This window comes from Lutra lutra, chromosome 2 (assembly GCF_902655055.1).
Source record: "Lutra lutra chromosome 2, mLutLut1.2, whole genome shotgun sequence".
Classification (NCBI taxonomy): domain Eukaryota; kingdom Metazoa; phylum Chordata; class Mammalia; order Carnivora; family Mustelidae; genus Lutra; species Lutra lutra.
Window position 1 is genome coordinate 39500317 of NC_062279.1, and position 142228 is coordinate 39642544.

Sequence of the window (142228 nt, forward strand, 5' to 3'; positions counted from 1 at the left end):
TTCACAATGGGTTACTATTTAGTTTTTACTAGAGACTAAGTTTTCTGAAAACACAAAATTCTGCTAAGTGTAGTCAAGACTGACGGAAATAGGGGAACCAACTCTGAAAGAAAAAAGTTGTAGAAGTTTATATACACAAATCTTTAGAAAGGAAATTTTTTTTTTTTTTTTTAGATTTTATTTCTTTATTTGACCAAGAGAGGTCAGGCAGAGAGAGAGGAGAAGGCAGTCTCCCTGCTGAGCAGAGAGCCCGATGCAGGGCTCTATCCCAGGACCCTGGGATCATGACCTGAGCCGAAGGCAGAGGCCTTAACCCACTGAGCCATCCAGGCGCCCCAGAAAGGAATTTTTTATAAAAGATTTTTATTTATTTCAGAGAGGGAGGAAAAGAACAAGCATGAGTGGGGGGAGGAGGAGAGGGAGAAGCAGACTCCCTGCTGAACAGAGAGCCCAATGTGGGGTTGGATCCCAGGACCCTGGGATCACGACCTGAGCCAAAGGCAGATGCTTAATTGATGGAACCACCCAGGTGCCCCTGGAAAGGAATTTTATATGTGGTCAGGGTTAAAGTTAAAATGAAAGGATTTTAAAGGTACACTGGTAGAAGATTGAGATTCTGCTTTTCTCTGTTCAAAAAAGTTTTCTTGGATGTTGGTTTGCACTTGATAAGAAAATATAAACAAAGGGTTTTTTGTTTTTTTGTGATTTGTTTTTTGTTTGCCCAGAAAAACGAAACTTATGTTTTCTCTTTAGAAGTTCTTTTTTTTTTTTTTTAAAGATTTTATTTATTTATTTGACAGAGAGAGATCAAGCAGGCAGAGAGGCAGGCAGAGAGAAGCGGGGAAACAGGCTCCCTGCCAAGCAGAGAGCCCGATGTGGAGCTCGATCCCAGGACCCTGAGATCATGACCCGAGGTGAAAGCAGAGGCTTAAACCACTGAGCCACCCAGGTGCCCCAAGAAGTTCTTTTTTTTTTTTTAAGATTTTATTTTTTATTTGAGAGAAAGAGTGAGCACAAGCAGGGGAAAGGCAGAGAGGGAGAGGGAGAAGGAGACTCCCTGATGAGCAGACAGCCCGATGCAGGACTCGATCCCCCAGGACTGTGGGATCATGCCCCAAGCGGAAGGCAGAGGCTTAATCGACTGAGCCACCCAGGCGCCAGTTAGCAGGTCTTTGATTACAGAAATCTCAGTGTTAAAGGAGGTAAGTTTTGTTAACACGTATATAACACTACATATCTGCGTTTTGACTCTCTTATTGTCCCTTGGTTAAAGGTTAAATAAATAAATAAGTTATAAGCTTTGTAATGATCTGTAATCCACTATTCAATCATGCACTTTATAACTTTCTGAGTTTTGTTTGTTTTTTTTACATACTTCCTAAGGCTTAAATGATAAATGAAGTCTTATTTTTACCAATTAGGCTTGCTTATTTGGTATGTTAATTTTCTCTGGAAGCAGTGTTAGACAAATAAAAAGACTTAGGTTGTATTGCTTGGGTAAATGCTATATATTCTAGATATATATATAGAATATATAGAATATATATATATATATATATATATATATAGAATATATATAGAATATATAATGCTATATATTCTAGAGATTATATGCAATTCCCAAATTAATACGTTCTGGTATAAGGCCATCACTTTATATTCTGATTATTGATGTGCTATGTGTCCCAGAAATGACCAGATTTCCTTGTCAGCTCTTTTGTAACCTCTCGTCAGATAGTTAGTCAAGTCCATTTTTCAGTTTTTTATCACTGATAGTTATTGTTCTTATTCTCTTGTGAAATGTGTTTCATCTTCAAGGAGATTCATAAAAAAGACTTCTGACAAATACAAGTTTTTGATCTTTAAAATCCTAAAACTAAAATTGGCAAAAATGTCCAGAACTAGCTAAAAGCTGCATTCACATGGAACCAAGAATTAGTAACATGAGACTAAATGAACTGAAGAAGATGATTATGGTTTTTGTGACTCTTGTTTGAAACATTCCTGGTTCTGTACTTTTTGTTCTTCCAGATTAAGGAAACTTTCTCTTAAGATATCCATGACGTACAGAAATAGGATAAAATTTGTTCACAGAGGAACAAATTGAAGCATTTAACTTTTCTCTCTAGTGGAACCCTCTAAAATTCAAAAGGTCTCAGTAAGTGTTCTTTCTTCCATGGCAATCCTAGTCATTTGCATGGGTTCAATAAAAATCTGTTCTCCCATGGGGCACCTGGGTGGCTCAGTGGGTTAAAGCCTCTGCCTTTGGCTCAGGTCATGATCTCAGGGTCCTGGAATAGAGCCCCGTATGTGGCTCCCTGCTCAGAGGGGAGCCTGCTTCCTCCCTCTCTCTCTGCCTACTTGTGATCTCTGTCTGTCAAGTAAATAAATAAAATCTAAAAAAAAAAAAAAAAAAGAATCTGTTCTCCTTGTTGTAGGACTTCATTAGAAACATTAGTTATTTGACCAGGGCTTTGACTGGAAGGTCACATTTGAGAGACCTGCATAGACTCAGATGTGACCCGACAGCTTTAAGGAACTAAGGCTGACTTTATGAAGCATGAAGCCAGTAGGGCTCCATGGAAATGTTGGCCCGATACCTTGCTTGCAGAATTTCCAGCAGCCTTACCAGGTGAGTAAAAAATGTCACTTCCTGGCAGGTGCAGGAACTACAGGATACCTTGGGGACTTCAGCAAGAGGAATTTGCCCACATCTACAGGTACTGCATCTCTGATGGCAAGCATTTGGCTTGGTTTCTGGCCTAGAGACACTACTAAAATTCAACCTGGAGATTCCTTACAAAAAGTTCCAGCAAAGCAGATTCTAAGAGATCTATATCGCCAACCACTATTCTTTCTGAGCGTATGTAAATAATAAGGCCAAGTTTGTTACAACTGGACTTGTTTTTCAAAGGAATTAGTCTTGATTTGGCTATCTCTGATTTTAAAAAGGAGGGTGATTATAGACTACAGAGAAAATGTTTCAATAACACATCTTTGTAGATATCTGATTTTAAGCATTGTGATTTAAGAAAACTGGATTAATCTTTTTGGTTAGGGCTTCTCTGAGTGAGGATAGCCCCAAAACAACCAATAGGGTTAAGTTCCTTTGAGTTACTATATGAAAAAACTTTTCTCACTGAACGCCTATCAATAGATGGAAACTATGATGCTCTGTTAAGTTATTCACTTGAGGCCAGGTTAATTCGTAATCTCTAAATGAATACACAAACTATATCCTCCCTAAACCTGACCTGATCGTCACTAGGAACCAACTCCATATAAACCCCAGAGAGATGGTTTATTTAAAGGATTGGAAGTCCAATACAGCAGGAAATTTAACTCCAAAATGGAAGGGCCCCTATCGGGTCATATTATGTACTCCCACTTCAATACAATTAGAGGGGCACTCTTCATGGGCTCCTAGATTTAGAATAAAACCTGTAGCTCCTTCACTGGAAACCAATGAGCAAACTAACGTGCCTTCTTATTCCTGTGAACCTGTGGAAGATCTCAAATTTCTCTTTAAAAGACAATAAAGTACTGGAGTAAAATTTTAGTTAACTATCAATATCATTTTTAAAAAAAATTGTATTTATTTATTTGACAGAGAGACAGTGAGAGAGGGAACACAAATAGGGAGAGTGGGAGAGGGAGAAGCAAGCTTCCCATTGAGCAGGGAACCTGATGCAGGGTTCAATCCCAGGACCCAGGGATCACCACCCGAACCCAAGGCAGATGCCTAACAACTGAGCGGCCCAGGCACCCCATCAATGTCATTCTTATTGGGCTCCTCTTTCTCATTATAATATTAACCTTATTTTGTTGTCTTTTCTGGTGTCTCCCTGCTTGGTGCCAAAACTTCTTCACTGCGGTAACTTCCAACTGACAAATAATCCTTTCTACTTAAGGAGGTTCGTGTATGTTGTCTACCTTGGATTGGTTGCCTCTGACTTTGGTAACTCCTATACATATAAATTCCTCATCTGACTAATGTTGACCCACAGGTAGGGATATCTCTATGACCCTATTTAGCTGGAAGAAGTTACAGAAGATAAGCCCTTCCACCCTCAACAACCTTAAAGATTTAAGGGTCAGAACTGTTCAGGGGGTATGATGAGGAGAACAAAGGCAGAAGGAAATGTAGATAAAATTAAAGTTCCTTATAACCTACAGCCTATTGACAAACACTTGAAACAGGCAGAGAATAACATTCCTCCAGGAAATTCCCAGGTGTCTTAATGTTAATGTTTTGCTAGAGGGAAAAACAACCTTGGCTTGACAATATGCAAGGCTTCCAGGATTCTGTAAGTCCTCTTTAGAATCTGAAAGTCCTTTTGAAAACTTCCCTTGATCTTTACCTCCCCCAGCTCCCAAGTATATAACTGGCTGTCCCTCACAATCCCAGGGAAGCAGCTCTTTCTGCCCATGGGTCCTGTCCCCATGCTTCAATAAAACCACATTTTGCATCGAAGATGTCTCAAGAATCTTTCTTGCTGTGTGCTCCGGGCCCCACCATTTCAAGTAACATCAATATGTTCCTAAAAATTAACTTCGGCCACAGGTTCTGTGCAGGTGGGAGTGTCCTCAGTGTCAGGCATGGCTATTACCATTCACTCCTCTGCTTCAACAACCCTGTTGGTTCCTTTCTCTGACTTGTGCCCTCCTGTCTTCCCTGCTGCTCTTAGGCTGAACCTGATGAAACCACTGATGTTTGTTGCTGGTGTTTCAACCGTTTGTTTTATTTAAAAAAAAGGCAATTTCATGTGATTCAACCTAATGTTGCCCACATTTTAAAGAAAAGAAATGGATGTTTGGAGTGGTTAAGTAATTGGCCCTAAAATCTCAGAGTAGTCAATAGCAGTATTAGGATTAAAAATCCAGTTTGCCTCCTTCTGAAATTAGTATACTTTTAACCAGATATTAAGAGCTTGGACCTAAGAACATGCCACTTGGTTTGGAATATCAGTTCATCTACTTACTAGCCCATGCCTTTGACATATTTTCCTCTCTGCACATCCGTCTTCCCATCTGCAAAATGGGGATAACAATAATGCAGGGGCGCCTGGGTGGCTCAGTCCTTAAGCATCTGCCTTTGGCTCAGGTCATGAGCCCAGGGTCCTGGAATGGAGCCCAGAGACATTGGGCTCCCCACTCAGCAGGAAGCCTGCTTTTCCCTCTCCCTCTGTCCCTGCTTGTGTTCCCTCTCTTGCTGCTCTCTCTCTTTCTGTGTCAAATAAATAAATAAATAAAATGTTTTTTTAAAAATGCAATTATTATCCCATGTGTAGGGGTTGCCCTGAGTATTTGAATGAGGAATTCTAAGTACAGAGAACATTTTATAAATGTAGGGTATTATCTTCAGGTTTCCTTTAATTTTTTTTTTCCTGGTTGAGTAAATCTACCAACACACACCACCTTTGTGTGATAGCATAATGCCACGGAACTGAGAAATTCCGAAGCAAAAGACCTTATTATAATGTCAAGTAGGTAGGAGTTGAACGGTGACCCCCAGGGCTGTGAGCTTCTCTCACAATTTCCCTACATCACCGCGGCTGAAACTGCAGTTTCGCGTTAGCACTACGAGATTCCCCCCGCTCCCTGCCCGCTTGTCTTCATTTTTTTAAGGGGGTGGTGGGGGCTGACACTTCCAGGGAGTGAGGCTGTGATTTATTCTTCTTGACACCGGGCCCCAAATCCTCCAGATAAAGGGGACGCAGCCCGAGGAAAGGAGGCGCGGCAATTCTTGTAAACAGTCCCTAAATAAATCCTGGCGGGGGCACGGGAAATTCCACCCCGTTAGAAGTCTAGGAAGCGGTGTGGAGTTCACCCCGGGAGGGCTCTGGTGAGGAAATCCCCATCTCCCCCGTCCCAGAAGCCGCAGCAGGTTCAAGTCCTGCGTAAAGCGAGGTGGGCGCGCTCCGGGTCATTTCAGAGGCACTCTCTTATCTCAGGGAGCGCCGCGTGTCCCAGGTGACGGGGGCCGTCTAGAAGTCGCACGCATTCCTCCCAGGGTCACCTGGGCGAGGATGAGGAGCTGCCCCGGGGCCGCCCCCACAGCGGCGGGTGCGGGGCGTGGTCTGGGCGGGCGCCCCCCGCGGCTCCTTTAAGGGCGGGCCCGGCCCACGTGCTCCGTGACGTCAGAGCAGGAAGTGTTTGAGGAAGTCGCGCTGGGCCGGCAGGTTTAAGATTCCCGCATTTTAATGTCTGCGGGGAGGTGCCAGAGCCCCCGGTTTCGCCGCCCCAGCCCCCGCCTCCCCCTCCCGGGGGAGCGGCTCCCCTGCCCCGCACTCCTGCCAACAGGTGAGTCCCCCGGGCGGCCGCGGTGTGGGGGGGGGGGCGGTGACACCTGCAGACCCCCGTCTGCTCTGCACCGGCGAGCTCGCGCCTCCCTCCTCCCTTGTGGCTCCCGAAGAAACTTCTGTGGAGTTTAAAAGTCGGGGTTTCCGGACGCACAAGCCTTTCTCTCGCGCGGGTTAGAGTGGGGAGGCCCAGGACAGCCCCTGCCCGGGTGGTTCCAGGTGGCCTCTTGGAGGTGGTGGCTTTGGGAGAGAGTCACGATGCGTTTGGACTGTGTGAAGACACACGTGACCGTAGGGAAACCCAGTGTTAGCCTCTGTCCCTGCCGCCTTGAGCGGAATGGGCGCGGGGCAGGGCGCCCCTTGCTGGAGTCCAGGCTGGGTCCCCCTCCGAGTTCGGGGGGTGTGGAGAAAGATCTTCTTCGAGTGACTTTCTTCCCCGTCTCCTTCCACCACAGCTGAGGTGGGGGTGCGGGAAGGTGAGAAAAACAAAAGTTCGCTGCCAAAACCCGCACGCCAGACACCCTCGTTTATTTACAAAAAGAAAACGGTCTCTCGCATGTTCTCTCTTACCTTCTCCATCTCCTTGAGTTTCACTTTTTTCTTAATGTTAATTAATCTTTGTCCCCCACACCAAATTGCTTACAGAGTTAGCACGGCATCAGTATGAGCTGGGCACCTTCTCTGCCAACCCAGACGTGTGGGGCCTGGGAGATGAAAGAACGACTCGGGACAGGGGGATTTGGAAACGTCATCCGGTGGCACAATCAGGTAGGGCCTCCGTGGGGCTGGGAAGGGCAAAGGCGAGTAGGGGTGGTAGGCGAGGCGGAGAAGACAGGTTTCCCTCCAATCGCCTCTGCCCCACGCTGCTGGGTGGGGGGGATGGGCCTCACCTTTGGCCTTGGGCTTGTTGGGAGAGCGTGAGAACTGGGAACTGGAAAGGGGCCTTCGAGCTTCTGAGCTGACTCTTTAAGTTACTGATCTCCAAACTTTACTGACTATGCTCCCCAAGTAAATAGTAAAAATAGTTTAATTTTTCAGACTCAGTTTTATGTATCTTAAATTATATCTGTGCTACCATCATGCTATCGTGTACTAATACATTGTATGTTACAAAACATACAAAAATAGAACAGTTTAAAGGATGGTCGTAGAAAAATATATTTAAGTGTTTAAAAAATCGGTTTAAAAATATTTCAAATATGTACTCATTATGATGCCTTCCTGGTATTGTTTGCAGTACTGCACAGCACAGAATATACAGATCTATATGAAAGTGAGAATTGGGCGCCTGGGTGGCTCAGTGGGTTAAGCCTCTGCCTTCCACTGGGGTCATGATCTCAGGGTCCTGGGATTGAGCCCCAAATCTGGCTCTCTGCTCAGCGGGGAGCCTGCTTCCCCGCCTCTCTCTGCCTGCCTCTCTGCCTACTTGTGATCTCTCTCTCTGTCAAATAAATAAAACCTTAAAAAAAAAAAAGAGAGAAAGTGAGAATTTTATCGTTAAGAATAGTGGATGAAAACCCATGTTTCAAAGAATTTTTATAATTTGGAGTTATTTGGGCTGATTTCTTTTTAGATCTGATTAGATCCTCATTGTTTTACTCCTGTGTCTGAAATGAGTTGCGTACAATATAGAAGTGTTAGTTCTTGCATATTCCTGTTTGCTTGCGCCAAAGTTCTCTGCAGGAATTTCTTTAGGTACTTGTCCATTTTATGAGAGTCATTTTATTGAAACTGGATAATACAGTCCATGATCTACCTAAGCCGGAGCCCCCGTCTACCAGTGCCTATGGAATGCTCATTTTCCTCTGTCTACCTCGAGGCCACAAGCGATGTGTTATCTTCTGAGAAATAAACTCAGGAGGCTGTCCTAAAGCTAATATCAGAAAAGCGTAATTTCTTTTTAATTTGTTTGGATTCCAGTCTTGGGTCACGGTGGTGCACATACACCCAATTTGGAGACCACTGCTCTAGGGAACCATCAGTCACCAAATAACTAAAGTTAGCTTCCTGACTCCAAAATAAGACCTGTGAAGTCCTTGATGGAAGGTACCTGCTTTTTTGATCAGGGGCTGGTGAGCCCCTTGTTGGACTGAAGGGATGGCAAATTGTGCACCGCTTCTCAGGAGCCAGCTGCAACAGCCCACAGGAGAGTCATCAAGGCTGCTGGCCAGCCACAGGAGAACGTCGTTCCAGATAGCAATCTTCATCAGTTAGTTGGAAGACATTCTAGGCCCTGCCCTGAGTCTTGTCAGCTTCAAGCAGATGGAATGACCCCTCGAGGAATGTGGGAGCCAGAGCTGGAGGGCAGAGTACAGTTCTGGAGGTGGTCATTCCCACATTCAACTGGGAAACCAGAATTCCAGCAAACCCTATGGCAGAGCGGGCCACAGAAACAACTGGCTCAAATGTGTTCTGGTCTGAGTATAACCATGGCCCTAGCATTACAACATAAGAGTCAGATCATTCTATGGCCATACATACATACCTGGGCTGGGCTGCTTCTAGAGAGGCCACAGCTTTTAGATTCTTGACCACAGCAACTGTCTTGCAGCAGCTGAACTAGATGTTTGGTTTCCCTCAAAAGGAATTCTGTCCAGCTGTGCCATGTGTCTGTCATCTCCAACTAAAATGGCCTCTGTCTGCTCTGTGAGTTTGGAGAGCTATTGTCAGATGGAATTTGTTCCTGACTTTATAGATACAGGCCTCAAAAAATGTGTGTGTGTGTGTATGTAGATTGGTCTTCTAAAATTACTACTTTCAAGTTCCTTGCCTTGTTCAAAAACCTTGTTTTTAATTTTTATTTTATTTTTTAATTGAAGTATAGTTGGCATTCACTTTTTTCCCTCTTTTTCTTTTTAATAATTTTTAAATTTTTTTATAAACATATAATGTATTATTAGCCCCAGGGGTACAAGTCTGTGAATCACCAGGTTTATACACTTCACAGCACTCACCATAGCACATACCCTCCCCGATGTCCATAACCCCACTACTCTCTCCCTACACCCCTCCCGCCGGCAACCCTCAGTTTGTTTTGTGAGATTAAGAGTCTCTTATGGTTTGTCTCCCTCCCGGTCCCATCTTGTTTCATTTATTCTTTTCATACCCCCCAAACCTCCCACGTTGCATCTCCACTTCCTCATATCAGGGAAATCATATGATAGTTGTCTTTCTCCAATTGACTTATTTCATTCAGCATACCCTTAGTTCCATCCACATCGTCGCAAATGGCAAGATTTCATTTCTTTTGATGGCTGCATAGTATTCCATTGTATATATAGACCACATCTTCTTTATCCATTCATCTGTTGATGGACATCTAGGTTCTTTCCATAGTTTGGCTATTGTGAACATTGCTGCTATAAACATTCGGGTGCATGTGCCTCTTCGGATCACTATGTTTTTATCTTTAGGGTAAATACCCAGTAGTGGCATTCACTTTTATATTAGTTTTAGGTGTACAGTTTGGTGATTTGGTGATTCTGTACATTATACAGTGCTCACTGTGATATTGTCACTATCTGTCCCCATACCCATACATGATATCAACACCATCTGTCCGCAAGTGTTGTTACAGTATTAGTGACTATATTTCTAATGCTGTACTTTTCATCCCCCCATGACTTACTTATGGTACCAAAAGTTTGTATCTCTTAATTTCATCACCTGTTTCACCTATCCCCCAACTCTTTCCCTTCTGGAAACCACCAGTTCTCTGTATTTATGAGTCTGTTTCTACTTTTTTTTGTTTGTTCCTTCATTTGTTTTGTTTAGACTCCCCATGAAGTGAAATCATGTGACATTTTTTCCTCTAACTTATTTCACTTAGCATAATACTCTTTATGTCCATCCATGTTGTCTCAAATTGCAAGACTTCATTCTTTTTTATGGCTGAGTAATATTCCATTGTGTATGTGTGTATCTATATATCTATCTATCTATATATCCCTTTACATATATGCCACATCTTCTTTATCTTCTTTATCTATTCATCTGTTGATGGACCCTTGGGTTGCTTCCCTGTCTTGGTTGTTATAAATAGTGCTGCAGTAAACATAGGGGTGCATGTATTAGTGTTTTCAAATTGGTGGTTTTGTTTTCTGTGATTGAATACACAGCAGTGGAATTATTGGATCATGTGATAGTTCTGTTTTTAAGTTTTTGAGGAACCTCCACTCTGTTTTCCACAGTGGCTGCATCAGTTTACATTCCTACTAACAGTGTATGAGGTTTCCCCTTTCTTCACATCCTCGCCAACACCTTTTATTTCTTCTCTTTTTCATTCTAGCCATTCTGACAGGTGTGAGGTGATATCTCATTGTGGTTTTGATTTGCATTTCCCTGATGATGAGTGATGTTGAGTATCTTTTCATGTGTCCGTTTTCCATTTGTATGTCTTTGGAGAAATGTCTATTTAGGTCTTCTGCCTTTTTTTTTTTTTTTTAAGATTTTATTTATTTTTTTGACAGAGAGAGAGAGGTCACAAGTAGGTGGAGAGAGATGGGGAAGCAGGCTCCCTACTGAGCAGAGAGCCCAATGCAAGGCTGGATCCCAGGACCCTGAGACCATGACCTGAGTAGAAGGCAGAGGCCCAACCCACTGAGCCACCCAGGCGCCCCACTTCTGCCCATTTTTTAACTGGATTATTACTTTTTGTGTGAGTTGAGTTGTGTAAGTTCTTTTTATATTTTGCATACTAATCCCTTATTGGATGTATCATTTGCGAATATCTTCTCCCTAGTTTGCCTTTTCATTTTGTTGATAATTTTTCTTTCTTTTTTCTTTTCTTTAATCTGTATTTTTTAAAAGCCAAACTCACATCATTCTGCTGTTTGAGGCCTCTTCACAGTCTGGCCTCACCCCGTCTTTCTAGCATTACCTCCTCTTGTTGACTCCCAACAAGTTGGTTGGCTGAGCCTTCTCTGGGACAAGCCTCTGCTTCCTGGACAGCTTTATGTGCTTCTGCCCATTCCTCCAGGATCAGCTTCAGACCACCTCCTCAATAAACCTCCCATGGACTCCTTCATTCTATAAAAATTAGTTCTTCCGTTGAATTCCCCAGCTCCAATCATTTGGCATGCTTCATATCCTGCCCTTTTGTCTGTGTATAGGAATGTATCTTGTCACAGCTCTAAGTTCCTGGTCAGCCAGGGCCCTGTCTGGCTTTGGCTTTCTTTCAGTTCCCCCATAGCAATTTTCTTTATGTTATACATGTGTTAGGTGCATTAAGTCATTCACTTTCCTTAAAGAACTTTTTGGAAAAGGGAAAGAGCTATTAATCAGTCATTACAGATATAAGCTCCTAACTATCATAAGTCTGACACAGGAGAGGGGCTCACGGCAGTGATACCTTATACCAGAAGGTGTGATCAGTCTGGAGGTCGGGGCGGGGGCAGGGGGAGGCTTCTTCAAGGAAGTGGCACTTAAGTGCAGATCTGAGTTATTGGTAGAAGGTAGCCAGGCTTTGCCGGTCTAAGAACGTGGGAGGAGAGTTCCAGGAAGAGGGAGCAGCCTATTCAAAACCCCTGTGCTGGGGCAGGTCTTGGCAAGCAGGTGGAATAGAAAGGTCAGCAGGACCAGAAGGGAGGACAAAGGGAGCTAGGTGCAGAGGAGGCTGCTACGTAGAAAGTGACAGTGGGACCCTGCTAAGAGCTTTTGGTTTTTATCTGAAGAGCAACAGGAAGCTGTTGGAAGGGGGTCTACTCTGACTGTGGGAAGAGTTTGGAAGGGGCCCAGGCAGTGATGTGCTGGGAAGTCGGCTCTCCAAAATATCATCCAGAGTGGTAGGGTTTACCTGTTTCCACGGAGTAACTACTCCCACCATGGCTTGTTTCAAGCCACTGACAGTTTAATGAGCACGTCTCACCAAATTCCCGAGTATTTAACAATCCGCTCGCAGAAGAGCTGGTACCAGGACACCACTGGCACCCCCTATCACGTGGGTTTTGGAGATTGGACAAGTGAGGGATTGGATGGGGCTGATGGTGGTTGGCGATGGAGAGAAGTGGGCAGATCTAAGAGCTATTTTAGGACTTAGTGGGGGAGTGGAAGGTGAGGGCTGAGGGAGCAGGAGGAGTCAAGTTTCACAAGTACCTAGTGAAACCTTGCTGATGAACCTGGCTCAGTTGGGGAAGCTCTCCATCACCCTTCTGGGTTGTTCCTGGGGTGGTGGGGGGCAAATTCTTAGGTCTCCTGTGGGTTCAGTTCTTTAGCTGATGTCCAAGATCAGAACAGGAGTAGTGTCTTCTTTGGTGGATGTTCCAGTGTTCAGAGTCTCGAAGAAAGCTAATGGGATAAGTGGTTTTGACAACTCCAGTCAGTATATAATAATTATACTTCTTAACAGTGTACATTTCCTAATAGTCCATATACTTTATCTTGTCTACAAGAGAGACTTTTTAGTTTATCACAAGAACAATTGCATAAAAGAGTCTAGGCATTGGTATCCTCAGTCACATAAATGATGCCTAGTAATCAGACCTATCATTTATCGAGAACCTACCATGTGCCATCAATGGGCTAGGTATTTTACATGTTTTATCTTCAGTCTGCATAACCCTAAAAGAAAGAACTGTTACCTTTTATGGTTTTTAAGTTTATTTATTTAAGTAATCTCTACACTCAAAGCGGGGCTGGAACTCATGATCCAAGATCAAGAGTCCCACACTCCTCCAACTGAGCCTGCCTGTTGTCTTTATTTCTGTTTACCCCTGAGGAAATTGAAGCACAGAGAGGTTAGGTCATTTACCTGAAGAGGCTAAGCTAGGAAGTGAAGAGCTGGAATCTGAAAATCCCAACTTCCTGCTTTCCCCACCGTGGCTTGTGGCTTTTCCATGGCGGGCGATCGAAGCTTATGGACACCCCTAGAACATTTTCAGTTCTCTTCAATCAGTCTAAAACATTTTGAAGGGGCACCTGGGTGGCTCAGTGGGTTAAAGCCTCTGCCTTCGGCTCAGGTCATGATCTCAGGGTCCTGGGATGGAGCCCCGCATTGAGCTCTCTGCTCAGTGGGGAGTCTGCTTCCCCTCTCTCTCTGCCTGCCTCTCTGCCTACTTGTGATCTCTCTCTCTGTCAGATAAAGAAAAAAAAAGTTGCTTTTAAACCATTTTGAAGCACTAAGGGAAAAACTCTCATTTGGAAGACAAGATGCATAAATCTTTCTAAAACAAATATTTCTTAGTGAGGAAGGGCAGTGTACCAAATGCCCTTATCCCTGTTTCCCTGAGTTTTTGGAATCTGTTACTAAGCATGGGCCTTGGCAGTCCTTGCCGCGTCTGAACTGCCTTAAATCCTCAGCGGGGGGGTCAGCACAAACCATTTATCAGTATGGTCTAGATAGGCTGATGTTTTCAACAAGACCTTTGTTAAATACAGAAGAAGAAGAAAAAGATGACCCGGGTGACCTCAGCCTGCAGCCCCTTTTGGGAATAAGGGGGAAAACCACATGACTCCCAGTCACCCATACCTGGGTTCCATTCCTGGCTCTGTTTCTTACCAGCTTCATGACTTTGAGCCCAACTCCCCCCTTGGATTTTTGAGGATGCTAAGATAATTGATCTCCTTGGCTCTCAGCATGTCTAAGCATGAAATAGGGCCGCTGCTTTCTGAAAGGATCTGGACATGTCCCAGGATGCCTTGCACTATTCTCTGTGCACTTTGCTATGAAAGAGGCTGGCAATTGCTGCCTGGTTTCCCAAAGGACGCCCGTGAGGATGACATGCGGTAATGTACGGAGTGGCTCATGTAAAGCTCTAAGAGGCACGGTGTCATTAATGATCTCTTCTATGAAGTGGTACCGACTTTGACTTGTTTCCTCACTGGACAAGATTAAGCTCACTTCAGCTTATGTGTGTGTTTTGGAAGTGGTAAAGACCTCAGTCAGTTCACTAAGAATTTATTGTACACAGACCCAGGGTCCACTGGGGGAAAAAAGAAACGACTTTGTCTTCAGTGTGCTTATGCTCTGAGGAGGTAAAATGAATGCTCCGCCGTCTATGAAATAGGTCTATATGGGCACCAAATTGTGCAGAGATATGAATGTCTGCTGTTTATTGAGAGTGTCCTGTGCCAGCTGTGCTCGCTGCTTTATCCATATTCTCTCTTGAGTGTTCAGGGGAGAGGGAAGGCTTCTTGAGGAAATGGAACTTGAGCAGAATCTTGGAAGGAGAGGGACTGTAGAGAGTCTGAAGAGAAGACAAATCAAATGGGTAGAGTAACATCAACACAAGGCCAGAGAAGGGAAATGCTGCTGCTGTAATTTGCTCAAGGCTCACGCTGTATCACGTTTTGACGGAGGGGTAGCGTCCCCTCTCCCTCTTCTGGATAAAGGCCCAGAAGCTAAACTAGCAGGCTCAGTGTCCCACATACAGCAGGTGAAGGATGAAGGAGTTACACCCTGATCTCACCCCACAAGCCTCTGTCGGTGAGTTTGGAGGCCACTGTGCGTGTTGGCTGTTTACACCAAAGGGAGTGGGTTGAACTCCGAGATTTCTCGGCATAGACTGGTCAGTGTGGTTGAGTCAGGGGTGAAGCTATAGTTAGAGACCCTGTACCTTTTGACTCTCAGGCCTGATTTCTGTCCCGAGGATCTCTCTAGGCCTAGCTCTGTACCTCCTCTCTGAAGTTCATCTTGGAGGGCAGGGCCTGAGAAGGAACGAGCTGGTTATTACTAATTAGCCCCTTTTACCACAGTGGCCTGTTGGATGGTTGCCATGGTAACAGGAGACAGGTTTCCCAGCCAAGAGTTTGAATGGACCTCTTGGCTTCCAGCCTGTTTCCCCTCCTCGTGTGAAGAAGGCTAACTTTGGGAAGCTGGGCCAGCTCCTGAGTGGACTGGCCTCCAGCTCACTTGTACTGTCATGCTTTCTGGTAGCTCTCAGCCATCTGAGGAGGTACCCCCCCACACACACATTTTATACACAAGTTTTATGTTTTCATGTACAAAAGAATCACAGACTTGAGGGACCTTCATGATAAATTGTATTCACTGTGGCTAACACCGTTGCCCCCTGTCTTCATTTTCTCAAAATACAAACCGATTTTAAATTTTCTCCCACACCAGGAGTCCACTTACCAGAAGTTGGAGGCTGATACAGTTTGGGCCAAGTCTAGGTCTCCACAGAACTGAGCTAAGACTCAAGGATGTTCCAACCCAAATAAAGAAAGTCATCCGCTGCTATTGGTGTTTCATTGCTAGTGAAGATCAAACTCCCCAGTCTTTCAAAACCAGTATTTTTAGTCTGTTTTTGAACTGTTTAATTGAATTTTGCTTTCTAGAGCCGGTATGTTTTTAGCAACAGAAAGTCATTGTGTTTGGGTTTCTGTTTCAAATGAAATATTACTCATGGAAAACTGGAATGTTTTAGAATACTGCCTCAAGGCCTGCTGTATAAGAAAAGTTTAAGTGTGTTTATATCTGTGTGAGACATTCCCAAGCCCCGGAAATTGTTAGGATTTCCCCTGCAACGGTAGGACTAAGCTGAGCTGTCCACAAATAGAAAGTGACTTTTGGTGTCTGTGCACATTTAGTCCACAATGTGTTTCGTATTCATATTGGGAAGTTCACTTCTTAGTTTGCATCAGGATACTGAGGCTGATATCAAATCTTCAATCTTTAATATCAGTCTTCTATATCAACATCTATTCCTGGACTCTGGGTTAGACCGGGTAACAGCTATGTGTTAGATCCAATGTTTGTGTTGAACAGATCACAGTTGTCTACAATTATCCAATGTGTAGATAGATTACCTAAAATATGTTCTAAATCACTTAATAAATCTACGTCTTGGGGTCTTTTTGTCATTTTTTATGAAGGAAGCATACTGTCTGTGGTAGGCAGAATAATGGCCCCTCCCAAAGATGGTTTCGTCCTAACCCCTGAACCTGTCAGTATGTTAGGGCACCATGGCAAAGGGGAATGAAGGTTGCTCATTGGCTGACATTAGGTGGGAAGATTATCCCATATTGTCTGGTCAGCCCAGTGTGGTCATGAGGGGCTTAAAAGTGGAAGAGGGAAGGGCGCCTGGGTGGCTCACTGGGTTGGGTGTCTGCCTTTGGCTCAGGATGTGATTCCAAGGTCCTAGCCTTGCACTGGGCTCCCTGCTCAGCAGTGACCCCCCTCCCCCTCCTCCCCGCTATCCTTTTGCTATCTCTGTCCCTATCTCTGTCTCTCTTAAATAAAGTCTTTATTTTTTTTTTAAGATTTTATTTATTTATTTGAGAGAGAGAGACAGTGAGAGAGAGCATGAGATGTGAGAAGGTTAGAGGGAGAAGCAGACTCCTTGTGGAGATGGGAGCCCCATGCGGGACTCAATCATGGGACTCCAGGATCATAACCTGAGCCGAGGGCAATTGCTTAACCAACCAACCCAGGTGCCCCTTAAATAAAGTTTTTAAAATAAAGTGGAAGGGGTGTCTGGGTGGCTCAGTCGTTAAGTGTCTGCCTTTGGCTCAGATCATGAACCCAAGGTCCTAGGATGGAGCCCTACATCGGGCTCCTTACTCAGCAGGGAGCCTGCTTCTCCCTCTCCCACTCCCCCTACTTGTGTTCCCTCTCTCACTGTCTCTATCAAATAAATAAAATAAGATAAAATAAAGTAAAATGAAATGTATCTTTAAAAAATAGTGGAAGAGGGAGGCAGGAGAGTCAGTGTAAAGTAATGCAACGTGACAGGAGTTAGCTGGTTGTTGCTGACTTTGGGCATGGAGGGAGGGACCCTGAGCCAAAGAATGCAGGCAGCTTCTAGAAGCTGGAAAGGTCAAGGAAATTTATTCTTCCCTAAGGTTTCCAGAAAAGACCACGGCCCTGCTGACGTCTTGATTTTAGCCCAGTGAGATCTGTACCAGACTTCTGACCTCCAGAACTGTAAGGACATAAATTTGGGTCTTAAGCCACTAAGTTTGTGGCAATTTGTTAATAGCAGGAGTAAAACAAAGCAAAAAACTAACACACTGTTCTGTATACTGAAGTTAAAATAGGTGCAGATCTTTAAATATCTTGATTTAAGCTCTGAGTCATTCTGAGATAACAGACCAAGAGTTGCATTATCTTGTTCTAAACTGTTACTTATCAGACTGTCCATCAAAACATTACCTGCCGAAGGGACTCCCTCGGCCCTGTGACCTTGTGTGACACTTGGCCCTTCAGTTTAGAACTGTGCAGTCGAGTCTCAGTTTCCATGTGATCCCACCTGACCGAAGACCAGCACGTCCAGTGGCATGTCAGTGCCGCTACTGATGAAGTTACCCTAGAAGTGGGTGAAAACGTTTGAGTCCGAACACTCAGGGGAAGTGAAACTTGAAAGCAAATTTAAATCTGTTTGAGAACCTACAGGAATTGGGAAGTTCATATATAGGGGGTGTAACATTTTGTGAGATTGAACACCAGTCTGTACATCGATGAAGAAACAGAATTTTCACATGTTCCCTAATTTGTGAAAAGTACTAGATGGATTTCTACCGAGTTCACTTGTTACAACTATACTGGTTGGTTCACTAGCAACAGGATTTATGAGTTTTGAAGAGGTCAGCTCTTCAGAGAGTGCCTCGGATCTGGGCCAAATATCGGGGTTCTGATAGCAGTGTGTGAACCGTCTGTCAGGACCCGGTTACCAAAGCGCGCTGCCACGGGCTGCACCAAGGAGTGTGTCGTTACAAAAGCAGGCATGTGGCTGCCGCGCGGGTGGGCCTTAAAAGAAGCCATCCCCAAAGTCCCCATATCGTGGGATTCCATCTGTGAGACGTTCAGAACAGGCAAATCCATAAAGGTAGGGGGTTGCCTTTGCTCAAGGGGCTGGGGGAAGAGTGACTGCTCGCGAATATGGGGTTTCCTGAGGGGGGGCGGTTGATGAACATGTTCTAAAATTGATGTGTGGCTTTGGTCGCGCTACGCTGACCATACCCCCATACCCGTGTGCTGCACACCGTAAATGGATCAGTGGTGCGGTGCGTGAATTATATTTCAGTAGCGCTGTTAAAAAAAGGAAAAAGTAGGCGCCCGAGGTAACTGCGTGACATGCGGCAGCAGTGTCGGGCTTCGGTAGAAGCTCCTTCTGCGAGCATGTGGAGGTGTTGCATCTGCTCTCTGGCATCCGAGCTGGGAGAGGCAGAAGATGGTTCCACCTTGTTTCTGAAGCTTCTCTTTCGAGCATGTCGGATTTAGGGATTGGTCTATCAAGCAGTGACTTGGTGGTTTTATTTGACAACTTTTGCTCATGGTTGGAGACTTTGTTTTCCTTTTTCTTACTGGGTAGGTGTGTGTTCCTGCAGGGATCACGGCCAGTCTGGTAAATGCGTGCCCGCGTTGCAGTTCTGCTGCTGCGAGACCGCCGTGTGCACGCGGGAGGGCTGCCACAGTTCTCTCTGTGTCTTTTCTAAGATTGTATTTATTCATTAGAGAGAGGGCGAGAGGGAGGGAGAGAGAGATGCAAGCAGGGGGAGTGGCGGAGAGGATGAGGGAGGAAAAGAATCTTGAGCAGACTACCCACTGAGCCCAGAGCCCTGGGATCATAACCTGAGAGGCAACCCTGAGTCTGACCCTCAACCAGCTGAGCCACCTGGGTGGCCCTTGGCGTGTCTCGTTCAAGTCCCATTCAGCACTGTATGAATTGCTCCAATTAGAAGAATGAGGATTCTTTTTGGGATGCATTTTCCTAAAATGATAAAACTAAGAAAATGGTCTGTCACGGCCTCTAGGATATCCGTCTTCAGTTGGGCAAGTAGTAGAATTCTGGTACTGTTCTGCTGTCTTTTCTAGTGAAAAGATCCTGCAGGCGTGGCTCTCCCCTAGTCATAGGGCTGTTAGCGAGGTCATTCGCCGCTGTTTGGACACTGAATATACAGGATGCTGGTAAAGTCTGCTTGCTCACTGACGGCGGGCCCGGCTTCCAGGCCCCTGCCACCAGAGGCATGGCTAGGGCCACCCAGTATGCCTCAGCCATCCTGGAGGCCCCTGGGGGCCTGAGGAGGTAGCAGCAGTGCATGGTTGCCCCCTGTGGTGGGCTGAGCACTGGAGGCCAGAGCCACTGTCCCTGCTGCCTCCAGCACTGTAGCTGTAGGGCTCGCCCCTTTCAGTCTGTGTCCTGGGGCTCCTTGGTGCTGCCTAGAGGACCAAGGGAAAGGGATGAGTTATCCTCAGGACCCAGGCAGTCAGTGAATTATTCAGAAATGTTTTACGGATTGCCTTCCCTTCCATTCACAAAATCTCCGCTGAGGGCATCGTGCTAGTTACTGGAGAAGAGCTTAACGTGCATGAAGATAAGCCTGTAATTTAACCAAGAAAAGAGAGAAGATAACCCTGTGACTCTACAGAACATAGGTCTTTGGTAGCTGTGTGTGTGAAGGAGTGGCCTGTTTGGAGAGCAGAGCAACAGCCCCTTGAGGTGGGCCCCGTAGCGCCTGCGCTCCCACACAAGCAAGAGCACAGACCCGAGAAGCAGGGGACTGGATGGGCGGTCTGATTCAGCCGCAGTGTCTGATGGCTGGGGGCCTCTCGGGAGAGTGGCTGGAAAGCCAGGGTGAGCCAAGCTGCAGGGGATCTTAACGCCGGGCTTCTTGCGTGACCTGGGTCTGCTCTGCTCTCCGCAGTGTTACTGAACACCTGCTAAGGGCTGGACACTGCTGGCTTCTGAGCTTCAGGATAGCCCCGAAAGGTGGCTGTAGGCATTCTTATTTTACAGATGAAGAAACTGAGTCCAACCAAATGCTCTGCCCCAGGTCACAGAGCTAGTAAACGCTAAATTGAATCATCCTCCGTGTTCCAACTACTATGCTAGGTTTGCCTTCTCTCTAGAGAGATGAAACTCTTGCATGATCTATGAAGGCAGTGTGGCAGCAACTGTTAGGTTGAATCACAGGCAAGTGCCATTGATGGCAAGTGCCATCGGGTCAGACTGGTCAATACCGGCAGTGTCCTGTGGTTCTGTCTAGCAGCCGGGGCTCAGAGAAGTGAGAGATCTCTTCGACAGGAGTGGTGAGCAGAGGTTTCATGGAGGAGGTGGAAACCAAACAAGGCATTGGTGTAGACTCTGGTTGGCTAGAAGGGGGAAAGTCCGGGAAGAGGTGGGGGTGTGGAGGCGAGCCTCAGAGGCTGGCAAGTGACTTGGGGACATCTATCAGAGGATACATATGTGGGCCTCGGGATCCCGGAGGTCCCACAATCCATGCTTTAGGCCCTAAAGAGACAATTTTGTATTCGACCCCTGGTTTTCTCGGTGGGCTTGGTCGTGAGTTCTGTTCATCCCCTCCCTGTGCGTGCTCTCTCTGCAGGAAACAGGTGAGCAGATTGCTATCAAGCAGTGCCGGCAGGAGCTCAGCCCCCGGAATCGAGAGCGGTGGTGCCTGGAGATCCAGATCATGAGAAGGTGAGGGCCCATCACTGCAGGGGGACGAGGAGACTGTGGGAGCTGAGGGGCCTTGGGACACTGCTGTGAAGTTGGAGGGAAGCCCTCTGAGCTTGAGGATCTGGAGCAACAGCCCCACCTGTTGCATCTGGAAAAGTCATAAATCTTAGTCCTGAGCTCAATCAGGGTTAACAGATGACTTGTAGAGGAATGGCCCTTAGAGTCCAACTCTGGGCTTTCTCGAGGGCTTTTGCTCAGTTTTATTTCTTATATTAAATAATTTAAAATAGCCATCACTGTGACTTTATCTTTGTCATGGCAGAGATGCTCTTTTTCCCTGTATTTCTGGTATCAAGGCGGTGTGTGGCTCTCCACTGCTGTGAACCAATGACAGATATTTACTCCCCCAGTGTGGGGACAGGGGTGGTCTGTCAGGCCCTGGATGGGCGCTGTCCTCCCAGGTAGTGAGGGGTTTAGGTAAGCATTTAGCAACCTAGTTGTTCTAAGGCCTCAAACAGGTGCTCCCTTCGTGAACTTCTTAAAAGGGAGGCATCGCCTTGTTTCCACACGCACGCACATGCACACACACGCACGTGTGTGCACACACACCCCATCCCTGCTTGAATGGCCTGAGGTTGGAAGTCCTTCTACTTTTTGTGCTTTTCAGAGCAGTTTTGAAGTTCAGTGAGGACTTGGTATGGGGCACTCTAAAGAAAATTTAGTTGCACCTCAGGCCCTCAGAGTCCTTGAGCTCATGGTGCTGAAAGTAGAGCTGGGTGAATGCTAACGGACCCAGTGCCGAGGTGACTAGTCGGTGCCTGACCTCCGCTAGGACTGACCTCGGCTAGTCCGGGCCTTTGTTGTAAAGCTTTGCTGAGACACGGACGGAGCAGGGAGCAGGTTTGAGCCAGAGCCTGGGTTTTTCCCTCACTGCTGTCTCCTTCCTAGGCTGAACCACCCCAATGTGGTGGCTGCCCGGGACGTCCCCGAGGGGATGCAGAGCTTGGCTCCCAATGACTTGCCCCTGCTGGCCATGGAGTACTGCCAGGGAGGAGATCTCCGCAAGGTGAGGCTTCTGGGGTGGCTGGACGCAGGGTGGCTGGGTGCAGCCCATCTGGGCAGGGAGCAGCGGGGATGACTTTTGCCCCCTTCCTCGTCAGGAAGCTCAGGCAGCCATGGTGCCTGTGGCGGGCTTGCTTTTCCTCCCCAGATGCCCCTCTTCTGTGCTCAGGGTGGGGCGATGTGCGTGATGTGAATCAAGGGACTGAATCAGAAGCTCTTACGGGAAAGTCAGGGAGGGGCTCTCTGAATGTATGTCCTGCGCGGTGATTCCTGAAATGACAAGAAAAAGTCACCAGGTTTGGAGGATGGGGAAAGACTGGACCAGTTCCAAAACAAACTTTCTTTCCCTGGGCATGTTAGGGCCACTGCCATCCTTCAGCGTACACGTCATCACTGTGCTTATGGGGAGGGGTTCTGTCCCCCAAATGTGGCCCCACTACAGACAGGGTCACGGAGTGGAGCAGGAAGGGAGCCGGCTTAGTAAGCAGGGAACTGGGCTGATGTTCCAGAGCCACCACTGACTCACCATCTGGCCGTTCGTCCCTCTAGCGCGTTTACTTCTCCTTACCAGAGCACGTCCTGCAGGGTGGGTGCCTGCAGCCCTTCCTTGTCTCAGAGACGGTCGTGCCTGGCCCCCTCCCTAGCGTGGCCTCCAATGCGTTTATACAGCCTGCTTTTGTACTTGGCCTTGTTGGATTTTCCACATCCCTGTGATGCTGGTACCACGTGAAGGCTGTAGACCATGGCCCAGGCTGGTGAGGCGAGTTACCAGGCCTGGTGCAGCTGCAGTGTGGAAGAGCTTGGGTCACAGCCCACGGGACGCCGACTGCAGGCCCCCTCTCCACCCAGGACGCTGAAGAATGCCACATAGGAAGAAGCAAAATAAAAGTTGTCTCTGGACAGCGAAGTTGTTTTTGTGTTGAAAAAGAGGTTGCTCTTAGTGCACATCTCCCGAACTCTTCACTCTAGAAGAAGGGTCACGGTATTAAGGGGGGTTCGGGGGGATGGGAAGCAGGATACCCAGGCACTTCTTCTGTCTTGACATGGCAGTTTCTTGGACCTAGCTTCGTGTGCTGTTTCCATTTCTATTCTGGCCCCTTCCGCTTTCTTTTTGTAGAGGAAACTTTCCACAAGGGTTCTTCTTCTGAGTGGCTTTCTCCTGCCACGCAAGCTAGGCAGGTCGCGGGAGTGGCACAGCAGGATGTGAACAGTCATTGGCATGACCGACAAGCTGGGGACTGATAACGGATGAGAAATGGGGAAGTTGATAATGCTTCACTTTTATTCTTTATTTTCCTAACCTTTGACAACCATCCAATTACTGAATGTGGTTCTTTAAAATGGGAGATAGAGTCATGTTGTTGCAGTGGAATGGGTGGTTCTTGGAGGGCAGCATGGGAGTTGGTGGGATGTGACCTGATTACGGAGGGCTCAGAAGCCCGGCAGAGAACTTGAGACTTGATCTTGCAGGCAGCAAAGAGCCAAGTCAGCCAGGGAAGAAGGTGATGCACACTGTAGCATGACTGACCCGCCACGGGGCACAGGATGACCTGTGGGAGGCAGGAAGCCCTTGCACTCTGAGGGGCCTCTGTCCGTGGGGCCGGCCCCCCATGGCAGGGGGTAGGGTGGGTAGCGCAGGGAGGGCACCGCTGCCCACAGTGCCTGGGTCCTCTGTTCTCCAAATGAGGGAGCCTATCTTTCCTCCTCTCAAGAGTTCAAAGCCTCCTCCCCTGGGCACCAAGAGACCAGCTAGGCCAGCGCTTGAGCAAAGGTAGAAGCCAGAACCGATGAAAAGAGTGAAATCTGTATGCCCAGCTCACAAAACAGGCTCTTCAATGTTCTTGAATATAAATGTTCCTTAATGACTATAACCCTCAGCTGGGAAGTTATCTTCTCCATTGTTTTCATTTGAGGCCAGCCGCCAGCCTCGGACTGAGCTGGGGCTGGGAGGGCAGAGAGGGCGAGTATTTGAGCTCAGGCCTCAGCTGCGTATCCCAGGGCCGCGCTAGAGTGGCTGTGTGAGCAGGCCTCACGGAAGCCCTCCGGTCTCGGGCTCCTCACCTGTGAGGTGCAGATGCCGACCTGACCTCCCTTGGTGGCAGTGGGAGCTCAGCCTCTATGTAGGTAGAGCTTCACTGAGCTAAACTGTGCAGAGGTTTGCTGGGTCCCAAGCACGTAGTAAGTGCTCATTAAGTACTCCCCCATCATCATCCCACTGGCCATGCTGGGGAAATGGTCAGAGCATGGCGTTTACTGAGTGCCTTCCACCCCGCCCTCTGTGGGACTCTCAGGAGCAGCAGTCCCCCGGTGGCAGAGCAAGGCCTCTGGCCTGCCTCCCTCAGAACGGCAGCTCAGGTGAGCCTGCAAAGCCCTCCTCTTTGACTCAGACACCTCACCTGTGAGTGCCTGAGCGCTTCTGGGAGTTCTCACTACCGCTTCCTCCTCCTCCGCCTTGGGCCAATTCCTGCCAGTCCTGCTGTTCAGGCCACCTGTTAGCCCAGGTCCCTAGAGCCGGGGCCTGGGGTGAACCCCCAGATGACTTCAGCTGGGAAAACACACTGTGGGCTTGTAGGTGGCCGGGGACTGCTCACTCTGATGTTTCTTTTTACCTTCTTGACAGTACCTGAACCAGTTCGAGAACTGCTGTGGCCTGCGGGAAGGACCCATCCTTACCTTGCTGAGTGACATTGGTAAATCCCAGCCCTGGAGGTCTGGCCGTGCCCTCTGGGGAGAGTGTGTGGTGTGCCTGTGAGTCCTGGTGGAGCACAGAGGGGAGCTATTTTGGTCCTCTGTTCCCTACAGAGGGTGGGGTGGAGGGGGCGCAGACGGAGTGGGGAGGTCAACAGGGGACTAGTCAGGCAGGTGCTGAACTCAAATAGATTTCCCTTCCTTCCGGACTAAGTCATGAAGTGAATTATGGTGTATATAGAATAACAGATTTCCTTCCCATTAAAAAGCTCCACTCCCTATTTTCCTGGAATGGCGAGCAATGGAATAGGTTGTCATCTGAATGAATTCGTCCCTTGGCAACTTATTTTTCCACTTCCACATTGGCAGTTCTTTTTCCAATTATAGGCATAGGAAAAATTGCTCCCGTTTAATCCTTTGGTGCCGTTACTGTCCTCAGACAAGGGTGTCTGCCACTGTCTCTGAGAACATTGGGGAAAAGAGTGACCTCAGGTCACAGAACTCAGATGCAGTCTTCTGGACCTGGTGCCTGCTCTGGGAGGGAGCATGGAGGGCGATCTCCACTGGTCAGCACATGGCCCCAGCTGAGAGACAGATGATCAGACAGAGAGAGGGCCTGACCAAGCCTCCTTTTTTTTTGATCTCCAGGGTTGTTGGTACAAGTTGATAGTTTAAGATTTAAAGTTTAAAGTTATCCAGAGCTTACCACTGAGTGTTTGCCCCTAGACGTGGGAGCTGGTACAGTTTTCATCCCTCTCCACTGCAGTCTCTTTGAAGCTGCATGCTTTTTTTCTTTTTGTTGGCTCAAACTTTTTTTTTTTTTTTTTTTAGGAAAATGTCAAGTGTGCAGAAAAGTTGAAAGAGTAGTACAGTGAAACCCACAACGGGATTCACCAGTCATTACCGTTTTGCCACATTTGTAAACCTGTGTTTTCCAACTCTTGTCCTGGAAGGGTGGGTGGGCCTCCAGTCTCTCAAACACTTTGCCTCGTTAGTGTGGGTCCACCTCTCCCTTACCCTGTGCCGCCTTTCACAGAGGGTGGGCAAGAAGGAAATGAAGGTAGAGAGAGCAATGACATCAATTAGGATCCAAACAATCTGACATAGAAAATTCCATCTCCCTCTGTTTCCCATGTTTTTGTCCTCTGGATGGAGCACACTGTGCGGACAAGTTGACATTGCCCTGGTTCTATCTGACTTGAATGGCGTCCAGCACTAGCCAGGCTGATTCCTGCATGAGTTGGCCTGGGTGGGTTTATGGAAGGGCCCTCTTTGTCTGCCTAGGGGTCTAGTCCATAGGTTAAGAATCCTACCTGTTCTTCTGACGCTTTGCCACATAGCTCGCTGAGCCATTTTGCTTAGACAATACTTGTCTTGTTACCCCAGTGGCCGGATTACTCATTTATTCTCTGTTGAGTTCCATTAAAGGCAGATTAGTAGGTTGGGGAATATTCTTTTGCTCTTCATGGGAAACTTTATTTATTTATTTTTTAAATTTCTCTCTGATTAGAGCTTTGAGTCATTTTTTAGAATGTTCTCCCAGATATTTTTCTTTCACTGATGAGATTATTTTGCATTCAGCAAATAGTTAAGAAAGTCTCAACTTTATTGGCTGGATTACACAGACCTTTCTACTTCCTCTTACAACTTTTACTTCCTCAAGTGATTCTCTAGTGATATTAATGGAGCTTCAACTGGTTGCGTCTTCTTTGGTCTGAGCACATTTTGTATCCAGTTACCATTGGCTGGTGCGCCAGCTTTCATATCACGCACTGAAGTTGTAGGTGTGTGTCTCAGTCGTACATAGGTCAGAATAATGAATGCTGGTAAACTCCCAAGTGCGTATGTAGTTCCGCTTTCCCGTAGGTGAATAAACATTAGAATTCTTGAGGTCATTGAGTCCCTATTTTTCCTCTTTGTGACCCTGAGTTGGACATAATGCAGCCTTGAAGTACAGATACACTAGAATTAAATTCTTGAAGGCAGAGACTCGAGTCCTTACTGGATCTCCATCATCTGCAATAGTGGCATCTTATGTGGCAGCTTCTCTGTAAATATCTGTCAAGTGAATGGTGCAAATCCCAAAGGAAATTAAAGTAAGTAGGGACCTATTTAAAAAAAAAAAAATGGCCACAGTATAATTAACAGTCCCAGGTGAAATACTCACTCCTCCACTTACTGGCATTGTGACTTTAGGCACATTACCTAGTTTTTAAGAACATCTTGGAACATTCTATATTAGCTGTAGAATGAGCTTGGCACTCACCTCATTAGAATTGTTATGAGGATCAAATGAGGTGAGCCCAAAAGTGGCCAGCATGGTGTTTTCTGCTCTGAGCATCATGTGCGGTCAGCAAGTTTGTTCCATTCTCATTTCCTTTCCCCTTGCTATTAATTTGGATTAATAGCATCCCTTTTAAAAAACCTCAGTCACCCTGATTTGGGATCTGGTAAGCCAGGCTACTGGTTGCCTTTTTGAAACTTCCCTTCCTGGAAATGGTTACCCGTCAGACCTGTTCCTGTGTCAGTCACTTTTGGGGGGGCAGTCACATCCCCCGGTATTGTGGTTGTGGTGGAGGTGGTTGATAAGCCTGTATTTTACTTTCATTCCCATTTCTGACTTGTGTACAAGATTTATCAAATTTCTTTGTTTTGCAAGGATCTCACCACTCAGAGTTCAAAAGCTTTTCTTAGAGCTCATCTAACAGAACTCTTTTGTATTTGGAAACATTTCCTGAGCATATTTTGTTCCAATTTGTTCCAAGTGCTGGCCTCACGTTTCCGGTGTTGGAGCTGCCACTGCTGTTCTCTCCTGGGTCCACTTCAGATAAGCGGCGGAGCCGCACCCTTGACCTGGGTCCAGAGTCCATCGCCTTCTCCTCTGCCCTAAACCTGTTTTAACGTAGCCTCTTCTGTGCCACTAACCTTATAGAGATGCCCACTGAGAGCAGCATCAAGATAATGGGCAGAAAAGATTTTTCCAATGAACTTTAATTTGGCTAAGAAGAGACTACAGAGCACACAGGAGAAAACGAGCCATTGCTCGGTGAGCGTGTGCCTGGACAGACCCATTAGACAAATACTTTTTTTTTTTTTTAAGATTTTATTTATTTATTTGAGAGAGCAAGCAAGCACGAGCAGGGCGGGGGGAAGGGCAGAAGGAGAGGGAGAAGCAGACTTCCCACTGAGCAGGGCACCCAGTGCTTAACCAGCTGAATCACCCAGCTGCCCCTAGACAAATTCTCTTAACGCTGTTAAGACATCCGAAGACAGGTCAGAAGCAGCCAGAAATGATCTGGATTTCCACATAACCCTAAAATAGCTCAACAAAGTTACATCTAAGTGGACTCTATTTAAATGGTCTTGCTCATTATCCTTTGGAAAATGTTGGAGTGTGTGTCCTTCTGCTGGCAGAGGCTCAAACTCCTGAGCACTTGAGGTTGAAGGACACAACCAGATGACACAAACACAAACACAAACACAGATGGATACATGCACTGTCTAAGGGGGACCTGCCTGGGCCTTTGGTCACATGGGCGGCCCAGTTGTGTGATCTAATGACCTTACCAGGTCTTAAGTCTGAGTTCATCTTCCTTGATCCTCCAGATGGCCAGTTCACTGTGGGGACTGACCATCTTGTCCTCTGAACCTTCAGGAATCCCGTTCCCCATCTCATCTGTGCTGTATTCTCGGGGTCACCATCCTGGTCCCTATTGGAGCTGCTCCTTGCAGCAGCAGTAAGTACATCAACATTAAAAAGCAGAGAGGGTTTCAAGGAGAATACAGGGCTCTAGAGAAGAGAACTTCACCCTATGAATCAGAGAAGTGACCTATTTCGTATTTCTCTAACTGTGGATTTTATGACACAAGAGGATTACCTGATTTCAGAAATTCCGATCATTAGTATATAAAGTATGTTGGAAAGCATAAATGAACTTTACAACAATAAAAAAGAAGACAACTGGCTTTCGGTCCTGGCTTCTCCATGTTCCCAGATCTGTCACCATGGGCAAGGAACTTTTGCCCCCCCCCCTTTTTTAAAGATTTTATTTATTTATTTGACAGACAGAGATCATAAGTAGGCAGTGAGGCAGGCAGAGAGAGAGGAGGAAGCAGGCTCCCCGCGGAGCAGAGGGCCCGATGTGGGGCTCGATCCCAGGACCTTGGGATGACCTGAGCTAAAGCAGAGGCTTTCACCCACTGAGCCACCCAGGCACCCCACCTTTTGGTCTCTTTATCTCTTTGTTTCTTCTCTATGGAAAACTCTGGTAACTTTCTGGGCCTACATGTCCTCAACTTTAAAATGAATAGTTTGAGCTAGGTGGTCTCTAAGTTCCCTTATAACTAAATATTCCATTTTTATTATTCAGGAGGCTGGTTTTCAGAATGGGCGCCCCAGAATGTCTTTGACGCCCTCTCCACTGTCCCAGCCTGACTGCGTCCCCGATGTCTCTCACCTCTCCCTTAATGCATCATCTTCAGCCAGTTTTGCCCAAATGCTTTCTGATCACTCCTGCTCCATCCCCTTGCCCTTCTGTGCACCTGGACCGGCTGCCCGCTGCTCTCCAGTATTCTTTTGCCAGGTTGTTCTCACGACATCTTTATCAACCGTATTCCCTCCAGAGTCTGTGTATTCAACACTGAGCTCTAGCCTCAACTCCATACCCGTGTCTATATACTTCTCCCAAAGTCATTACCAAATGGAAGTCCTAGACGTCTTTCTTAAGCCGGATCCCTTACCGGCATCCCTTTCTTGTGTCACCAGCCCATCTTGCCTTCCTCAACCCAGACACAAATCTCATCTCTTGTAACCTGCCCTCTTCCTGCTCTGTACCCTCCCGATCAAAGGCTCCAGATCCTTTCAGCCCTCCTTTGTGTCACATATCCCATTTTTCCTCTCTGTTCCCGCTGACTTCAGTGTCAGAGCACATCACTGTCATGACCCCTCACCTGGCCTCCTTAGCCCCTTACTCACCCATCTTTCATGCTTTTGAAGAGGACACTTTTGTTGTCATCCTTCAAGGCCAGACCTCTTACCTCCCCTGTCGCCAATTTAGCATCTGTATGGCTCTCAAAAGCCCCTGATCCTCAGCCATCCTGCTACCCTGCACTCATGGCCGCTCCCTTTAGAATGCTGCTCCTGCACCTCCCCGATGACCCTCAGCCTTCCTGGCTTCCAGGACACAGCTCTAGACCTGCCCTGACCCATCACTCACGGTGCTTCTCCTTCTCATGGCTTGCCTCACCCCTGCTGCCTCCTGCACTGACTTGGTACTTGGTGTCTCTGCTCTTGCCATGGGCTCTCAGCCCATGCTTGACAGTGGAGACTGACTTCTGGTGGGGGAGCTGCTGGCCAGACTCTGCAGTGAGTGAAGAAAATGCTTTGGCTTCCGTGACCCATTTTCCACGATACCTAGGAAGTACAAGGTACCTTCTCAGTACTTGCTGAAAGAACGAGAATGGTTGTGCACTTTTCTCCAGCACTTGGTGTGACTGCCTTGTTACCTTGCTGATTAGTCCTAGGGGCTCTTTTAGCCAAGAAACCCTCAGCTGGATGAAATCTTTCTCCACATGTTCACACTTGGCCTTCTAGTATGTTTTGTTTGGAAAGGCCAGTGACAGCAGAGTGACTGGTACATAGTAGTATTAAATGTAAAAAAACAAAATTCAGCTGAATCGATTTTAAAGATCTTATCGGCTTTATCCAGTGATTCATGAATTGGGCAGCATCTGACCTAGCAAACAGAAAGGAGCTCTGAAGAGCTGTACGAAATGAAGGACTTTGATAGGCAGAAGGGGGCAGGACAGGGAAGTCACTAGCAAAGAATGGATTGTTTCAGGTAAGGTCACCTTTCTTTGGAGGATGGCAGGGGTCCCGTCAGGCAGATTACCCCATTAGTGCTGACCCAGTAATTCCAGACTAAGATTACATTCTTGGGAGAGGCTGAATCTATGGTTAGGTTAGGTATTAAGTCTCAGTTTGGTGATGTGGGCCTAGCACAAGTGACTCCATTTTGGGCCTGTTGTCTCTTTTTTTTTAACAAGTCCTCCCTTTTGGTTAGACTTTCAGCTTAACCTAGAGATGTGATCAAATTCTAAGACATCAGCAAATGGATCCCAGCTATTGCTCTCAAGTTCTTACAGTTTTCTTGCCAAATCTCTGTGGTATTCACAGATCACGACTTCAGGTTCTCATTTTTTCAATCAGTAGCTCTCCTCGTTCCTTTTTTGACATTCCAGTCTTAGGCAGATCTTTGGTGGTTGGTGGCTATGAACATGCGTTTAAAACTTTTTGAGGAAAATCTCACCAGGGAGATTACAATGATTATTATACACAGGGTGATTTCTAATGTCTAGAGTGGACTCAAGCCATGGTCCCCAAGACCCGTACCAAATCAAAATCAGAGACCGTGTTGAGTCCCTTTGTTAAGCCAGGTGGCTTAGTTCAGTGATTTTATGTAGCTGCCCCTGGGTCTGGATGCCATCTGGGTGGTGAGGAGGACCTGGAGTCCTTTCCAAGGAGATTCAAGGGCAGTCTTTGTCTTTTTGATTCCAAATCAGAAGGCTGGAAGAAAAATTAGAAATGTTAGTTTGGAGGGCGCCTGGGTAGCTCAGTGGGTTAAGCCTCTGCCTTCAGCTCAGGTCATGATCTCAGGGTCCTGGGATCAAGGCCCACATTGGGCTTTCCACTTGGTGGGGAGCCTGCTTCTCCCTCTCTCTCTCTCCGCCTACTTGTGATCTCTCTCTGTCAAATAAATAAATAAAATCTTAAAAAAAAAAAAAAAGAGAGAAATGTTAGTTGGGAGAGTCATCGCTAGATACTGGAAGAAATTCAGGATCCAGTTCAGTTTACGGGTATATAACAGAAGCTCAAAGAAAATTAATAGGATTAGAATCTAATATCTACAAAAGGGCAAACCATTTTTCTTTACAGTTACCCCCATTTTAAAATTAAAAATAATTGCAGCAAAACTAATTTGTTTTCATTAAACTTGGCCTGATTACTTAGATAAATGCAACAAGAATAGTGATTGGTCATATAAGCTCCGTTTAAGACTGCTTTGTGGAACTTTTCATAAAGAATCAGATTGAACTCCTAATAGCCTCTGAGGCCAGGAAGCCACTCCAAGGACTTACCATCAGAATTTACCAGCAGTACCAATAATTTCGGTGAATTTCTCTCTTCGTAATGTTCCCCCAAATATCCTGGGCCTGCCAGGAAGTGACCTTTCTTACTCATCTGGTAAGGCTGCTAGGAACCTTTTATAAGCAAGATACCAAGTGATTTTTCCCAGCAGTTCCTTAAACTGTCTGTCATATCTGAGTCTATACATATCGCGCTTAAATGTGACATTTCAGTCAAGTCCTCGGTAATATAGCCCATGTTTTTAATTTTGTTCTGTTACAAGGAGAACAGAGTCTTACTGAACTTACACAAATACCTAACTATTACCATGAAAAGAATGCTTGAGAGCTTCTGGATTCTGGAGGGATCAGGTAGGGAGAAAAGGGAAATGTTTCATTCATACTTTTGTTGCAAAGGTATGCTTGATCAAATTGCCGTAAGTCAGAGGTAGCTAAAAAATTTGGAAAAACAAAACATTGAGGAGCCAGCAGTGTCTCAAACAAAAAGCCGTAATCCTCCTCCAGTCACCCAGTCATTTAATTAACATCTGTTCTGCCTGAATCCGGTTCTTGTGTTAGTTCTGGAAATTCTTACTGAGGACAGTTGTATGATCTTAAAGTAATCAGAAACCTGTACTTGCCAAGGTTCTTTCCAAAGTACAAACCTGTTCTCTTTGAAGATAGAGCACCTGAGCAGAAACTCTTTCTTTTTTCTTTTTTTTTTTTTAAAGATTTTATTTATTTATTTGAGAGAGAAAGAGTGAGAGAGAGAGCATGAGGGGGAGAAGGTCAGAGGGAGAAGTAGACTACCCGCGGAGCTGGGATCCCAGTGTAGGACTCGATTCCGGGACTCCGGGATCATGACCTGACCATAGGCAGGCACTTAACCAGCTGATCCACCCAGGCGCCCGAAACACATCAGAAGAGCATCAGAGTAGAACAGTAACTTTCTGCAAGTGACAAAGACTTAAAAATGTGCATTGCTGAAGATCTGATGAGAGTTCATTTGATAAGGAAGTTTAGTAATTTCTGTGATAAACAACATTTTAGGATAGTAACTGGAATTATTACTGATAATTTTCTAGAACATGTAGATTTCCAGGCATTTCATACAGTTTCTGGAACACTTGTATACCTACACAAGTACAGAATAAAGCAAGCTTAGGATTTTTCCCGTTTGACAATGCTTTCCATGTAATTTAACATAGCAAATAAGCCCAGTTAGTTTTCCAATACCCCTTTGTATGGAGAGAATAAATTTTTTGAGATATTCTAGGAGCCCTCTGCTAAATACCAGGTAGTTCAAGGTCAGAAAGACTTCGTTTAGACCAATAGTCCAAGAAAACTTTGTCCTTTTAACAGAGAGAAAACCAAATTCTAATTTTGTACCAGCTTATTTTTGATCTTAAAACTGCTTTTTTGTTCAAATAAATTCATTTTAATCTTAGCCAACTTGACCACACATAAAATTCCTTCCCCAAGATTTCCTTTTTTACAAACCTTCTACATCTTTTTACATTCAGATTTTGTCCTGTGTTTTTCCTCTTTTCCATTCTGAAATAAGTAACCTTACTTTAGGCGAAAATGTCTTCTCCCTCAATAAAAATGTCTCTCTGTTCCTCATACCTTCTCTTACCAAAAACCATACCCTGCTTTCCTTGCATATAGAGATGTTTCTCTTATTATTTCTAGTAGCTTTGATTACATATTATTTAGAATTTTTAACCCTTAGAACTTTAGTTTCTAGTGAAAACTAACACGTAAGCAGTGGTGATTACGTTGGCAAATCTATGAATCTATTTAATAATTTTTAGAAGCATACACTTTTGTTTCAATGACCCAAGGAAACTTCATGAGACATTAGACAAAGTCAGTCTTCATTCTGTCATTTTTCCTGTTGACGATATAATATAGCTATTATATGTTCGTATCGTATTATCGTGTAGATAATATCAGGTTATTTTAATTGTAAACCTATGTAGACTAAATGTATGTCGGCATTATATTTAATTCTGACAACACTGAAGACATGTCTATTTTAATTGAGTCAACAAACTTAAATTAACTTTAATTCCAAATATTTTCCCAGAACATGTGAACCTGAAAGGCATTTGGGTTAATTTCTATTATATTTCTGAGAATTTTAGGAATACTTCATAAAAATGCCTGTTTGTTTTTAAGCCGATTAAATAGAGCCCTTTTGCACATGAATTTTGGCAATACCATTCAGAGGAAGAATGTACCATATATCTGTGACACACATATGTATAGGCCCCTGTAAACATACAGGCATATGCCAACAGAGCCCTTAGAGCTTTCATTTTAAAATTCTAGCAATAAGATGGGTATGAGAATGTGAAACTCACTAGTTTATAAAAGAGCATTTGGATCCAAATCAGGTCTCTGGAAGATAAAATAAGGTTATCTGCTTAGAGGTCTAAAGCTTTTTCTACCAATATTTGTGGGGAATACACTGAAGATTTATAGTTGTCCTTAAAAGTAAACGTGTGGAAGCCGCCGACCAGATTTGGAACAAGGGGGCCTCTACAGCAATTTGTATTTGTAAATAGCCTCCCCCACTTCTTTCTTCAGTCCCAGGAATCGGGGAAGGTCTAGATGAGCCTTCCTGGAGACAACCAGGTAGAGCACTTCTCTCTCAAAGGCTCAGGGAAAGAATGCAAGTTCCTCTGAGAAGTACTTTTGGGGGTGCCTGGGTGGCTCAGTCAATTAAGTGTCTGCCTTTGGCTTGGGTTGTGATTCTAGGGTCCTGGGATCGAGCCCTGTATCAGGCTCCAGGAAGCCTGCTTCTCCCTCTCCCTCTGCCACTTCCTCTGCTTGTGCTCTCTCGCTCTCTTTATGTCAAATAAATAAAATCTTTAAAAAATTAAAAATTAAAAAATTTTTTTTTAAAAAGAAGTACTTTTGTTCCCTAAAGTCCGAATTTTCCCACTCCTTAAAAAACTTCTGAGAAAACTAGGGGAGGTTTTGGTATTGGTAAAAAGGACAGGTGGGCTTTGAATTGTTTGCAGAGCTGCATCTCTGGTTTTGTAAAGATTTGTAAGGAAAGGACAGTTTCTCTTAATTTCTCAAGGAATTGGGCTGTAACTTAAATGATAGCATAGGCTGATCTCCCCATTTAAACCACGTTATCTCTAATTTGCTTTTTTTTTATATCAAGAAAAAGATTTCTAATCAAAGTCAGAGGATTGCTGTGTTCTGGATTTGGAGCCATTTGTCTTTGGAATGTTTTAGCAAATCCTTCTACAAAGACTTCAGAAATTTTTTACTTTGACTCTGATACATAGTTTTATTTTCATTTAGGGGAGAGGCCTTAAAAATAATTCCTATCAGCCTCTGAGTATCAGCTTCCAATTGGGCCACCTTCTGACTACAGTGAGTTTACAACCTTTGATCTCAGGGTTGTAAGTTCAAGCCCCATGTTGGGTGAGATTACTTTAAAAAAAAAAAAAAGTTCTTCCAAATATCTTGTCAAGTTGGAGCTGGAACAAACAGTAAATATTCCTGGCAGTGTTGAACAATCCTTTGGAATCAAGAGCCCTCCCCAGGGAGGATGCGAAAGATACTTTCTTTTTCTTTCTCTACTGGATGCTAGAGACAGATATCAGGAAGAGCTGACTCTAATAGGAATTCTTAGGAATTCTTCTGCCAGTCTTTGAGGATCCCATCTGTAGACTCTGAGTGGGGTTTAAAGAGGAGAGTGTAGCTCCAGTGTCTACCAGAACTTGGCAAGGATTTTCATTAGTTTTGATTTGAGTTTCCCCTTAGCTGTTTAAGGGAATAACGTAGCACTTTACCAGAAAATCCCACAGAGTCGCGTCACTGGGGGCCTTCCTTCGGAGGCAGAGATGTGAAGGACATGCCCCAAACCTTTGAGAAAACCTCTTTTCCAGTGTCCCAGTTGATTGCCAATAAAGCATTGATTTCCAGGCCAGCTTTTTGATCATTTGCCCCTGGAAGGGTCCAGTGCGGAAGACCTAGGTGTTTTATGTATTTTTTTTTAAAGATTTTATTTATTTATTTGACAGAGATCACAAGTAGGCAGAGAGGCAGGCAGAGAGAGAGGAGGAAGCAGGCTCCCCGCTAAGCAGAGAGCCCGATGCGGGGCTCGATCCCAGGACCCCAGGATCATGACCTGAGCCGAAGGCGGAGGCTTTAACCCACTGAGCCACCCAGGTGCCCCTGTTTTATGTATTTTTTGAATGAGAGAGAGGAGCATGGCAGGGGAGGGACAGAGGCAGAGGGAGAGAGAATCCCAAGTAGGCCCCACATTCAGCATGGAGCTCACTGCAGAGCTCAACCCCACAACCCTGAGATCACAACTCAAACCAAACTCAGGAGTCAGACACTCAACCAGCTGAGCCACCCAGGTGCCCCTAGGTGTTGTTTTAGATACCTTTTGTGTCTGATTTTTCATTAGCCTTTTTTCAGTGAAATTTTCAATGAAGCTATTTTGGAATCTTGAAACCTTTTGGAAGCTTCTGTACATCTGTTAAAATAGGTATCCTGTTCTATTTGTTTGATTTGGGAACCCTTGCTTTTAAGTGTACTTCTTAAATAAAGGATCTTGTTTAATTGGAATGTTTCCCACATTGGCCATTGTAATTCTAGGTTGTTTTTTAATAAGATTTTACTGTTTTTGTAGATATTTATAGCTTCCCAAATCATAGTTCTTAACCATTAAATAAGCAGGTTGCTGGAAGGTAGTGCCCTCAACTCTTCAGAATTTAAGGGTTTTTGTTTATTTGTTTGTTTAAGCTAAGGTTTTGATCCCCTTGGAGCCAACCTAATACCTAAGGGGAATTTGCCGCTGGTTTGGTAGTTATAAGGTGCTGTACGGGATACCTCATCACGTGGACATTTTCTTGAGGTTGCAGGTGCCCTAGTGTCAATGCGCCCCAACCTGTAACCAATTTATTCTTAAGTTAGGTGACTAGCCTAAGACATAGGAGTCTCAGAGTTAGGTAGCATGCATTCTAACAGCTTTCACATGCTTGCTTGTGCTCACTAGTTTCGTGGATTTGGGCCTCTGAGATTAACAGTAGCCTTCATCTGCACAAATCACTTTGGACCCAATCTGAGTAACCACCAGCAATTCCTCACATGGAACTGGGGACCGGGTAAGGACAAAAGGAGCAGACTCCAAAGAATAGGGACAGATGGGGAACTGTGAACTGAACCGCCAGCAGTTCCCATCGTGGAATCTGGGGACTGAGCCAAGGGCTGGGGTTGCCAATCAAATGGGGGATCTGTGGAAAGCCAGTGAGGTGGAGAGCCATCTTACTGCCCATTAGTACAAAGAGTCAAACTCACAACCAAGAGGGACTTACCAATGGCCCTTGGACCGCAAGAAGGAGAACTTGAAGGGTTCGAGGGTATCATGTTTGTGTTTTCTTATGTTCCTGAAGTTATCAGAAGTTTCCTTCAAATCCCACAGTTGTCACCAATTATGTTGAAGAACAGAAGACAGCTGAGTAAATTCTAAAGATCTTGTTGGGTTTGTTCAGCTACTCATGAATTGGGCAGCTTCCCATCTAGCCAACAGAAAGGAGCTCCAAAGAGCTGTACAAAATGAAACACTTATAGACAGAAGGGGGAATGACACAGAAGGCACTCGCAAAGAGCGGATTGTTTCAGGCAAGGTCACTCTCCTTTGGGGGATAGCAGGGGTCTGTCAGGCAGATTACCTCACTAGTGCTGACCAGATAGTTCTAGACTAACTAGTTAAGATTATATTTCTAAGATAGGCTGAAAATGCAGTTAGGTTAGGTCTTTTTTTTTTTTTTTTAATTTAAGATCTTATTTTCTTTTTTTAATTTTAGAGAAAACAGGCAGGGGGAGGGGCAGAAAGAGAAGCAGACTCCCTGCTGAGCCAGGAGCCCTATGCAGGGCTCGATCCGAGGACCCCAGGATCATGACCTGAGCTGAAGGCAGGCGCTTAGTTAACTGAGCCACTCAAGTGCCCAGTTAGGTTAGGCATTAAGTCCCTGTTGGTGATGTGGCCTTAGTACCACGGGCACCATTTTGGACCTCTTTCTTTCTTTCTTATCTTCTTTCTTCTTTTCTTTCTTTCTTTTAATTTCAAAGATTTTATTTATTTATTTGACAGACAGAGATCACAAGTAGGCAGAGAGGCAGGGAGAGAGGGGGAAGCAGGCTCTCTGCTGAGCAGAGAGTCCCATGTGGGGCTCGATCCCAGGACCCCAAGATCATGACCCGAGCCAAAGGCAGAGGATTAACGCACTAAGCCACCCAGGATCCCCCTGTTTCCTTTTTAACACAGTCAATTTTTATTGAGTGAACAAACATCCTGTTGTACTTCTTAGTCATTGGTGACTTAGATCTTTCCTTTTTCCTCTAATCTAATCTCTCTCTCTGTTTTTGGGTCCATTTATCCTTCCATTTCTTTTCTATGGAATGTATCCCAAACAAGAATATTCCTTTTTTTTTTTTTTTTAAGATTTTATTTATTTTGAGAGAGAAAGCACAAGCAGTGGGAGAGGGAGAGGGAGAAGCAGACTCTCCACCAAGCAGGGAGCCTAACATGAGGCTCCATCCAGGACCCTTAGGATTATGACCCAAGCCGAAGGCAGATGCTTAACGGACTGAACCCAGGCACCCCAAACAATTAATGTTCCTAAAGGAGTTAGTAATCCCTTTAAATTTGGGGTGTGGAAAGTAGGGATTCATCAGTACAGTTCTTAAAAAACTGCTTTTCGGCATGGAAATCTAGCTGGTCCTGGCTGGTCCCTGATTTGTGGTTTGTAATCTGAAAAAAAAAAAAAATGTGGGAGCTGTGATTTGAAATTCTGGTTCATCAGTAAGAACTCCAGAGTGTCGCGTTCTTCGGTTAGATATTTGTGTCTTCTTGTGAGCTAAGGGAAAGCTGGGGTAACTACCCAGATGCCATTCCTGACAAGGATAACAAAGAAGGCTTTTGTTCTCCTGTGGCAAATCCTTAACCTGGATCCTCTCTGCAGCCTATCCTAGGAAGTGTCACTGTGTAGCTTAGAAATTCACAGAGTCAGTGCTTCTTATAACTCTTTTCTAGAATTAGAATATGAGAAAGTAACTTTTAGGCTTTATGTTCTATGACGTGGTTTTCAATTTTTATACAGCTGTATTATCACTATCACTAAGGCTTTAGATTTAAAAAAAAAAAAAGAATTTTTTTGTTTATCCAACAGAGAGCGAGAGAGCACAGCAGGGGGAGCAGCACAGGGAGAGGGAGAAGCAGGCTCCCACCTGAGCAGAGAGCCTGACGTGGGACTTGATCCCATGACCTGAGCCGAAGGCAGAAGCCCAACTGACTGAGCCACCCAAGTGCCCCAAGGGTTTGGAGTTTTAACAGATTTTCAGGTGCGAAAGTATTTTTCTTCATCTCAGATTCTCATTTTCCATCCAATTATATTAGGTTCTCCCAATTCAAGACAACTTGGACTCATTTTGTGACCCTGCACCTCAGGTTCTGTTTTGTAAAACGTAACACAGTCAGGCTGTGCCTTTTACAGACGGCTTCAGTAAAGGGAGCTATTCTGGTTGTTGCCAATCGAAATTTCGACTATCTTATTCACTCCAGCAAACTACATGTAATAATACCTGAAGCATTCTCTATTTCCAGACGCAATATCAAGTTGACAAAAGTATTTGAGAACAAATGTCCTGAGACGAGGGTTAAAGTTTGCTGGGCACAGTGGCTTAAACGCAAATCGACAGCTATTAACGTGGCTCACTTAGCAGCTTGCGTCCGTCCTCACTGAGGGTCAGATGACAATTCCCAATCAGGCCTGTGTACCTCCGGAGTGGTACTTGCAGGATGATCTGAATGCTCTCCTTCATCACTGGGGCTCCTTGGGACGTTTGTCCAGCTTGTGGCCTGCGGTATAGACAGTGAGACGTGCACATCTGACTTCAGAGGAGTTTTGTTAGCCAGGGTGTGTGTACTTGCTCAAAACACAGTGAGTCTTAACTTCCGTACATTCTGCTTTGGAGCAGACCAGCCCACACATCTAGAGATCATGCCCTGACACGCTGGTCAGATTCCAAAATGGGCCTGTTGTGAGTCCGTCAGCATGCACACTTGTGGAGTTGCTGCACGCAGGGCTGGCGGCCAGCCACGAGATCTGCTTCGGCTGCCCCATCCCTGCCAGAAAGGTTGTGTTTGCACAGTTATTCTGTTTGCACAGTTATTCAAATGTTTGGCTATCTTTTGTCTTGATCCTGTAATAAGAATTAGGGAAACGCAGGGGCACCTGGGTGGCTCAGTCAGTTAAGCGTCCAACTCTTGATTTGGGCTCACGTCATGATCTTAGGATTGTGAGATCAAGCCCCAAGTCAGGCTCTAGGCTCAGTATAGTCTGCTTAATATTCTGTCTCTCTCTCTTCCTCTGCCCCTTCTCCCCCCAGCCTCCCCCCCACCCCTGCACTCTCTTTTTCTCTAAGGAAAAAAATTAGTAAAACAAATAAAACTGCAGGTCAAACGCATCAGTCTTTTTTTTTTTTTTTTTAAGATTTTATCTATTTGAGAGCGAGAACAAGGGGGGCGAGGGGAGACAGAGGGAGAAGCAGATTCCCCACTGAGCAGGGAGCCTGATGCGGGGCTCAATCCCAGGACCCTGAGATCATGACCTGAGCCGAAGGTGGATACATAACTGACTGAGCCACCCAGGCGCCCCCCAGAAGCATCCGTCTTTAAAAGTTAATACAATTGGGAACAAAATAGAGTGGAATATTGTGCAACGTGTCTTTCACTTCATTCGGACATTCATTGGACCTAAGCTGGTCCTCTGTATTCAGTTATGAAAGAAAAGAAAAATAGGGAACAAGTATGAAATACTGGAACTATGTGGTCAAAGCCTGGGTTAAAAGGGCAGCTGTAATTAGACATTTCATAATTAACTTAATATTTTGCAATGGAACTCCCCTAGTAAGATGGAAGTCACTTGTTTATCTGGGTTGGACTTTGAGATGTGTTTTCAGGAAACCTGCAACATGAGTCTTTATGCAGCGTGTTTGACAATTTGGTTTCTGTGGAAGGTCTTCTCCCGCTCTGCAGAGAAGACAGGAAATGCCCACATCCCTGGTTTGCCTACATTCTGTCTGGTGTGATGAGTAAGAGAGAGAGAGGTGGCGGGGATTGGCAGCACAGGAAGCCTCACTGTTGAACATCTTAGTGTTGTCTTCGCTTATTACCTTTTTTAATTTTATTTTTTTTTTAAGAGAGAAAATGTAAGCAGGGAGGAGCAAGGGGAGGAGGAGAGAGAGAATCCCAAGCAGACTCCAGCCCCAGCATGGAGCCCGACACAGGGCTCAATCTCATGAACCTGAGATCATTACCTGCGCCGAAATCAAGATTTGGATGCATAACTGACTGAGCTATCCAGGCATCCCATTGTTTACTACCTTTTTTAAAACAAACCAAAAACCGCCATCTTTGTCATCCTTCTGACTCGAATTATCTATATCTGAGTTATATTCTCTATAAACTTAAAAGATTTTGAGACCAGTGCATGCTATAATGTGGCTCTGTCATCGTTTGTCCAGCCGTTCCTAATTGATGACTTCCAGTTTATTTCTAAGTATTTTATTCCAAGCTATGCAAGAAGCATCCTTATGTGTATGTTATGGAGCTTTATAAGCTAGATGACTAGACTTTATAATTAGGTTACTAGAGGTAGAAATAATGGGTCAAATAATATGTACATTTTTAAGACTTAATAGATATTACCATATTTCCCAAAAAGGCCAGCAATTTTTCCTCCTTCCAGCTATGTACGAAAATGCCCTTTATTTTTCATCTAAAATTCTTGCTGGCTGAAGAGGTGGAAAAGGGCATTTTATTTTGCTTTATTTTTTAAACATTTTAAAAGATTTTTGAAAAGATTTTATTTATTCATTTGAGACAGAGATACAGAGAGGGAGCGTGTGAGCAGAGGCAGACACAGAGGGAGAAGCAGACTCCCTGCTAAGCTGGGATCCTGACTCTGGGATTGATCCTAGGATCCTGGGATTGTGACCTTAGCCAAAGGCAGACACTTAACTGACCGAGCCACCCAGGCGCCCCTCGTCTATTGAGTTTCTATTCTAAGTACAGAGTCATACCATCTCCAATAATGATAATTTTATCACCTTCACATATTTCCTCATTTTTGTCTTTTGTAGTGCAATGAGCTAGGACTTTGTTGAAGTTATTAAACTTCTTTCATGGGTGCAGATCACATCGGGCTTGGAGCCTGGCTGCAGCAGGAGCCGGTGCTGTGTGCCATGACCTTCCCGTACAACATGCTCACATCTCCACACAGCCAGGGTCGCGCAGGCTCCTTCCTTCCTTCCCAGCTGGATTCTGAGTTCTTGGGTATCATGCCTCTTATTTTATGTACCTCCCAGAGCCTAGGAGAGAACTGAGCACATAATAAAGCCATGTTGAACTGTGAGGTGCGTGGAGTGTACACATAGTCTCTTCTTCCACTTCTTCCTTAAAGCCGGCTCGGACATCAGTGGACCTCAGATCCGATGAGCAGAGTGGTCTCTGCCCAGAGGCCCCTTCACCTTTACCCTCCCTGTGGAATTTAGACTTTTGAGCCTCTACACCAGAGATGTTCCCCTTCTCAGACTTCATCAGCATCACCTGAAGATCTTGTTAAAACACCTCTAACGTTTCTGATTTAGTAGGTCTGGGGTGGGACCCCAGAATTTTGAATTTCTCACAAGCTCAGACGCTGCAGGTTTGGGCAATGCAGTTGGGGACCACTGCTCTAGACGCATTGGTGACTTTGTGTGAAAAAGTCAGATTCTTGTTCTCCACATTCTCCAGTAGCCAGGACTCCTTTTGTGTCACCCTGGGAGCTTCTGCCCCAGGCCCTGTCCCTCCCTCCGAATCTGCACTGAAAGAGTGCGTGTCAGGGCACAATCTTTCACAGGATAGGCGATTTTGAAGTGAAGCACATATTTTAGGCTTAATGAAAATTGACTCCCCTTTCCACCCTCTCAGCCTCTGCACTTAGATACCTTCATGAAAACAGAATCATCCATCGGGATCTAAAGCCAGAAAACATCGTCCTGCAGCAAGGAGAGCAAAGAGTGAGTGACCTTCCGGGAAAGTCCTGGGGATCGCCTCAGGAGAGCTGCTCTCCTAGAGAAAGAACACCCTTTGTGTCTTTGTTTATATTTGCATTTCCTTGACTTTGTATTCACTTTGATACTGTGGGAACACTTTTGATTTGAAACAGAATTCAGCAAAAAGCTCTTGCTGGCTAGTGGAGGTCACATTGTTAGTTTCCCCAGTTGCAGGAATCTGATAAGGAAAATAATGTTTCTCTTCCCGCCTCTGCCCCTTGAGACCAGCACCTCTGAGAAATCGACTTTTCATTTTCTGTGTGTTCGAGAGCGCAACTTTTGACGCTAACCTGGAAATCAGCTCTGAGCTGTTTCTGCTTGTGATGCAGGGGAGGCATTTGGAGCTGGTACCTGCCCATAGGGCTTGGCCCAGCCTGCAGTCTCTCCAGAGCTCTTGGGGACCCTCCGCAGGGGCCCTCCTGCTTGGGTGTGGCAGTTACCTCCCCATGGGGCTTGGCACATGCCCTCTTGCAGCCTTGTTCCTTTAGCTGGGGGTGACAAACAAGGGCTCAGCCAAGTGGGATGTAGTAACCCAACCTGTGGGCCACTTAGTCTCTTATGGGGGAGCTTCCGTCGGCATTTCTGGGCCTGACCCATGACTGACCTAGTGCTCACCCTAGTTCCGGTTCACACGCATTCTTGCCAGTGGTTCTAAGATTTGAGAACTGTGGGCATTCACTGAGCAGGTTTTTCACATCATCAAGGCCAGGTTTCGCAATCTTGAGGGATGATGCAGAGTCCGTTCATTTTGGCCTTCCTCTGGTGAGTAGTTCCAGAGCAAAGGAGAACATGTGCCTTTTGGGAGCAGTTTTACCGTGTACATTTCCTCTTGCCCTCTATCTGCCGTGTTGAAGGTGGTCTCCTGTATATTGGGTGGTTCTTAGGAACTCAGGCTCTAACAGAACCTGGGAATTCAGAGTATCCTCTGCTCTGGTCAGCGATCAGTTTTTACAGGAGGACAGGGTACCCTCATAATCCTCCCGATTTTTCCTTTTTTTTCCAGTTAATACACAAAATTATTGACCTAGGATATGCCAAGGAACTGGATCAGGGCAGTCTTTGTACTTCCTTTGTGGGCACCCTGCAGTACTTGGTAAGAAATGGGGTTTACATGTTTGCTTCTCAGCTGTTCCCTGATGGCTGTCCGCGTGTGGCTCCTCTCTGTCCTTGCCTTGTAGCATCTAAATCTTACTGGCTCTCTTGAGGCGTCCCAGATGTCTAGGAATTGTTGTATGACAGAGATGTACTCTGTTCAAGTCGGTGCTTTTTGCCAGTGGAGGCCCAGTGGAAGGATGGGGTCATCTTCTCTGATGTCAGAAGGGCGTTGCTAGCATGTGCTCTCACACACATCCTGTAACATCGTAGGCTTCAGTATTTTATCTGAAAATAAAGAGTTTAGACTAGATTCATGCTGGTCTGTAGAAGCTGCAGTTTCTATGACATGTCTCGGGCCAGCAAGAAGGAGCTGAGCTCTGACCTCCCCTCCCCACCCCTTCTTTACATTACTTGGTCTGAATACTGGGCTTCTATGTGAGTCACTCATTCATTCAGGAAGCCCTGACTGAGTATGGTCTATTCTGTCTGCCAGGCACTGTGCTGGGAGCTGGCGATGCAATGGGAAAGAAGACCAGCATTTCCCTGGTCTTTAGAAGCTCAGAGTTAAGCGAAAAAGCAGGCATTAACCCCACGCTTACACAGAGAACTAAGAAGTTAAAATTGTGACAAGTGCTACAGAGGGAAAGCGCAAGGTGTTATAAGAAAACGTGTTAGGAGGCCCCCACCTAGTCTGGGACCTGAAGGATGCGTAGATGCAAGGGGCCAGAGGTAGGGGAAGGGAGAGGAAATTGAAGCAAAGGATGTAGTCCGTGGAGGGCCAGAAAGACATTGAAGGGTTTTAATTTGGAGAGGGATCCGGGTTACCCTTTGAAGGGACCACCCTTGATGCAGCATGGAGGGTGAATTGCACTGAACAAGAGTAAATCGTTGGGGAGGTAAGGAGGCTGTTGTGACAAGCAGCTCAGAGCCGCTAGTAGCAGTGAGGGTGTAGAAAATAAGTCAAGAAATGCCTAGCAAGAGACTCAGTTAGACTTGGCCATAGATTGCCTGTGGATGGTAACAACCAGTAAAATTTTGATTGAAAAAAGGGTCGGCAGTTTAATAAGCAAAAAAAGGTTGAAAGCCACTGGGCTAAATGAGTTTAAATATTTTATCGAGTTCTTTTCATTTTTTTAAATATTTTGTTTGTCAGACAGAGAGCACAAGCAGGGGGAGTGGCAGGCAGAGGGAGAGGGAGAAGCAGGCTCCCCACTGAGCAGGAGGCCTGATGTGGGACTGATCTCAGGACCCTGGGATCATGACCTGAGCTGAAGGCAGCTGCTCAGCCGACTGAGCCACCCAGGCACCCCTATTTTTTCTAGTTCTTAAATAAAGAAGAGAAAGATCTTTGAAGTCTGAGTTCATTTCTGCTTCCTGCTTAGCCCACCAACTAGGGGACTGGGCTCCCTTGCTTTATGACCTGCTCAATGGAATAGAGGTTTCACAGTGGTGACCCATGGGGCGCTATGATTCGAGTCCTATGTCTGTATCACATAATTATGTAGGTCCTTCTGAGCATCCTCTGAAATCCTCATGGGCTCAGCAACAGTTAAGTGGGGGAGCCTGTGCTCTGACCAGGACGCTCAGTCACATCCTTCACCTTCAGGAACTAAAACTTACGTCCATAACCAGATATAGAGACTAATCTGCCCATCCCCTAACTTTTCCTCGTGCTTTGCACTCTCTGGCCCTTCCATAAGTGACACTGTCTAGCTAGACTGTGTATAGCCCAGTCTCCCTGCCTTTGCTTGTGATGCTCCTTCCTAAAATGTCTCCTCCCAAACCCTCATATGAGGAGCCTTCTTCTGAGGCAGGTTCCATCCCACCGTGCTTCAAAGCTTTGCTTGGTCCTTCCAGCTCTTTCTGCTTGGGCAGCGGTTTTGCATCCGGCTTTTTTCCTGCCCAATTGTAAATATCCCATCCCCATTGCATGACCACACGTCCTGAGGCACATTGGTTTAGGAGACGCAGTCAGCATTTAACATGTGTGTTATGCATTCGGTGTGCCTAGCCTGGTATCCTTTTCCTCTCTGGTATGTAACCTACCTTCCCACCTGGACATGGCACCCAAGGAAAGGGTGTATGCTGTGCTCTGGCCTACCTAAAAATACCCCTGGGGACCCTTGTATCAGCATCAGGAGTGAATGAGGTACAGAGAACTTGTAGATACCACCAGCTATACGTGTGGTCACCTCCTCCCCCCTCAAGTGGACACGCCATGTCCTCTGGATGGAGTCGGGGGAAGACGGGGACGTGACGAGAAGGACCGGTCGCCTCCTCCTGCAGAGGCCCCCTAGCAGCAGGAGCCCCTCAGTGCTTCCCCAGCACTTGTTCTCCCACAGGCCCCAGAGCTCTTGGAGCAGCAGAAGTACACGGTGACCGTGGACTACTGGAGCTTCGGTACCTTGGCTTTCGAGTGCATCACCGGCTTCCGCCCTTTTCTCCCTAACTGGCAGCCCCGTGGCAGTGGTGAGTGAGGGACTGGGGCCTGCGGGTGGGGCCAGGAATGCCCCCTGAAGGGGGGAGTGTGTCCCTCCGTCTTTGTCATGCCCTTCACCTGTTCCCATCTCACTGGGTGCTCCCAGCCCGAGACATCTGTCATCTGTCCCCCATAGAGGATGTCCCATTAGGACTCAGCATGCGGGTGGTCCAGGCTCTGAAGTCCTAGAAAAATAGAGCAGTTTTTAACGTCTTTAAATGTAACACCAGATGAATGTTTGCTGTGTGTGTGCAATAGCAGCATGGCCGTGTTCACAGCCTGTTGCACACATTGGTGCACTTCCACTGAGGATGCTGTGTGTTAGTAAACAAATACAGTACGTGCACACATGACAGATGAGAAGTATTTACGCAGAAATGTATTATGGGCACATTTTACTGTACCATGAAAGAGATTTTTGTTTCAAAAGCACAAGAAAGTGGCTTAAAATAGGAACCAATATGTACATAAATAAGTTACCCAAAAAATGATGTTTTAATAAAAAAATTAAAGGAGACAATTAAGTTTTTAAAAAGTTCTATCTTTACCTTTTTTTATTACAAAAACAAGGGTTTGTGGTATATGTGATGGCTCATCATTACCAAAATGCACAGTTCAAAAACTGACATTTCCGTGAATCAAGTTTCACTCAGAGTGTTCCTTGAGAGGCCACACGCTAATTTAAATAATGTTACTGTTTTTCCAAATTTTGTCTTGATTTCCAGTTTTCGTCCTTCTGAAGCAGTTCACATGGTTCGAGCTTCCAAAAGTAATAAAAGAATATGCACTGAAAAGTCCTCTCGGACCGGCCTCCCAGCCACCTGGCTTCCTTACCCCCTCCCTAGGCACCTGATAGCACTGGTTTTTGGTGTACTTTGGGGGGTGGGTACAAGCAAATTGGCCTCTGTTTGTCTGTTGGTTCATTTTTGGGTTTCACACCCTTTTTTCCATCAGTGATAGTGTAATGTGAACTGTCTTGAATGTGCTCCCAAAGCATTTCTGCACCATGAGAATTTCCTTCACACAATCTGGAAACAACCACTATGAATGTTTGTGTGAGTCTCTAGGCCCTTCAGTGTATGTGCTATACCTTAAAACAAACAAACAAACAAAAAAAACCCCACAAATAAATTACTACAAACATCCTCATATAACCTGCCTTTCAGTCTGGCTATTGAAAATGCTTTATGTTTTTCCGTTATTTGTAATGTCTGTTTGGTATTCAGCTGAGTGGCTCTACTGGAATTTTTTTTAACTTATCCCCCTGTGACTGGAAGCATGGGTGTTTTATAATTTTTACTTCTTAAAAGAACACCAAGAATAGTGTCCTTGTGTGGAAATCCTTATATATCCATAATTATTTCCCTAGGATAATTCCTAGAAATGGAATTAACTGTCAAAGACTATGCACATTTTAAAGGTTTTTGATGTGTATCAGAATGCTCAACAGAAAGGCTATATAAATAATGTTTCCACCAGGAACATACCAAGCTGCCTCTTTCACCACACCACTGCCAGCACTGGCTGTCACCATTTTTCTATATACCTTTCTGGAAGTAATGAAAACATTAATTTTTTCAAAGGATAGGTATTTGCATCATGAATTATTTATTTATAAGATGTAGCCTTGGAGATCCATTCCAGAAAAGTGGTTTTTGTGATGGCAGTCCATTTTAGTCAACATATATAAGCCAAACACTGGCAATGGGAAGATGATTGCAGCCAGGATCCCTGCTCTTAAGGAGTCTGGCGAAATGGCAAAGTATGCCCTCCTGTGGTGATTGGTTTTAAAACAAACAATACTCGTGACCTGCATAAGCTCTGGAATATTGAGGAATTAGCTCATTCATTTATAGTCACACCTGATACTGTAACCATCATGAAAATAACATTAAATATCTGTACATCAGTAGTGTTTTTAACTAACCAAAGAATTACTGCATTTCTGCAGCTCAAATGTTGAGTTTTTCCATTATTTTTTTTTAAAGATTTTATTTATTTATTTGACAGAGAGAGATCACAAGTAGACAGAGAGGCAGGCAGAGAGAGAGAGAGAGAGAGAGAGGGAAGCAGGCTCCCTGCTGAGCAGAGAGCCCGATGCGGGACTCGATCCCAGGACCCTGAGATCATGACCTGAGCCGAAGGCAGCAGCTTAACCCACTGAGCCACCCAGGCGCCCCAAGTTTTTCCATTATTTTAACAAGGTGAGTTAAAATCCATTTGAACTGGAAGGACAAGTGCTATTTGAAAACATTATCCCTAATGTCTCAGCATCTTTATGGTAAGTGCGTTGTCTGCAAAACCAGCTTCTTAGAACTCCACTCACCAGTGCTGATGACCAGGTGACACTTTCAGTAGCCCTCTTGGACCCCCAGTCAGGAGCTGTTCAGTGGACTAGTCTGTGAGAAAGTCTGTCCATCTGCCTTGTAATGCCTCAGATGACTTTTTAAAAACTTCACTCTCTCATCGTAGGTGGCCGGTGGATAGTAATTTCGGGACAGATGCAATCTGAGCTTCGTAATTCTCTTGTAATGCTACTTTGACCTACATTTCAGGAACTAAGCAATAAGCATCTTATTTACTATTTTATGTTTATAATTTCCCACTGACAGACTAAGTTTGCTGTTAGAGGATCGTCTGTCTCACTTGTCCGTCATGACACTCTTGGTGCCTCTGCCTTACAATCATAGTTCCAGCCGGAGCTGTGAACAGCAGCTGCCGCCTCACACCGGCGCCTTTCCTGCGTGCTCCCCCCGGGCCAGCTCACCCCTTGCCGATGAGAAGCGCTCAGGACTAAAACATTTGTGATTTGAATTTCCCAGGTGTTTTTGGAAAGGAAAGACTGGGACATTCAGACAGAGTAGAAAGAACAGCAGATAGGGGGTTCGAGTCCCCCGTTTCTGCCACACTGTAGTTGTGTGAACTTGAGTGACCCTGCGGATCTCCGTTTCCTTCCCACTGAACTGGAGACGAGAAACAGGCTCTCCCATATGGGGTAATTGTGGGAAAGGAGTCCATGTTCAGTGTCAAAGTACTTGGTCCTCTTTGAAGCATACTTCATACTTACTTTCTTTTCCTCATCACCGAAAAGCTTTGAAACTAGTTGGGTTTAACACTTTGTCCCTTCAAATACTATTTTGGATGCGTGCACACATCTGTGAGTTCTCTCAGTTGGGAAATGTAGAAGCTCCTTCCCCGCAGGAGGTAGCGTGGAACCGCCTGCTTTTACAGGGAAGTGCGTTGTGCGGGCATGCATCCCGCCTATTTCCCATCTATGCGATCCGTGTGCCGTGAGCCTGGTTAGGAAGTTCTCTTTTTATCCTCTGTCAAAACGTGAATTTTGCCGGCAATAAAATGAAAAGTAGGGGAAATGATGAAGACATGCCAAGGGTGAGGTCAGGAGTCGGCAGTGCGGGCTGTGGCGCTCTGGGGGCAGGATGGTTGCTGCCGCCACCCCCGAAGGTCATCCAGACTAGCATCTGGCTCCGAAAGAATCCATCCCAGCAGGATACTGAGGCACTGTCATCCAAAGACAAAATTGCGACCTGTGGGTATCCCGTACGGTTGTAAAGTGGATTTGTTACAGATGTAAAGTGTGTCTTGCCCGCTAAGTGACTTAGAGGCTCTAATTAAGGAGATGACCCATTGGCAGGCACTCCAAAGTCCGGCAGAAGAGTGAGATGGACATCGTTGTCAGTGAGGACCTGAACGGAGCCGTGAAGTTTTCAAGCTCCTTACCCTACCCCAATAATCTCAACAGGTAAGGCCCAGTGGTGCTTCTCTGCGTAGTTCTCATCCTCTTGTGCAAATAAATGTCTGCGATGGCACCAAATAGCTTTTAAATAGGTTATTAGGATAGCCTCCCATGACTAAGGACTTGACATAACCATCTCCGTCTTAAACTTAGAATGGATTCCCACCCCTCACCCTATCTAGAAATCCTCTTTCCTAAATTCACATAACAATTTATCTATACCTCTTACCACCCATACTGGCTTCTGCCTTGTGTATTACATCTAGTTTTGTATAGGGTTTATCTCCTGGTCAACTGGAAGCCTTTTCAGGGTAGGGAATTATGTTCGACTTCTCTTTGTACTCTTGTGTAGCCTTGTACTGTGTCACAGTCAACAAGTCTTTGTAGTTTGAGCAGCATTACAATCTAGTCTTAGAGCCCGAATGTGAACACTTAAATAGTAAGATCAGCATTGGTAGTAGTACAAAAGAAAGAGCAGGGCAGTCACGCACAACTGAGTAGCATGGATAACAATTACCCTGAGTATTTAGAGAATGGGGAGCGAGGTATCGTGTGGACTAGAACTCTGTGGAATGACTTTAGATGCGCTGGAACTTTCTGGAAGGATATGGAAAGATGTACAGAACATGGATAGATGAAGAGGAGCGAAGTTTGAGGGGGAAGGAATGAGGGGAACAAAGGCACGTGAGTAGGGAGTTGGTCTCTCTGGAGGCTGAGAACACCTGCACGAGGTGGACCTGTGTCTGGGAAGGAGCGTGACCTTTGTCGTGGGACCATGAGTGTTTATTTCGGTGGTGGGGTGAGGGGTGGCAGATTAACAAATCTGGCATGATGGCATCTAGCTTGTGTGTGGGGCTTGCCTGGAGGTGGGACATGCCTGCAATGTTTAAAGAGCTTCATGGATAGATCATTCTCACGCAGCCCAGTGGAGATGAGTCTGTTGACCCACCTGTTGAGCAGTCTTGGTTTTCAGAGGATATTGTAGCAGACAAGAAGGGATGAGCACCCAGATCCTCAGTTTGGCTGGAAAATATTCGCTTTCCCTCAGGTTAATTCATTTTCAGTAATCCCATGTTGGCTGCCGCAGCTGTGTGTAGCAGTGCATGTACGGGAGGCCGCCTGAGAAGGGCGCGGGAGCCGTCCCCTCTCACACCATGCTCTGGTTCTCTGCAGCATCCTGGCACATCGACTAGAGAAGTGGCTGCAGCTGATGCTGATGTGGCACCCACGACAGAGGGGCACTGATCCTGTGTACGGGCCCAACGGCTGCTTCAAGGCCCTGGATGACATCTTAAACCTGAAGGTGAGTGCAGAGCCAGGTCTGCCTCAAGGCAGCAGGTCGGGTCCCCCATGGGCGGTGGCAGGGCTTGGGAAAAAGAAGAGCACCTTAAAGAGCAGGTCCCGGGCTATCCAAGCAGTGGGAAGGGAGGCCCCGCGAGAGTGCCTGCCCCCCAGCCAGGTGACCTTGGCTGTGAGGTGGTAGCTGTGGACAAACAGGAGTATTAAAGACCAGAACGTATGAAGCTTGGCACTGCGGCTCCCTTCCCCCCGCTAGCCCAGCCCCTCTCTTTGTGGGAAATGTTGGGAGCAGCAGACGATCCAGGCAAGTAGGTGGGCCTCTCTGGAACGATGGGGTTTTTTCCAGTAACATCTGGGTTGTGTTGCAGCTGGTTCATATATTGAACATGGTCACAGGCATCATTCACACCTATCCAGTGACAGAGGACGAGAGTCTGCAGAGCTTGCAGGCCAGAATCCAGCAGGACACAGGAATCCCCGAGAAGGACCAGGAGCTGCTGCAGGAGGCTGGGCTGGCGCTGATCCCTGACAAGCCTGCTGCTCAGTGTATTTCAGATGGCAAGGTGAGCCCTGCTCCTCACTGAAGGCCCTGTTCTCCTCACACTGTGCTGCCCAGCTGTTGGGATTTCAACTCTGCTTTGTCACACGGAGCACACACCTGCCTGTGTTTTCAGTTGGAACGTCCAGTCCCCTGCGTGGCCTAATGGGAGACTTGAATCCCTCCACGCTTGACTTGTTACTTCCAGACCGCTCACAGCGCCTCTCTGTTGCCTCTGTTGCCAAGCAATGCGTCAGTCCCCTGTGTCAGCCAAAGCTGTTTCCAGTGTACTTCTCGTGTGCAGAACCGTGCGGACAGCCACCGCTGTGCACGGCACGGTCCCTGCCCCAAGGATCTGGGAAAGCCAACGTAGGAGAAACAAGCATGGGCTAGGAAGGGAGATGGCGAACATCTACGTGCAGGGTAAGGACAATGGAGAATAGATAGAAAGTAGTAAGTTGTAAATAAGGCTTATGTTTGGATAAATGTAAAAGGAACAGGAAAGGGAAGCCTAGGCTGGCGTCATTAAGAAAGGCTGTGTGGGTGCTCGGTACTTGCCGGCTAAAGATGATGCCATTGGTGAACAGAGGGAAACGCTCTGAAATCCCTGTGTTTTTACTTGGAAAAAGCAGGGGTGGGATCCACAAGATCTCATCTTGTTCTCGTTCCTTTGCAGCTGAATGAGGGCCGCACGCTGGACATGGATCTCGTCTTTCTCTTTGACAACAGTAAAATCGCCTATGAGACTCAGATCTCCCCCCGGCCCCAACCTGAAAGCGTCAGCTGTATCCGTAAGAACATCACTGTTTTCTTAAAAAAATAATCACAGGGAGAGACAATAGACCAGGGGAGGGGTCCGCACCAAGGAGATGAGCTTACCTGGTCCCCAGGGCAGCCTTCTTTAGTTGGGGCTTATGAGTAGTCCAGCCAAAAGAGAGGAAAGAAAGTCTTCAACTTCAACGTGATCAGTAGAACTTTAAACACAGGACAGAGAATACCGCTGCAGCTCTCTGAACTTGATCAAATCAGATCTTTGAAGTTTTGTTTATATTTTAATAATTAATACATGTATGCGATACAAAAAAAGCAAAAGGTACGAAAAGAATAAACCGTGAAAAACAAGCCATCCTCTCTTCCCAATTTCCCAGTCTCTTCCAGGGAAACTGCTTCTGTCAGATTCTTGGGTATATCTTCCAGGAGTATTCTACTCATTTACTACTCATTTATAAAGTGTGTATACACACACACACTCACACATATGCATACACACACACATATATCTTTTTTTCTCCAACAAACCGTAGCATATGACATACTGCTCTGCCCCTGCTTTTTTCACTTAATAATATATTTTAGAGATTTTTCCCCTGTTGGTTCATATAGCACTCCCTAATTTTTTTTTTAATAAAACTTTTTTCTAAAGATTTATTCATTCATTTGAGAGAGAGCATGTGTGCGTGGGAGTAGGGGGAGGGGTGGAGGGAGAGGGGGAGAGAGAGAATCCCCAAGCAGACTGCCCACTGAGCTCAGAACCCGAAGCAAGGCTCAGTCCCAGGACCCTGAGATCATGACCTGAGTCAAGACCCAGTGGGCTGGAGCACCTGGGTGGCTCAGTGGGTTAAAGCCTCTGCCTTCGGCTCAGGTCATGGTCTCAGGGTCCTGGGATCGAGCCCCACATCGGGCTCTCTGCTCAGCAAGGAGCCTGCTTCTCTTCCTCTCTCTCTGCCTGCCTTTCTGCCTACTTGTGATCTCTGTCTGTCTAATAAATAAATAAAATCTTTAAAAAAAAAAAAAAGAAAGAAAGACCCAGTGGGCTGCTCAAGCAATGGAGCCACCAGGTGCCCTGAGCTCCCTAATTTCTAATGCTTGTGTCGTATTCCATTGTATGAGTGTTAGATGAACATACTGGTGCGTCCCCCATTCCTGCTACCACACACATACTCACACACACACATTTAGAATAAACAGATCAGGAGTCCAAAGTCTTCGTTCCAGACTTCCTGCCTATTTAAACATGTTCTAGTACTACTGGTTGAAGCTGAATTTTTAGAAAACTTCATATGACCTTAAATGTTATAAACATAAAGGTTTATTAAAAGCATACGAGCTTGGGACACCTGGGTGGCTCAGTTGGTTAGGTGGCTGCCTTCGGCTCAGGTCATGATCCCAGCGTCTTGGGATCGAGTCCCACATCGGTCTCCTTGCTTGGCGGGGAGCCTGCTTCTCCCTCTGCCTCTGCCTGCCACTCTGTCTGCCTGTGCTTGCTCTCACTTCTTTCTCTATGACAAATAAACAAATAAAATCTTTAAAAAAAAAAAAAAAAAGCATACGAGCTTATATACATGTGAGTGTCTGTACATGGGTCACAAACTGTTTCTTCAAATCGTACTTGTAGGTATTTATTGACTGGTCCATGCTGGTGCTATTAATGGGGTACAAAAAAATATGTGTGACAGTAACCAGACTTCTCACCCAAAAAAGTTATGCAATAGCATAGTAGTTCTTCTTCTTTTTTTTTTTTTTTTAAGGATTTTCTTTCTTTATTTGAGAAGGAGAACACAAAGGAAGAATGAGAGGGAGAAGCAGACTCCCCTCGGAGCAGGGAGCCTAATTGGGGCTCGATCCCAGGACCTGGGGTCCTCACCTACTGAGCCACCCAGACGCCCTGCATAGTCACTAAAAAATGTAAAAACACCAGTGATGTCGCGAGGCAGGACATGGTTAACCTCAGGGCATTATTCTCTGACGGTCACGTATGTCTCTGTTCCAGTTCAAGAGCCCAAGAGGAACCTGTCTTTCTTCCAGCTGAGGAAGGTGTGGGGCCAGGTCTGGCACAGCATCCAAACCCTGAAGGAGGACTGTAACCGACTGCAGCAGGGACAGCGAGCTGCCATGTACTGTACCAGGCGCTTTGGGAGTTATTTTAAATTGCTTGGTGGCTTTTGCCACAGGGAGGTGGCGGAGGCAGGGGCCCAGAAGCCACTGGTAGGAGAGACAAGAGGGAGACACTGGTTTGGACGGGCAGGAAGTGGTTGGCTGGGCAGGATTGAGGGGGAGGCCCTTTTAGACTTTACGAGCTGAGGGAGGTCAGCACATGGAGCAGGAGTGTACTGAGGGCCGGGCTGGCTGAACTAGGGGCTGAATTTGGACTCTGGAAAAGCTCCTTGGAATTTGGGTCAGCAAAACTCCCCTGACTCATGCCGGGGACTGTCCGACTCCCTCTCTGGGTTGTTGCCCTTGGCATGGCACTGGGCTGAATTCCAGTTTTGGTGCAGAACCTCGTGCTCGCTGAGGGCTAGGAGATTGTCTTTATGATTAGAGGGGGCTGCTTTTGTTATGACAATAATAATTACAGTAGGGACCTGCCTTGGCGCTTGAGGTGGTTTCAGTATTGTCCAGGAAATGCTATGTGGATCCCAAGGATGCCAGAAGGTTCTGTTTCTTGTGGTCCCTGCAGGATGAATCTCCTTCGGAATAACAGCTGCCTCTCCAAGATGAAGAATTCTATGGCTTCCATGTCTCAGCAGCTCAAAGCCAAGTTGGACTTCTTTAAAACCAGCATCCAGATTGACCTGGAGAAGTACAGTGAGCAAACGGAGTTTGGGATCAGTGAGTAAACTCTCTGCATTCCGCTTGGAGAGACCATTCCTGTCTTTTTTTTTTTTTTTTTTTTTTTTCCTTCCTGAGGTTTCTTTTGCCTCTTATAATTGAGTTGTTTGTTTCTATTTTGGTTTTGTGGTGTTTTCATTTTGTTTTTCTTTTTTTTCCCCCCTATTTTTTTTTTTTCCCCAGCGTCAGATAAGCTGCTGCTGGCCTGGAGGGAAATGGAACAGGCTGTGGAGCTCTGTGGGCGGGTAGGAGACTCCTGCTTCTAGATTCCTGTCCTTACTGAGAGGGGGGCTAAGGCTTCTCACTGCCTTTTCTCACTCTCTCCTCAAACACTGGATCAGTTCGTGAGTCTGAAATCTGGTTGTCCTCGTCGTGCTCTCTGACCTTGCCTGGGCCTTGCTAGAAAGAGGCTAGGGTGATAGCCAGTAAAGCAGGCCCTGCGAGGGCAGATGGAGGAACCACCCAGACCTGGCGCAGACTTGAGTAAGGGAAAATGGGCAGCGTCCTTGCGGGCAGCCCAGACCCCTTCCTCTTAGGGCCTCGGATGAATGATCGACACTCTATCCCACCAGGGGTTTTGCCTAGTTTTGTTGAGACACTAAATCGATAGGACAAAAATCGACTTGGACAAAAAGCCCAAGCATAAAGTCGTAGGACAGCATAAATCCAATACCACTGAAAAACGTTAATTGTGAGGTAAGGGAAGTAAGTTTAGCTTTGGTGAACCCCACACAAATGGAAGACTGAAGGCTCCAAGGCCTTTTCTGGACCTTTCTCCATTTTCTGCCGTGAACTTGGGAAGGGACCTTCACCTCTGTGTCCTAACAACAGTTTCTATGAATCCGTACGGGCATGTGTGCTTCCAGGTGGGTATGACGTAGATAACCACCCCCGCCACAGTGACAGTGAGTGCTGTGTCCCACCCTGGCTCACGCTTGCCTTAAGCTCTGCAACGGGAGCCTGGGCCTCCCCATGGAGGATGGACAAACGAAGGGAAGAGAAAGGAATGTGCTTCGGGCATCTTCTCTGTGCCAGGCCCGCTGCCAGGTGCTTTACCTGCCGTATCTTACTCAACCCCGCAGTGGCCCCTTAGAAGCCTGTTGAGTGGCGGAGGGAGGAGACTCCGGCCCGGGTCACACAGCTAGAAAGTGAGGGTCGCACGCTCAGAACCCCAGCCATCGGACTCCAAAGCTGCATCCCTTCGAGCCAGCCAGTCGAGACTCTTCAGTGCATCTGGAGGGTGTTGCCCCCGAAATCTCGCGCCTCAGAAGGCCCTTATTACGTCAGTTGACATTAGCACAGCTTTTTCCTTAGGAGAATGAGGTGAGGCTCCTGGTGGAGCGGATGATGGCGCTCCAGACCGACATCGTGGACCTGCAGAGGAGCCCCATGGGGCGGAAGCAGGGCGGCACGCTGGACGACCTGTGAGTAGCCCTGGGCGGCGGGCCCACCCACAGGCGCCCCAGACAGGCTTCTGCATGGGTGTCACCAACAACCAAGGGTGCGGGTGCGGTTACCCGGGCAGCTCTGCGACACTGTTCCGTGGAGCCCATGAGCCTCTGGCGAACCGTCGTGGCATGTTCCAGAGATGGGCACATGGAGAGTTCCGGAGATGGGCGCAGCCAAACCACTGTCACCGCAGCCTTCATTTCCGCATCTCTCGAGTGGCGAGCAGAACTGTCTGACCTCACAGAGCTGTGAAGGTCACATCACACAACTCTGATAGAGCAGGTGTTCAGAAACTGTAAAGGCTGTGACAGAGGCTGCGTTCACCACCCTAACTGACGTCATTGTCTGTGCGGCCCCCACTGATCAGGCATGGTTCAGAGACCAGAAAGTAGAACAGAGAAGGAGCCTGGCCAGTCTTAAGAGTTTGAACCCAGAAACTGTTCATTTGTATCTTTATCAGGAATTTGGCCTTGACTCCAAAGGGAATCACGGGGAGCTCCCAGGCTGCAGGTGGGGAGGGAAACAGGCAAACGGCCTCAGACTCACAGGAGCTCTGGCTTGGGCTCAGCCGGGTCCCTCCAATGCCTTTACTAGGGTTCTCAGGCTCAGAAGCTCAAATATCAGAAATCTGGTGATTCGGAGTCTGTCTTTTCTCCAATCATTTAACCCTTTATTCTCCTTTAGTTTTCAAATGAAAGTCACTGCTGAAAATATCAGCCAGTTTCAGTGTTGAGGCTGGAAAGGGATAGAAGTTTGTGTTGCCTTTGGGCTTGAGTTTTCAAGGTGGGGCTCATATTCTCTGGGCTTAGACCCGGCCCATATTCTCTCGGGCTCATATTCTCTGGGCTTACACCCGGCCCATATTCTCTGGGCTTAGACCCAGTGATGGTACTGGGGTCATTATTGCAGAAGCCATATGGACAGGAAATTCCAAGGGACAGAATAGAAACTCGCTTCCTTGAGACTCTCTCTCATTAAACCTTAGCGATGGTTCGGGTTTGGTGACAGGGGCCGTTATTTCCTTGTTGGAGGAACCCTGTGCCATCTCCAGGGGTGATAATTTTCTCCAGTCAAGACAATGCCAGTCTTGCTTCTAAAAGTCAGTAACTGTTCTGGCAGAAATTAGCTAACCAATGGTTTGGGGTTTTTTTGGTTTTTTTTTTTAGATTTTATTTATTTATTTGACACAGAGAGACAACAGTGAAGGAGAGAACACAAGCAGGGGAAGCGGGAGGGGGAGAAGCAGGCATCCCACTGAGCAGGGAGCCCAATGCGGGGCTTGATCCCAGGACCCCAGGATCATGACTTGAGCTGAAGCCAGATGCTTAACGACTGAGCCACCCAGGAACCCCCCCTAAGCAGTGTTTCAAATGTGCTTATTTGACCTTGCATCTTTTTTAAAAAATATTTTATTTATTTATTTGATAGATCACAAGTAGGCAGAGAGGCAGGCAGAGAGAGAGGGAAGAAGCAGGCTCCCCGCCAAGCAGAGAGCCCGATGCAGGGCTCGATCCCAGGACCCTGAGATCATGACCTGATCCAAAGGCAGAGGCTTTAACCCACTGAGCCACCCAGGCGCCCCTGACCTTGCATCTTGACAGAGCTTCTCCTTTATATGTTTCAGAGAAGAGCAGGCAAGGGAGCTTTACAGGAGGCTTCGGGAGAAACCCAGAGGTATGTGGGGCCTTGTTTTGTCAGCGCACGATGTAGGTGCTCTCTGCTGGCCCCCTTGAGGAACTGTGGGCTCCTTCCCTCTTTCCAGACCAGCGAACGGATGGCGACAGTCAGGAGATGGTCCGGCTGCTCCTCCAGGCCATCCAAGGCTTTGAGAAGAAAGTGAGAGTGATTTATACGCAGCTCAGGTATTCGCCCCAACTTCCCTTCCCAAGGGTGGAATTTGGAAGAGCAGTGAGGCTGCCCGTGGGGTCATCTTCTCACTCCCCTCTGACTCACTTAACCTGCAGAAAATTTACCCACAGCTGCTGTTGGATTCGTAATTCCTAAGGATTATGTTCTCCTGCTTTCTCCAGCCCCAATGCCACTGGAGCTTGTCACATTTGTTCTTTACAGTAAAACTGTGGTATGTAAGCAGAAGGCTCTGGAATTGTTGCCCAAGGTGGAAGAGGTGGTGAGTTTAATGAATGAAGATGAGAAGACTGTTGTCCGGCTTCAGGAGAAGCGGCAGAAGGAGCTCTGGAATCTTCTGAAGATCGCTTGTGTGCGTGAGCCCCACGGCCCAGCCCTTAGCCCTCAGTACCCCCTGCCTCTTGGGGCCTTTCCACCTCTGCTGCTGTCACCACCCTCCAGGGGGGACCACAGAGCCAACAGCCAAGCCCTCTGCTGCCGCCGCTCCTCTCTCACCACCCTCCTCTGGCTGGGAGAGGTCAGGGAGGGGTGGGGTCGGGCCAGGCCAGGTGTTCTAACTTCTGCCTGCATGTGTTTCCTGAGGCCACTATAGTCAGGTGCCGCCAGAGTCACTCCCTTGCGGTTCTGGAACCAAGGTGTTGGTGGGGCTGAGCTCCCTCTGCAAGCTCTAGGGGAGAATCCTTCCTTGCTTCTCCCAGCTTCTGGGGGCCCCAGGCATTCCTTGGCTCGCAGCCGCATCATTCCAGTATCTGCCTGTGTCTGCACAAGGCCTTCTTCTCTGTGTCTGTCTCCTGGGTGTCATGTACAAGTACCCATGCCATTGGATCTGGGTCCTCTCTCAGTAGTCCGGGATGATCTCCTCTCAGGATCCTTGACTGCATCTGCGCAGACCCCCTTTTCCACTAAGGTCATATTCCCAGCTTCCTGGAGTTAGGACGTGGACAGATCTTTGGGGGACCTCCATGCAGCTCACTACAGGGCATGTCTGCAGGACTAGTTCACCCTCACCCAAGTCTGTGCTGCTCAGTACTGTCCCTCGTACTTCCTGTGCCCGCTGTCTTACTGTCCATTTTATTTATTCATTTGAGAGGGAGGGAGACAGCGAGCACAAGCAGGGGGAGAAGCAGGCAGAGGGATAAGCAGATGCCCCGCTGGCTGGGAGCCCGATATGGGGCTCGATCCCAGTACCTGGATCATGACCTGAGCCGAAGGTGGACACTTAACCATCTGAGCCACCCAGGCACCCTCCCCCCACTGCCACTGTCGCTGTAGCTGAGATTCCGCTGCGTGTTGCTCAGAGAGAAAACGGGACACAAAAAAGAGCCTAAGACAGAGAAGGAGAAGAGCCAGGTAAAGGCCACGGAAACCAGAGCTGATGGGAGAGAGACCTGCGCCGTGCAGGCTGCAGAGAGGTTGCCTGGGACAAAGACCAGTTTAGTCACTGACACTGACAGAGCAAAGGGGAGAATGGGACGATAGTTGCTTAAGGTGGAAGCAGGATTGCAAGGGTGGTGTTTCTAAGATCATGGACTGGATCTGTAGGCCAAGCAGAAGGGGACAGTGCACCGGGACAGTCACAGTGTCAAAGGGGCAGGAGACTGGAGTCTGCAAGTCATGAGAACAACGGGGTATCAGCGAGATGAGTGTGCATGGACTCCTCAGCCTTGAGAAAGTGTGGGTGACGTTTCCTCCTGTAAGAAAGGAAGAAAAGAAAAAAGGAAAGATGACAAGGAGAGAAGATTGAGGAAGGAGAGGGAAGTTGAGGTACTCCCGGGGATGGCCTGATCTGCCATCTGCATTCATGTGACGTTTACTGAGCCCTGACCATGTGCCCAGGAGCCTAGGAATGTGATGAAGATAGGTAAAGGAGGAAAGAAGCATGGGACCTGACCCAGCAGCTCATAATTTGGTGAGGGACATGCACAGGGAAGTGAATTTGAATTTGGGGGCAGGAAGTATTGTTCAGCAGCTTGAGTGCTATAAGCTGGGCTGTAGCATGAACGAAAAGAGCCTCTTGAAAGGGAGGGAGGCACAGGGAACATCCACAAGGAGGTGTTGCTTCCGCTGAAGAATGAGTAGGAGTTAGGTGGGTAGGTGGTGAGGACCTTCCAAGCGAAGACGTGGCTCTCTCTGAGGCCCAGGACGTTGGCCTGAAAGAGTGGCTGTGTTCTGGGTGCTACACGCAGAGTGTTCAGGTGTGGGGGGCAGGGTGTCGTGTGGAACGAAATGGGGAGGCAGGCAAGGGCCGCGCATATGCAGGCCACACTTTGTTCTGGAGGCATAGAAAACACCCCAGAATTTGTCTTCATCTTTCGTGCTGCAGGAAGTTAAGTATGGGAATGGTATGATCACATTTGGGCTCTAGAGAAATCCCTCGTGGCAGCTGGAGAACGGATTTGAGGCTAGGACAGACCTCAGCCCCCGAGAGGGAGGGGCCGCTCTGGGGGTGGGGGCTGGAGTCATGGAGCCCCTGTGCTGCGAGGGACAGGGCAGTGGAAGGGCTGCCCTCCCACCATACCCGCAGGCCCAGGCAGAGCAGAGGAGGCAGATGGCTGGTTCTCTCAATGGGTGACAAGCCGCAGGGTGAAACTGGGTGCTTGACTGACAGGTGAAAGCTGGACCTTGACATTCAGCTGGAAGGAAGGATGTGGAACCAGGGCTGGTCCTCCAGCTCGCAGGGCTGAGTGGGATTGAAGTCACATGGGCTGCAGCAAGGGCAGGAGCCAGGTCCACGAGAAGATGGCGAGGCCACCCGACCGGGTGTTTGGCTGGAGGCTTGACATGAGGTGCTGGGAAGGTTGACAGTAGGTCACGTCTGCGGGCTGCAAGCAACTAGAGCCCCAGCCGCTGGTTTCACCTTGACTGAGGGGAGTGGCTGCAGCAGCCATTGTGCCCGGGGGTAGAGGGGGTCAGAACGTTGTGCTTTTCTTCTCGGCTGTCCCACAGGCGATGTGACTCACAGAAAGCCACTTAAAAGCTTCTCGTGTGTCTCAGTCTTCTACTTGGAAAAACAAAACCCTGTCTTAATTTCTTTGTTAGAGTTCGTTAAGCAGTCAAACTAATGAATTAAACCTGTGAATACAGGTACTCAAATTTCCCTGTATTTAGAATCTTTTATCAAAAAGTACACCTATAGGGGCGCCTGGGTGGCTCAGTGGGTTGGGCCGCTGCCTTCGGCTCGGGTCATGATCTCAGGGTCCTGGGATCGAGTCCCGCATCGGGCTCTCTGCTCAGCAGGAAGCCTGCTTCCCTCTCTCTCTCTGCTTGCCTCTCTGTCTACTTGTGATCTCTCTCTGTCAAATAAATAAATAAAATTAAATTAAATTAAAAAATTTTTTAAAAAGTACACCTATAGTGTCTGCCTTTGGCTCAGGTCATAATCTCAGGATTCTGGCTCTCTGCTCAGCAGGGAGTCTGCTTCTCCCTCTGCTTCTGCACATGTGTGCACTCTCTCTCTCTCTGTCAAATAAATAAATAAAATCATTTTAAAAAGTACACCTATAGACAAGGATTTTCTAAGCCGAAATGCAAACTGTGGTCATGAGAAGGGATGTTGAGTCATAATTTATAGGACTAGCTAGTGTCTTGTGACCAGTTGTTTCATGAGAAAATACCATGGTGGGAATGCAAAGTTGTGATCATTTGCTCCAAAATTCTGTTGATTTTCTTTTGGTTTTGTCCTTCAGAGCAAAGTCCGTGGTCCTGTCAGTGGAAGCCCAGACAGCATGAATGCTTCTCGCCTCAGTCACTCGGGTCAGCTGCTGTCTCAGCCTTCTGCTGCCCCCAACAGCATACCCGAGGCCATCAAGAAAAGGTGGGTCACTCTTCCATGCCAGGCGTGATAGCCACGGGTGCATCGGGAGGGCATGGAAATGCTTGTTTATCATTGAGAGATCATTTCATCTGTCTAATGATTTCGTGCATGTTTTTCTTTGTGTTGGTTCATATGCCAGGCAGATGTATTTTACTCTCCTTGTCCCATGTAATTTGCTAGCTAAGTACTTTTCTTGTCTGAGGACTGGATTTCGAATTGCTTAATGAGGATATGGAAAGTGCTAGTCATGTCAGCCATCATCTGTTGTTCAAAACCGTATTCCCCACAGGGCATGCTCTGGTGGCCATGCCACTGTCATCTTGCCTCCTCCTTCAACCCCCACCACTCTGAGTTACCAAGCTACGGTTTGCCTCCTCCTGCCTGTCCTCGACCCCCACCCCTCCCTTGCTTTCCTCTCCAGTCTCCTGGGCCATAGCCACGAGGTGGTGAACAGAATGTTTCCCCTCCCTGCTTCCCGTTGAGTACCACCTCCAAGCCCTTTCTGTTGGAGTGAATCTTCACAGAATGCCATTCGATCAAGTTGTTTTTTTGGCCGGTAACTATTAGCAGCTTCCCACTCCCCTAGAGGATCCAAGCTGAGCTTTTTCAGACTTAAACAGCCACCTTGGAGCCACTCTCCAGGCTAATCTGCTGTTCCCGTACAAACTCTTGGCCTAGTCCGATGGTTCTGGAAGTCTGATCCAGACCAGCAGCAGCAGCCACATCTGGACACTTGTTAGATGCAGATGCTGAGTCAGCGGCTCAGAGGTGGGCCGCCACCAGGCAGCTTTTCAGAAGCCTGAGCTGGTTGCTGATGCTTGCTGAGGTTCCAGAACCTCTGGCCAACTTCCTGCCCTGGGTGGTCCTCCCATCTGTAGGACATATCTGCTGTCCATATCTGGTTCCCCCTCCTCCAGTGCCCTGACCATTCACACACAGAGAGCTCTCTCTTCTTGGACTGCCTGTGCGGGTTTTTGTGTCTAGTTCAGCCCCTGCAGTTTCCTCGACGCCTTCTACTACGTGTCGGGCCTTAGGCACTGGCAATGGTTAAAATCATTCCCGGGACCCAGTCTTCAGACCTGGAAAATAGATTAATGATTGCCTAGGGCAGGTGGAGGAGGGGCGATGGGAAAGGGCTGATAATGGGTACAAGGCTTCCTTCTAGATGATAAAAATGTTTTAAAACTAGATTGTAAAGATTGTGTCATTCTGTAAATATACTAAAACCATCGAATTAATGCAGCTTAAATGGGTGAACTTTATGGCATGTAAATTACATTTCAATAAAGCTGTTTTAAAAGTCCTATTCCTGTGCTTGGGGAGTTCCTAGCCTGTGTGTTGTGGTATTAAATCACATGTGGCCTTAGATTCTTAACTCTCCCCACCCTGCGGTGAGCTTAAGGATGGTAACCAGGTCATGTGTCCCTTCCATTGCCCTCTGGAGCTGGCACTGAGCCTTCAACCTAGTTAGTAGCCACGCGGAAGGGGCTGAGCAAAAACATGGCCTGTGTTCCTTGTAGCAGAGCATCATGCTTTGCAAGGTGAGCAGTTCCAGGGCACTGTCTCCCTGCACTGGGCGTAGTCCCGCCGTGATATCCTGGAGGCTCTGGAGAAGTCATTCCAGGAGCACAGGTTGTCTGTATTGTGTTATGGAGCTGAGGTTGGAACAGGACAGTGGCTTATTGTACTCTCCCCTCTCTCCCCACCGAGGTTCTTGAACTGACGGGTGCATTTCTAATCCTAGAAAAGAGAGAATGGATCAAATTCAATCAGTTCCCAGGACTTGCTTTTTCATAGATCTCTAGAAACTGTGGAAATTTTGAAATTACTTGGTCTACATACATTTTTTTTCTATTTCAAAAATTGGAAAACAGGTGATTTGTGGGATATCTTCAGATTTTGGCAGTTTGGAGAGAATTAAATTCAACTATCTAGTTAAGTCAGAGCGCGCTCACTGACTTCTAACTTCTAAATTAAAAAGATATTTTCTTTTTCCCACTGTGAACGGTAATGCTGACTTATGGCTGGGTGTGGGCTTCTGAAAAGTGCTTAGCAAGGTCAGTGAGATTACTTGTCAGGACCTGGCACTTGAAGACCCTCGGTGTCAAAATAATTGGAATTCAATTTTTAAAATCTTGTCCAAAGCTCTGTAGCCTGTTTTCTAAACAATAGTGTTATCTCTGAAAAACCACGTCGAGCATTTTCTAATACTGTGATCCTTTTCTCCAGTGGAGAGCTGGTGACTGAAGCGCACACCCTGTGTTCGCAGCTAGAACATGCAATGCAAGACACCATCAAAGAACAGGACCAGAGTTTGAGGGTAACGGGCTACGTAAATCCTCGCTATTCCGTGTCCGTCTTTTCCCCGGTAAACCAGAAAAAGAAAACGGAAAGGCAATCCAGCATGTCCTCCGTCTCAGTCTATGCTTAACGATTTCCTAGTACATGTTATTACTCACAGCGATGCCAACAATTACTGAAGGGGGACAGGCACTTGGTGTGCAGTATTTCATTTAACCCTTGCAACACACCATTTTTATAAGGGAGGGGACGTCATTCTGAGAAGGTCTTTCTCTCCCTGCTGAGCGTCCGTGTGTGGGGAGTACTGTGCAAAACTCAGGGGACAGGGCCAGACCCTGTCACCGCACCCCCTCTCAGGGGGCTTAGCGGTAGGTAGTACTAGTTACAGGGAAGCCAACTGGACAAAAAGTGAGTCAAGACACAGGTACATTTTAAGGCAAAGCTTACGTTGCTGACAGAACCCGAAGTCATTCCTCAGCTTTTGAAAGGCCCTTTCCTGCCAAGACCGTGACCTGCTAGCTTCCCCCTGACTTCTCAGTTGTCAGAGGAATCAGACGGGATGCCACTGGTGATTGTAATCACTTCTTACTTATTCGGGTGTCTATCTCCGGTGAGGGGCTTTCTCTGTTCTGCATCGCTGTGTGTCCTCCTCCTGACAGGGCGTATTTTGAGCATTTCACGGCCAAAGGGCACTTCTGCCAGAGGAAAAGGAAGTCTCATCCGCCTGTTTCATCTGGTAGGGTTGGAAATGGGTGGCTGAGGTAGCTCTCGGAACCACCTACCCACAGCGAGCATAAGTAAGTGCTGTGAGCCTCCGGTAATACTGAAACTCCCCGCCTAGTTTCCGTGGTCACAGCATCTGAAGGACTTCTCACTAGGCCAAGGGAAAGTTCCTGTATGGTTTTGAAAACATAGGTTTAGCTCAAGAGTAGCCGTTAATAAGAAAATTACTATTAATGAGAGGATTGAAATTTCCCTGTAAATTGTGCTGGTTTAAATTGTGCTGTCCCGAGGAGGACAAACAACCCGGGGTATAGTGGTGGCCCCTGTATTTTTAACATGCCTGTTGACTTTCAGTCTCTAGACTGGAGCTGGCTACAGACAGAGGAAGAAGAACAGAACAGCTTGGAACAGGCCTCTTGACTGTGTGGGTGGCCTTGACCACCTGATGGGGCTGCCTGGCCTGAGGTCCTCCCATGCTGGCCCCCTGCTCTAACAACGTCCCAGAAGTCGTCGGCACCCAGACAAAGGAGCCTCTCACTTTCCCTGGGAATTATGACATTCACCACGGGCCAGGGGTGTGGCCCTCCGTGGGCACTACCAGCAACATTGTCTGCACACTGGAAAGTCCTCCCTCACAGAGGCTCAGCAAACACTGAGGCCAGGCATGAGCTGCTTTCCCTGCTTTGGAAATGTGCGCGAGGTACTTGCCCCACAGACCGCTGGACAAATGTCCAATGGGACTCTTTCAGGACAAAGTATGAATGACACTTGTCAGCCTGTCCTCTCCTGACCCCTCCTGATCTCCAGAGGCCCTGATCCACCTGTCCTCACAGCTAGTGTTTCATCTGGATTTGGAACCAGACAGACTTAAACGGTAGACTTGCCTGGTCCCATTCTTTCTCTTCCTCTTTTCATTTCACTGCTGCTAAAACGTCCCTTTCCCCAACGACTTTAGTGGTCGTGCTCCCTCCTGGGTACACGGTAGCTCTCCCCGGCCACCATCCTTTCCACCACAGGGTGGCTCGCGAGAGCCAGCACAGACGAGCAGCTTCCTTCCCTCAGGTCCCCGAGACCATCTGGGGGTGAGTCATCGTGGGGAAGAAGGAAAGAAGAAGAGGGGACCTGTCAACCCCACATCTGCCGACACTGTGCCCACTCCTGCCCTTGCTCAGACGCAGCTGTGTGGGGCGGCATTGGGCCAGGGGAGCTCCTGCTTCTGTCATCTAGCAGTATTATTAAATTGACTTATTTAAAAAATAGTTTCTATATTTTGTAACAGAACTCAAACATTTGCACCGGGCTCCACAATCTATTTTTACAATATTTATGGTTAGGACTTGGGAACTCAAAAACCAACTTAACGCAAAATGTCATAAACCGAGTAGCACGTGGGTCACGTGGTGCGGGGCTGCACTTAGCACAGCTTCTTCGACATTTCACCAGACTTCTGTGCATCAGAGCAGGAAAGCAAAACGAGTCCGGATGATCACAAATAGGCGAGTTTGGTCGGAGAAGGAAGTTGGAATAGAGGAGTTTCATAAACTGGCTTCCATGGAAGCAGTACCAAGGGTTTCATGGTCAAGGAAGTTTGGGAAACACTTCAGGCTTTAATTGTCTCTTGGAGAGTCACACTGTACACTGGCATATTAAAGTTCTTGAGAGTCCTGTGATTATAAACCGCCTTAACCGTGTCGATCTGTTCACGGAACACATCGGACAATAGAGCCTTTCTCCTCCCCGCCCCATGTGAGTGTCACATTTCTTAACATCCCAAAGAGCTGGAATTGGAGACAGCATGATTTTGGAAACAACGGTGAGAAGCATAGTAGGAAGTCAGACCACAAAGACAGGCTGGGATGGGGCCAGACTGGGGAGGGAATGAATGTTGGGCTAAGAGTTTATGGGCTTATTTTATGGGCACTCAGGAGTCACTGAAGAATTCTGAACAAGAAAATGACGTCGCCAACAGAATGGTTTAAAAAGACCAGTGTAAACGGAATATGCTAATTGGGTGAAAACTCGAGGTAGGACTCCCAAAAACATGAAGTAGATGTACTTTCCCCAGTCCTCCCTTTGAGTATAACTAAAATCCTTCCGCGTTATCTACACAAGTACAAGTAGTCGCTGAAAGGTAGAAGGCCAAAGACCGGCTGGAGAACTTGGACCCGAGCAGTGACGGGTGGTGAGTTCCTTGGGTTTTCCTTTTGCCTCATCTGCCCCGAGCTGGGTGGGGAGAGGCCAACCCACAGGCCCAACTGCAGAGCCTGCTCCCTCTAGTGGTGTTAGACTCCCAGGGCCGCTGGAGCAAATTCCCACCCCCTGCGTGGCTTACCACAGCCGCGACCTGTTCTTTCTCTGTTCTGGAGGCCAGAAGTCCGGGCTGAGGTGCTGACCGGACAGCGCTTCCTCTGAAGGCTGCAGGAGAGTCTTTTCCTTGATTGCTTTAGCTTCTGGGGAGTCCAGGTGATCCTTCCCTTGTGGCTGCATCTCTGCCTCCAGGGTCCTGTTGCCCTTCTGTCTTCTCCTGTCAAATCCACCCCGTGTGCCTAATATTAGAATCCTTGTGACTCAATTTGGGGCTGATCTGGATAATCTAGCATAACCTGGTGCCCACCCCCCCAACCTGGCACCCATGCACAAAACTGGGCTTCTACCTCCAGGGATTTCTTTAGTCTTGGTTTGTTTTTGTTTTTGTTTTTAGCTTTTTCTTTCAAAACAATTTAAGTTCTTTTAAATTTCTTTTAATATAATTATAGATTAACAGGAAGTTACAAATAATTACAGATGTACAGGAAGTTGCAAATGTTCTCCTTCACCTGGTTTTTCTTAGTGGTTACATCTTATGTAACAACACTACAATATTAAAAGCAGGTGAGTGATGCTGGTTCACTGAGTGCCTCTAGTTCTACACCATTTTTTCACGTGTGATTTGTGTAACTCCACTAGAATTAAGATACAGAACTGACCTATCACCACACAGGTCTCCCTCAGGTTTTCCCTTTAAACACCCACCGTCCTCCCCTCCAAGATTCCTAATCCCTGGAAATTACTAATTTTTCTTTATTCTCCATCTCTATAGTAATCTTTGGGGAATGTCATACAAATGGAACCAGATTGTGTATGACATTTGAAATTAGCTTTCACTCAGTGTAACACTCTTGTTTCCATCTGAGTTGTTGTGTCCTTTTTACGCCAAGTGGTACTCCTGGCTATGGATCTATCACGCTTGTTTAACCACTCACCTGTTAGAGGAAATTTTGCAAATTGACAGTAATCTATTTGCTAGTCAGCAAGGCTAATTTTATCTTTATCCTTTATTCTAGACCCATCCTGATGAATAAATGAAATAGCATTTCCTTTTCCCTCTATGTCATCTTGACCCCAATTTAAGCAAGATTCAAAACTTTAAATAAAGATATTATGGCATATAATTTGATGTTATAATTGATAGAATTTCCTAGAAAACCGTTGTTCAATAGAACTTTGTGTGATGATGAGAATGTTCTAATCTGTTCTGGCCCATAGGTAGCTACTAATTACATATGACTGTTGAGCATTTAAAATGTGGCTAGGGCAGCTAATGAACTGAACTTTTATTTAATTTCATTTTAAATGTTTTTTTTAAAGATTTTATTTATTTATTAGAGAGAGAGAGACAGAGCACAAGCAGGGGGAGAGGCAGAGGGAGAGAGAGAAGCAGACTCCCCACTGAGCTGGGACCCCGACGTGGGGCTCCATCCAATGATCTGGAGATCACAACCTGAGCCAAAGATAGACATGCAACCATCTGAGCCACCCAGGCACCCCTCCTTTTAAATATTTATAGTCACATGTGACAAGTAGCTACTATATAGGACAGGGCAATTTGAGAGGAAAAACACTGTCTTTACAAGATGTGTTTGGAATAGGACCAGCATGTATGAATTGGTTATTATATGCCAGACAGTGAACTAACTTTGCTTGAAATGCGTGTTTCATCAACTCTACCACACATTTTTTTCCTCAGTGGGCTATATCTTTAATCAATGGCAGGTCACAGTTCTAGGGATCGGTGTCGGTTGTGAATTACACATGTGAACTCGGCCGTGGCCATCACTCAGTGGAGCTGTATCCGTTTGGTACCACCCATGTTGAGTTTAACTGCCTTTTAAAATCTCTTCAGAAATATTACCCTTTTGGTTTGATTTGAGACAGAAATTGACTGTACCCAGAAAGGCATAAAAACAAAGCAGTGAACATAAATCTGATATTGGACAAATAAATACTTCTTGAGGCTATATGACTATAATTCCATATTTTCTTTCAAAGTTAACAGTCAAATTTTTATGGGTCCTAAGAAAGGAATATACCTCGAAGTAGGAGAGGCTGTCCATTTGTCACCAAACTATAAGCAAAAGGACTATTTATCACGTGTCAAGCAATGCCGCAGAAGGCAAGAGAAATTGCCAAATCCCTCAGAAGAGCTAGAAAATTTCAAAACAACAAGAGGCTGGTGTGACTAATCCATTTGTCATCCAGGATTACAGTGAAGACATTGTGCCACAGTTTAATTGATAGCATTTTTTCCCTTAGTGGTACATAAAATGAGGGTGTTTCTTACAATTCAGTAGATTTATGACTGTTAAAAATGTAGTCGCCTGCAGTCCTCACAATTCTAATGAGGTAAGTCCTTTCATTATCTTCATTTCATCCAGGAGGAAACTGAGGCATGGAGAGTTTTACTAAGGTTAAATTAAATCTGACCATCTTGAGAGGGCTAAGAGGTGTCTCAACAGTGACTCTTTCTTGGAGGTGTTGAGGAATGGGCAGAAGTCCAATTTTTCTCAACACAAACTGCCTCCCGGTTGGTTGGAATGTTGTTTAGTTACTGTGCCCTAACATCAGGATGTTCAGAGTTTTTAAAAAACTTGTTCTGTGAAGATTTGGCAAATATACAGATATACAGAGTAGTGTAATAAACTTCTGTGTTCTAGTCACCCAGATTTAAATTTATCAATACTGGACAATCATATTATCTCTTCACCAGCTGCTCTATTAGTGAAGAAAATTTCAGACATTAAAATATTTCACCCATATGCTTTTCAGCATGTATCTCTAAAAGTGTAGCCCCTTTTTTTGGTTTGTTTTCATCATAACTACAATACTATCTATTATCATAATTCTTTCATTCAGGGTCCAGGCAAGGGAATGAAGCTACACAGCAGATTTAACAAGGAAAATTTAATATAACAGGGAATTGGCTTCTTAACCAACTGAGCCATCCAGGCACCACCCTCCCTTTTTTTTAAATTTTTAATTTTTTTTAAAAAGATTTTATGGAATCTTGAGGCTCCTGGGTGGCTCAGTCGTCAAGTGTCTGCCTTCAGCTCAGGTCATGATCCCAGGGTCCTGGGCTCAAGCCCTGCATTGGGCTCCCTGCTCTGGGAAGCCTGCTTCTCCCTCTCCCACTCCCCCTGCTTGTGTTCCTGCTCTGTTTCTCTCTTTCTGTCAAATAAATAATCTTTTTACTTAAAGATTTTATTGAAGCCAATTATAAAATTGGTTTCTAAAGGGTAAAGAAAACTAAGAATGCAGGAATAGCAGAAAAAGAGAGTAGCCATAACCCCAATAGCTGAAAAAGCTCCACTCCACAACCCCCAACCCCACTGCTCCACGCCCCCCCGCCCCCCCTCAGCCCGCTGAGATCCAGACTGCATCGAGGGGTTATGGCTGTGGCTTGCCACTGGGTGATGAGGGAGTTTGGTGCTGAGTTGGCCAAACTCACTGGGAAGCTGCTGTCCAGGCGCTATAGAAAGCTGTCCATTGGGAGGAGCTGCACCGCGCAACTCACCGAGAAACTGCCAACAGGGGTGGTATGGCACCTTTGAGGTGCAAGGGGAATCTTCCTGCTGATTGCCACACACGCTGGGAGCTGCTGGTAGAAGCCCCCCAGAACCAGGAAGAAGAGCCCCTTCCTCTTCCAGTGTTCCTCTAATGTCCCTTAGGATGGAGTTTGAAATTGTGCCAGTTGGCAAGAGAGAGAGGTTCAGTAGCAAAAACAAGACAACGAAGGATGGATTTGGAATTAAGAAGCAATAGATCGGCAATCAGCACAGTCCGCCCCGCTGACTCGAGGAGCCCAACAGAGGACTTGATCCCAGGGGTTTGATCCTAGGACCCTGGGATCATGACCTGAGCCAAAGGCAGACGCTTAACCAACTGAGCCACCCAGATGCCCCAATAGACTTTATTTTTTTAAGCGGCTTTAGGGGGCACCTGGGTGGCTCAGTCGTTAAGCCTCTGCCTTTGGCTCAGGTCATGATCCCAGAGTCCTGGGATCAAGCCCCACATGGGGATCCCAACTCTGAGGAAAGCCTGTTTCTTCCTCTCCCACTCATTCTCCTTGTGTTCCCTCTCTCTCTGTCAAATAAATAAATAAAATCTTTAAAAAACAAACAAAGCAGTTTTAGGATCACAGTAAAATTGAGTAGAAGGTACAGAGATTTCCCATACACCCCATGCACTCACAAGTTCATAGCCTCCCCCACTACCCATAGCCCCCAGCAGAATGATACATTATTTACACCTGATGAACCTACATTGACACATCATTATCATCCAGAGTCCATAGTTCACATTAGAGTTCAGCTTTGTGTGGTACATTCTATGGATTTGGACAAATTTTTTTTTAAGATTTTATTTATTTATTTGACAGAGATCACAAGTAGGCAGAGAGGCAGGCAGAGAGATACGGAGAAGCAGGCTCCCTGCCGAGCAGAGGGTCTATGTGGGGCTCGATCCCAGGACCCTGGGATCATGACCCGAGCCCAAGGCAGAGGCCCAACCCACTGAGCCACCCAGGCGCCCCGGATTTGGACAAATTTATAATGACACGTACCCATCATTATAGATAGTATCATACAAAATAGTTTCATTGCTCTGTAATTGTTTGTTTTTAAATTCAGTCACCTAGGGGCGCCTGGGTGGTTCAGTCTGTTAAACGTCCAACTCTTGATATCTGTGAGATAGAGCTGGGCGTGGAGCCTGCTTAAGATCCTCTCTCTCCCTTTTCCTCGGCCCCTCCCCCCACTATATTCTCTCTTGCTCTAAAATTAAATTATATTAAACTAAAAAACATTTAAAAATTCAATTACTTAATATTTTATTTGAGATGTTTACATTTATTTTTATATCTGAAATGACCCTATGCTTTCCTCAAGGGCATTCGAAAGAGAATATGTCTTCTATGAAACTGAATGGAAGTGTTGACTTTTTCCATGGCTGATGCTCATGGCGTTACCTATCATGTTTATGTTGATGGCTGTATCTATATCCCTAACCTTCAAATATGTAGCTTTACCTCTGTGGTAAACATACCTAAATACCTCAAAAATACGGAATTGATTCTCTCCCCACCCCCCAAACCTGTCATTTGTATCACTATGAGCTCAGGTGACGACACTGCCATCCACCAAGTGCTACAGGCAGAGATGAGTGACCATGCTAGACTTGTCCTCACTCCTCTCCTCCAAGACCTGCCTATTCTTCACCTCTTAATTAAAAAAAAAAAATTTTCCTCTCACACTCTCCTGCCTTAGGTTCTTAAACAATCTCCCTGATTCTAACATCTCCCACTTAACAAGAATTCATCCTCTACAGCCCTGTTAGAGTGAAAATTGGAAAATGTCACTTGGCTACTTGAAACCCTCTGGGACTCTCCAGCACCAAAGACTGATGTCTGGTCTCCTCAGTCCAGCAGACACTCATCTTGATTTCTAACCTCGTACTCCACCAACTTCTATGCGGTGCTCGATTTTCCTAATATATACCCTACTCTTCTCTGAAAAAAATTTTTTACATGCCTCACCTAAGCTCATCCTGTTCATCCTCACGGGTGGCTCTTCCTCTTTCTGAGCTGATTCTGTGACCTCTCCCTGAGCTCTGACCTAGCTGCACCCCTGCCCCGCTTCCCACTACACACACACACACACACACACACACACACACAAGGAGTTCTCTAATCTAGCCTTACTCCTTAAAAGCAATTTATTCCTGCCTCATGGTTTTACATACCACACGGATGCTGATGGTTTCAAAATTATACCGCCAGGGGCGCCTGGGTGGCTCCGTGGTTAAGGGTCCTGGGATGGTCCCCGCATCCATCAGCCTGCTTCTCCCTCTCCCTCTGCCTTCTGCTCCCCCTGCTTATGTTCGCGTGCTCTCTCTCTCTGTGTGTGAAATAAATAAAATCTTAAAAAAAAAACAAAAACTATACCTCCAGCTCGGACCTCTCTCTTGAACCCCAGGATAATATATCCCACTGTCCCTTCAGAATTGTTAACTAGATATGCATCTCACATTCCAAAAGTCAACTCCTGATTTTTCCCTCCCAAACTTGTTATTCACGGTCTTCCTAACGCCTTAAACGACAGCTCTGTTCTTCCAGTTACTCAGTTAAATAACCACGGACTCACCCCACCTACTCTCTTTTTTCCACACTCCACATCCAATTTATCCAATGAGTCCTGCTGGTTCAACCTTCAGAATATATCCAGAACCTGAATGCTTCCTGTTTCCTTCAGCATGGCCTTCCGCTCTCACTTTGCTACTACTGGTCTGGTCCCCTCTCTGTCCACTGGGCGTGCTCCGTGCTCCTTGGTACCATCACTGGCCGCTCTCATCCTTGCTCATCCAGGCCTACCTGCACTATCTTCCTCGCTTAACGAAAGGAATTAATTGAACGAAAAATGACTTCATTTCAGATGAGGTTTTGTTGGTATCACCATTTGTTGGAATGGTCACATAATTTGTACCCATTTGCCTAGAACTTTTTAGCCTCGGAGTCGACACGAACATTGAACATCGTCCTCTGCCTGGATCACTCTCTCCCCCGGAGAGCCTCGTGGCTTCTTTCCTCTCCGCTTACATCTCTCATATGCAGCCTTATCAGGACATCCTCTATACTGGTACCCATCTCCTACCCCGCCACCCGGGGAACTGTCCCTGTAACTCTGTTATCTTGACTTGTTTTTATGCCATTGTCACCACCTGATATATTTATTTGTCCCTCTATACATCCTTTTAATGGCTCCACGAGATGGGACTTGGTCCATTCATTGCCATATATACAGCACCCAAGGCTGGGCAGGGCTCTTGGTGGGTGTTCAATAAATGTTTGTTGGTTGAATGAGCACCGCTAGCTCACACATATTTTGTCAGAAGTACCTAACATTATCTCTTTAAAGGGTTTAGGCTTTTGGAATCCTGAAACGAGAGACTAGGGGCTTTCAGCTGTCTCTTCTTTTGTGTGTGTGTTTTATCTTTTATTATTATTTTTTTTTTTGTTTTGTTTAGCTCTGTCTATGCTGACGAAGTGAAACAAGTAAAATTTTTTGCTTGGGATGGGTAGAAGGAAGGAGGAAACTGACAGTTTATATTTCAAAAATCTGATCGCCCAACTCAGTTCTTACTTTTCATTTTCCTCAGAGTCCACAGACTTGTAGGTTCTAAAGCAGAGAATGGATTCTTTTTTTTTTTTTTTTTTAAGAGGGAGGGAACACAAGCAGGGGGAGTGGGAGAGGGAGAAGCAGGCTTCCTGCAGAGCAGGGAGCCCAATGCGGGGCTCAATCCCAGGACCCTGGGATCATGACCCAAACCAAAGGCAGACGCTTTGGCAGCCAAACCCAGGCGCCCCTGGTTTCTTGAGGTTTTTTTTTGTCAAAGCCAAAACATTATTCTCGTGGAAATTTGAGGTCTGTTATCACTTGATTTACTCCATCCAGCTTTACCCCCAACCAGCTTGGCTTACTCCCTTGTATTACATGGAATCTTTCCAGTTTTCACAACTTTCCAGTGTTGCTTAATGTACCTTTCATCATTCTTTCTCCTTTTCCCCTACTATGCTCAATCTCAATAAATGTTTACTAAGAAAAAATGTTAACCAGTTAGGAGCCCTTAAACAGTACTCAGTGTTGTTTTCCAACTTAAGTTTTGTTAGTGACATATCTAAGGGTGCATATCTAAGGGTAGACCAACTTGGCTTGATTTTAGCCCTAAAAGTTCTGTATCCCAGGAACCCCTCAGTCCCAGCCAACCTGGGCAGTTAGCCACCTTACATCATGATGTGTCAATATCCTCTGTAATTTAAAGTATTTGATACTTCAGCAAAATGGCAATTTAGGATATTCATTCATGACGGATTTGCTGAGCCCCTATTCTGTGGCAAACAAAAACTAAGTCCCTACTCTGTTGGAGCTTACAGTCCACATTAGGGGAGGAAAAACAGAGCAGGGAGTAGATAATAGGCAAGTAACACATGCGTACGTTTCAAATCATTTTCATGGAATGGAGTAGTTCCACAGTAATAGAGAGGGCATGGGGGCTGCTCAGGAATGTGACAAGGATATGACCACATGGCTGAGAATTGAACGATGGGAAGGTAGCCAGGCAGAGCCCTGAACAATGAGAAAAGAGCTCTGAAGCAGGTACATGTGTGTGCTACATAACATACATGTGCACTGACAAAGGGAAAAGTGGTGAGAACTCAATTAGGAGAGTTGGAAGGAGATAGATCATATTAGGTCATTGAAAGGAATTTGGAATTCATTCTAAGTGCAATGAAAGTATATTTAAGTAAATGAATGGAGTGTTGATACACATTTTTTAATATATATTTTTAAAGATATTATTTATTTATTTGACAGAGAGGAGAGAGAGCACAAGTAGGCAGAGTAGCAGGCAGGGGGAGAGGGAGAAGCAGGATCTCCGCAGAGCAGGGAGCCGGACGTGGGGCTGGATCCCAGGACCCTGGGGATCATGACCTGGGCCAAAGGCAGCAGCCTAACCAACTCCTGATAGACGTTTTTAAAAGACGACTTTTCTCCTATTTGGAGAATGGCCTGTAGGGGACAAGAGCAGAACCAGGAAGCCCACTGAGGAGGCTACGGCAGCAGTCGGGGAGTGAGATCACGGTAGATTGGACTAGGGTAGTGGCAGTAGAGTGGGTGAGAGCAATTCAATTCAGAGAATGGATTCTGGAGACAGAACAGACAAGACTTGACAGATTGGATGTTGGGTGTGAAAAGAGTCATTAAGAATGGCTCCTAGGGGGGCACCTGGGTGGCTCAGTGGGTTAAAGCCTCTGCCTTCAGCTCGGGTCGTGATCCCAGGGTCCTGGGATCGAGCCCCGTATCGGGCTCTCTGCTCAGTGGGGAGCCTGCTTCCTCCTCTCTCTCTCTCTCTGCCTGCCTCTCCACCTACTTGTGATCTCTCTCTCTCTCTCTCTCTGTCAAATAAATAAAATCTTTAAAAAAAAAAAAAAAAGAATGGCTCCTAGGGTTTTGAACTGATGGCAGGGTGGATTAAAATGTCATTAACTGAGTTGGGAAAAGGTTAAGGAGAAGTTAGTGAGGCAAAAATCAAGAGTTCTTCAGGAAATTTATTAGTGAGATGCTTACTATGGACAAATCCAGACAGCCAGCAGGCAGTTTGATATACGAGAGTAGAACTCAAGGGAGAAGTCAGGGCTAGAAATACAAATCTGGGAGTCTTCAAGCTGGCATGGCATTTTAAAAGGTGAAAGTGGACAGAGTGGGAAAGCCGGTTAGAGGAGCAAAGCCTGAGGCACTTTCCCAGAAAGCCTGGAGAGTGGAGGAGGAGCCAAGAACCAGCACAAACATGCAGAAAAAAACTTAAGGAGTGGGTATGAAGGCAGAAGGAAAACGCAGAGCATGTGCTATCTTAGAGCCAATTAAAAACAAATTATTTCAAGAAGAGAGTGGTTTAAAATGGATCAAATGGGGCGCCTGGGTGGCTCAGTGGGTTAAGCCGCTGCCTTCAGCTCAGGTCATGATCTCGGGGTCCTGGGATGGAGTCCCACATCGGGCTCTCTGCTCAGCGGGGAGCCTGCTTCCCTCTCTCTCTCTGCCTGCCTCTCTGTCTGCTTGTGATCTCTCTCTGTCAAATAAATAAATAAAATCTTTAAAAAAAAATAAAATGGATCAAATGTTACTGGTTGGTCCAAGAAGATGAGGACAGAGAATTGATCACCTGCCTTGGATTCTTTGGCACTGATTTTTAGACAGTATAATCCTCATATCACTTCCATATAAAAATGAGTATTTTATACTCATACAAAAATGGCATAATACTTATATAGAAAATGATCCCACAACTCCCTAAAGTTGTAAGTTTCATTTTCCAAAGGTAAATAAAAAATCTTTTTCTTTTTTTATTTTCTTCTTCTTCTTCTTCTTTTTTTTTTTTTTTTTTTTTTAGAGAGAGTGTCCCAGGCAGGACTGAGCCACCCAGACACCCCTGAATAAAAACTTTTTTTTTTTAAGATTTTATTTATTTATTTGACAGACAGAGATCACAAGTAGGCAGAGAGGCAGGCAGAGAGAGAGGAAGGGAAGCAGGTTCCCTGCCGAGCAGAGAGCCTAATGTGGGACTCGACCCCAGGACCCTGGGATCATGACCTGAGCCAAAGGCAGAGGCTTTAACCCACTGAGCTGCCCAGGTGCCCCTAAAAACTTTTTTTATTTAATGAGGGGTGATCATTCTTCAGAACAAAATAATATGAACAGAGCCTGGAATAAGGATTAAGTAAGAAAAAAACTGAACTGAGAAAAATACTAAGACACCTCATCTCTAAACAAAGGGGTTAGCAAGGTGTTAAGACACTGTTTTAAAACAGCAAGGTACAAGTTGGGAAAACACAAATATTTACAAAAACTATACAAATACAATATACAGGGACACCTGGGTGGCTCGATCAGTTAAGCGTCTGATTCCGCTCAGGTCATGATGCCAGGGTCCTAGGATGAGTCCTGGCTCACTGCTCAGCAGGCAGTCTGCTTCTCCCTCTGCCTCTGCTGCTCTCCCTGCTTGCACTTTCTCTCTCTCTGACAGATGAATAAATAAAATCTTTAAAAAACAAAACAAACAACAATAAAAAAACCCAAATACAATATGCAAAAAAGGATTAGTATTTATACAAATAAAAGAGCTAACAACGGACAACTACTCCTAATAGAAATATGAACAAAAGATATTCAGATTGGAAATTCACAAAAGAAGAAATACAAGTATCCAATAAGCCTAACTTAAGATGTACACTGATGAAAAACTACTGTTTTTTATGAAAAAAGTTTTTATACACTGTTTTTATGAAAAAACAACCGAACACAACCTTGCTAATCAAAGAAATTACTTGTATCTAAAGCATTATCCCATTATTGAAAAATAATGGTAATTTTTAAAGAACTGGATTACAAGACTAGAAGTGTATGTCACAAAAAAGTTAATCGTGATTAAGCTGGATAGTGAAATAATCGTTCACTTTTTATCCATTTCTACGTTTTTCAAATATTTCTACAACACCCATGTATTATTTTGTAATAAGTTTTTAATCTTATTTACATACAAAGAGATTGCTTGGAACTGGCAGTTCAGTATGAACCCAGGAGATACACTTGTAAAATAAAATATTGCTGATGTCACATTTCCATCTAAGTTTTATTTTCAAGTAATCCCTACATCCAAACAGGGGCCGGAACGGACAACTCCCAGGACAAGAACGGTATGTGCACAGTCGCCGACGGGGCCAGCGAAGCATCCATCGTATTTGAACGACAGTTTCATGGTCCATTATCTGGGTTAAGCACTTCTCCCCTTCCTACTGTTTTTGTTTTGCTTTGGTTTTGTTGTTGTTGTCGTTTTGTTTTTCTACTTTAGCTCCTACCGCAAAAGGCAAGGGAATAAAAAATAAAATACCTTTGACGCTGGTTGGCCTATCTGCTAAAAACTTAGTCTAGGAGGCTTTCCTATAACCAGCGCGTTTCCTTCCCCCCTCCTGCCTGCACCCGAGGTCGGAAACGCCACTGCACCGTGCCCCCGCATATGTTCTTACAGAAACCTCGGTCAGTAGGTACGACGCCGGCATTCGCCTCCCGTCACACAGGAGGTCATGCCCTCAGTAACCATCCCTGCGCACGGATGAGACGCGCACACAAGCCGTCTCCGCCGCCGCTGTCTCGCACCCCGCCACCTGAAGCGGGGACTTCCCAGTCCGACTCCTCGTTCTTCCCCTCCTGGAAAGAGGAATCCGGAGCAACGTGCTGGGAGAACAAACATCATGTCTTAGGTTAAGAACCCAGGTCTTCCCACAAAAAAACCGGTTGCCCAACCCGAGCTCTGGCCCAGCCTCCCCTCCCAGGTCTCCTTCACCTTTGCAAACCCTTCCTTCACGCGCCGCGGGAGCCCCGCTCCAGCCGCGCCCCCCGGCACGCCCCGAGCGCGTGACGTCACCCCGCGCGCCGTGCGCCGCGCCTCCTGTCAGAGGCGGCCATTGTTCAGTGGGACTGGCTGGCTTTGCCGGGGCCGGGCTGGTCCTGCCCCCCTCTCCAAGTCCCGGCCCCTCCTTAAAGCTGGGAGAGGGGGCCAGTCCCCGGCTCTGAGCACTCTGCGGTCCTCGGGTGCGAGCCACCATGAGCAAACGGAAGGCGCCGCAGGAGACGCTCAACGGGGGAATCACCGACATGCTCACAGGTTAGCACCGGGCCGGGCGCCGCTGGCTTTCTTCTCCTTTCTTCCCACTTCATTCCCTTCCCCTGCTTCTCTCCCGTCCCCTCAGCCCTGTGGATGGGGTCGGCCGGCTGCGGCGGGTAGTCTTCCGTGCAGGTCTAACTTCGGCGCCCATTGCTGGCGGCTGAATGTCAGTCCGGCGGGGGATTCCTGTGTCACCATTTGGGCTGTCTTTGGCCTGGCCCGTGTACAAGCGGGGGTTCACTGTCTCCTACAAAGGTGCTAGATCCCCTTCTGGAAAACTCAGCCCTCGTTGGTTTACTCGCGGTTCTTGTTCACCCCAGCCTCTTGTTGCCTTTGCAGAACTCGCAAACTTCGAGAAGAACGTGAACCAGGCAATCCACAAGTACAATGCTTACAGGTGGGACGGCGCCGCGTTCTTGGGTAGCCCGAGTCCTGGGACGTGTGGCAGTTAACGGGGCCGAGGGGTTAGTGGGATTTGGACCATATGCAAGAGGAGAAAAAAGCAAGAACTGAGGGTATTGACTCTCTGGTGGTACCTTACTGCAATATTTCAGGGATAATTTGGGCAGAACAATGTAGGGTCATTTCTGATGCGTTCCCAGATCTGACTGAAAATAGGCGTAGCTGAGGTGTATTTTTCCCATGATCAAATATGAATTGCTGATCATACAGTTTGATTTGAAGCCACAATGAAAGACAGCGGATGAGGTCTGTGCTGTGAAATAGATGTGATTCAAGAAATCATATCTCCATCTGGTTGGTGTTTAGCTGATCCTTGGATCCGCTCCCTTTCCAACTCGCCAGCGCCCTCACGGTAGTCATGACTCCCACAGCAGTTACTTGTGCCCTTAGCCTACAGACATGTCTAAGTCCCTCAGCTCTTGAAAGCAAAAACAAAGCAGTCTTAACTTCCCTCTGCCCTCTAGCTAGCTCCTGTCTGTTTCCTCCCTTTACAGTTAAACTGCTTGAATTATCTGTTTCCTGCTTCGGTATCCTCGGCCCTAGTCGTTCATTATCTCACTGTGGTATAATTTCCATCCTGCCATTCTTCTGAAAATGCTTTCACCTTATTGGACTCTCACTGGCATTTACCATTAGCTCATTCCATTCAAGTCTTACTCTTGAATCCTGTGATGGCACTCATATCTGTTTTTTTACCTCTTAAATCTTCCTTTCAATGTTGGTAGTTCCTGGATGTCTGCCCTTAGTCCTTTTTTTCCCCCCTCGTTTTCATAGTTTCCTTGGCAATCTTACCATTCTTGGCTTTGGATACTGATTATGTCATTGACTCCAAATCTGTATCTCATTGGGCTTTTCTCAAGATTTTTAGGCCAGGGGCGCCTGGGTGGCTCAGTGGGTTAAGCCGCTGCCTTCGGCTCAGGTCATGATCCCAGGTCCTGGGTTCGAGCCCCACGTCAGGCTTTCTGCTCAGCGGGGAGACTGCTTCCTCCTCTCTCTCTGCCTGCCTCTCTGCTTACTTGTGATTTCTCTCTGTCAAATAAATAAATAAAATCTTTAAAAAAAAAAAAAAAAAAAAAAAAAAAAAAAAAAAAGATTTTTAGGCCAATGTTACCTTTATCTTAATCTTTTCAAAATTGAGCTCAACTCTCCCCTTCCCTTCCCATTCAACATAATTAAAAACTGGTTATGCTCCTTTCTTTATCTGTCTTGACTGCCTGTTTAAAGTAATTGTACTGTTCATCCACACATTTGATTTAGAAATAAGAGAGTCAACTCTGTATCCTATTTAAGTTCAGAGAGGAGGGGCACCTGGGTGGCTCAGTGGGTTAAGCCTCTGTCTTGGGCTCAGGCCCTGATCCCAGGGTCCTGGGATCAAGCCCCGCATCGGGCTCTCTGCTCAGCGGGGAGCCTACTTCCTCCTCTCTCTCTGCCTGCCTCTCTGCCTACTTGTGATCTCTGTCTGTCAAATAAATAAATAAAATCTTAAAAAAAAAGTAACCTATATAAAAAAAAAAGTTCAGAGAGAGGAGGTATTTCGTTTGAAGGAAACTGTCAGGGGATAAGTGAAAGGAAGAACAGTCTAGACAAAGGAAACAAAATGTGCCAAAAGGCATTGAGACCTGAAGGAGTATAACATTTTCCTGGAAATCAGTAATTCACTTTGCCTGAGTGGGAAATAAGTCTGGAAAAGCAGGTGTTGCCTACATTTACCCTGATTATACATTTCTCTTAATTTTGGCCAAAGTATTCTTTTGAAAATAGTTATCTGATCCTGTCATTCTTCCATGTCAGATAACTAAATATTTCCTCTTTACCATGGTAAAGCCCAAATGCATTGTGACATCCAGAAAGCCTTCCGGCTTTAATTCTTTCCTTCAGGCTTTGCCTCATGATACCATTTGTCTGGAACTACTTGTCTTTACTGAAACAATTCCCTCAACAAACTGCCCTCAACCTACTTTTCCAGACTCATCGATGGTAATATGCTAATAGAGAAGTTGAAATCCAAATCTAAAGGTTTATATATATTAGAACAGACTACCCAGTATTTATGCTTGAGACTTAGATGTGCCCTGGCTTTTATCAGCATCACTGCTAAACTACATTTAGTGTGGGAATTATAGACAGGAGACCATAGTGAGCTCCCAGGGTGTGCCTAGTGTGTCACCAGATTACTGAACTGGATGTGTGTGGAGATGGGCAAGAATCAGGTCAGTGCTTTATGTGGCACGGAAATGAGAGCAATGAAGAAAAAGAATATAAGTATAAGGACGCAGGGGAGTGCAGTTGCAGTTTTAAGCCATAAATTTAAAAACAGCCATCCAGGGGCAGCTGGGTGGCACAGTCAGTTGGTTTCTGCTCAGGTTCTGGTCTTGGTCATGGGATCAAGCCCTGCTTAGGGCTCCAAGCTTAGAGGGGCGTCTTCTTGGGATTCTCTCTTGTCCACTGCCCCTCTCCACACGCTGCTCTCTCTCTGTCTCTTGCTCTCTCTCCCATCTCTAAAATAAAGAACTAAATCTTAAAAAACACCATCCTTAAGCCAGCTTGGTATCTAGTAGTCCAAATATCATCACTAGGTGGCACATTTTTATGAAGTTAGGAACAATCTAAAAACTGGCTTCATCCCAAAAAGGAAAGGCTACTGGTTTGCTGAATCTCCCTGGTTTTAAACATGCAGGTAAAGTTATGTTATCCTCACATGTGAGGATTTTCAAATACTTCTGAAAGTTGTGCAAGTGGTCTGCCAGCTCCTCTTGAGTTTTTTTAAGTTTTTTTTTTTTTAAGATTTTTATTTATTTATTTGAGAGAGAGACAGTGAGAAAGAGCATGAGCGAGGAGAAAGTCAGAGAGAGAAGCAGACTCCCCGTGGAGCTGGGAGCCCGATGCAGGACTCGATCCCAGGACTCCAGGATCATGACCTGAGCCAAAGGCAGTCATCCAACCAACTGAGCCTCCCAGGTGTCCCGAGTTTTTTTAAGTTTGACACAAATGTGGAACATTAGTGATCGTGATAAAAATTGAAGCTGCATATTTGCTCGTGTGTATTCTAGTTTAAGAAAAATTAAGACGTCCCTGGATTTCTTTTTTTATTCTCTTTATAGAAAAGCAGCATCTGTGATAGCGAAGTACCCACACAAAATAAAAAGTGGAGCAGAAGCTAAGAAATTGGTAAGTTGAGTGAGCAAAGTGATGGAAGAGTTCACACATGCACAAATTTGGTGGATTCCCACAAAACTCAATTTGCCTCTCTGAAGCTGCTTGGACCCACACAGGCAGATTTCACCACTCCTGTTTTCACCACACCTACTGCTGGGAAGGGTATGGATTGCAATTTGCTTTAAGTATATGTAATTACAATTTTTTTCTATATCTTGCCATATATACATATACTCACATTGAATTTCAGCTTGAGTGTTAGTCCTCAAGAACCGTATAGTGACAGAATGGTATTTGCATGTCTGGTCTCTAGCTTGCTTTTTCTGATCCCCAGGTGTAGGAATTTACGTGAGTTAATGAAAATTGGTGTTCCCAAAGAAATCTTACCTACTAATCACATAATTAAGCCCCTTTGTATATTACTGCATGTAGCCCTCTTCTTTGTAATTTTTTTAAAGCCCTGTATGCTGTGTCACAGTGTCATGGTTCCTAGAGGGTCACATGTCTTGGTAATTTACATTAATATTGCTAAGAATATCCTAGAAAAGCCTATCTATTGATAGATTATTCTCTTTCATCTAAATCTCACTAAAAGATTCTAAGTTCCTTAAAATTGTGGATTGTGTCTTATTTATCTTTTGTTAAACATGTCAAACTGATGTGGCTTTTGATTAGTCTAGGTCCTGATAGTTACTGCCTTCTTCTGTTTTTCTTTAGCCATTTGTGTTCACAAGTGGGTGTGTATGTATACTTCAGAGTATGAACCCTAAATATCCTTGTATTTTCACCTTTCAGGATCTTAAAATTACCTTAAATCTTATACAGGTTATCCACATTAGTCATGTGTCACATCTTCATCTTGAATTTATTACTCGATGCTAATCATGCCCTGGTATATAGGTTTTAAATCCTTTGTGCTATAAACAGTTCTCAACATCAGTATATCCTCCCCAAATAGACGAGCTAAGGAAGATATAAATACATTGGATTTTCATTCTGAGTTTCTGTCTTGTGTCACCAGATTACTGAGCTTGGTGAACTCATGCATTATTAACCTCCAGAGCCACTTCTGCTTCCATTCTGTTCTCCTTTTATCAATAATTGGATTTTCTTTTTGTGTTAATTGCAGGTAGCATACGCACTTATTAGATTCAAACTTTTACAAGTTCTGATGCACTTTATGCAAATCTGAGCCTATGGTATATCCCTAAAAAGAACACAAAAATATCCAAAATTCCTTTTGCACAACACTGTACTTAATATGAAAATCTCATCATTATTCCTTTCTACTATTTTATTAAGAATCACTGACCTACTCTTTGGCACATGCGAGTGCTTTTCAATAATTCTAGAAATCTGATATTTTTGGAATGAGTGTTTGTGTTTTAATCTTTAATGTTAGGTTATAGAAAATAGCCTGGGCCTAAATTGCTTTAGGTCAGTATGTATCTTCTGATACAGGAAATGAGAAACCTGAGCAGTTTTCATTTTCTACTCGATTTTTCTTGCTAAGTCTTGTTCATTTCTGTCTGGTAATTGCTATTTTTAGAACTTGAATGTGCATTAAGTAGTCTTGGAACACTTAAACATTAAATAAATCAAGAATATAGAAGGGTGAATTTAGGACTAAGAGATAGTAGGACATATTGATGCATTTGAACATTTAGAGAGGGCCAGCACCACCAAGAACGAACCCTAATGTAAACTTTGATGATGATATTTCAGTGTACATTCATCAGTTATACCAAATGTAGCACTCTGGTGGGAAATGTTGATAATTGGCTAGGCTGTGCAAGTGTGGGGGCTGCGGGTATATGGGAACTGTGTACTTGTGGTCAATTTTGCTGTGAACCTGTAACTACTCTAAAAAAGCCCTTATTTAAAGGAGAAGAGTAAAAATAAAAAGGAAATAAAAAGTCAAAAACGAAAAAAAAAGTCAAAAACGTGAAAAAGAGTTCAACTTCACTAATAATCAGAGTTGCAAATTAAAACAAGATGCTGTATGGTGCTATCAAAGTATCAAATACAGTATACAGTATGGATAAAGATGTGGAAAAAGACATTCAGTTACTAATGATGGAAATCTTGGTTATTTCTAGCTTTGCTGAAGGATTATCTAGCATAATGTTGGCAAAATGTATATATCTTTTGTCCTAGCAATTCCACTTTATCTTGAGGAATTTATTTTGAGGAAACCAGTAGAGATATATGTATACAATGATTCATAAGTTCATAATTTTTGAGCACCAATATGCCAAGGTGCTGGGGGTAAACCAGTAAAAACAGGATCTCTGCTCTCATAGGGCCTATATTCTGGAGCAGTGCTGTCCATTAACAGTAACCAAGAGTGACATTTGGCCAGTGAGCTCTTGAAGTGTGGTTAAAGGGACTGAGGAATGATTTTTTTTAAAATTTTAATAATGAAACTTAAAATGTCCCATGAGGTGGCTGTCATCTTTGTGCAGTTCTAGAGCAGTATTCTCAAAGTGCCCTCTAGACAGTAGCAGCATCACCTGGGATGCAGCCTATTGGGGCACTTGGCTGACTGTCAGTAGAGCATGTGACTCTTGATTTCAGGGGCATGAGTTCAAGCCCCATGCTGGGTGTAGAGTTTACCTAAAATCAATCAATCAATCAGTCAATGCATGCATGCATGCATGCAACCTATTAAGCCAGAAATTGTAGGCATTCTGTGTTTTAACACATCCCCAAGGTGATGACAGTGCAAAAGCTTAAGAACCTCTGCTCTAGAGGAAGTTCATGATATTGTTATATTAGAACTTGTAAACTATCTAAATGTCTCTGGTAGTAGGGTATGTGTTAAGTAAATTATGGTATAGTCATACAATGATATACCACGCAGCCATTAAAGATATTAAAGTTGTATTTATATATTGATATGGAAATTTGTGATGTATTTTAAGTTTAAAAAAATGTACTTTACAAAGCAGAATGATTCTATTTTTGTAAGAAAAATAAAATAGTTATATATACAAATATATATGTATATGCACATATAACTCTGCTTATGTATATAAGCAGAAAAGTGTATATAGTAGATGTTAGGTGATGAGATTACAGTTTATTTTAATTTTCAGGGCAATGAAATTAACAAATGATTTATATTTTTTCTATATGCAACTTTTTTCTAATTTTTCTACAACAAAAATTAATTTTTTAAAAACTAAGTCATTTAGAATTGTTTTATTAGGGCTTCTCTTTTGTCATCATTTAAAGATTTTGTTGGGAGAATATGTATTTTCACCATAGTTCAATTTTCTGTGTCCTTTGTTTTAAAACTGGTCATGTGACTATCATTTTTTTTTATCATTTCTTATTTTTTACTTTATCTTTGAGTGATTTGGTAAGCATTATATTTATGTAAGTTTTATATTTTTAATTTTCCATTAGCCTGGAGTAGGAACAAAGATTGCTGAAAAGATTGATGAATTTTTAGCGACTGGAAAATTGCGTAAGCTGGAAAAGGTAAAGTTTTAACTTGTTTGCTTATTCAATTATAGTGTCTGCCTTTATAACAGCTGTCATGTAGCATCATTGCAGGGTGACTGATGTTATTTACCTGGTGAGACTAGGAGGGAAAAGAAGAGTGGAGTTTATGGCTTTAAGTGTTCTATTTAAAAAACTTTGAATATTGTTCCTGTAAAATACTTAGTTATTTTATGTGGCATTTTAGAGATTGTTAACATCTGTGCTAGAATTAGCTCCTTATATTCAGTATCATTCAGAAGGTAAATTACAAGCTTTGATAAGACATTGTTATATTTTAGAATTTCTATTCTTATACTCTCTGAAGCATTTTTATGGTTTTATTTCATCCTGATAATAATTCTACTACTTACAGTCTTTTATAAATAAGCCTTTTTAAAGTATGGGATAAGGTAGAGATGAGACATCTTCATCTGCTTTGTTACTTATCTAGAACCATTGATGTTTATCCAGGCAAATGTAAATGGCTCTTCATGTCTCTTCGCAGACTGGTACATTTCCAATAAGATCATTTAAGTCCTCAAAGCATTCCTAAATCATTACTAGACTTTTTTTTTTTCTTAAAGATTCGGCAGGATGACACAAGTTCATCTATCAATTTTCTGACTCGAGTTAGTGGCATTGGGTAAGAAATATTTTCTAAGCAGACACAGAAGTAGGGTTGGTTTTATTTTTTTTATGTGAGCCAAAATAAGTACATGCTATTTCTCTTCAAGACCTGTACCTTTTCTTTGTCTTTGTCTTTGTCCTTGACCATATAGTTCACTCTTCCATATCTTATGTGTCTGAGGCTGGTCTTTCTGGTGCTACCTCTACTTGAAAAGCCCATTCAAGGCAAACGTTACCTCCTTCATAAAACCGGTTTGATTCCCCAGCCAGAAATAATCTCCTTCTGAACTCCACTAACATGTACAGCTTCTCACTCCCTGCAGATTATGCCTCTTTTGCCTCTCTGAGCATGACATTTATCTTAAGCATGTAAACTGTTTTTTTCATAGCGCCTAACATAGTGCCTTATAATTTTGGAACAAGCACCCAAGCATTTTTTTTTTAATGAAGGAATCTTTATCTTAAAATTTGAGTTAGCACCAAAGCGGGCTTCTTGGAGACTTCTTGACAACATAAAGATTAATATTCAAACATTAAGGCTGTGGGGCACCTGGTAGATTCAGTCAGTGGAGCATGCAACTCTTGATCTTGGAGTTGTAAGTTTGAGCCCCGCGTTGGGTGTAGAGATTACTTAAAAAATAAAATCTTAGAAAAAAACTATTAAGGTTATAATGCTTTACTTAAGTCTTATCTTTATGGAATGAGGCAGTCTTTTTTTTTTTTTTTTTTTTTTTAAGATTTTATGTATTTATTTGAGAGAGACACAGAGAGAGGGAGGGAACACAAGCAGGGGGTGTGGGAGAGGGAGAAGCAGGCTTCCCGCTGAGTGGGGTTTGACCCCAGGACCCACCCCAGGATCATGACCTGAGCTGAAGGCAGATGCTTACTGACTGAGCCACCCAGGCACCCCGAGGCAGTCTTTTAGATATGTGGTGATTTTTCATTTAAATGGCAACATTTTGATGAAAGTTATTCTAAAATATACTAAATTTTTAAGCTTCGTATACTGAAAATGAGCATGACTCCTTAGGGACTTAAGGCCATTCTAAAGTGTTAGAAGTTGTTTCAGAGAGCCTCTGTGTTATTATCCTTTTCTAGCAAGAACACTGAATACAGAAAGTGGGATAACTGGCAGAGTCAGAATTAGAACCCATATTTGCTGACTCCCAATTCAATTCTACTTCTTTTGTGCCACATTGCCTTTCTGCTATGAGTATCTGCTTTTGTATCACAGTTTCTGTACAAAGATACTTTGCCATTAAAATTTCAGTTTAGGGGTGCTGGGTGGCTCAGTCGTTAAGCATCTGCCTTCGGCTCAGGTCATGATCCCAGGGTTCTGGGATTGAGTTCTGCATCGGGCTCCCCGCTTGGTGGGGAGCCTGCTTCTCCGTCTCACACTCCCCCTGCTTGTGTTCCCTCTCTTGCTGTCTCTCCCTCTCTCTCTCTCTCTCTCTCTGTCAAATAAATAAATAAATATTTAAAGATAAATAAATAAATAAATAAATAAAAATAAAATTTCAGTTTAAATACCATTTTACAGGCCTTCCCTTGCTACCCATCCACTCTGTCACATTACCCTATTTTAATTCATTTACCTGGGACGCCTGGGAGGCTCAGTTGGTTGGATGACTGCCTTCGGCTCAGGTCATGATCCCGGAGTCCCGGGATCGAGTCCTGCATTGGGCTCCCAGCTCCACGGGGAGTCTGCTTCTCTCTCTGATCTTCTCCTCGCTCATGCTCTCTCTCACTGTCTCTCTCTCAAATAAAATAAATAAAAATATTTTAATTCATTTACCTGATATTTTTTTGTTTGTTTATATACCTATTTATTTTTTTCTCTCTACTCACTAAAATGTAAGTAGGTAAGACCAAGGCACTTATTCGTCTTATTTCTGCTGTATTTTCAATGCCTAGAAGAGTTTCTGGCCCATAACAGGCCCTCAGTTAAACTCACTTGAATGGATGATCTGTTTTCCTGTGTATGTCTGTTTTATGAATAAAGTACATGTACATTATGACACCTAGCTGCTTAGATGTCTTTTTCATGTCCAGGTTTATGGTTGTCTTCCTAGATTGGGGCTTCAAGAATTCTTCTTTTTGGATAAAGTCACCAAAATAACCACAACACTTTAGCAGGTCTTGTTTAGCTCCATAATAACTCTTTGACAAGAGAAGACAGTAATAATATTGAGTTTCATTGATATTCAGTTTCACTTGATATTGAGATAATGCTTTTCTTTCATTGTAGTCCATCTGCTGCAAGGAAGTTTGTAGATGAAGGAATTAAAACATTAGAAGGTGAGTATGTACAATAGGTCATCAATTCCAAGTCAGATATGCTCCTGAAGGACGGTTAATGCTCTAGCAAACTAGAACTTGAGAAACCTTTTCTCAACTAATAAAAAGGGATGCTAAGATTTTCTTTTTAACTCTACAGTAGAGAATAGGTATAAAGTGTAGTTTTTATTCCTGTGTTTAACATGTTTATGTTTATAACTTAGAAGAAAATCAAGAAGAGCAAGATGTGGCTTCTTGGTTTAGAATGACTTCATTTGCAGATTTTTAGATTTGAATTGTGTTCGTTTCTCCAGTAAAATTTTGGACAACAGAATCCTACACATTGAGCCTAAAGGCCAAGTGATACATATTGATAAAGATTCTGTAAGAGGCTTGCAATTTTTATTAAAGGAATTTTTGCTTTCAAAAAAGTGATAAAAGTAGAGTCTAAGTCAAGTAATTATAAAACCTTTTCCTTAAACCCAGCAATCCTTTGAATATAAGTTATTTCTTCATAATTTTAAGGGTCTACTATAGATGGAGATAGAAATAGAGATTTGTTGCAGTATATCTGTGACATTTGGGGTTTATTTGTGAATTATTTGTACCCACATGGTTAAGTGGACAGATTCTAGGGACTGATCTGGGTTTGAATCCATTCTCCACCACACTTGATTAGAATGGATGACTAGGATGCTTTGGTTTCTTAGCTACAAAATGCTATCATAATTTCTGCCTCATGTGGCTTAATGCAGTAATGTATGAGAAGCACTTAGTGGACAATGGTTGGTACCTAGTAAGTACTTACAAATAGTAACTGACCCTTAAGAGGCGTGATTAATGAGTAATACTTAAAGTTAAGAATTTGTGTGAGTCCTATAAGAAAGAATGAGCTCTATACTGTGTTTGTGTCTCAGAAAGGGTTTGTGCTTTTCTGCCTGTGGCATATTTGGTTTATCTGATTGAAATACTGGCCAAAGGGGTCAAGAATTTGTTTCCCAAAAGTTGCATACCTTGGAAGTGTCAGAGATCTGCTGTAACGGTTTTTACATTATTTAACAATTCACGGATACATAATATAACCATCAACATCTATGTCATTATTTCCATTGCATTTCTAGTGTTTATTGTGTACATACAGCTCTGAGAAATATTAAGTGCTCCATGTATCATAAAGATGCTTATTTCTCTCCATTTTATATCTCCAGAGAGAATTTATGTTTGTGAATATGTAAAGGTGGCCACAGATAGGAATTGTTTTGGGAGCATACAGGCTACTCCCATACTCATGCCCAGTAAAGGAACATCCAAGTAGAATTAAGTAACTTTTGTTTATTTATTTTTAAAGATTTATATTTTTATTTATTTGAGAGAGAATGAGAGGTAGTAAGTGCACACAAACGGGGGAGGGGCACATGCAGAGGGAGAGAAGCAGATCCCTACTGAGCACAGAGCCCCAAATGGGGCTTCATCTCAGCACCCTGAGATCATGACCTGAGCCGAAAGCAAGAGTTGGGGGCTTAACCGACTGAGCCAGACAGGCATCCTTAAGTCACTTTTAGATTTAAGATATGATGTTTTGATATGATGGTTTTTAAATAATGAAAATAATACCTCTCCTTTCAACAGAATGTTAAGCACAGTGCCTGCACAAGTTATTACTCAATAAATACTAATTGAATGAAGGAGTGAATGAACAGCAGATGGGCAATATAAATACTTATTCATAAAACATTCAAAAGTTGTGGTTGCTACTGCTGCTGTCACTGTAAGTTAGCAATGTGAGTTCTTATAAGGCTGCCTTTTACTATAGTTAGTGTAGTGTGGTATGCTCCTGGTATGTTTTATCTATTATTCTGTGTAACTGTAATTGAAATTTTGATTCAGTAAGTAAAAATGATCATGAAATCAACTGTTCAATTTTAACTACATTGATTTGAAGAACATTTTATCTAGTTCTTAATATCTGAATTTTTTCTTTTCTTTTTTTTTCTTATCTTTCCAAAGTCATTTCAGCGTATTTTCCTAGTAGTTCTTTGTAAAAAGAATCACAAAATTCAGCGACTTTTTCCCAAAAATATTTAAATTAGCACCTCAACTTTATGTGTCTTCTGTACAGATCTCAGAAAAAATGAAGAAAAGTTGAACCATCATCAACGAATTGGGTTGAAGTAAGATAGCACATTTTCTTTTGACGCCTGAGATGTAAAAGTAAAATTCCTTATAGCCATTCCATACACCACAATAATTCTTCAAATTTAACTAAACATGACCTTTTCTCTATTTAGGAATGCTAAGATTTGTTGCAGACTTTGATAATATGCCTGTTTTCACACGTTTTGTTATTACCTTCTGTTTGTTTTCTTGAGTGTTTCCCTCATTCTCTTGACTTTATTGAAGAACTTCCTCTTAAAGCATATAGGGCTGAGTATATCAGTCATTCAGCGGGTGTTTATTTTGTGCTTAAACATTGTAGAAAGCACTGCATTAGGTCCAGGGTAAGGAAATAAACAGGGTCAATAAAGCTCTTAAGAAGTTTAGAGTCTCCCTGAGAAGCTAGGACACGACCATGGAATGCTAAATTAAAAACAGAAAAGGAAAAAAAAAACCCAAACATCTAAATAACAGTGTGGGAATAACTAGTAGGAATGTTGTATCTCAGCATCTATAATTATCTTATGTGCTGGATACCATCTGGAACCCCTTTTCTAATTGATTTTTTCTAATGCATCGTACATAAACATGTACCTTAAACTTAAGACACTACTCTTCCAAGACTTGGAACCAGTAGGGGACCAGGATGTTCTCAACTGTCCTTGCATTTACGTAATAGAGATCTTCTGAAGAACTTGGTTGTTGTGAGAATGACTTTTGATCCAATGCTTTATCATTTTAGTTATTTCATACTGAGATATTTTTACAATAGCCTTATTGAAATATTCATATATCATACGATTCACCCATTTAACGTGTACAGTTCCATGGTTTTTAGTATATTCATAGAGCTGTACAACCATTACTGGAGTTGATTTTAGAACATCTTTATTTATCCCAAAAAGGTCATATCTGTTGGCCTTTACTCCCTATTTCTCCCCAGCTGCCCTTCTCTGTCCCTGTCTGCTTCTGACAACCCACTAATGTACTTTTTATCAATATAGATTTGCCTTTTCTGGACATTTCATATAAATGAAATCATACAATATATAGTCTTTTGACTGGCTTGTTTCACGTAGCCTAATGTTATCTGGATAATGTTTTAAAATAAAATTTTGCAGGATATAAGAGCAATAAACTGTAAGCCCTTGACTTGCCAGTAGGGAGCAGACTAATTTGGAAAGATACTAATTTAAATATATTTATTTACTCTTGGTATATGAAGGTGAAGTTTACTGAAAATAAGTTTAGATGGAGTATCTGGAATATCACAAAGGATGGCACTTAAAAATTTTGGTCTAAGTTAAGAAATAAACCTATTCCCAGCCCCCAGTTTTACTGTTATCTTCTTACTGAACTTCAGTCTTGATTTTTGAATGATCTGCTGGTATAAGGGCACTTGATATAGTAGGCAGTTTACTTTTTAAGAAGATTTAAATTTCACAAAAATCTTTTGTCTACTTATTCTGTCTTTATAGATATTTTGAGGACTTTGAGAAAAGAATTCCTCGGGAAGAGATGTTACAAATGCAAGTAAGAGTGTGCTAAATTTAAATTGTATTCTCTGATTAGAATTGAGAATGTCACTTGGTGAAAAGCCATTTTTAGAATACTGACTTAATTTTTTTTCTATTAGGATATTGTACTAAATGAAGTTAAAAAAGTGGATTCTGAATACATTGCTACAGTCTGTGGCAGTTTCAGAAGAGGTAACATACTTCTTAATCTTAGGTTATTCATGCCTTGATGTTAAAATTGCCTAATGTGTACAAAAAAATGGATCAAAGAGATGTAATTTGTGTTACTTCGTATTTCTAAGACCCAGTAGCGTGTTAGTTAAGTTTGTCTATAGATAGGAATATGTATTAGAAATGAAAGGAAATTCATCCTGATTTTATTATAGGATATTTTAATGGCTAGTTTTAATAAATTTTATAGAATAATTTTATGTATATTAAAATCCTAAGAGTGACTATCTGGCTAGATGCTAGTGAGCTGTGGGTAGGTGGTGGGATGTTTTGTGGGTTTTTTTAACTTCTTTTATTTTCTGAGTTTTCTGTAATTCATCTAAAAATAATGTCACTGAAACACTAGTTCCAAACCAGTTCTCTCAACAACCAGGTCCTTCGGAAGATATCCTTTTCATATGTAAATACAAGCTAAATGAGAACCAAGAGAATCCTGGTTTCTTACTGGCTCAAAATTTGGAAGGGTAAAATAATTTTTAAATAATTAACTTTAAAAATTGAAGTACAAAAACTTGATTTAAAATTTTTGCCATAGATATCTGACTGAATCTCTGGCTGCCTTTGGAGTTTCACTTAGGCAGTAGATGATAAGCTATCACAAATTCCCGGGGTAGCTGCTGTAAGAATCTGGAGTTAGGGAGAAAAAGTGCTAAATCCATAATTGCTGATAAGTAGAAAGAACATTGAACTGGGGCCTAAGGAACTGGGTCCTGAGGCCAAATCTACTGTCACTGTAGATTGACGCTCTCTCTCCACATAATCCTGTTTTTCATATTTGCAAAAGAGAGGATTAAAATTAACCAGTTGTCAAGTTTTTCTGTGCATCAGAAATTCCTAGAAAGTTAAAAAAAAAAATACACATTGTTATATCCTGCTACAAACCTACTAAATAAGAATATTCTTAGGGTGGGGCCTTGGAATCTAAATTTTTCAAAACACAGACTTGGATATACAGTAAGCCAAAAGCATGCTCAGTTGAAGATGACTGCCTTTCTGGATTTCCATATTTCTGTTTTATTTTTACTTTTATTATTTTGTTATTATCATTTTTACTTTTAGTATTATTTTATTACTGTATTATTACTTTTATTATTTATTATTATATGGTTGCATGTTTTAATATAAAAAAGGTATACACGAAGAATCTGCCTTCTCCCCTGTCCTAGTTCACTCTCCCCACTCCCTCCCACCACTGTCCTATGAAGGATCACTTTCCTGTGTGTTCTTTCAGTGGTTTTACATGTAAACATAAATAAATGTGAATATACATTGTTTTTTCCCATTTTTAAATTTTTATTTATTTAAAAAATTTTTATTATTCAAGTATCGTTGACACTTAGTGTTACATTAGTTTTAGGTGTACAGCATAGGGATGACAATTCTGTACACTACACCGTGCCCACCACAATGAATGTAGTTACCATCCGTCATCATACAATGTTAATGTGATATTGTGTTAACTATGATGTACTTTTCATCCCCATGACTTACTTATTTTATGATTGGAAGTGTGTATTTCCTAATCCCCTTCACCTATTTTATCCATTCCCCACCTACCCCCACCTCTGGCAACGACTAGTTCTTTGTACTTGTAAGCCAGTTTCTGTTTTGTTTATATTTGGTTTGTTTTTTAGGTTCTACAGATAAGTGAGTCGTGTGTTATTTTTGTTTCTCTGTCAGACTTATTTCACTTAGCAATATACCTTCTAGGTCCCCCCCTGCCCCATGTTGTCACAAATGACAAGATCTCATCCCTTTTTATGGCTGAGTAATACTCCATTGTAAATTTGTAGCACATCTTCTTTATCCAGTGCATATACATTCTTGTTGTCCTCTTCCCCCTTTCTTTCACAAAAGTAACATAATATAAACACAGTACTGTATTTTATTTCTTTCACTTAAAAATACATCTTAGAGATCTTTCCACATGAGTATGTAGAGAGCATCCTTATTCTTTTCTATAGCTACATGACATTTGGTTATGTGGATGTTCCATACTTTCTTTATCTCTTCCTTTGTTAATAGATTCTTGGATTATTTTCCCTTTTTTGCTGAATAATTGTTTTGCTTTTTAAATGGATAGAGTAATACATTTTTGGTGATAGGTAGATGGTAAAAGACACAACTTTTAAGAGAAAGAAATGAAAAGAAGACAAAATTTTTTTTCTTAAAATAGCTTCCATGAATGTGCTGGGATCAGTACACATTGAATCTAGTCTTCTTTATGTTTAAATATCTGGTTAAACATTATTGATGTATAAGATGGTGGTCTAGAGACACTGCCATGACTTCGGTGACCAAAAACATGTTTTACTTATATGTAAGTGACGAATCACTAAATTCTACTCCTGAAACTAAAACTACACTTTATGTTAACTAACTTGAATTTATTTATTTTAAAGATTTTATATATTTATTTGACAGACAAAGCGAGAGAGGGAACACAAGCAGGGGGAGTGGGAGAGGAAGAAGCAAGTTCCCACTGAGCAGGGAACCTGATGCAGGGCTTGATCCCAGGACCCGGGATCATGATCTGAGCCAAAGGCAGACGCTTAACAACTGAGCCACGCAGGCACCCCAGCTAACTTGAATTAAGTAAAATCTTGGAAGGAAAAAAAAAATGTTTTACATGTATTGTACTTCTAAAAATACAAAGAAAGGAAATAGTATTATTTTATGCCAGCTGTGTGGCAGGTCCTATTCTAGATGCTTTCACATATGTTTTTAGTTGCACAATGGCCTATAGAATGGTTTTTACTAGTTTATAGACAGAAAAACTGAGAGCTAGAGGAATATACAGCCCTTATTTGCAGTGTTGAAAAAAAATTTAAAGTGAAAAAAATCTATTTAAATGGAGACAAAATTTCATAATATTATAATAAAAGAAAGTATAAACAATTTTATATAATCTTCCTAAAGTTATGTGATTGTAGAGTGGGGGATCAGAACAAAAATCTGTCATTATAAAATGCTATATTCTTTTTTTGTAAGATTTTATTTATTTATTTGAGATAGAGCTAGGGACAGAGGGAGACGGAGAGGGAGAACAGACTCCCCACTAAGCAGGGAGTCTGATGTGGGGCTCCATTCCAGGACCCTGAGATCATGACCAGAATTGAAAGTAGATGCTTAACTAACTGAGCCATTCAGGTGCCCCTCAAATACTGTATTCTTATCCATGATACCATAATAGTAATTTTTTACCAGTATTCATTAAATGAATTCGGTCGTAAGAATTGAAATGGATTTTCTGATGAATCTTCACAGTTAGGACATATTGTTTAATTTGAGGTTTTCATATATATAGTGTTCATAGGTGTATTTTTAAAAAAAGTTTGTTTTAAATTTATATTTTATTATATTATTATTATATTTAATGTTATTTAAATGTTTATATTTAATATTTAAATATTATATAATCAAACTAAATGTTATATTATCCAAGTATAATATACAGTTATTTTCAGGTGTACAATTTAATGATTCAGCAATTCCGTACACTTCTCCGACCTCATCATGATTCCCTTCACCTGTCTCACCCATCCCCACCTACCCATGTCCTCTCTGGCAACCACTAGTTAGTTCTCTATATTTAAGAGTCTAGTTTTTTTCTTTGTCTGTCTTGCTTCTGAAGTTACGCATAAGAGTGAAACCATATGGTATTTGTCTTTCTGTGGCTGACTTATTTCAGTCAGCATAATACACTCTACATCCGTCCATGTTGTTGCAGATGGTAAGATTCATCTTTTTTTTAATGGCTGGGTAATATTCCGTTGTGTGTATATGTACCACATCATCTTTATCCATTCATCTATCCATGGATAGATGGTCACCTGTCTTGGCTATTGTAAATCATGCTGCAGTAAACATAGGAGTGCATGTATCTTTTTGAATTAGTGTTTTTATTTTCTTTGGGTAAATATGGAGTAGTGGAATTCCAGGATCATATGGTAGTTCTATTTTTTTTTTTTTTTTTTTTTTTTTTGTCAGAGAGAGAGAGGGAGAAAGCAAGCACAGGTAGACAGAGTGGTAGGCAGAGGCAGAGGGAGAAGCAGGCTTCCCGCCGAGCAAGGAGCCTGATGTGGGACTCGATCCCAGGACGCCGGGATCATGACCTGAGCCGAAGGCAGCCGCTTAACCAACTGAGCCACCCAGGCGTCCCGGTAGTTCTATTTTTAATTTTGGGGGAACCTCCATACTGTATTCCAGAGTGGCTGCAGCAGTTTGCATTCTCACCAACAGCACGAGAAGGGCCCTCCTTTCTCCATAGCCTCGTCACCAACACCTGTTGGCTCTAGTGTTGTTGATTTAGCTGTTCTGACGGGTGTAAGGTAGTAGCTCATTGTGGTTTAAATTTGCATTTCCGTGACGATGAGCATTTTTTCATGTGTCTATTGGCCATTTGAATGTCATCTTTGCAAGAATGTTGTTTTTAAATGTTTTAATCGTTATTGAGTAATTATTTAGGTGCATTTTAAATATATTTAGCAATTGTATATAATGCATATCTAATGCCAATCACTGTTATTATCCCAGATTCTTCTGTTGACATCAGTATACCTGAATAGTTGGACAGAAAATTGAAATCTTGTAACTAATTGTGAATATGAAGTACAGTGAAAAAGAAAGTTAGGCTATAAGAAGTAAGGCTTCTCAATGTGACATCACTTTGGCTCCGTTTGCTTAACTGATAGATTTATGTGGAGGGAATTCCATTCATATGTTTTATTATCATAGGCGCAGAGTCCAGTGGTGACATGGACGTTCTTCTGACCCATCCAAGCTTTACCTCTGAATCAACCAAACAGGTACCACAGAATTTATAATCAAATGTGCCAAGTGTTACACAGCAGTGAATATCATTTTCAAAATGATAATTGGATATTTTCGAGTGAATTTTTGTTTTAATCTTTCTGAAAAGTCAGTGTAAGTGCTTTGTACTGACTGAATTTTGTAAAAGGCAAAGTAGTGGTTGACAGGGATATACAATGGTGTTCTACAAGGAATGGAAGGAGTAGTCTGATTTTGGAAAAACAAAATGAAATTTAGTAAAACAGTTCCAGAAGTATTTATTGTCTTTCATGGATATTTTAGAAATATCCAGTATAATATTCAGGTTTTCATTAAGGGGATATTTTTCTATTAAACAATATTATATTAAGAAACTTTATTCCTATTAAAAAACCCATGCAGGCAAAACATTTTTGATTTTAGAATATATACCTTTTAAAGATGAAGCAGCTAACTTTTTGATTTAATGACACAGATAAACACGGATGATGTGTATTTGGGGGTATCATGATATTGGTGAAGAATGATGGTTCCTAAAAAGATGTTTCATTTGATAAGTGAATTTTGTGTTAGAAGAAAAAAGTACTTAGAGGGAAACTAGGCATTTCTCCATAGATAATCAGAAAACTCCTGTTAAAAATGTTTTCTTGGTATAAAAGAGTAATTGTTCTTTTTCTTATTTCTATTTATGTTTCCACAGCCAAAGCTGTTACATCGTGTTGTGGAGCAGTTACAGAAGGTCCATTTTATTACAGATACTCTGTCAAAAGGTGAAACAAAGTTCATGGTAAGTACTCGTTTGTGTTAACACTTCTGGGAAAAAAAACCTTGGAAACTGGTCAGTACCTATTCTGAGTATGTGACTTCACCACATCTTAGCGTTACAGTCAATAAATAGGATATCCATGAGAATTTATAGAAAGAAGACTTAACAGGATGCTAATCTCAGAATATTTTAGTAAAGAATTTTGTTTTAAATGCCCCACTTTGTAAATAATCTGTGCCATTGGAATACATAATTAGGCATAATCTACTCTTTTTTAAAATTTCTATAAATGTCTTTGATGCATCATAAGTTTTCCTTAAAATAGCAAATGTTCTCATATTCTCTGACTCAGAATTCTTCAGTACACGAGGTTAGAATTGTCTGAAGACTATTAATCTGTTACAACACCAAAGAAAGAAAAGAAATCGGGGTATGTGATACAGACGAGTTCTGTGGCACGGTAAGCAGAGGAATTAATAGAAGGGGGATGCTCACCGAGATTTTCCCAGTGACACCCGTCATGATGAACTGTTAAAATCCTGTAATCTTCCTAGGAAATAAAGCTTCGAAGATTCAAGACAAATGCCAAATGCATTAAAAAAGGTTAATAAATGTCCCTGCATAAAAACTGACAGGAAGGCAAATGGCAATCTAGGACTATGGTTAATAGTTACCTTTCTTCTACCGCTCACTGAAATTCATACTTTGAGTCCCCATTTTCCCAAGTTCTTTGTGTGAAATGGAAAGAGACTGTGCTTTGTGGGAACGGACATGCTAATATTAGCCTGAGTCTTACTGCATGGATTTGACAGTGCTTTTGACTTAAAAGTAGAAGATGGTTGATATAGATGATTGAAATATCATTTCTTTCAGAAAGTAGAATATAGTGCCTGCCAGGGACCTATGGGGAAGGGGAAGAGGGAGTTACTATGTGACAGATACAGAGTTTCAGTTGAGGAGGATGAAAAGTTCTGGAGGCTGATGCTGGTGGTAGTTGCACAACAATGTGAATATACTTAACGCTGTAGAACCGCACACTTAAACATGGTTAAAATGGCAGACTTTATGTTGTGCATATTTATGAGACACCCAAAAAATGATGTCATTAAATTCAATATGGTGATTTTAATTGGCTGTGAAACTGTATCGCCCAAGTTGACCACATTTTATAATGTTTTCAAAAGAACTTTGGGAAAAGTAAAAATAAAAATTCTAGTCAGTCTTTGGGAATCAAATCTATGAACTGTTCTCCCAAATCTATCAGATTCAGAGCTTTTACTCTATGCCCAGAAATAGACACATGAGATGTTTGTTGTTGTTTAACTCTAAAGGTTTTATTTATTTATTTATTTATTTCACACACACACACACACACACACACACACACACACACAGAGAGAGAGAGAGAGAGAGAGAGACTGAGAGAGAGCACAGCAGGGGAAGCAGCAGGCAGAGGGAGAAGCAGACTCCCTGCCAAGTAGGGAGCCCGACGTGGGGCTCGATCCCAAGACCCTGGGATCATGACCTAAGGTGAAGGCAGAGGCTTAACAACTGAGCCACCTAGGCGCCCCTAGACACATGAGATGTTATTCAAAATAGTGTTGATATATGTTCTAGGAGTATCCCTTTTAAACTGAGATTGATTTTATCAATTCTTAAAATTAATGTGCACAAATCTTACATTTAAAGAACACTCAGATAAAATCCTAAAAATAACACATGCTAGACAAGTTGAAAAAATTTTTTCATTGTTAACAAAGTGTCCTGGTATGCCTGAGCATATTCTGGGTACCTCTTCTGCCCTAACTCTCTACCTCCAATAGTCATCTCTGCGAAAGGCCTTCAGTCTTCGTACTGAAGAAGCCCATCAGCTCTTTCCAGAGTCAACGACCAGGAAGGTATTTATGCGATGTGGTAGCAGAAGCTTTTTTTTTTTTTTTGCAGTTTGAATAGTATTGTGCTGTGCTCAAAGAGAGATCCAGAAGAAACAGAGGCTAATAATCCAGAGGTATATTAGCCTTACACAGCAGAGGCTATTAATCCAGCTAGCAAGAATACAAAGAAACATTGCAAGCTGGTGGGCTGCATATAAGCTGAAAGGGAAAGGTGGGTAGCCCTGTGAATGTGAACATGCAGAGTTGCTGGCAGTGGTGGAATGGGGTTATCCCAGTAGTAGCTGCTCAGTTTAGCAGAGAGGACCTTTGTCTCACAGTCAGATTCCAGTGACTGCTGCAACCAGGCTGATGCAGACCTTACTGTGTGTGTGATGCTTGAAAGACTAGAGCCACTCACCAGTCCTGGGGCAGGGCTGGACTTGTGGAAAGCTTTGCACTATCTGGCCTTCCCAATCCCTTACTCATATTCCTAGCAGCACATAGACAGCTATTGCCAGGAAGAGAATCCCTCACATCTATTTCTAGAAGAAAGGTTAAAAAAATAGAAAGCAGTTTTTGTTTTTGATTTGACAATTGAGCAAGACAACTTGACAGAGCTGGAAACTAAGGCCTTTATGTTGTGATGCAGGAATCCATCTCAGTGGATGGATGGTTTGTGTATAAAGTTCAGGTACTGTACGTGTGGCTCATATAGTCTCTGAAGCTTAAAAAATGCCGTGTTTGAGCCTGCAGTTTTGACATTTATAATTAGTATTTGTTGGGGTGAGGAGCAGTCCAGATTAGCTCTCAAATCAATTTATTGTAGAGGCAATAAGAGATGATTTATATCTAGTTGCAGAGGAAAGGGTGTGTGTTGCTGTGTTGCATTATGAAGGAATAGACTTGCATACGGAAGCTATCAAATCTTTCTCTGTCTCCATTACTAACTAATTGTATGATGTTAGGCAAGTTGCTTTGCTTCTTCAAGGCCTTAATAAATTCATCTAAAGTGATACACTTCTCCTGTGTCAAGGGACTATTTTGCAGATCAAATTAAGTAATATACATGGAAACTTGAAAGGGTTTGTACATGTATCTTCATATGAATGGATCCCCAAAGAATTGTACAGTGCCATACTAATATAATACGATATAATATAATGTAGATGTAATATTTGTTTGGAAGCAGATCCGTGAAAGCGACTGGTAAGGAGTAAATTGGGAAACAAAAAGAGGGTCAGAAAGTGAGGGAGAATGGCGGTGTGGAAGAACAAGACAGGGAGAGTGAGCACCAGTGGGATGAGGAGGTGTGTTCGGCTAGTTCATCAACTATGTATCAAGCTTCTCTTACGTCCCCAGCACTATTCTAGGAGCTTGGGATGTACCAGTGAATTTCAACTTTATTTATATTTGGGGGTTTGAGAAGGGACTGGTAGTTAACAATGAACATAATAAATAAGTAAATTGCATGTTAGGTTAAGATAACAAGTACTATTTTAAAAGAGGAAGAGCAGGGTTTGGGGAGATGGATGTGCAGGAAACCCATTGACTAGGATGGTTGGAAACCGCCTATTTGAGGGGCAGAGCCTTGGGGAAGGACTTGAGGTAAGAGAGTTAGCCTGTCAGGGAGCATGGCAGGAGTCAGAGCAGTGATGAGGGGGTGAGATCATTAGCAGAGATAACCCAAGAAGTTGGGATCTCTGTTTCTGAAAGGCAATTGGCCACAAAATGAATTCCGCTTACAACGTGGAATAAACCTGGGCGCCTGGCTGGCTCAGTCAGTGGAGCATGGGACTCTTGATCTTGGGGTTGTGAGTTCAAACCCCATGTTGGGCATAGAGATTACAAAAAACAGAAATATCGGAGTGGAATAAACCATTCTTGTTCTAAATCCACTTGATTTCAAAACCTCTTGTTAACGTAACTATTGACTATTGTTTAAAACATGACCATTCATGTGTTTTTCAAGTACTCTTCAAAACATGAATTCCTGTAAACTAATAGTCCCCAAACCTCAGGAAAGCCAGGGTTAATGTTTCAGATATTCTTGTAAAGCCATGATTTTAGGTAATTGAGTTATCCTTCCTATGAATAAAACAGCTTTTGGAAGGAGAATAAAATTTTCCTCTGCATTTAGATGCCTGTTTTCCTCATATATGGTGAGTACCTTTCAGATTTTAGCATTTTGTGCAAGTTTGGCCCGGGATGATTTTCTGTGTAATATCTATCTACAGTAAGGATTCAAGGGACAATAGAAGATCCCTTGACTACCCTGAGGCAACAAAAGAGGTTTTATTTCAGACGCTCCACATGAAGCTACTCAATTGAAATGCCAAACAACACTAATCCACTCAATCTAATAAAGAATTTACAATAATACAGAGGAATTCCTTAACATTAACACTTCAGAAAAAGTGCAGGAAATAAAATGAGCCTTTAGGAAAGGAACAAAGCCATTAGACAAAATCCTATTACTGATGTGACAAACGGGGAGATCATTGCCTGTGGCACTCGAACATCCATATCCGCAAGGTAATCCTTCATGGTAATTCCAGATGGAAAGCGTTTCTGATCCATTTGAAGGCTGAGTTGGAACTTGTTAATGCCTAAGAAGGTAGGTTTCGTATTTTGAAGATAAACAGGTTTCATTCAATCTTTCAGACTTAGCAACAGCTAAAGAAAATACCCATTTTAGATTCTAGGTTTTAATTTTTCTATGTTACTAAGTGAAAAAGTATAGCGTTTAGTGATCTGTGTACTAAGTTGACTGTTCTTTAGGACCAGAAGCCTGTCACATGTGTGCTTTGGTTTGAGTGTGGCATTTGAAACTTTTTTAATTGGAAGTTTCTGATACTTATGGCTCTTTTTATGTATTTATGGGTTGCTCCCCAGTCCAGAATTTTGGCCCATTTTTCTGTAAAAGGAAAAAGATTACTAAATAGACCTTGATAACGTTTGTTTGAAAACTAGAAGTATAATGAAAACTCACCTGTAAAGAAGAAAGAAAATGATCCTGTAATTATCTTTTCTTTTACAGTTTTCCTATTTTTCATCTGTCTTTTCTGTTTCTGGGAGATTTCCTCAATTTTAAACTCTTCTACTTACGCTATCCTACTTTTAATTTTGATTTAAACCTTTTTCTTAAGTGTTCTTTTTTTGTAGTATTCTGCCCTTCATGTATGGAATATTTTCTGTTATCTTAGAATATTACCAATAGCTGATCGTCCTCCCTCCATCATAATTGTTTCTTCCAGATTGCTTTTCTGTTTGTTTTGGTCTGCGTCTTTCATGTGTGATGCTTTCCCTGATTAGCTCTTGTTTGGAATCACACAAAGGCCAAACCCTCATACCTAGAATCCTTGCCTGCTGTTTCCTGTAGTTCTTTAATTACCACAAAGTACAAGAGGAAGGTGGCGACAAGACATACTGCATAGAAAAGCCACTAAGTTAAAAGTGCCCAGAAGTCTAAAACTGCTTGCATTCAAAGCAAAAACCTCACATTTAATGACATTCGATTAAAGTTAAGCCTGAAGTTTAAAAACATCTTTTTAAGCATTCTTTGAAATATCCATTTTAGGGTGTTTGCCAGCTTCCCAGTAAAAATGATGAAAAGGAGTATCCACACAGGAGAATTGATATAAGGTATTATTCGAAATTTGTTGCTGACCTATTAATTTTTCCCTTTTTCCTTGTCCTCTGTGTATCTTGGAGTTCACCTAAATGTTTAGAACCCCCTTTCTTTCTGAAATGCTGTATGTTCGTGGTATAGACAATGCTTAGCCTGAAAATATGCAAAGAATAATGACTGTCTACAGAATATCATCTATTTTCTCTAGATTTGTATCTCATCGTGATGCCTTCCACAGCTCAAAAGTAGTTAACTGCGGGAAAGTCAGCTGTAATATGTGCTCCTGCTTTTCTTTTCCCCACACGTCTTGCAGGACATAGTTTACTGAAAGCTAGACTAACTGCGAGCTTGGAGTAATTTCAGTAGTCTACCTGATGATAGTCTCCTCCCAAGGTTATTAGACCACATAGACTTATTGTAGGTGTTTTGTGCCTTATTGATTATAAGAGTCCTATTTTTGCCAAATTTCGAAATGTGTGGTGAGAGATTTATTTGTTTATCTATTTATTTTAGGTTGATACCCAAGGATCAGTATTACTGCGGTGTTCTCTATTTCACCGGGAGTGATATTTTCAATAAGAATATGAGAGCTCATGCCTTAGAAAAGGGCTTCACAATCAATGAGTACACAATCCGTCCCTTGGGAGTCACTGGTGGGTATTTGTGTCTGCATTAGAGATAATCCTGGTCATCTTGAGAGAAAGTTATTTTCAAGGCTACTTTGGTTTAGCAGCTTTGGTTTCTCTCAAAAGCCTTTAAGTAATTCTGCCAGTTAATTGTAGTTTCTTTGTATTGTGAGTCCCTTAGGCAACAAAAGGGTCTTTAAATCCATACATGCTCTCAGGCCCTCAATTAGAAGCTTTGATGGCAAGAGTTCTTTCTAGCTCTATTAGACTGAATTAATGATGGTCAGTAAAAAAAATCTTATTAGTCTAAAGTGGGTTTTTTTGTTTGTTTTGTTTTTCATGTATCTCCAAGACTTCTGAAGAACCTAGGTATCATTGCTTTTAGTGCCAGGACAAACCTGGTGGCTTCAGCCGCATGCCTTCCGAAGTTTAGGAGTTAGGGCACCTGGCTGTCTCAGTCAGTAGTAAGCATGTGACTCTTGATCTCTGGGTCATGAGTTCAAGCTCATGACAGAGTTTACTTAAAATTTTTTTAAAAAATAAAAAAAGCTTAAAGAGTAAGAATTGCTTAATCTATGGTTTTTAACATTTCACAGTGTACTGTGTTTGTTTATTATTCTCTACTAGGAAAATAAAGATTTTGTCATTTTGTCCTGAAAGTATAAAATAGGGCTTTCTTCCCAGGTAGATGAGGTCAGTGGTTCTCACATGTAAATATGTGTGTGCGCCACATGGGGACCTCATTAAATGCAGAAGCTTTTTGGAGGGGGGCCCAAGATTCTGCATTCTAGGAAGTTTCCAGGTGATGTCCATACTGCTAGTCTAGGGGCCACATTTTGAGTTGCAAAGGAAACTAGAGTATTTCCTATGATCTGCGGTGGCTATGGTGGAGATCCAGCAGAGAGGAAAATTGTGGATTAGGATCACTTCAGTGGCCCCAGTTGGGATATTCAGGTTCCTTTCATAGTACTGGTAATATATGTGACAAAGCTTGAACACAAGCTCATGTGCAAGGATAGGGGAGAGGGAGGTCAATATCATGTTTTAGTGGCTTTAGTTAGTTTAATCTAGTTTAGTTAGTTTAGTTTAGTGGTTTTAGTTACCATTTTCTTTTCCTTCTGAAAGTGAGTCCCATACAACTCTTGTCGCTAAACCCTCATAACTAAATTCCAAAACCAGTTTGTAAGTTTCTTTTCTCACTGTACTTGGCAGGAGTCGCTGGAGAGCCTCTGCCAGTGGATAGCGAGAAAGACATCTTTGACTACATCCAGTGGAAATACCGAGAACCCAAGGATCGGAGTGAATGAGGCCCGTCCTTCTCAGGCCAGCTCAGCTCAGCAGGAGTCTTAATTTATTTCTTAACCTTTGCTATGTAAGGGTCTTTGGTGTTTTTAAATGATTGTTTCTTCTTCATACCTTAGCTTGCATTGTAGTCAATAAAGCCTCTCATACTATTATCAGATGTTCTTCTTATTTTATTAGCAAATAAGTTTTATTTTATTAGCAAATAACACATCACATATGTTCATGATCACACTTTACTAAGGATTTAGTGGAGAGAAAAGATGAGATGTTAGCAATGTTCAATGGGAATTTTTATTTTCTCATTTTCTGCCCTTCTGCTGTAAACCACATTACCCTACTACTTTTCCTCCCATTTATTACACATTAGTCAATGACTGGGCATGAACTGAACGATGATTCAGTATTCTTTAGAAATTAGTGACCTTCATAAATTTAATTTTTTTCTTGGGTTGTCTTGGACCCCATATTCAATTTTGTCATATATACTTAAAACCTAAGACTAGGTGTGTGGTTTATCTCTTAAATGAAATCTGAAAGTGGTTGTAATTCATGAGAAAACGCTTCCCTAAGCAAAACCACTTATAACATGCACCCATATGTACAAAATATGGCCTCTTCAACTTCAAACAGAATTTTCACTTATTTGCCCTAGTTTTCCTCCAAGGTAATTTTTAAGTTCAAATGGTCAAGCATATAAATAAAAATGTTCCTTGAAAGCCCGAGCTTTGAAATTATATAAAATAGATTAATTATGTTAATTATATACATTATATATTCTATATCATTGGTTTTATATGTAAATTTGTATACTTATATTAAGTGCAAGTATAAATGTAAAATAAAAGTATAAATGTAAAATAGAAAAAGTTATCAAATGGGGTGCTTGGATGGCTCAGATGATTAAGCATCTGCCTTCGGCTCAGGTCAGATCTCCAGGTCCTGGATCCAGCCCCAGGGCAGGTTCCCAGCTCAGCAGGAAGTCTCATTCTCCCTCTGCCACTGCCTCTCACCACGCCTGTGCTCTGTCTCCCTCCCTTTCAAATGAATATATAAAATCTTAAAAAAAAAAAAAGTTATCAAATGGTTAAGTAAAGCTATTGAAAGTAAAAACACTCCTTGAAGACCCTAGTTTTGAAATTATATAATCCATGTAATTAATATAACGATTAATATAATTTAATAATATATAAATTACACATAATTATATAAGTATATGTAATTTAAAATATAAAGCATATGTATGTAATATAAATTATATTTATATAATTAAAAGTTATAAAATGTAAAAAGTTATCAAATGATTAAAGCTGTCGAAAACAAAATACGTGGAAATGCTTTATAACTTGCAAAGGACTATAATACACGTAAAATACTACCTTTTGAATTTTATTTCTTTATTAACCAAATTATTTTGCAGTGAAGGGGCATTTCCCTTACAAGAGGGAAATGAAAGAAAATAAACAAGAGGGATTTTAAGGAAAAATTTTTTCCCTTAATTTACTGTGATAATTTTCACTGGTAAGATAAGAACTAGCTGCAGACCATCACTTTTTCCCCCCAAGCTACTGTCATGTACCAGAATTTCACCAGAAATTATGTGAAGATTTATTTGAACTAATTGAGTCAGTAGATCAAATTAAACTTTTCTGAGGAGTCACATTACTTTGCAGAAATAGACCTCACAGCGCTCTAGGTCAGTCCATCCCAGTTGCCACAAGACTTGATTTACAGAGATATTATCGAAAGATTTTTAAATTAATGTCTGAGATTTCTGTTTGAATACAATAAGGAGTTGTCTTTATTTTGAAATCTTTACAGCTTTTTAGATTTTTTGGCATACTCTTAACCTTGCCTGCTGTCGGTTGCCAGTCACTTGATTTCGACATAATAGTCCAGGGCCACACTCACAGCGCTGGAAGATTTCTGGAGCTTGAGCCGTATCTTTCTGCCCTCTCCTAGAGCACACCTGTCCCTCCAGGAGGACTGGCTTGCAAATTTTAGTCCAGAAATGACGAGCACAGCAAAGTCCAGCTCCGCAGTCAAAAGTTCGAAGACATCTTTCTCCCTCTTGTCCTGTAACAAGATTCGTGTGGGCTGTCACAATAAATGGGGCAAAGTGGAATGTGGGGGACTTGTAGCTGGGATGCAGGTGTAGGATCTAGAGCCACAAAGTAAAAAAAAAAAAAAAAAAGCAGGACGCAGGTCTCCCAGGGCTAGCTCTTATGCCAAAAGTAGAGGACATGGGAATTTTAGCCCTACCTAATAGAATTTGTTTTATAAAGTTCAAACATTTTCAGAGAAAGATGAGATTTCCAGGGGCGCCTGGGTGGCTCAGTGGGTTAAGCCTCTGCCTTCGGCTCAGGTCATGATCTCAGGGTCCTGGAATCAAGCCTGGAATCTGGCTCTCTGCTCAGCGGGGAGCCTGCTTCCCCCACACCCTCTGCCTGCCTCTCTGCCTATTTGTGATATCTCTCTGTCAAATAAATAAAACCTTTAAAAAAATCATTTATTAAAAAAAGAAAGATGAGGGGCACCTGGGTGGCTCAGTGAGTTAAAGCCTCTGCCTTCGGCTCAGGTCATGGTCTCAGGGTCCTGGGATCGAGCCCCGAATCGGGTTCTCTCTGCTCAGCAGGTAGCCTGCTTCCCCCTCTCTCCCTGCCTCTCTGCCTTCTTGTGATCTCTCTCTGTCAAATAAATAAATAAAATCTTAAAAAAAAAAAAAAGAAAGATGAGATTTCCAGTATTGAGGAATGAAATCAATACCCCCATCAGTGTTTTATTAAATGGGATTTATATGGACACAGCCCATGACTCATAAAGGGGCTGCTTAGCCTTGGAGACACAGACTGGCCAATCCACTGCCTTCAAATATTCCAGTTATTTTATGTCCAAGATAGGAATTAGCTTCATCTTAGTGAAGTTTGTATTTTAAGAATAAAAAGTTGATTCATCGACTTTCATTTCTCTTTTATTTTTTATCCTGAGGACTTAGGGAAACCTCCATTTATTAAATTACAGACTATAAAAACATATGTGTTCAAAATTCACTTAAAGATTTTCCTGCCAACCAGTTCATGATCATGGCTAGTCCCCTGGCCTCTTCAGTGGCTGACTGCCTTATGCTACTCCCTACGTGATCTTCCAAGCTGTGGATGGAGAGCGATTAGAAGGACATAATCCCTCTGTGTCTCTGGAGTGGGGAGGAATCAAGTCAGGTTCAGCCTATCCTTGAAAGCCGAGGGGGGAAAATGTTTTTCTTTTCTTTTCTTTTTTTTTAAAGAATTTTATTTATTTATTTGAGAGAGCACAAGCACAAACAAGAGGAGGGGCAAAGGGAGAAGGAGAAGCAGGCTTTCTGCTGAGCAGTGGCTCTGATCCCAGGATCCATGGACTGAAGGCAGATGCTTAACGGACTGAGCCACCCAAGTGCCCCAGGAAATGTTTTTCTCTTAAAGAAAAAAGAGAAAAAGAAAAAAGTGCTAGAATGCTTCTCTTACCCTTACTGCCTTGTGGTTTCTTAATATTTGGCTTCCTTTGGGGTTTGTTTTCCTGAATTGGATGCTCAGTCGTTGCTTTCGTGTCCGCATCATCTTGCACATCGATCTGCCTCTCCAGTACGGGGGCTGCATCCTCCATTGTCGTGCAAACATCTGAGGGACAACCAGGTGTGGTTGGAGTTATTAACTTCAAGGATTAGGACTACAGACACGCTGATTATTAACACTGTTACATAGTTTGGCAGTACCTCTGCCTTCCGTTTATATATAGCTTGCACGATTTCTGGGACACATGCACTAAATATTTACGTGCACATACAGCAAAGAAAGCAGTTAAGTAGTGGAATCCAAGTGAAAACAAAAGAATTTGAAAGATCCCCTCTTGAGCCCCTTCCTTTAAAATCATTATCTCTAAGTTGTTGACAAAAATTATCGCCAGGAAATAAACTATTTTATTGCATTAAGAAAAGGCAGCTGCATGAATGACTTCAAGCGTGAATCCAGGAAACCTTCGGAGAGTGCCCATCTTGGAATATTCTAGCCTACGAGACTCATATGCTATCTTTAGTTGAAAACCACTGTTCCTTGGGGTGACACCATCCTGCAGGGGTTTACAATAGCTTACCGTTCACGCAGAGCGTCCCAGGGCAGCACACGGCGTGACGGTGGCACCTCCTTCGTAACCCACGACAAGTAGCACAGAATGGCTTCTCATCTTGAGGTTTGAGGCAGAATTTTCTAGAACTGCAGTCCTTGTCAGACAGGCACTGTGAACCCTGTAAGGAAAAACTTGTCACAGGGCTGGGCAACCCAACAAGGTGGAAGAGGACTTTGAATTCAAAGTGGGAGGTGGAGGAAGCCGCATCATAGTGGTGCCTCGCATGTGGTGAAAGGCCTTTGGCGGCGCAGAAATTTTTCAATATAATTGGTTTTCTCCCACAAAGGGGAAATCAAATCTCCGATGAAGAAACCTATGTGCTGCAAAGGTTGCATTCGAAAAAATCGTCCTACTTTTAAAACTCGGGATTTCATTGTCTTGTGCCCTTTTGACAATGGAAGAAAAATGCCTTCTGATGTGTGTTTCAGAGATGGTGAGATTGTTGGTCTACATCCTCGAGAAGCTGAGCTACAGGTTGAGTACCTGTAATGTTGGTGTTTGTGCCATTCCCATTTGATGTTTTTCCTCTAGGGAGTCCCATCCCTTTGCCAACTGCCCCTCCGTGAGCCTTACCCCCGTGAACTGCCCCCTGCTGCCTTACGGGTGCTTTACCTTCCGAGCCCCATGCACATCAGCAGAGTTCTTGATGTTGTTGAAATCCAGAACCAGAGCTCCCAGGGGGGCGCACAACCAGCTGAGCCCCAGCAAGACCACCACCGCCATCCTCTAATCACCTCTCCGCGCCCTCCAAACTGGGCTGCTCCAACCCCACAAGAGAGCAAAACAGAAACCCCGCAAGGTCGTCTGGAACTGCTTTTCTCGAAGGGGAAGCAAATCTTCGTCTGTGTAAGGTGTGTGAACTCCAAATGAGCAGGTTCTTTCTGGAACTATTTATACCAGATGTGCCTCCTCATCTCTCTCCCCCACCCCCCTTCATTTCCTTCCTCCTTACCCCACACAGGCTTCAACAAATCCCTTTAAATCTGTTTGATCAATAGTTCAAAACAAGGATTCAAGAGAGAGAGAGAAGGGGCAGGGCCACAACGGCTTCTCCTCCAGGGGTTGAATCCCTCTTAATTATTGCATATCAAAGTTAGTTCAAAGGGTTAGCAGAAGAGCAGGATGTCTGTATCAAAGGCGAACTCTGCTAATCACCTGCATTTCCTACCTTCAGTAATCCTTCTCGGGTGGAGGGAGTCTGTTCTAAGATCTGTTTTCACAGCTAATCGTGCTCAAAGAATGAATGAATCATACTGGCCAAAATGGCTGTAGAGGATGCCAAAAACTAATGAGTTACAAAATATCCCGGGAAGCTTTAAACTCAGCTTCAGATCGTGAAGACAGATAGAAAAGAGAGAAAATGCCTTCTGATTAGCTCTGGCATCCAGATGTAAAAATCCCAACAGCTTAAAAGCTGGGAACATAATAGCACCTGTTCCGATTCAGTGTCAATGGGCAAATAATCCTTCCTAAACTGCAAATTGAACTGTTTGAAGCCAGGGTTATTTAATTAGGAAAATAATGAGATTTATAACAATTCCCCCCCCCCCTTTCTTGATGGTGGGGACAACCGCAGAAAGCCCATCTTATGCAGATTCACACAATTCAATACGAAGCGTCAGATACATTTTATGTGTAATGTATTTGTATCGCATCATGTTAAATGGACTTGAGCTGATGCCAGGTGGGATTTCATTCATTTTCCATTTTCCTAATTTGAATTTTTTAAAACATCTGCTTCGTCCCGTTTTGTCTCCTTGATTTTCAGCAAGACTGTTAGAGAAGTCAAATCATTTAGACCCGTGCTTATCACTGCCAAAGTATTAGCAGAACAATCTAGATCTCGGTCAAAATATTTTTCCCCCCTCACTTCTTGGTTTCATTGTTTTCAGCATAGACTCATACCGGTATCTCAGGTGTGAGCTGCTGTTTAAAATCTAAAAATAGCGGTGCCCGGGTGACTCAGTGGGTTAAAGCCTCTGCCTTCAGGGGCACCTGGGTGGCTCAGTGGGTTAAGGCCTCTGCCTTCGGCTCAGGTCATGATCTCAGGGTCCTGGGATCGAGCCCTGCGGGGCTCTCTGCTCAGCAGGGAGCCTGCTTCCTCCCCCCCCCCCCCCTTCTCTCTCTGCCTGACTCTGCCTACTTGTGATCTTGGTCTGTCAAATAAATAAAATTATAAAAAAAAAAAAAAAAAAAAAGCCTCTGCCTTCAGCTCAGGTAATGATCCTGGGATCGGGCTCTCTGCTCAGCAGGGAGCCTGCTTCCTCCATTCTCTCTCTGCCTGCCTCTCTGCCTACTTGTGATCTCTGTCTGTCAAATAAATAAAGTCTAAAAATAGTGGCGCCTGGGTGGCTCAGTCGTTAAGCGTCTGCCTTTGGCTCAGGTCATGATCCCAGGGTCCTGGGATCTAGCCCCTGCTCAGTGGGGAGCCTGCTTTTCCCTCTCCCACTCCCCCTGCTTATGTTCCCTCTCTTGCTGTCTCTCTCTCTCTGTCAAATAAATAAATAGAATCTCAAAAAGAAAATCTAAATATACTTGGTGGTGGGCCGCATGTCTGGCTGGCTCAGGGGGAAGGGCATGCAACTCTTCATCTCGGGGTCATGAGTCGAGCCACATATTGCGTGTAGAGATTACTTAAATAATAAACAAGCAAATAAATAAAATCTAAAAATGCATAGTTTCTAAGCCATAAATGGCACTCTTGGTATAACTGGGTTTTCCTCCAGAATATCATCCCACTGAAATGCATCTCAACACTCTGTGCCATAGGAACCTTCCGGGTCCTGAGTAATAGCTGGTGCCATTCAGCAACAGGCAACCTGAGACTTCCTTCCCTTGGTTCCCTCTCTCGGGCTGGAGCCGCTTGTCCACCACTCAAATGGTGCATGGGAGCTACTTCTGCAGCTACTCCTCCCCCCCGGCCCTGCTTCAGTTGAAAACATCAAACACCCTTTGATAGTATGATAAGCCTGGTGACTAGGTGTGTTACAGGATTTATTTTGAAGTTGGACAATTATGACCAAGGATAAAGGAGAGAGCCCCAGGGTTCCCTCTCTGCTGGGGATCTTTGTTTCCTGTTTCCTAACTGAAGAGAGAATATCAGGGCACCAAAGGCCTCTGGCAATAAACACAGACAAAAGGACTGATGGGAAATCCTGTAACACAGCAGAAACATTCATCGGCACTTCGTATGTAGTAGAACCTGTGGTTAGATGTTGGGGAGAACAAATTAAACACAGTCCTTGGCCCTGAAGAGCTAGCGTCCAGTCAGAAGACACACAATGTATCTAGGGAGGATTCCAATATATTATAACAAGCGCTAAGATAAAGGCATAAATGCGGGGCTGGAGGACCACAGAGGAGGGCATAACTAGACCTTCTGGAGAAGTAAAGAAATGCATCTACAGAGGAGGTGCTATTTGAACTAGGTTTTGTGGGATGAGTAGGAGTTTCCTGGATTGAGAAGTAGGGAATGGTCTCACCCCAGGCTCAGAGAGTGAAGCACGTGGAAAGGAAGAGAGGTGCATTTCAGCTCTAGGGAGAGATTCTGTGCGGCTGGGGCAGGTGGTGGACAGACGAGATGAGGCTCGACGATGAGGAACCTGATGTGCCCTGCCAAGAAAACTGGATTCTATTCTACGTGCAGTGTAAAGTCAGCAGAGGCATTGAAGCTTGAAAACGGCATGACCTAAACTGCTTCTTCAGAAAGTGGGACTGGTGGCAGTGTGGGGCTGGGGTTGTGCTGGGTGAAAGGGGATGCTGGGCCATCCCTCAGGTCTTGGTTCTAACTGCCCAGATGGGGAGGAGGAGGTCAAACATCAGGCCTTGGCACAGAAGCCATGAGAAGAACCAAGCAAGGGGTGGGATTTTTTTTTTTTTAAAGATTTTATTTGTTTATTTGACAGAGATTACAAGTAGGCAGAGAGGCAGGTGGGGGGGTGCAGACTCCCCCCTGAGCAGAGAGCCCGATGCGGGGCTCGATCCCAGGACCCTGAGATCATGACCTGAGCCAAAGGCAGAGGCCTTAACCCACTGAGCCACCCAGGCACCCCAAGGGGTGGGATTTGAAAGCGGAACTCTATCAGTTGATGTGGGAGGTGGAGAGTGAGTGGCGAGTAGCTGAGAGAACGTGGCCCTTTCTAATTTCCCACGCAGGGTGGACTGAGGTGTTAGGAAAGCAGAGATTTTGGGATGAAGAACAGGTTGTGGGGACAGGGTGAGAGGTGGCGATGAGGAAAGCCATCTAGATCATCAAGTTCTGGCTAACTACCTAACACTGAGATATTTTCCATGAGTGATGCTCTCCCTCTTGCCTCCCACAGACAAAGGGGATGAGAGGATACAGACATCAGACCCCAGAGGGTCACAATTAGGGCGTGGAACAAGATGGAAAAGCAGAAGTCTCTGTCTCTGTCTCTCTCTGCACTGAGGGAGTACAGGATTTGGGGTTGGGCTGGCCTGGTTGGATCCCAAGACTGGCTTATCGTACGTCCGCACAACACCCACCTCCCCTACACATCTATCCACCTACTGATCTCAGTATTTGCAAAGCTCTGTTGTGATTGTCTACTTAGTTGTCTCCATCGCTAGATGACAAACACCGTTGAGGGCAAGGCCATCGCTGATTCATCTTGATAAGCTCATGTGTCGAATTCCTGGCTCTCAGTAGCATTTCCATACAATTTTGATGTGATAAATGGATGCACAAAAAAATGTGTAGTAACTTCAGAGTGTTGGGCAAGTTACTTCACCTTTCTGGGCTACAACGTCCCCAACCAGTAGCTGACACTCCTTTCCTCCATAATGACTACATTTCGAGGGTTCAGTGCGGGAATACGTGTGTAGGGCCTAGTACAGCAGCTGGCACTCGTAACACTCTAAACAGGTGTCTTTTACCTCTTTTCTAGGCCAAAACTGTCCATAAACTTCAGTACCCAGCACAACACAGGGCCTTTCCATGGCAGGCCCTCCGCAGACCTTTGTTCAAGCCAACTCACCAAGGCTAACTCTCCCCTAAACTGAGGCCTTATTTGGCAATGGGGTCACTGTTTCTAGGTCTCCTAAAAAGCCAGAGCAGTTTTGAGGAAAGTGAGAATATGAAGTCTCATGTAGAGTTTAAGAAACAAAACAGAGACAGGGTGGCCGGTTGGCTCAGTGGGTTAAGCCTCTGTCTTTGGCTCAGGTCATGATCTCAGGGTCCTGGGATCGAGTCCCATATTGGCCTCTCTGATCAGTGGGGAGCCTGCTTCCCCCCTCTCTCTGCCTGCCTCTCTGCCTACTTGTCATCTCTCTCTCTCTCTCTCTGTCAAAGAAATAAATAAAATCTTTAAAAAAACACAAAAAAACAAAACAGAGGATCATAGGGGAAGGGAGGGAAAAATAAAATAAGATGAAATCAGAGAGGGAGATAAACCATAAGAAACTCTTAACTCCAGGAAACAAACAGGGTTGCTGGAGGGGAAGCAGGTGGGGGGATGGGATAACTGAGTGATGGGCATTGTTTTTTAAGATTTTATTTATTTATTTGACAGAGAGAGAGACACAGAGAGGGAACACAAGCAGGGGGAGTGGGAGAGGGAGAAGCAGGCTTCCCGCTGAGCAGGGAGCCTGAAGTGGGGCTTGATCCCAGGACCCTGGGGTCATGACCCGAGCCAAAGGCAGATGCTTAACTGACTGAGCCACCCAGGTGCCACTGGGTGGTGGGCATTAAGGAAGGCATGTGACGGCATCTATGCATCTATGCATCACTGAACTCCACCTCTGAAAAATACACTATATGTTAATGAATTGGATTTAAACAAAATAAATTTTAAAAAACGAGAATGTGAGATCTCCCTGGAAAATGGCTTTTGGTAGATTTTCAGATCTGCCAAGGCTGCTGGCTCGTTAAGAATCCTGGCGTTACTCAGTTAGGATGCCAGCAACCAAAATGAGAAAGGAGATGTCCCTTTGACAGCATTTACCCTGGAGCTGCATCTGCATTATTTGGGGATTAGAGATGGCGCGATGGTAGCAGAGGGTGGCGGGGAGAGGACAGCTTTACAAATGCGTCTGTGTCAAAGGCATTCTCTTTGCTCCTAGTCAGGGCACCAAAGCTCACAAAGGCAGGCCTCGGAGGCCAAGTTCTTGCACAGGGCACCCGATGTGCCCCCCAGAGCCTCCCAGGAGCCCCCAGGAGCTCTGTCAGCCGCAGAACAGAGCAACCCTCCTCACCTGCAGTTTTGGCCCAGATGCTGCCATCTCGACGCCCCCTGGCAGGGATTAGGGGTTCCCTGAAAATCTCAGGCTGATCCTCTTAGCTCCACACTAAGCATCAGGGCCAAAGGAACATTTAGAGCTCAGAAGAAGTGAAAATTCCCAGAGAAATTCCCGAAGGGCCCCCCCAGCCTCTGCTCTGTCGCTCTGCTGCCCCTTGGCGGGAACCCCCGGGGCTTCTCCGGGAAGCAGGGCAGGCTGGCGCGTGAGGCCCCCCGCCTGCAGCCTCTCGAGTGACAGCTGCTTTGGTTCAGGCCAAAGGCAGAGTGTCAGAGCCCATGATTTATACGCACTTAGGAATGGGAATTGCTATTCGTGACGGCTCCTGTGTCAAAACCAGTTTGATGTCCATAAATTTTGCTTTCCGTAAAAGAAAATCAAAGCAGCTGAAGCAAGCAGGTCTTTGGCAGAATCTCACAGGAAATGTTCAGGAAAATAAAAGAGGAGAAGGGCATGTCGAGAAAAGACAAAGACAGCAGGATATAAACGCAGAGCAGCTGTAAATGTTATGGTTTGGTTCTGTGAGGTCAGGAGGTAAAGCAAACCGCCCGCAATGGCTCAGGAGGCTAGGACGCCTCTGGCAGATGGCTTGCAGCTCAGTGTGGGGGCAGCCCCCCCGGGGGCAGAGGGGTGGAGGCCGGGGACACGGCTCTGGCCTCTTTCCTGACTGTGTGGCCTTGGCTTGGTCACGTCTCGGCTCAGCCTAGGTCCTCATGTTCTCGAAGGCCTCTTACAGGCCAGCATCGTGGGAGTGGAGGGTGGGCCCCCAGAGCCCCCGGAGACACCGTTCAGATGCTAGTCTCTGTGAATCGCCCCCCATGTTGGCGCCGCCCCGTGAGGTGTGGCTGCGGAGCTCCCTTTTCCAGCAGCAACAGCCTCAGAGCTCTCCTGACTCGGCTCCGGCATCCAGCCAGGAGCAGTTCTAACTAACCAGGCATCCACGAGCTTCCTTCCTCAAGGATAGGCTCTGCCTTCCTTTTACTTAAAAAAATTAGATGAGGGGTGCCTGAGTGGCTCAGTGGGTTAAGCCTCTGCCTTCGGCTCAGGTCATGATCTCAGGGTCCTGGGATCCAGCCCTGCATCGGGGCTCTTTGCTCAGCAGGGAGCCTGCTTCCTCCTCTCTGCCTGCCTCTCTGCCTACTTGTGATCTCTGTCAAATAAATAATCTTTTAAAAAAAAATTAGATAAGGTTGTGTGTGACTTCGCAAACCCAAATGCCTCTCCATCCTACCTTGTTCCCCGGGCACTTTCACAACTTGGCCTAGTCCGTTCCGACTGCTGCAATGAAATTAACCAGAGCCTGGGGTGGCCGATGAACAACAGAAATCCGTGAGGCTGGAAAGCCAACATCAGGCAGCCCAAGTGGGCGGGTTCAGGCCTGCTTCCGGGCTCCCAAGTGGCTGTCTCCTCACCGGAGAAGAAGAGAGGAAGCCCTCTGAGGTCTCTTTTGTAAGGGCATGAATCCCATTCACGAGGACTTCCCCCTCACGATCCCAAAGGCTCCACCTTCTGAATCTACCACATCAGGCATTGGGCTATCAGTGGAGGAATTTGGAGGGGATGCAGGCAGACCAGACTCTTCATACTCTTCTTCCTCCATGCCCTGTCATCGCCGACAGACCACGTTGCACAAAATGAGGTGGGGGGGGAAGGGAGGGGAGCAGGCGAGTGCGACAACAGACACTACTATGAAAAGCCCAGAAAAAATGAAAAAGCTGACCCTGTCTCAATGTATATCAGTTGGAAAAGGTAACAGGGCCCTTCCCGGGTCAGTGAAGGAGTCAGCAAGCTAAGAGGACGTGTACGTACTTCGGTGACCTGTGGCAGTGTCGCTCTGGCCCTGTGGGGGCCAAGTCCTTTCATCCATGCCACTATGTTCCCCAGCTGCAGCCTACTGAGAATGTGTAAAACAAAAAAAACAATTTAACTGAATGATATTTACGTTTCTAGAGTAGTTTACAGCTGACTTCTTGAGCCCTTTTACCCTTTCGGTTGCCTACAAACTCTTCCCAGGACAAACCAGGTTCTGCCATCTTTGGATCAAGACCCTAAAATGCAGACCAAACCAGGTCCAATTCTCTTCCCTCAAAAGGAGGGGGTGACTCCCACTGCAAGAGGAGACCCCAAACCTGCCTGGAGTCCAATTCCGAAGAAGCACATTTTAAAAAATGAATGGCTATCACGAATTTATAGCTAACAATACTGTGCCGTGTACTTGGAGAGCTGTAATGTCCTCACCATAACAACAGCAGCATGGAAATTATATGAGATAAAGGATGTATTGACTAACCTGATTGTGGTAAACATTTGCCATATGCACGTGTATCAAATCATCACACTGTAAACTTACACAGGGTTGGATGTCGATTATTTCTTTAGTGACACTAGAAAATAAAAGAGTGCCCACCCATGAACTCTGCACATATGAGCTCTGGAATCCCTTGTGGAGAGGGGAAGCCACTTGCTTTGAATTTCCCTGGCGTGTTCTCCAGGGGGCCCGCCTAGCTCTAGTATCCGTCCCCGCGAGTCACCCTTCCAGGGGAATCCTTCGTCTGGTTACTCCATGTGCCCGGGTGTTGTGGTGTATCTGACTCAGGGTGTGATGCAGCCTTCTCTGGCCAGGATCCTGCCCTGGATGTCTCCTGGAGGTGGCCTAAGCCTCCTCACAACTTTGGCCAAAGAAAGCCATCTATGCCTAGAGCCCTCTGGGTAGGCCCCATTTGACCAGGAGTTTACTTCTCACAGTCCCCATTTTAAAAATGAAGACACTGAGGTTCAGAGAGTTGAAGTAATTTGCCCCAGCCTCACAGCTAGTGAATTGCGGATAGATGGTAGAATTTGAACAACAGGTTTCTGGTTCCAAAGTTTATTTTTTCCTCTACACCACACTACTCTGCTTGCTACCAGAAGCCCCCAAACACCAAATCACTTGAAAAGCAGCTGCATATTCACTAAGAAATAAAATCACAGTGGGGCGCCTGGGTGGCTCAGGGGGTTAGGCCTCTGCCTTCAGCTCAGGTCATGATCCCAGCATCCTGGGATCAAGCTCTCAGCAGGGAGCCTGCTTCCCCGTCTCTCTCTGCCTGCCTCTCTGCCTACTTGTGATCTCTGCCTGTCAAATAAAGAAATAAAATCGAAAGAAAGGAAGGAAGGAAGGAAGGAAGGAAGGAAGGAAGGAAGGAAGAAAGAAAGAAAAAGAAAATCACAGAGAACACTGCCTGTTGCCGTATTTGGGTTACATACAACTGTAGGACTATGTCACCTCTCCCCTAAATTATGTTTTCTGGAAGTGTGAATACAGCGGTTGAGATTAGAAACCTTGCCGGTTGTGAGGGTCCAGCTACACCCTACTCTACATGGGGGACACTGACAAAACCCATTTCCTCAGAAAACTCACGAAGACTTAAGGGTGCCCTTTTGACACTCAACGGAGCCCCTGGCTTTGGTGGGGCAGCCCTGAGACACACCATCCAATCCTGTAGGATTCATACCTGCGCTCAAACCTTGTGAAGAATTTGAATGAAGCCCCGAGAGCAGGAGGAGGGCAGGGTTCCTCGCCGGACTCACAAACCCAAGCCCGGGCGCGCGGGCAGGTTTAGCTTCGCTTTTACGCTGGTTCCTTGCGCCCTCTCGTGGTCAAGTGAAGTGGGCGCTCAGAAGGCCCCTGCTGAAGTTCCAGGTACTCCCTTCCAGAGGCGTTTCCCAATTTTTGGTGGAAATTCCCCATGGAACACTAATTCTCTTCTTGTAAACCTCAGTACTTCCCCACGTTATGAGACTGACCTTAAGCTTTCGAATTATAACTGAAAAACATGTTTCCAAATTTAAAAATTTTGTGAAATACAGAAAAGTGTAAAGAAGAAAACAAAAGTCACATATACTCTAACCCAGGAGACAGTCACTATCAAAATTTTGGTAAATTCTCCCAATTTCTTTCTATGCAGGTACAGATGCACATATACATATAGCATTTATCTGTTTAATATACAATATAATTAATCTATCACCAGCTCCAGAACTAGCCATCACTAATGCCTACATGTCCCCATGTCTATCTCCTCTAGTCAGTCACGCTGCCTGCCTCTCCAGCACTGATGTTTACGGTCAGCATTCCGTTGCTTCTTCTTTTATTTTATTTTTTTTAAGATTTTATTTATTTATTTGACAGAGAGAAATCACAAGTAGGCAGAGAGGCAGGCAGAGAGAGAGGAGGAAGCAGGCTCCCTGCTGAGCAGAAAGCCCGATGTGGGGCTCGAACCCAGGACCTGGGATCATGACCTGAGCCGAAGGCAGAGGCTTAACCCACTGAGCCACCCAGGCGCCCCCGTTGCTTCTTCTTTTAAAGATTTTATTTACTGGGTCCAGGTTCGAGTCCTTCACTGGGTTCCTTGCTCAGCCGGGAGCCTTCCACTCCCTCTGGTTCTTGCGTTCTTTCTCCCTCTGACAAATAGATAAAATCTTAAAAAAAAAATTGAAAAAGTATTTACTTTAGAGAAAGAGAGAGTGCACAAGCAGGGGGAGAGGCAGAAATAGAGGGAGAAGCAGACTCCCCTGCTGAGCAAGGAGTCAGACATGGGGCTCCATCCCAGGATCATGATCTGAGCCGAAAACAGACGCTTACCTGAGCCACCCAGGTGTCTCTCCACTGCTTCTTCTTAAAGTAAAATTACAACACACACACATACACAGTTTGGGGTTACACCGTATTTACTTTTGCTTCCTCTTCTTTGTTTTTCACTGAACCTTTCCCTTAGATCATCAAATGCCAATCAGAACATTTGGCCGTACCATAATCTGGAACATGGGTATATCATAGTTTATTTAATGAATCCTCTAAATGTTGACCATTTAGTTTGTTTTAAAATTTTTGCTATTCTAAATCATTCAAGCTGTTTAAGAGAAGTCTTTGCACATGGAATTTTGGGGTATGGTATATAGACATCTTTTTTTTTTTAAGATTTTATTTATTTATTTGACAGACAAAGATCACAAGTAGGCAGAGAGGCAGGCAGAGAGAGAGGAGGAAGCAGGCTCCCTGCTGAGCAGAGAGCCTGAAATGGGGCTCGATCCCAGGACCCTGAGATCATGACCTGAGCCGAAGGCAGAGGCTTTAACCCACTGAGCCACCCAGGCACCCCAGTATATTGACATCTTTGATCACTCTGTCCCTCTGTGCTGGAAGCCATTCCCCTGTCATCCACCTGAGCCATTCTGAGATATCCCTTCCTCGGAGCAGCCTTTAGTCTCCTCCCACAGCATACTGAGGGGCTTTCACCACTGGGTCCCTCTGTGCCCTGCAGCCTCCCTGTAGAAGGCCAAGGGACATGGTTTGTACCTCTTTCTCTTCAAAGATGCCTTTAGTTGCTCAGTGACTGGGGGACCCTCACTCCTCATCAGCCTTTTGGAGTCCCTGAAAACAAACAAGTGAGCCCTTTTGCTTTAATGAAAAGAATTAAATAATACCACTGGCTTTAGAATCTTTTTTACATTTAGCGTAATTGAACTACCAAATCTTCATGGTGGGGCCTCCACTCTTCAGTTGTTTTTTATTTCTGAGGGTAAAATTATACTAACCTTCTGAGATTTTTCTCCCAAAAAGGTAATGGAGGCAGATCAGCAGGCTGTCTTGACTAGAGCAGGTGACCTGTACTGGGAAACTGCTCACCCTCGAGTTGACGTGGGCTTCTGAAGCCAGACAGCACTTGACACGTAGGGCTGTTTCCTCCTACATCAGCTCTAAGCATGGTGCCCTGCACATAACAAGTACTTAGCAAATGTCTCACCCATGAAGAAGTCTAAAATCCCTTTCCTGCTCTAAAATCCCATTTCTAAAGACTTTATAGGAGAAGAACACCATGTTACTAGGATTTGGAGTTCCCAAGGCTTTAGATCCCAAGTGCAATGGGGGAAAGAGAACTGGCCATAGTTTCAAGGTGGTTGAGGCCAGGGTCTTGGTATGGGCATTGAGCATGAACCCGGATCCGGCTAAGTTGACAGGGCCGGAGAGACATGAAGCAAAGGAAGGATTTCCTGGGTGGCAGCCGTTTTCCTTAACACCTTCTTTCATCGCCTTCCTGAGGAAGTCTCTCCATACGCCTAGGGCTGGTGAGGTCAAGTCCTTTCAGAAGAAAGATGTTTGGATAACAGAAGCTGAATGAAGGAGTGTTGCCAAATTCCCATTCAAGTGCTCTTTTTAATAGCCTTTAATGGCCTTCCATAGCTGACCAAGGCACACACACACACATACACATATATGCACACACACGTATATTAGAGCCAATCTTTGTACAGCTTTTAAACTCTTACAGCATATTCCTTTTCATCTGTTATTAACTAATGAACATCTCCCACATACCAGGTATCTATATGCTATAGATACGTTATTCTATTTCTTATCACTCAATCCTTTGAAGTAGATACTATTTATTTCTATTACGCAAAGGTAGAGACTGAGTCGCAGAGAGGTTAAGTTGCTTGCCTAAGACCAAAGAGCTGGCCCATTTAGGATACAAACTCAGCCTCTTTGGACTCCAAAGCTCATTTTATTTAGCCTGCTAAGTAATACTGCTTTGCTTATGATATTTATCATATTTTGCCTCATTCAGCAGGTATTGGTCCAAGTCCTACATTATGAGCCCTTTGGGAGCATTTATCTTACTTATCTATTAGCCTGAAATGCCTTCCTTACACACACCAGGCAAATAATGATTATCTGCCTACTGAGTCAAGTGGCAACTTGTAGACTGAACATCAATAACTTTTGGGGGGGGGGGCTTTTTTCTCCCCAACTTTTTATTTTGAAAAATTTAAAACTTACAGAAAAGTGTACATTTTTTGTTTGTTTTTTTTCTTAACCATTTGAGCTACATGCAGATACATGCTATTTCACTTCTAAATACTTTAGCATACATCTCCTAAAATCAAGGCCATTTCTGCATAACCAGATGCAATTATGAACATCAGGAAATTATACATTGTTGTACTACTAACATAATAAAGTCAAATTTTCCCAATTATGCCAATAATGGTTCTCAATAGCTGTTTTTTGTTGTTGTTGTTTTAAAGATTTTTTTTATTTATTTGACAGAGATCACAAGTAGGCAGAGAGGCAGGCAAAGACAGAGAGGAAGGGAAGCAGGCTCCCTGCTGAGCAGAGAGCCGGATGCGGGGGATCGATCCCAGAACCCTGGGATCATGACCTGAGCCGAAGGCAGCGGCTTTAACCCACTGAGCCACCCAGGCGCCCCTGTTTGTTTGTGTTTTTTTTTTTTTTTTTTTTTTTGATCCAGGTTTCAATTGAGGATCACATTGCTTGCAGTGCCATACCTTTCTTTTTAATCTAGAATAGTTCATTAGCCTTTTTCTTAATCTTTCCTGAAATTTACATTTTAGAAGAGACTCAGCGGTTGTTTTGCAGAATGTCCCTCAATTTGGATTTGTCTGATTGTTCCATGAATAGAGTCACAACTTTAGCGAGAATAATACCTTTGTGACCTCTGTGCATCACATGGGGAGCACGTGACATGGCCTGTACCATCCCTGGTCCTGTTCAGTTTGATTGCTTGGTGAAGGGTGGCTTTTCCCATGTGAAGGTCTCTTTCTCTTTAGTAAGGAGTCTGTAGGCTGACGCTTTGGAACTGTGTGACTGTCTTCAAATGTCTAGCATCTGTTGATAACTTTTTCCTGAAACTGGTGGATCCGGAGTGATGATTTTCTCTTTCTATAATTTCTTCTCTAAAGAAGAGCTTTCTCCTCCGTCTCTCTCCCTTTGAATTACAATCTGTCGCTACCTGTGTGATCTTGGATAAGTCACGTCACTTACTCCTCGGGGCCCCGTTGACGCATCCTCAAGTTGAGATGACCTAAGGGTCGCATTCTTGAATTTTAGTCAGCCGGAGACGAAATTCCCATGAAGATCTTCTCGGCGTCTGACGAAACAGGCCAGGCCACAGCATCCGTCAGGGGCGTCCCAGGTCCTCTCCGGCCCCGCATCCCCTCCCATGGCAACAGTAACTAGTAACCTCCGGGCGTTCTCACGAGAGCGGGCCCCTTCACCGACAGAGGTGCGGTCCCCCGGGCCTCTTCGCCTGCGTCGACTCCCGCTCCTGACACCTGCTCGCCGGGCTCTCCCGCGCAGGCGCGCACACGGAGCCGGACAGTTGGGTCCCAAGTTCCTCTCGGCGCTCAGAACCCGCGGCGCGCGACCCCGGCGCGACACTGCGGCGCAAACGCCGTGCGCGGGAGGGGCGGGTAGGGGCGCGCAGGCGCCGCGGGGAGCGTGAGGCCGCGCAGGCGCGGACGGCGTTGGTTTGAAGAAGACCTTCAGCGTTGCCCTGGCAGAGCGGAGCCAGGCCCTCTAGTTGGAGGTGAGGGGACTCGAGACCGTGGGCCGGGCGGCCGGCAGCCCGGTGGGGCCGGGGTGGGTAGCGGCCCGCCACCGAGCAGAGGACCCAGCGGGAGGCGAGCCTAACGGGGGGCTCGGAAGGGAGAGAGGAGCCTCACGGGGCGCGGGCCCGGGCGGGCTGCGGACGGCAGAGGGGACCTTGCTCCCCCGACCGCCTCAGGGGATGGAGCCGAGACGCTGGCGTGGGGAGCGGCGCTCGGAGCGCCCTCTCCCTTGCTGGTGGGCCCACAGGACTTTGTAGGCATCAGGCCAGAAAGGAGTTGGTTTCTAGGGAAGTTGGGTCCTCGAACCCTAAACCCACCCCACCCCCACCCCCAGCTTCCTCTCTGGAATTGTTGTCCAGTATCAGGGGAGCCCTGTGGCACTCCTTATCGCCAAGGGGAGGATGCTGTGTGTGCAGCTGAAGGCGGCGAAACGGGGAACAAAAGGGGCTCTTGACTGTCAAGTTAGTAATGGTGTAAAGCAGTGTTACCTAATTAACCCTTCCCCGGCTGTCTGCATCTAAAGCAACCTCGTGCGTTGTGCATGCCAACGAGCAACGGGTGCATTTTGTAGAGCTGATAGAAATGTGCGATGATAGCTTGACTCCCCAGTGATATGAAGTCTCTGTCTTCTCTGTTTTTTGCTTGATCATACCAGCAGTGCATTTCCCATCAGAATCACGGGCCTGAAAAAGTAAGCTTGAACTAGGCAGAATTGAGATCACTTAGTAAACTAAACCGGCTACACTTCTGCAAAGTGTCTTTAGCAGTGGTTTTGAAAAAATAGAGCAAAATGCTAAAAGACTCGTCAGATGGATGTTTCTAAACAGTTAAGTGTATCTTTTCTCTTGTCAGTAGATGAAAATCGACTGTAAAGACATAACATTTTTATTTGACTATATAGGGCCTGCCTTTCTATACCAACCTCCTCATGTTTAGACTTCTGGCAGATTTCATCAGATACCAGCATCGGCTGAAATAATAAAAGAGTAGTACCAAATTGCAGTTGGCAATGTGTAAATAGTCTAGAATTGATAATTTGAATGCAGGAAATTGACTTGTAAAACAATTGCCCTGGAAATGAACTCTGAAACCCTGGCTTAGGACAAAGTTTTATTGCCGTGTGTCGTTACTTTCTCTTTCACCTTTACTATACTCTTTTCTCTTTATATATATATATTTTGTATTATACTCCACCCTCTTAACCTATGTCTGTCATATTTGACAGGTTTAGATTAGGAACAAATTTTAAATCACAATTAAAATTGTGTTCAGATATGATGGTATAGACAGAAACTTAGTAGAGGGACAGGTTAAGAGCCAGGCTGAATATAAGTAATTATTAGTTTGATTGTGTAGATAATTCAGACAGTAATTTCATGGAATAGCTGGTGCTCTGGATTTTTCTGCTATTTTTCTGGTATTGGACTAATGGGACTACTTGAGATGGTTCTACAGTTGGCTAGACGTGGCTCTTGAGGCTGTTGCAGGACAAGAGGGCAGAGGGGTGGTATGTTTATCCGTGTAGACAGAACTTCTGAGAACTTCAACATGAGAGCCATATCGGCAGTAGAAAAGCTTTGTGAGTACCAAGTAGGTAAGGTGAAAACTGGAGGCACCTTTGATTTTTGAAGGCTTTAACTTTAGAATATACACCAATTTTTGGTAAGCAGAATTGCTGCAGGTAGAATTTATCCTGTTTGTGGTTAATGGGTAAGATTATACAATTTTATTTTTAAAAAAGCTTTGAGAGAGAACATATTCTGAATGAATGCATTCCAATTAGTATGGTAATTATTTTAAGAGCTGAGTTTCACAGTGGCAAAAATGTTAACCCTGAAGATTTTTTTTTTTTTTAAAGATTTTATTTATTTATTTGACAGAGAGATCACAAGCAGGCAGAGAGGCAGGCAGAGAGAGAGGAGGAAGCAGGCTCCCCGCTGAGCAGAGAGCCCGATGCGGGACTCGATCCCAGGACTCTGAGATCATGACCTGAGCCGAAGGCAGCCGCTTAACCCACTGAGCCACCCAGGCGCCCAACCCTGAAGATTTTTAATGCATCTATTCTTACAGTTCTTCAAAACAGTTTTACTTTGTCACTTTAGTTGCTCTTGGCTTTATAACAGCGCAAGAAATGTTTTTCCAATGTAAAGTTTGCATATATGTATATATATATTTTTTAAAGTAAAAAGTCCAATTTAACAAAGCTTCTCCTTCAGCTTCTGAGAAATTTTTCTTTGAAATGCAGTCAGAAAGATGATCTCTGTGAATCTCATGAAAAAATCCTTTTATTATCCCATATTCTGGAAAGTTCTTTGTATCTGACAGAGAGATAGAGCATAAGTAGGCACAGTGGCAGGCAGAGGGAGAGGGAGAAGCAGGCTCTCCACGGAGCAGGGAGCCAATGTGGGGCTCAATCCCAGACCCTGGGGTCATGCCCTGAGCCAAGGCAGATGCTTAACCCACTGAGACACCCTGGCGCCCCTGGAAAGTTCTTCGTAAAGAAGCAGAATGCCTTCTCCTAACTTTGCTTGCATTAGGGTGTAAGCATTAATGATGCAAAGGCAGAGAAAACCATATACCTCTTGTCACAGGACTAAATACTAAGACTTTGGGTGAGCAAATACTAAATGGCTCTTTTTGTTCTTTTGTCCTTATTTTTCTTCATAAGATATGTGTAACACGCCGACTTACTGTGACCTAGGAAAGGCCGCGAAGGATGTCTTCAATAAAGGATATGGTAAGTGTGCTATTGTACATTTCCAGTTTGGGGTAAGGATTAGTGTTGAATGCTTCTTACTATATGCAAGATGCAGTGCTAGTAAAATGAGGTTAAGTTAATATTAATCTACTTCACAAGATTTAAGGGGATAACTATCAACAGATATTAGACTCAACTCTTTAGAGGTAGAGTGCCTTATAAGCGTTAAAAGCAATTATATACAAATATGTGTGCATATACATTTGCATATTTAATGTTATCTGTAAGATGAAGTAGTAGAAATTTTTAATACTTTTGTCCCTTCTGGCCAGCCCTGGAGACAGTTAAAGTGGGGGGTACATTTTTCCTCCTCCAAATAATGGGTATTTTTATGAGCATGAAGATAGAACTTTTGACTTCTTTGGAGTAACATATTCTTGATCCCAAATGGACAGATATATATTTTTAATTTTATTTATTTATTTGACGAGAGAGACACAGCAAGAGAGGAAACACAAGCAGGGGGAGTGGGAGAGGGAGAAGCACACTTCCCACTGAGCAGGGAGCCCAATGTGTGGCTTGATCCCAGACCCTGGGATCATGACCTGAGCCAAGGCAGATGCTTAATGACTGAGCCACCCAGGTGTTCCTGTTTTTTATTTTTAAAACTTAGTCTTTCAATTTTTGTGCTATATACATTTGATTTTTCTTATTAACTAGTATAATTAAGTCTGTACTTACATAAGCATAATATTTTCTGATAATTTTTTTCTTTGAGAGCTTAAAAATTATACTTATTTCATAATTCAGTTTTTTTTTTTTTTTTAAGATTTTATTTATTTATTTATTTGACAGACAGAGATCACAAGCAGGCAGAGAGGCAGGCAGAGAGAGAGGAGGAAGCAGGCTCCCTGCTGAGCAGAGAGCCCGATGTGGGGCTCGATCCCAGGACCGTGAGATCATGACCTGAGCCAAAGGCAGCGGCTTAACCCACTGAGCCACCCAGGCGCCCCCATAATTCAGTTTTTAATGGAACTCTCACCTAATGAGGATACTGTGTATTTTCCATATAGAGGGCATATGGACTGTTTTCATAATCTCTAAATTGTAAAAACTGGAGTGAAGGGGCGTCTGGGTGGCTCAGTGGGTTAAGCCTCTGCCTTCATGGTCATAGTCTCAGGGTCCTGGGATCAAGCCTCGCATCGGGCTCTCTGTTCAGCAGGGAGCCTGCTTACCCCTCTCTTTGCCTGCCTCTCTGCCTACTTGTGATCTCTCTCTCTGTCAAATAAAATAAAAATTGTTAAAAAAAAAAAAACTGGAGTGAATATCACATTTTGTACATTACTGTATTTTTCTTTTTGCCTAGGATTTGGCATGGTCAAAATAGATCTGAAAACCAAGTCCTGTAGTGGAGTGGTGAGTACCCAATATAATTTTAATAGATGTAGCATAATTAACTTAAAGGAACCTGTTAAAAAATTGTTTAGTTCTGTGAGTCAGTCTACATTTGGCACTATGCTGTCCTCCCTGCAGTTTCGTCACACTCTCAGATTTCAGTGAGCGTCTTTGCCTTCGCCTTAGACAATCAGGTTGAATTTTGGGGGAGAACAAATGTTCTCATAATAAGAATAATAATAAGAATTCTCCCCCTCATAATAAGAATATGCTGAGTTTTACTCTCAGGAGATATAAAATATATGTATTTTTCTGACCCATATCATATCTTTATACTTTAATGAATACATATGTGGGTACTAAAAACCTTACTTCCATTATGATGGGTTCAAGTAGGTTTTATTGCCCTCTTACAAAAACAAATTATAGTCTGTCCCTTCATGATTGGTCAAAACAAATGTAGAACTAAATTCATACAAAGGCTTAATCTGCAGTTTTTATTGGATGTTCGTAAGGTCTTTTTTACTGGAAGTTAAGAATATAGTAAAGGATACAGGCATATTTTCAAAGTATCATTAACCAGAATAACCAGAACTTTCATTCAGTAAATCTAGCAAATAATTAATTTTACATTCACCGTATTCTCTGGTTTCTGCTCACCGATAGCATAGAGCATATCTTTTTAGTATTTACCTGTTTAAACCAGTGCTAATTTTATTTCCAGATACAATAATTTCATTAGAGGAGCTAAAGGAATGTGGAATTCTTACGATACTTTGTCTCATACTCCTGGTTTGTCACTATCATTTTCTTCCTGGGTTTTTCTCGTGGTAAATAAATACATATGCAGCTACTGCTGGATGGCATATTGTTACGTGGTTCTGTTAAAAGAGAAAAATTATACTAACTTTGAATAGGGTTTCAGAATTTGGTCAAGTTAGGTTTGTGTTGCAAAAATCATCGACTAAAATTTTATCTCCTTTCCATGCTGCTGTGGTGTGGGACTATTCATTCAGATGGTAAGAAAAACCGAGCATATTTGTGTGCTTGCTTTTATGGCTGCTTTTGGTCTCTGGTATTGATTTAGGATAAATTTCACCCATTGCTCCATTCATCCATTGCAGTCAGTTCTTAGATCGCACTTAATATTTGTATCATATACCATCTACTTCACATAACATTTTTGTGGTGGTTTCGTTGCGTACTAGCCTTTACTGTAGAGCTATAGATAGTATGTGCATGTTATAAATGTATTTTGCACTGTTTGATCTAATGAAGAAGTTAGAGAAAAACTAAAGCAATTGTGAGCCAATTAAACTTTTTTTTTTTCAAAGATTTTTATTTATTTATTTGACAGAGATGACAAGTAGGCAGAGAGAGAGGGGGGAAGCAGGCTCCCCGCTGAGCAGAGAGCCCAATGTGGGGCTCCATCCCAGGACCCTGAGATCACGACCTGAGCTGAAGGCAGAGGCTTTAACCCACTGAGTCCACCCAGGCACCCCTAAATTTTTTAATTTAGAAAAATTCTGGCCTTTTCTTTAAGATTTGTTCTTCAGGTATTTTAGACTTTTGAGAGAACTTCAAACTAAGAAATAATGGTAACAAGGAAAAGATGTAGACTAAATACACTTCTACCTTAGTTTTGTGTGTGAAGTTTTCCTAACACTGAAATTGAGGTTTATCTATGCTATACTTTCAAGTTTATGAGGGACATTAATGAAAAATAAAACACTGGATGGTTGGATTTACTAAAGAAAGCAGTGCTCGCATTGTGTGGACTATTAAACATGACTCGCATTTTGTCATTTTGTGCTGAGGCCTTGCCCTAAAGTGTGCAGCATAATACTCTCTTGGAAAATTTCCTGCGTGGTGTTGATAAACAGATCATAGTTTCCCAGTTGTTTCATCAGCCTTAGAGCTAGAGCTAGGGAACAGGCTATTTGGTAAAGGGAGGATTCATATTGTGGGCAGTGACACAGACCTGCTCAGGGCTGGCAGCATTTCAGAAATGTTCTCTGAAAACAGGGCCAATCAGAAGCTTTATTTCTTGACAGTTCGTAGATTGTCAATGACAGGTGTTGACTGTTTGCTTCCTTTTAGAGGGAGATCTGTTTCCTATTGCTCATTGTCATATGACTAAAATGACACCTACCTAGGGAGGAGGATATATTTTGAGGTGTTCATAGTAACTGTTTGATAGAAAGCACTTTAAAAAGATAGCGGAGAAGGGAGAAAGACAAGTTATGCCATTCCATTATGTTGTGAAAAGTGGGTCCATACTTTCAAGTATTGAGATTGTTTATACCAGAAGTTTTACCGATAGTTTTGTGGATCAAAGCAATAAAGTTTTTGTGACGGTGTAACTGTACTTCACGCCACTGAACTGCATACTTAAAAATGGTAAATTTTATGTTAGATGTATTTTACCACAATAAAAATAAAAAAAATTTAATGCACTGAAGTTCTCTTAAAAAGAGGGTAGGGCTGGAACACCTGGGTGGATCAGTCTTTGGCTCAGGTCATGATCCCAGCGCCTTGGAATTGAGCCCCACGTGGGGCTCCCTGCTCAGCAGGGAGTTTGCTTCTCCCTCCCCCTGCTCTTGCATGCTCACTCACTCTCTCTCTCCCCTCTCAAATAAATAAAATCTTAAAAAAAAAAAAAAAAAAGAGGGTGGGTAATCCTTTCTGGTGTGGGGATTTTTAAGGACTTTAAAATTAACCAGCAGTTTGAAAGATATGATAGAGAATGAGTAATCTTCTTTTAAGTCACGAAAGTAAAATGTTTAAGATTCGATATTTTTGTCTTTTTTAGTAAAGGCATTTATTTTCAGTAAAGATATTTCTGTTCTAAAGGAAAGAATTTAAGATTCCCATTTTAGTAAGAGAGTTTATGGAACAAGAAGTATCAGTAAGAGAGGTGGAACAATGGAAAGGTCTGAAACTGATTAAACTTTAGAAATAAGAAAGCAGGAAATACTTTGTGGTAACAAACTATATTGGTTTCTGATGCATTCAACACTACCTTCTGAAATATTTCCTGTTTGATGAGTTGATTTTAAAGTAATTATTTTTCGGGGCGCCTGGGTGGCTCAGTGGGTTGAGCCGCTGCCTTCGGCTCAGGTCATGATCTCAGGTCCTGGGATCGAGTCCCACATCGGGCTCTCTGCTCAGCAGGAAGCCTGCTTCCCTCTCTCTCTCTCTCTCTGCCTGCCTCTCCGTCTACTTGTGATCTCTCTCTCTGTCAAAATAAATAAATAAATAAATAAAGTAATTATTTTTCTTGCTTATCAGGAATTTTCCACTTCTGGTCATGCCTACACTGATACAGGGAAAGCATCAGGCAACCTAGAGACCAAATATAAGATCTGTAACTATGGACTTACCTTCACCCAGAAATGGAATACAGACAATACTCTTGGAACAGAAATCTCTTTGGAGAATAAGGTAAGAGAAAGCATTGGGAGTTATTTGTAGGTTAAATTTATCTTGCAGATAAAATGATCCGTAAACCCCAAATACAGTGTGAGCGAGATCTTATAACCTAGATAATAGCCATATTTTTTTCTCTGCATGTGGCCATCTTTGATATGTCTTAGATTTCTAGAAATACATCTTTGTGAGTGCATAATTAGCACATTACATCTTTGTTCTGACCAGTTCTGTTTATAACTGAGCCTCTCCTGGGTAAACCAAACTATTCATAGTGAGGCAGTTTGATTTTATTTTGTAATTGTTGCAAAATTGGCTCCATAGAAAACTGTTTCAAATTCTCTCATGTCTTCACAGAGAAAAATTTATCAGCAGATACTCGTTAAGTATTTGCTATGTACAGGGCACTGTTTTTTGAGGTATGTCTACATGCACACTACCATAGATGACATATGAGTAACTGAATAAATTCCTTAGGTTGACTTGTTAAATGTTGGGTTGTCTCATTACAGTAATTTCAAGAGAGTATCAAGATTACTTGGTTGTATTGGAATTTTGTTGTTTTTTTACTGTAATTAATGTTATTGGCTGTGATAGAATTTGACCTATACATTTAAACCTGGTTTTTGGTGACAGAATCTGATGAAACCTGGAGGTAAGGGGGAGGGGAAGGATAAAGACATAATTTAGTAAGTAACTTAATATTTGGTCAAAAAACCAGAAAATTACTAATTGTTTATTTTAAATCTTTGTTTTTCAGTTGGCTGAAGGGTTGAAACTGACTCTTGATACCATATTTGTACCGAACACAGGGTAATTATCCAAACCCCATTTTCTGAAATGTTTTTGTAGACTGTAGGGAGAGAGCACTTTAGACTGGGGAATTGCAATGAAACGTTAGATCCAGGGAAAACTTAGGAGGTTGCTGTTAGGAACACCAGAGGACCTTGTGTGTACAGTAAAGAGATAGGAGGATTCCTTTGAAGTAGGGTAAAGTTTTGATTTGAAAATTGAACAGATGAACAAAAATACAAAGCTAGTCCAGAGGCACATTATAGGAAAAGTTCAGGAGCTAGAAGCGTTTGAGACTAGATATTTCTCTCTCTTTCTTTCTTTCTTTTTTTTTTTTAAGCTTTTCTATTTAATCTCTACATTCAGTGTGGGGCTCAAACTTACACCCTTGTGAGACCAAGCGTTGCATGCTCTACTAACTGAGCCAGCAGGCGTTCCAAGACTAGATATTTCTTCTTTTTGTTTTTGTTTTAAAGATTTTATTGATTTCTTTGACAGAGAGAGAGAGATCATAAGTAGGCAGAGAGGCAGACAGAGAGAGGGGGGGAAGCAGGCTCCCTGCTGAGGAGAGAGCTGATGTGGGGCTTGATCCCAGGACCCTGAAATCATGACCTGAGCCGAAGGCAGAGGCTTATTAACCCACTGAGCCACCCACGTACCCCCAAAACTAGATTTTTTTTTTTTTAATTTATTTATTTGACAGATCACAAGTAGAGAGGCAGGCGGGGGGCGGGGAGGGGGCGGAAGCAGGCTCCCTGCTGAGGTGAGAGGCCAATGTGGGGCTGGATCCCAGGACCCTGAGATCATGACCTGGGCCGAAGGCAGAGGCTCAACCCACTGAGCCACCCAGGCGCCCCAAAACTAGATATTTCTTAAGCGCTTCTAAGATTCATGGATGTGGTATTTTGCTGAGGTTAATTTCTTAAGAAACCAGTGTTATCTACTGGCTGTGGAACACTATAAGTAATAGTTCTGCTACTGACGTCCTTTTTTAGCCTTTAGAAATCTCCTAACCTCTGTGCTTCAATTTCTTTGTCTAAAAAACAGAGATCATGTTGTTTCCTGTCTGCCTCACATGGGTTGGTGCTAGAAAAGGGCAAAGTGGCATTTTTCTTCAGCTGTAACAACATGTGTATCATTCCTGCCACACACTTGAGTTATCTTCCAGACAAATATTCTCAGAAGCCTGATTAAAGACAAGGATGATAAAAATCAATTTCATGTTTTCTGTACCATTCTTCAGAAGTATATCCGTCTCTTCCATCCATCTAATGTTGTCCAGGGAGAAAACACTGACCTTAAGGAAAAATGAATATGTTTACTAAAGGATTGTATCCTTAAAAAAATACACTTCTTTTCATGATAGGTTAATTACTTAGAAGTGAAGTGTGTCAGGTGTTACGTTTTATAGCATTTGGGCATTTTAAAAACATTTAAAGAAATTTGGGTTCTCATGAATAAATACATATTCAGATTATTTGATACTGAGGTAGCTTATTCCTTTTTATACTTTTATTCATGCCTTTATGATATTAATCATGATATCATTTGAACTTACAGTGAAGAATAGGTAAGAATAGTATATGCGTTTCTTTTTTTTTTTTTTTTTTAAAGATTTTATTTATTAGAGAGAGTGCGCACGCAAGAGATTGTACAAGTGGTGGGGAAAGCAGACCCCACTGAGCATTGAAGCTGATGCAGGGCTCGATCCCAGGACCCTGGGATCACGACTTGAGCTGAAGGCAGATGCTTTAACCGACTGAGCCACCCACGGGCCCCAGTATATGCATTTCTAATCCTAACAAAATTATATTTGTAGTGCTGTCATTTGAAACTTTATTATATGTACGCCATTTATCAAAATAATATTTATATTGGTGGAGAGAGAGGATATTACTCTGGACGGTAGTAGAAACTCATGTTTTTATTTCTTACAGAAAGAAGAGTGGAAAATTGAAGGCCTCGTATAAACGGGATTGTTTCAGTCTTGGCAGTAACGTTGATATTGATTTTTCTGGACCAACCATCTATGGCTGGGCTGTGTTAGCTTTTGAAGGCTGGCTTGCTGGCTATCAGATGAGTTTTGACACAGCCAAATCCAAACTATCACAGAACAATTTCGCCCTGGGTTACAAGGCTGCGGACTTCCAGCTGCACACTCACGTGTGAGTTTTTCATTTATTCCGCCTTTACCAGTGCCGTTGCCCAAGAAGAGGGTAGCCATTAGCACGTCGAGAAGGTTAGAAGTGATCATTCCTGCATTTACTATGCTTTGGTGGACATCCAGCCTCACTGTACTAGTTTCCCAGTCAGTAAAACACTGCCCACGGTTAGTGCACTTGGTGCATTGTGCTGTGCTACTGGTAGTTACTAGCCTCTCAGCCTGTACACCAAACTTTAGGGAGGTCTAGAATCTGTTACAAGAACCACTAGGAGGGAGAAAGCCCGGGCATAGGTCACCTTCTGATAAAAGGGATCCTTTGGAGATATTTCTGCTTCCTCTGGTGCCTTACTCAGCTTGGCAGTATCGGGAAGTAGGTCTGGATCATGAAGAGCAACCGTGTAATTGATGTGAGCATCCTGGACCATCCCCAGTGATTCTGCGGAGGTTTTTGGGTACTCTTGGTCACAATCCAACCGCCCCTATGGCATTCAGAAGTAGAAATCCTCAAAGCAATCCTGGATTCAATGCTGTAGGTTGCATCCTCTTGGTTAAATGAATTTGAACTTTTAAATTATAGTTTATGTCTTGGCCTACTGGGCACTTTAATATACCAGGAAAAAGAAAAAAAGGAAGAGCTCTGTGTTTTTGAAGCATTAGATTGCTCTCCACTAGACATTCCAGTTCACTATGATGCCTGAAATAAAGTCAAGCAGTGGTATAGACAGTGGCGTTAAAATGATGAAACAGTACAATCGGAAAAACCATGAAAACTCAGGGACTAAGTTCTGGGATGCTTCAAAGCAGTAACTTAGGCACATCTCTAGAGCGGTACGCCCTAAGGTATTGTGGGGGTGGTGCTTTTGGACTCATCGTTGTTTCAAGTGAAGTTCGGAATTGGCTTATTCTTGTGCTGCTGTGTTTTTTGTTTTGCAGAAATCTTTATTGAACTATACTTTCAGGTTTCTGAATTCTTTCAACATCTCATAGACTTATAGATCATATTTCCCTGAAGTATCTGCCTTTGTGCATAATTGAATTATGCCTAAGAAATTTACATTGTGGGGAGCTGAGTAAATGAATCAAATGTTAATTACATTTTAATTAGCCAGTTATAAATTACATAACTGGATTTAGTTCCTTGTTTTCTTTGGTAGTCATTTATACTAGAAGTTTGCTGAAATAGGTGAGTTGGAAAATGAGATTCTTGTCTAAACAGTCTTAGAATTTGTTTCCATATGATAAGAGTGGTACAAACTAGTATGACTTTTTCTTATACTATCAAAATAGGAATGATGGCACCGAATTTGGAGGGTCTATCTACCAGAAGGTTAACGAGAAGATAGAAACGTCAATAAACCTTGCTTGGACGGCCGGCAGTAACAACACCCGTTTTGGCATTGCTGCTAAATACAAGCTGGACTGTAGAACTTCTCTGTCTGTAAGAACTTGCTGTGAGATTGGGCTTCAGCTAAGTTGTAAATGAGTGTTGTGATTTGGTTGGTGTGTGCATGTTCTTTATTGACTTTAGTGAGCCGGTCATTATATAGTGAAAAGAGTATTATACCTCAAGTCCAGGAATGTGGATTCTAGTCCTAGTTCTTCCTATAATTATTTGGCTGTTGTCTGACCTTATGGAGTCATCTCTTTGGCCTCAAAATTTTCTTATCTGTAAATTCATGGGATTTGATTACTATTCCTGTTGGTATTAGTAATTCTTATTAATAATGACACTAATTGAGCTCTCAAATTTCAGGTACTGTGCTAAGGGCTTAATGTGTAATATCTCATTTAATCCTCCCAACTACTCCATGTGGTGAGTAGTATCCTCATGCCCATTTTATAGATGAGGGAACTGAGACTTGGAAAGGTCAGGTAACTTGCCCAAAGCCCCAAAAATGTGGCAGTGTCACGATTGGAATCCAGATCTTCTCTCACCAGAGTTCGTGTTCTAACCACTGTCAGAGGTTGTAAACTGACATCTCAAAAAATTCAGTACACCAGGGGTGTTTGGACGCACAGTGTTTTAAAAATTTTGCTTGAGGCCTTTAAGCGTGCATTCTCAAGGACCCTACTATCCCTACCAGTCCTATTAACTGAAGAGACTTATACCTTTTTATTAATTAAATTTTCAGTTTTGGTAGTTCTAGATTGGCCCGAAGTTGCTTTAGTTTTGGAAATCTGATGCATGAAATAGTGGTTGTACTGGACTTACATATTATGAAGTTGATTGTTTTCTAACTGTTTCTATTTTATCTCCTAATCTTAGGCTAAAGTAAATAATGCCAGCCTGATTGGACTGGGTTATACTCAGACCCTTCGACCGGGTGAGTAAAGGAATTAATAACAATGGGCTTGGGTTGGAGGTAATGGAGGAATAATGAAAATAACCTATAAAACCTACAGTCAACTGTAGGTCAATTCAGACCATTTTGTCACAATTGGTTGTTCATACAAAGTAAAACCGATCAAGTGCCTGTGCTTAACAAGTCTTTATAGATTTCTTACTATAATTTGGTCACTCTGGCTTGTGGCGCATTTTTCTTAACCCTGAACTCCAGGTGATTTGCCGTGATTATGCTTTGCTCATTGCAGATCAGAGGATTATAGATAACCTGTGTTGATTTAGTCAGACCTGAATGCCTGCAACTCTCACACCCGGCTGTAATCTGTGCCCTTGACTCTGTCTGTTGTTTCTAGAAAATGAAGATAAGCGTGTAATGCTTACTATAACGAGTGATTGTGGTGTTTTCTTCTTTCAGGCGTCAAACTGACCCTGTCAGCTTTAGTCGATGGCAAGAACTTCAGCGCAGGAGGCCACAAGGTTGGGTTAGGGTTTGAGCTAGAAGCTTAACGTGGTTTTGAGTAAAGCATCCAATTTGTCCCTGGAGGTGAGGAGAACCCACTATGTTTTGGCCTTAAAATTCTTCTGTGAAATTTCAAAAGTGTGAACTTTTTATTCTTCCAAAGAATTGTAATCCTCCCCATGCTGAAGTCTAGAGATCGCAAGTCCATCCGAAGGGAGGTACTTGAAGGCATGCCTGGAAGTTGTCATGTTTGTGCCACATTTCAGTTGAGTTCCGCAGTGTTATTTTTAATGTGTTCCTCAGCGACAGTGTAGTGTCATGTTACACAGGAAATGACCCGGTCCTCCAGTACATCACGTCCTGCATGTCCCACGCCACTTTTTCATGACCTTTTAATATATTGGTCTCTGTGCTGTAGTGGAATCTTTGGTTTTGCATCAGAGTAAAATAAAATAAACCCATCACATTTGGAACATAATCGGTCATGTGACTTGCTCGTGGTGGTTTTCTTGTATTTGGTGTGATTGGTTTTGTTTTGAAAAAATCCTCTCATTGGTGGTGGGTGGGATTTGTATTTAGAATGGTACGTCTGACACGCGAGTGCTCTCGCTTACCCCTCCCCCTCTCGTTTATCTGGCCCGCTGCCCTTCTACACTCAGGCCGAGGACTGAAACCGGGAGTTTTGTTCCACCGGGCAGAGGCACATCTGCTGGGGTGCCTGCTTCCTACTGCACTGTGGTAAAGCAGGGTCATACTGGTGGTGTAAGCGGCTGAGAAAGAGTGGGGGGAGGGGAGTGAGCAGAAGGATGGGCGAAGGGAAGAACACAGTAGGGGAAATGCTGTTGGGAAGAGATTGGTAGGAGGAAGCTAGGGCTGGAGCAGACCCATCTGTGGCTCCCTTTAGGGCCTCAGGAAAGTGCTTTGAGTACTGGATCTAGACAAAATAACCAAAGAATGGAGATACCAGCTCCAAAAAGAAATGAATAGGCTGTAATACCTTCAGGGCTTACCGGTAAACATCTTCCTTTCTAAAAACAGAAGTCTTTTTGAAATCTCTTTCTAAAAACAATATATACTGGTTGCAACAAATGCACTCAGACACAAAAAAAGTGAAAATTCCCATTCCTCTCTCCAGTCCCTTTATCTACTATCTCTAGCAGTTCAATGCTTGCAAATATTTTTCAGTGTCTTTAGAGATTACATAAATATTTTTATAAAATGTGAAAAATGCACATCTTGTTTTGCAGTATACTTTATTTTCTTAGAAGATTTTATTTGTTTGTTTGACAGAGACAGGGAGCACAAGTAGGGGGAGTGGGAGAGGGAGAAGCAGGCTTCCACCAAGCAGGGAGCCCGATGCGGGGCTCGATCCCAGGATCCTGGGATCATGACCTGAGCTGAAGGCAGACACTTAACTGATTGAGCCACCCAGGCACCCCTTTATTTTATTTTTTTAAAGATTTTATTTTTAAGTCATGTCTATACCCAACATGGGGCTTGAATTTACAACCCCGAGTTCAAAAGTCACGTGCTCGGGGCACCTGGGTGGCTCAGTGGGTTAAAGCCTCTGCCTTTGGCTCAGGTCATGATCCCAGGGTCCTGGGATCGAGCCCCGCTTCGGGCTTTCTGCTCAGCGGGAAGCCTGCTTCCCCCTCTCTCTCTGCCTGCTTCTCTGCCTACTTGTGATCTCTGTCTGTCAAATAAATAAATGAATCCTTAAAAAAAAAAAAAAGTCTCGTGCTCTAACCAACTGAGCCAGCCAGGTGCCCTACAATGTACATTTAAATCTGACATATCACAGTCTTCTTTCTGTTTGTTTATATAGCTCTGCCTCACATTTTTTTATTCTATTTGACTTATAAAGGTGATATTAACTATTCCCCTCTTTACTGTATTACATTGTTTGGTTTATAAACAATACTGCATTGAATATTTTTGTCCACTTTTGTAAATATTTCCATAGTAGCGCTGCCTAGATCTTTCTCTGATGGTGAAAATGATCTGTCTGCTTTGCCTCATATGGTAGCCACTAGGCAGATGTGGCTGTTGAGCACTTGGAATGTAAGTAGGTCAGTGGAAGACCTCAGACTTTTTTTGTTTTTTTTTTATTTTTAAGTAATCTCTACACCCAACATGGGGCTTGAACTCACAAGAGTCACATGCTTTGTACCAACCAAGACAGCTGGGAGCTCTGGAAGAACTCAATTTTTAATTCTATTTCCTCTGAACTAAATTTGAGATTGCTAAATCAGAGGGCATATACATTTAATAAGTAGTACAAAATTGTCCTTCAGAAATTTATACCAAGTTATATTTCTACCATTGGTGGTCAAGAGTGCCCATTTTCTTTCTTTCTTTCTTTCTTTCTTTCTTTCTTTCTTTCTTTCTTTTTTTTTTTTTTTAAGATTTTTATTTATTTATTTGACAGAGATCACAAGTAGGCAGAGACACAGGCAGAGAGAGAGAGGAGGAAGCAGGCTCCCTGTGGAGCAGAGAGCCCGATGCAGGGCTCTATCCCAGGACCCCGGGACCATGACCTGAGCCGAAAGCAGAGGCTTTAACCCAGTGAGCCACCCAGGTGCCCCAAGAGTGCCCATTTTCCACATCCTCAATAGCATTGAATGGCCTCAAACTTCAAAATTTTTACCAGTCTTAGAAATGAAAAATGGCATCTTATTTTAATTTGTATTTCCCTAATTGCCATTGAGATGGAGCTGTTTTCATATATTTACTGATCATTTAATAACTCTGATTCACCTATTCAGATTCTTGCTCAGTTTCCAAATGAGTCATACAAGTAGACACAATGGTTGCTTTTTGAAAAATGTTAGCGCTGCAAGATATTCCCCACCTTCCCCCCGCCCAAAGATCATCTTTACTAGCAGCCAAATTCCATTCACCACCCCTTCTGTTGGAAAAGATCTGTGATACCAACCACATGATGTAATTTGACTTTCTCATTATCTTTGTGGATTGAACCACCACTACAGGAGATAAAGTACCACAGGAAAGGAAAAGGGAGTGAGAGGAGTACACGACAACTTCGTTCTGTTGGCACCCGTGTCTAGTTACCTGTCGCCAGCAGAACCCCGCACAGCCCGAGCACTGGGGGGCGCTGAGGCGGGCCGGCCACTGCTGCCCAC

The 142228-nt window shown here is 43.8% G+C and overlaps 4 protein-coding genes across 6 annotated transcripts; 3 read left to right on the forward strand and 1 right to left on the reverse strand.

Moving 5' to 3' along the window:
• The first annotated feature begins 6134 nt into the window (after positions 1 to 6134).
• Positions 6135 to 67249, forward strand: IKBKB (inhibitor of nuclear factor kappa B kinase subunit beta). The gene is made up of 23 exons (XM_047719801.1): positions 6135 to 6303; positions 6948 to 7070; positions 20568 to 20662; positions 21590 to 21707; positions 24324 to 24393; positions 42525 to 42613; positions 43653 to 43742; positions 46087 to 46213; positions 49660 to 49774; positions 49876 to 49983; positions 51151 to 51280; positions 51645 to 51839; positions 52491 to 52605; positions 54585 to 54708; positions 55272 to 55423; positions 55607 to 55668; positions 56738 to 56847; positions 58497 to 58546; positions 58635 to 58734; positions 58943 to 59090; positions 62425 to 62552; positions 64782 to 64872; positions 65931 to 67249. The coding sequence occupies exons 2-23, from the start codon at positions 6966 to 6968 to the stop codon at positions 65994 to 65996; spliced, it is 2388 nt and encodes a 795-aa protein (XP_047575757.1). The 5' UTR covers positions 6135 to 6303; positions 6948 to 6965; the 3' UTR covers positions 65997 to 67249.
• Positions 67250 to 79879: 12630 nt separating this feature from the next.
• Positions 79880 to 107157, forward strand: POLB (DNA polymerase beta). 2 transcript variants are annotated; one of them, XM_047717205.1, is made up of 14 exons: positions 79901 to 80102; positions 80442 to 80499; positions 83666 to 83732; positions 87132 to 87206; positions 87794 to 87852; positions 90085 to 90134; positions 92233 to 92284; positions 93746 to 93800; positions 93904 to 93976; positions 98753 to 98823; positions 99507 to 99593; positions 105024 to 105088; positions 105588 to 105727; positions 106913 to 107157. In XM_047717205.1, exons 1-14 carry the CDS (start codon positions 80042 to 80044, stop codon positions 107005 to 107007), a joined length of 1008 nt encoding a protein of 335 aa, XP_047573161.1. In that variant the 5' UTR covers positions 79901 to 80041; the 3' UTR covers positions 107008 to 107157. The 2 variants fall into 2 exon arrangements, with proteins under 2 accessions (XP_047573162.1, XP_047573161.1); XM_047717206.1 differs by lacking the exon at positions 83666 to 83732 and having other exon boundaries at positions 79880 to 80102.
• A 1646-nt stretch (positions 107158 to 108803) lies between these two features.
• On the reverse strand, positions 108804 to 111883 carry DKK4 (dickkopf WNT signaling pathway inhibitor 4). The gene is made up of 4 exons (XM_047717209.1): positions 111773 to 111883; positions 111128 to 111278; positions 110503 to 110655; positions 108804 to 109078 (listed from the first exon to the last, which is right to left on the reverse strand). Exons 1-4 carry the CDS (start codon positions 111881 to 111883, stop codon positions 108828 to 108830), a joined length of 666 nt encoding a protein of 221 aa, XP_047573165.1. The 3' UTR covers positions 108804 to 108827.
• A 13764-nt stretch (positions 111884 to 125647) lies between these two features.
• VDAC3 (voltage dependent anion channel 3) lies at positions 125648 to 139563 on the forward strand. Of its 2 annotated transcripts, XM_047717207.1 has the most exons (10): positions 125648 to 125781; positions 128472 to 128540; positions 129868 to 129917; positions 130913 to 130915; positions 133188 to 133340; positions 134086 to 134138; positions 136055 to 136282; positions 137569 to 137719; positions 138548 to 138605; positions 139041 to 139563. In XM_047717207.1, the coding sequence occupies exons 2-10, from the start codon at positions 128474 to 128476 to the stop codon at positions 139130 to 139132; spliced, it is 855 nt and encodes a 284-aa protein (XP_047573163.1). In that variant the 5' UTR covers positions 125648 to 125781; positions 128472 to 128473; the 3' UTR covers positions 139133 to 139563. The 2 variants fall into 2 exon arrangements, with proteins under 2 accessions (XP_047573163.1, XP_047573164.1); XM_047717208.1 differs by lacking the exon at positions 130913 to 130915.
• Positions 139564 to 142228: the final 2665 nt, after the last annotated feature.

Bases quoted from the DNA above. Each gene is read 5' to 3' on its own strand.
- IKBKB (XM_047719801.1), top strand. From the start codon at position 6,966: ATGAGCTGGGCACCTTCTCTGCCAACCCAGACGTGTGGGGCCTGGGAG. The intron at 7,071-20,567 runs GTAGGGCCTCCG...CTCTCTCTGCAG, and splicing joins TCATCCGGTGGCACAATCAG to GAAACAGGTGAGCAGATTGC. The intron at 49,775-49,875 runs GTATCCCGTACG...ACCCATTGGCAG, and splicing joins GACAAAATTGCGACCTGTGG to GCACTCCAAAGTCCGGCAGA.
- VDAC3 (XM_047717207.1), top strand. From the start codon at position 128,474: ATGTGTAACACGCCGACTTACTGTGACCTAGGAAAGGCCGCGAAGGAT. The intron at 136,283-137,568 runs GTGAGTTTTTCA...CTATCAAAATAG, and splicing joins TTCCAGCTGCACACTCACGT to GAATGATGGCACCGAATTTG. The intron at 137,720-138,547 runs GTAAGAACTTGC...TCCTAATCTTAG, and splicing joins ACTGTAGAACTTCTCTGTCT to GCTAAAGTAAATAATGCCAG.
- DKK4 (XM_047717209.1), bottom strand. From the start codon at position 111,883: ATGGCGGTGGTGGTCTTGCTGGGGCTCAGCTGGTTGTGCGCCCCCCTG. The intron at 110,656-111,127 runs GTAAGCTATTGT...GTTGTCCCTCAG, and splicing joins TGGGACGCTCTGCGTGAACG to ATGTTTGCACGACAATGGAG. The intron at 109,079-110,502 runs GTAAGAGAAGCA...ATCTTGTTACAG, and splicing joins GAAACCACAAGGCAGTAAGG to GACAAGAGGGAGAAAGATGT.
- POLB (XM_047717205.1), top strand. From the start codon at position 80,042: ATGAGCAAACGGAAGGCGCCGCAGGAGACGCTCAACGGGGGAATCACC. The intron at 93,977-98,752 runs GTAACATACTTC...TTATTATCATAG, and splicing joins CTGTGGCAGTTTCAGAAGAG to GCGCAGAGTCCAGTGGTGAC. The intron at 98,824-99,506 runs GTACCACAGAAT...ATGTTTCCACAG, and splicing joins CCTCTGAATCAACCAAACAG to CCAAAGCTGTTACATCGTGT.